Here is a 144,179-nt window from a genome sequence, read left to right as displayed (position 1 = left end):
TTGAAACCCACCACTGCACTTACCAAAATGAATATATTATCTATCATCATATGCATTTGTATAGCACTTCTCTGACTCTCTATTATCCTTATTGCTTCAACAGTGATTTAAACATTTAGCTCCAAATTAATTAGTCCACCATTCTTTCTCCCAGCTACAGGTACAGTAACCATATGGCAAAGTTACCTGTTGAAGGAATTCCTGAGGACAGAATTTACCTGATTCTCTATTCCACAAAATCTAGTTCCAGAATTGTATTGCTCCTAAACAGGTGTGAATATATTGCTTAGTGATGAATGGGATATTTATTGGGTCATTCTTTTTTAAAAATGTCTATAATTAGACACCAGTTCGCAAGTAGGTATGGATTGGATTTTAGCCATAATCACTTGTATTTCCTTTTGGTTTTTTTCTTTAGCAATATCATTTATAGCACGAGATCATAATGAGGTACTGAATAGTTTATCAAAAGAGTGAATATGAAAGGACAGGATCTTGGCTGTCTTAGGTTTCAATTTATCTGTAATTAATAAATAATTGCGTAAATGTAATATTTCTTCAATTATGGATTTTTTTTTAATTAAAAGGGGTCTCAATTGGCGTATAAATATTGCACTGAGTGGTTTCCCAAATTTCTCAGCACTTTCTAATCAGAAATACAATTTAATTTGCCAATTTGATCCTAACTTGCTGTCAAGTCTGAAGATGAATATGTCATCCTATATCAAAGAAAACAGTTTACCATTTCAGAGTTAAAACAGATGTCATGATTTAGATGCAGCAGATATATTATATGACTTTCCAGTACCCTCTGCCTGTAAATATCTTAAGGAAAATAAGACATCTTGGACTAATAAAATCACTACTGCAGCTGTTCTTTTACAGTTCATGGGCAATCTGTATTCATTATAATAGTCCCCATTATGTACCATAATCTATAAATCCACATATCTCATAAGAATACATTATTGCTGGCTTGGGGTTGTATTACAGATCTCATCCTAGCAGAATTGAGGTGATCTGAGGAAATAGCTTTCTTTTTTATATGTAATTGTATGAAATTTTTTACCAACAATAGTAAGAACTAATGCAAACTAAAAAAGAAAGAAAAGAGATGAAAAAAAAAGCTAAAAGTGCAAAAAGAAAAATGTAAGTAGACAGAAAAAAAAGATATGAAGGACTGGCTTCTGATTTTTTTTTTTTACAACAAATATGGGTACAAGTATATTTTAACCTTTCATTCTCTAAAGTCATACCATGATTGTCTTCTTTCTATCTATCCTGCCTAATCATGAAAACCATAAATCACAACTTCATTTTGTTCCCTTTTTACTCAAAAAGTGTTTAAGGGGTTTCCAATCATCAAACAAAAGTAGATATTGTCTTTTCTCTAATCAAACAAACCAATTTAACCATTTCAACAAGTTGTGTCATCTTTACCAACCATTCCCCCATTGTGGGAATTACCAGATCTTTCCGTCTTTGCGCCATACAATTGTCACACACCAGGGAAATCAGGAGATCCAGGCAGTTCAAATGGGTATAGATTTATTGCAAGCTTAAACTCTCTACAAGAATCTGAATGACTAATAGTTAAAGCAATTTGGCAATAAATAAGGAATTCAAAGAATTCTATTTTCAAGCTTGTTGACCCATCCACAAAGTATGATAAAAGGGTCATCTTCTTTTTCACATTTCCAACAGAAATTTGAAGTACCTTGATACATGCTAGAAAATTTTTCTGATGCCACGTACAAATAGTATAACATTTTATAAAAATTATCTTTAAGATTACAATAATGAGCTACTCCAGAGGTTCCCAATCTTTTTCGCCCGCGGCTCCCCCGGAAATCCGACCTGCAACTGCGCATGCGCATCAGACGCGCCCGCGGCTCCCCGGAAATCCGACCTGCAACTGCGCATGCGCACCAGACGCCCCAGAAATGGCGCATCAGCGCCGGACCCAGCGGGCGCAGATATTCCGCGGCGCCCCCATGACGATAGCGCAGCTCCCTGGGGAGCCGCGGCTCACAGTTTGGGAATCACTGAGCTACTCAGTTTCCATATGGTTTCATTTATTTATCAAACTTATACGCCACCCGTCTTGTCAGAGGTGAGGCTAGGCACCTTATAGACGTTGGATAAAATGCAGAATAAAATATTAAAGCAATAAAGATCTTAAATTCAAAAATGTAAATAAAAATACAAGTAAGCAAGATAGAAAGGTAAGGTGCAAAAGTACAGAATGGAGGTAGAATTGCTCATAGCTTCACAGGAGCTTCTTCACATGATATTCACAAATATCATGACCTGGCCATCAAAACTATGCAATTATGGATGAAACATGTAACAGTGATATCCATTGCCATTGGGGCACTGGGTACCATGTCCAAGATGATATGATATCTTTATGACCTGTGGACGTCAACTCCCAGAATTCCTGAGCCAGACTCTCAGAGATTCTGGGAGTTGATCTCCACAGGTCATAAAGACACCAGAGCTTCCACCCCTGCTTTACAACATTAGCCACTTATGCCACACCCTCCTTTATGAGTTCTTCTTTGCATAAGCAACAGGGTTGCTTCAGGTGGTGGGAGTTGATCATAGATTCCATAGATTACACCGTGGTTTTCAGACTACAATCATGCGCTTGAAAATTCTTAACAGAAAACAAAACAACTTGAAAATTTCAGAATACCAAAGTAATTTATTCTAACTGATTTATAAAAAGACCAGAGTTTTTGTTTTATGGAAGAGTTAGAGCACAAATGGTCTAGAATCTTTCAGTTGTAGATGGCTGGGTGGGTTCCGTTCAACTTTTTATTTCACTTTTGTGAAAACTTCGTAAAAATTATCCAAATTCTTTGGGGAAACATTCATGAATCACTAAAACTCCCTGGATAAATAAAGAGCCAGTACTATTTTAAATGAATTACTGACAGTTTGACAAACAGTTCTAAATACTCAGTTCAGCACTAAATAAATCATATGTAATAGATCCCTTGCCCATTCCTTCCTTTTTATAAGTTCCATTTTAAGTCAATATAAATTTCATGAATTATTTCATTAAAAATCATTGGTGGATTTCAAGAAAGCCAAAGTTTATTTTAAAAGCTAAATATTATGCTTTGAAATGTGTGGGGTATGCTTAGATGTATTCCATTCTTCTACCTGAAATTATCTGCCTTTAAGAAGACTATAAACACACTGCAAAGAGAGGAACACATATAATAATAATAATAATAATAATAATAATAATAATAATAATAATAATAATAATAATAATAATAATAATAATAATAATAATAATAATAATAATAATAATAATAGGAAGAAGAAGAAGAAGAAGAAGAAGAAGAAGAAGAAGAAGAAGAAGAAGAAGAAGAAGAAGAAGAAGAAGAAGTGGGATCATAAGCCTGAAAAAGTGATTGAAAATGAGCATGCAAAACTACTGTGGGATTTCTGAATACAGATTGATAAAGTGTTAGAACACAATACCCCGGATATCACAATTGTGGAAAAGGAAAAAGTGTGGATAGTTGACATTGCTATACCTGGTGACAGCAGAATCGATAAGAAACGATATCGATACCTGGTGGCTCAGCAGACTAAGTCTGTCTGTTATTAACACAGCTGCTTGCAATTACTGCAAGTTCAAGTCCCACCAGGCCCAAGGTTGACTCAGCCTTCCATCCTTTATAAGATAGGTAAAATGAGGACCCAGATTGTTGGGGGCAATAAAGTTGACTTTGTATATAATATACAAATGGATGAAGACTATTGCTTAACACAGTGTAGGCCGCCCTGAGTCTTCGGAGAAGGGAGGGATATAAATTCAAATAAAATAAAAAATAAAAAACTTGAAAAAGTCACCAGATATCAAGATTTGAGAATTGAACTGCAGAGACTCTGGCATAAACCAGTGCAGGTGGTTCCAGTAGTACTCGGCACACTGGGAGCTGTGCCTAAAGATCTAGGTAAGCACTTTAAAATGATTGGTGCTGACAAGATCACCATTGGCCAGCTGCAGAAGGCCACCTTACTGGGATCTGCTCACATAATTTGCCATATAGCATGCAGTCCTAAATGCTTGGGAAGTGTTCGATTATTGATCTGTGACACGAAATCCAGCTTAGTTATCTCATTTGCTGTGTATACTGTCATTTTGTGTAAATAATAATAATAATAATAATAATAATAATAATATGGTGATGATGGTGATGAAGAAGATGATGACGATGTGAAAATCTTGTGGGACTTTTGAATACAGATGGATCATCACTTGGAACACAACACAACAGATATCACAGCTGTAGAAAACCGAAACATACAATTTATTGGCATCGCGGTATCAGGAGATGCCAAAGTCGAAGAAAAAGAACTGGAAAAAATCATGAAATATCGCGACCTAGCTATCAAAACTACACGGCTATGGATGAGACATGTAACAGTAAGACTCATTGTCATCGGGGCACTTGGTACCATATCCAACAATTTTATAAGATACATCAACAAATTGCAGCTTCCTTCAATAACACCAGTGGAACTGCAAAAAACTGCGCTACTTGGAACATCATCCATCATAAGAAGGTACTTGGTTGATACCTAGGACACTGGCAGCAACCCGTATCAATCATTAGCACCAGGCAATGGTATTTGTGATGCATTTTTAAATGTTCAGTTGAGTGAGTTTCATGTTTAATGAATAAAGTAAATAATAGTAATAAATAGATTTGCAAATTTCACCTACTATATAACAATTTTAATTTTTTTTTTTTTGAAAAAGCTATCTCCTGTCATCTTGAACTCTCAGACTTTAAGGGGTAAAGTATAACTTTAAAAAAGAGAAAACACTTAAAACACAGTTTAACTGTAATTATTTGTGCAGAGAGGAAAAACAATAATGATTGGTGGCTAAACACATGGGCCTCTGGTGGCTCAACAGGCTAATGAAGCCTGTTATTAACAGCAACTGCTTGCAATATTGCAGGTTCAAGCCCCACCAGGCCCAAGGTTGACTCAGCCTTCCATCCTTTATAAGGTAGGTAAAATGAGGACCCAGATTGTTGGGGGGCAATAAGTTGACTTTGTATATAGTATACAAAATGGATGAAGACTATTGCCTGACATAGTGTAAGCCGCCCTGAGTCTTTGGAGAAGGGCGGGATATAAACGCAAATAAAATTTAAAAAAAAAATTAAAATAAAATAAAAAATAAACCATATGATGAACAATTGAGAGAACTTGGTATATCTAGTCTAACAAAGACAAGGACTAGAGGTAATATGATAGCAGCCTTTTACAGTACTTGAGGGGCTGTCACAGAGAAGAAGGGGGTTGACCTATTCTCCAAAGCACTTGAGGACAGAAGAAATAACGAGTAGAAGATCATTAAAGAGATTCAACCAAGAACTAGAAGACATTTCCTGATAGTGAAAACAAATTATTCATAGAATGGTTTCCTCCAGAAGTTGTGGGTCCTCCATCACTCGAGGTTTTCAAGAAAAGAATGGACAACCATTTGTCTGGAATGGTATGAGGTCTCCTGCTTGAGCAGGGGGTTGGACTAGAAGACCTCCAAGGTCCCTTCAACTCTATGTTCTATGTTTAATGTATTTGTTACTCAGGATTATAAATTACTTCAATGCAGTGACTCTAGCAGAATAAAATTTGTTTGTTACAAGGTTAAACAACAATATCAGTATTTAATAATCATTAATCCTGTTGCATGAAGCAAACACTTTCCACTATAGATAAGCACCAACTACTTCAATCTTCAAGAGATTTCTAGAACAACAGGCCTTTAATGGCCTTCCTGAATTCTAAAATGCTTGGAGCTTCTCCAATCCTGCTGTTATGTGTTTTATATAGAAGAGTGGCACTTACAGATAAGGCCTATTTTTGACTGCTCTGAAACAGTGTTGAATTAAAGACTACTGAGTCTTACTGGATAAGCAGATATAGTACTGCAGGGAGCAAATAGTCCAAGTATTTTCCTTTCACTGTACTTAACATGATAGTATTTTCTGATGTCTCTTCTGTCATAGGATTCAGTTTAGAAGCCAAGTACCAAGTTCCAAACACTTTCTTCGCAGTTTTTGAAAGCTCCAGCTCATCTTTTGCTAAGACTCCCTTATCTTGAAAAGATATTCCCTTAAAATAAGAATCCAAATTGTTTTATTCGGCACCATCTACATAGACAGGGTTCTTCTCTTTCTTCCAAACTGCATTCTTCAATAAGAAGGAATAAAGAAAACTCACCAGCTGTGCTCTCAGCTCTTTCACTTTGCCAGACGGCACTTAATAGTCCCCTTGCAGTATCTTCTAGTTTGTATCAGACTGTTTCATTTATTCCCATGGGGTTCGGTAAAATGAGGACCCAGATTGTTGGGGGCAATAAGTTGACTTTGTATATAGTATACAAAATGGATGAAGACTATTGCCTGACATAGTGTAAGCCCTGAGTCTTTGGAGAAGGCGGATATAAACGCAAATAAAATTTAAAAAAAAATTAAAATAAAATAAAAAATAAACCATATGATGAACAATTGAGAGAACTTGGCATATCTAGTCTAACAAAGACAAGGACTAGAGGTAATATGATAGCAGCCTTTTACAGTACTTGAGGGGCTGTCACAGAGAAGAAGGGGGTTGACCTATCCTCCAAAGCACTTGAGGACAGAAGAAATAACGAGTAGAAGATCATTAAAGAGATTCAACCAAGAACTAGAAGACATTTCCTGATAGTGAAAACAAATTATTCATAGAATGGTTTCCTCCAGAAGTTGTGGGTCCTCCATCACTCGAGGTTTTCAAGAAAAGAATGGACAACCATTTGTCTGGAATGGTATGAGGTCTCCTGCTTGAGCAGGGGGTTGGACTAGAAGACCTCCAAGGTCCCTTCAACTCTATGTTCTATGTTTAATGTATTTGTTACTCAGGATTATAAATTACTTCAATGCAGTGACTCTAGCAGAATAAAATTTGTTTGTTACAAGGTTAAACAACAATATCAGTATTTAATAATCATTAATCCTGTTGCATGAAGCAAACACTTTCCACTATAGATAAGCACCAACTACTTCAATCTTCAAGAGATTTCTAGAACAACAGGCCTTTAATGGCCTTCCTGAATTCTAAAATGTTTGGAGCTTCTCCAATCCTGCTGTTATGTGTTTTATATAGAAGAGTGGCACTTACAGATAAGGCCTATTTTTGACTGCTCTGAAACAGTGTTGAATTAAAGACTACTGAGTCTTACTGGATAAGCAGATATAGTACTGCAGGGAGCAAATAGTCCAAGTATTTTCCTTTCACTGTACTTAACATGATAGTATTTTCTGATGTCTCTTCTGTCATAGGATTCAGTTTAGAAGCCAAGTACCAACACTTTCTTCACAGTTTTTGAAAGCTCCAGCTCATCTTTTGCTAAGACTCCCTTATCTTGAAAAGGTATTCCCTTAAAATAAGAATCCAAATTGTTTTATTCGGCACCATCTACATAGACAGGGTTCTTCTCTTTCTTCCAAACTGCATTCTTCAATAAGAAGGAATGAAGAAAACTCACCAGCTGTGCTCTCAGCTCTTTCACTTTGCCAGACGGCACTTAATAGTCCCCTTGCAGTGTCTTCTAGTTTGTATCAGACTGTTTCATTTATTCCCATGGGGTTCGGTAGAAAGGGATACCTGTCAGTGGGGTTGAAGAAAGTGAGCATCAGGAAAGCAGAAGATGCTTCTTGACAGACTGACAAATTGCTGTTTAGAAGGCCAGATCCTGAAATTGAAACTGAAATACTTTGGCCACCTAATAAGAAGGAAGGACTCACTGGAGAAGAGCCTAATGCTGGGAAATATTGAGGGCAAAAAAGAAGGGGACGTCAGAGAATGAGGTGGCTGGATAGAATCACTGAAGCAGTCGGCGTGAGCTTAAATGGACTCTAGAGGATGGTAGAGGACAGGAAGGCCTGGAGGAAAGTTGTCCATGGAGTCACAATGGGTCGGACACGACTTCGCAACTAACAACAACAACAACAACAATAGCAAATGTTATCAAGAGCATTTCTATAGTTGTATACACATGCTGAATGAGAAGCCTGCTTTCTGACCCTTCGCAGAATATCCAACACAATCTCATTATTGGTATGTACAGTAATGCATTCATCTCTAACCTTGTGTTCTGTCCCCCTCCTCAGTCCGGGAGACATGAGCGATGGCTTAATTAGCTGGCAACTATCAGCTCTGGCAGCAAACTAGCGAGCGTCTGCCAAGTGTCTCTGTTATCTCTCTTGATGCCAATGAGTCAGCCAGGAAACCAGGAACAAACAAGACTTCAGCTCTAATTCTCTCCCTCTAAGCAGTTGATTTGCTTGTTACGAAGTGGTATAGCAGCCCTTGCTGCTTTTATATCCTGTGGGGTGTGGCTTCATGATTCAACACTTCCTAGGCCTGCCCCACCCCTGCTTCTGTTGTTCCCGCCTCTCCTGCCTATGAAACCTAGGGTCCAGCCAGGCCTGATTGCCATCAGCCGGGTCTGGATGTGTGGCCTGGGGGTGGGGAAGAGTCAGGGGACGGAGGCCTCATTATCTCCTCCATCTGGCCTGCCTCTGGATCCTGGAGCTGAGCCAGGGAAGCCGGTGCTCCAGAGGTAAGTCCTGATGGCCCTTCCCCCTCACTTTATGAATCACTTTCTGGCAGGAGGCCCGGCTCAGGGGGCGCAGACACAACACCTTGTAATGTTACATTTGGAACAGCTGTCTGCAATAAAGAGCCACTTAATGCATCAGACTCCTGAACAAATCTCAGCAAATATTTCCAGGTATACAGCTGGCTGCTAGGATTAAACATGGAGACTGTCTCTATACTACCAAGGCTAAAGAAGAATCTTAATTTAACACTATAACATATTTTCTAAAACCGTTGAATGTTGCCTGTATAACTCAAGATGCAACTTTCTTGCTATATCCCAGGCCAATTAAAGCTGTTGCCTCTTCTTCCTCTATCATTCCACATGGACCCCTTGATGTCTGCTTCAAAGACAAAAGGCATTGAAAGCAAGTAGTTGTTCATTATTTATACTGCTCGTATTTGTGCTGTCTGCTTCAATCTCAGTGGAGAATCCAGGGATCTGAGGATGGATGAGAGAAAGACCAGATGTTCTTATCTTGGATCCCACCCATTGAACGCATTACACAGGGAAAACAATTCAGAAAGCACTTGATCAGTAGTGGGTTCTAACTGGCGTTACCACTTTGCACAAGCACATTGAATTGCTAAACAGCTGAGGCATTGCAATCCGCTCTGCCATGCCTTTCAGCTGGGCTAAAAACAAAGGAATAAAGGTAGGTATAGTGCAGGAGCGGACAGGCGGGAGAGCCCAGATGGTGGTCAGAGCGAACTGGTTTGCTGTCACATCAACATCTCTGCTACCGGCTCTCCCAAACCGGGAGAACCAGTAGCAACCTACCACTGCACTTGATGCTGTGATCGGATCATTCCAAGGTATGGTTCCTAAACTAAAGGAAACAATCATGCCTGAAAATGTATCATCTCCATTTTGGAGATGATACATTTACCAAGTGCCATATGTAAATGGTTTTTTTGTTGTTGTTGTTCAATTTGTCTCTCAACCTAGATCCCATTAGGCACTCCTTACTTAACAAGTCTGTCATTTCTAAGCATCGAAGGTACATCCAAAGAAAACCATTGAAAGTCCTGAAAACTTACTTTATGATGATGTATGATTCTTCAAGCCTTTGGCCCTCCAGAGATCATCCACCAATGCGACCAAAGCTGTCTCCGTGCTGTACCGGGTCGGAAGCCGGACTGGAGCAGGTCTAGATAGACGGCTTCATCCAGGTATTGGGGTAGCTGTCGCGCCACAGCACTCTCTACAACCTTCGCAACAAAGCGAAGGTTGGAGACTGGACGATAATTACCCAAAATAGCTGGGTCCAGGAGGGCTTCTTGAGGAGGGTCTCACCACCGCCTCTTTCAAGGCGGCAGGAAAACCCTTCCAACAAAGCGTTGATAATCTCCTGGAGCCAGCCTCGTGTCACCTCCTGAGTGGCCAGTACCAGCCAGGAAGGACACGGTCCAGTAAACATGTAGTGGCGTGAAGCCTCCCCAACAGCCTGTCCACATCCTCGGGAGCCACAGGGTCAAACTCATCCCAAATGGACTCAACAAGGCGTGTCTCCTCTCCCTCGCCTGGATCATCCCAATTTCGGTCCAGACCATCCCGAGCTGAGCGATTTTATCGTATAGATAACCACTAAACTCCTCAGCACGTCCCTGCAACGGGTCATCCCGCACCTCCTGATGAAGGAGGCGGGTCACCAAACAGGGCGGCCGGGCGGTTATCTGCCGGCGCAATGAGGGTGGAGGTATATGAGCGCCTCGCCTCCTCATTGCCACTAGGTAGGTCCTAGAATAGGACCTAACTAGTGTCCGATCAGCTTTGGACGCTGGTCTTTCTGCTTTTATATAGCAACTGTTATTAAGAAAGGTAAGATCATGGCTCCCAGTCCTCTCAATTCCTGGCAAATAGATGGGGAAGAAATAGAGGTAGTGACAGATTTTATTTTTCTGGATTCCAAGATCACCGCATATGGGGACTACAGCCAAGAAATTAAAAGATGTTTGCTCCTGGGGTGAAAAGCTATGGAAAAGTTAGGCAGCATACTAAAAAACAGAGACATCACCTTGTCAACAAAAGTGTGTATAGTCAAGGCTATGGTTTTCCCAGTTGCAATGTATGGTTGTGAAAGTTGGACCATAAGGAAGGTTGAGCGTCAAAGAATTGAGGCCTTTGAACTATCATGCTGGAGAAGACTCCTGCACGTCCCTTGGACTGCAAGGCGATCAAACCAGTCAGTCCTAGAGGAGATCAACTCTGACTGCTCTTTAGAAGGCCAGATCCTGAAATTGAAACTGAAATACTTTGGCCACCTAATAAGAAGGAAGGACTCACTGGAGAAGAACCTAATGCTGGAAAATATTGAGGGCAAAAAAGAAAGGGATGTCAGAGAATGAGGTGGCTGGATAGAGTCACTGAAGCAGTCAGCGTGAGCTTAAATGGACTCTAGCGGATGGTAGAGGACAGGAAGGCCTGGAGGAAAGTTGTCCATGGAGTCGCAATGGGTCAGACACAACTTCGCAACTAACAACAACAACAACAATAGCAAATTTTATCAAGAGCATTACTATAGTTGTATACACATGCTGAATGAGAAGCCTGCTTTCTGACCCTTCGCAGAATATCCAACACAATCTCATTATTGGTATGTACAGTAATGCATTCATCTCTAACCTTGTGTTCTGTCCCCCTCCTCAGTCCGGGAGACACGAGCGATGGCTTAATTAGCCGGAACTATCAGCTCTGGCAGCAAACTAGCGAGCGTTTGCCAAGTGTCTCTGTTATCTCTCTTGATGCCAATGAATCAGCCAGGAAACCAGGAACAAACAAGACTTCAGCTCTAATTCTCTCCCTCTAAGCAGTTGATTTGCTCGTTAAGAAGTGGTATAGCAGCCCTTGCTGCTTTTATATAGCAACTGTTATTAAGAAAGGTAAGATCATGGCTCCCAGTCCTCTCAATTCCTGGCAAATAGATGGGGAAGAAATAGAGGTAGTGACAGATTTTATTTTTCTGGATTCCAAGATCACCGCATATGGGGACTACAGCCAAGAAATTAAAAGATGTTTGCTCCTGGGGTGAAAAGCTATGGAAAAGTTAGGCAGCATACTAAAAAACAGAGACATCACCTTGTCAACAAAAGTGCGTATAGTCAAGGCTATGGTTTTCCCAGTTGCAATGTATGGTTGTGAAAGTTGGACCATAAGGAAGGTTGAGCGTCAAAGTATTGAGGCCTTTGAACTATCATGCTGGAGAAGACTCCTGCACGTCCCTTGGACTGCAAGGCGATCAAACCAGTCAGTCCTAGAGGAGATCAACTCTGACTGCTGTTTAGAAGGCCAGATCCTGAAATTGAAACTGAAATACTTTGGCCACCTAATAAGAAGGAATAAAGAAAACTCACCAGCTGTGCTCTCAGCTCTTTCACTTTGCCAGACGGCACTTAATAGTCCCCTTGCAGTATCTTCTAGTTTGTATCAGACTGTTTCATTTATTCCCATGGGGTTCGGTAGAAAGGGATACCTGTCAGTGGGGTTGAAGAAAGTGAGCATCAGGAAAGCAGAAGATGCTTCTTGACAGACTGACAAATTGCTGTTCCAGTCCCTTAAGTGAGGTGTCTCTGATCACCCCCTACCTGTTGCCACCCCTTCTCTATGGCAGAGACAGAAGTCCTTACCTTTTTAGAGCCTCTAGATTTGAATTGTTGGAGCAGTGGAACTGAAATAGAACAGCCGCAATTGGCATAATAAAAATGAAGTGTGTTTATCTAATTTGGACGCTGGTCTTTCTGCTTTTATATAGCAACTGTTATTAAGAAAGGTAAGATCATGGCTCCCAGCCCTCTCAATTCCTGGCAAATAGATGGGGAAGAAATAGAGGTAGTGACAGATTTTATTTTTCTGGATTCCAAGTTCACCACATATGGGGACTACAGCCAAGAAATTAAAAGATGCTTGCTCCTGGCGTGGAAAGCTATGGAAAAGTTAGGCAGCATACTAAAAAACAGAGACATCACCTTGTCAACAAAAGTGCGTATAGTCAAGGCTATGGTTTTCCCAGTTGCAATGTATGGTTGTGAAAGTTGGACCATAAGGAAGGTTGAGCGTCAAAGTATTGAGGCCTTTGAACTATCATGCTGGAGAAGACTCCTGCACGTCCCTTGGACTGCAAGGCAATCAAACCAGTCAGTCCTAGAGGAGATCAACTCTGACTGCTGTTTAGAAGGCCAGATCCTGAAATTGAAACTGAAATACTTTGGCCACCTAATAAGAAGGAAGGACTCACTGGAGAAGAGCCTAATGCTGGGAAATATTGAGGGCAAAAAAGAAGGGGACGTCAGAGAATGAGGTGGCTGGATAGAATCACTGAAGCAGTCGGCGTGAGCTTAAATGGACTCTAGAGGATGGTAGAGGACAGGAAGGCCTGGAGGAAAGTTGTCCATGGAGTCACAATGGGTCGGACACGACTTCGCAACTAACAACAACAACAACAACAATAGCAAATGTTATCAAGAGCATTTCTATAGTTGTATACACATGCTGAATGAGAAGCCTGCTTTCTGACCCTTCGCAGAATATCCAACACAATCTCATTATTGGTATGTACAGTAATGCATTCATCTCTAACCTTGTGTTCTGTCCCCCTCCTCAGTCCGGGAGACATGAGCGATGGCTTAATTAGCTGGCAACTATCAGCTCTGGCAGCAAACTAGCGAGCGTTTGCCAAGTGTCTCTGTTATCTCTCTTGATGCCAATGAATCAGCCAGGAAACCAGGAACAAACAAGACTTCAGCTCTAATTCTCTCCCTCTAAGCAGTTGATTTGCTCGTTAAGAAGTGGTATAGCAGCCCTTGCTGCTTTTATATCCTGTGGGGTGTGGCTCCATGACTCAACACTTCCTAGGCCTGCCCCACCCCTGCTTCTGTTGTTCCTGCCTCTCCTGCCTACGAAACCTAGGATCCAGCCAGGCCTGATTGCCATCAGCCGGGTCTGGAGGTGTGGCCTGGGGGGGGGAAGAGTCAGGGGACGGAGGCCTCATTATCTCCTCCATCTGGCCTGCCTCTGGATCCTGGAGCTAAGCCAGGGAAGCCGGTGCTCCAGAGGTAAGTCCTGATGGCCTTCCCCCTCACTTTATGAATCACTTTCTGGCAGGAGGCCCGGCTCGGGGGGCGCAGACACAACACCTTGTAATGTTACGTTTGGAACAGCTGTCTGCAATAAAGAGCCACTTAATGCATCAGACTCCTGAACAAACCTCAGCAAATATTTCCAGGTATACAGCTGGCTGCTAGGATTAAACATGGAGACTCTCTCTATACTACAAAGGCTAAAGAAGAATCTTAATTTAACACTATAACATATTCTCTAAAACTGTTGAATGTTGCCTGTATAACTCAAGATGCAACTTTCTTGCTATATCCCAGGCCAATTAAAGCTGTTGCCTCTTCTTCCTCTATCATTCCACATGGACCCCTTGATGTCTGCTTCAAAGACAAAAGACATTGAAAGCAAGTAGTTGTTCATTATTTATACTGCTTGTATTTGTGCTGTCTGCTTCAATCTCAGTGGAGAATCCAGGGATCTGAGGATGGATGAGAGAAAGACCAGATGTTCTTATCTTGGATCCCACCCATTGAACGCATTACACAGGGAAAACAATTCAGAAAGCACTTGATCAGTAGTGGGTTCTAACTGGTGTTACCACTTTGCACAAGCACATTGAATTGCTAAACAGCTGAGGCATTGCAATCCGCTCTGCCATGCCTTTCAGCTGGGCTAAAAACAAAGGAATAAAGGTAGGTTTATTTATCCAAGCGGGACTGGATTAAAAGTTTTACTTAATTTTAACTGGGGTTAGTTGTTAATTTTTAGGTAATGGGGTTTTATCATTTTAATTGTAATTTTAAATTTTGGCCTATTTAAATAAGTTTTTTAATTAGTTTTTATTGTGTATGATTTCTGTATTTTTATCTGGCTGTAAACCACCCTGAGTCCTTCGGGAGATAGGGCGGTATAAAAATTTGATTAAATAAATAAATAAATAAATAGGTATAGTGCAGGAGCGGGCAGGTGGGAGAGCCCAGATGGTGGTCAGAGCGAACCGGTTTGCTGTCACATCAACATCTCTGCTACCGGATCTCCCAAACCGGGAGAACTGGTAGCAACCCACCACTGCACTTGATGCTGTGATCAGATCATTCCAACATATGGTTCCTAAACTAAAGGAAACAATCATGCACCAAGTGCCATATGTAAATGTTGTTTTTGCCTCTCAACCTAGATCCCATTAGGCACTCCTTACTTAACAAGTCTGTCATTTCTAAGCTTCGAAAGTGCATCCAAAGAAAACCATTGAAAGTCCTGAAAACTTACTTTATGATGATGTATGATTCTTCAAGCCTTTGGCTTCCGTAGAATTCCCAGATACATATTTTTTGTCACAAAGTGTTTTAAAATTGTGAAGAAAGAGGTAAACAAGCGTTCAGAAGAACAGACTAATTTCCACATTAATTTCATTTCCCACTTGGGAGAGCAAGCAGTGATTTCTCATACAGAAAAATGTGCCCTGTGAAAAAGCATATTATAATTACTACTTTTATTAGATGCTGCTAGATATTGAAAGCAGTTTCCCCCTTTCCATGTTAGTTTAGAGTGTAAAATAACACATTTACAATTAAATGGAAAAGAGGTATATCCAATAAATAGAGTATAGTTATCATACTAAATATGTGCCTAATTTGAACAGCTGTTTAGTCATATAAAAATAAAAGACTTTTTTCGTTCACAGCAATGAAAGCTACTTAACAGAAAATATATACCATTCAGAGTGCAAATGCAGATCTTTAAAAAGAAAAAAAAACATATCTGCAATAATAAGTTACTATATTTTTCTAGAATATTTATTCTGGTTTTTCACATATAAATTTCACTTTTCCACTAGTGATTAATAGTCTCTTCTATAGCGCTGAACAGCATCGTTGTGCAAAACTAACAGTGTTATTTATTTAGAAATATCTTATTTAATTTATAGGATGCCCAACTTCCAAACAGCTCTCAATAGCTTAAAACTAAAACCCAACTCTGACAGTCCACAATTTGATAAATGCTAAGCAAGTTTTTTAATCCACCCAGTGTTGGAATTCATTTTTTTTACTACTGGTTTTGTGGGTGTGGCTTGGTGGGTGTGCCCAATAGCTGCAACCCTTTCAAAGGATTTGAGGTCCAGTGGGTCAAAGGTGTTGTGACTTCAATGTTTGTTACAATCAAAGACCAGAGCATCTTAAAAACACTCAAAGACTTAAAAATTCTAGACTAAAATAATAAATAATAGATCAAATCTACATTAAAACCACAATTTGCCATCCCACCTGTCAGTTGCACACTGTCAGCATGGCCAAACTATAGTATATCAATCCTTAAACTGTGAGGCCCATAATCATTAAATACTGAAATGCAATACCGTGATAATGCAAAAGGGTTTGCTGCATTAATTGTGTAAAATACAATTAATTCCGTGTTTCCCTGAAAATACAACCTACTCAGAAAGTAGGTCCTAGCTTGATTTTTACATTCGGCCCAATATAAGCCCTAATTAAGACCCCGCCAACTCCAGGGTTCACATCAGTGGTGGGTTGCTTCTGGTTCAGACCGGTGTTATAGAACCAGTAGTAAAATCGGTGGGAGGCTCCGCCCACTGACACATATGTCATCATAGGTGATCTGCAAATGTGATTGTGCATGCTGTGCATGCTTTGTGAGCGAAGCGATCGCAGGCGCGTGATCCCATTGCAAACCAGTAGTAAAGGTAAGTAGAACCCACCCCTGTTACACAGGTAAAAATTAAGTTAGGGTGGGGATGGGAGGGTGGAGCTGTCCTACTACTTTGAACTACTTTGGACAGTTGCAGCCAGGCCTCGCACACCTCGGCCCATTTGTTCTGCAGCCGACAAGGCTTTCCTGAAGGTCTCTGTAGCCGATAACAGAACTCTGGATCAATCTGGAGCTCTGCTATTGGCTACAGAGGCTACAAGATCTTTCCTGAAGGCCTCTCAAGATGATAACAGAACTCTGGATCCATCTGGAGCTCTGCTATCGGCTACAGAGGTTACAAGATTTTTCCTGAAGCCTCTCAAGATGATAACAGAACTCTGGATCCATCTTGAGCTCCGGATCCATCTGTTATTGGCTTCAGAGGCCTTCAGGAAAGCCTTGATGGCCTTGCCAGATGAAGAAGTTCCTGAAGGCCTCTGACAGTGAAAAGGAGGCCGCGGGTGATGCGCACATCCTCTCCACCCCGCAAAATAAGACCTGGTGTCTTTTTTAGTGGGAAAAAATATGTAAGATAGAGTCTTATTTTCGGGAAAACACGGTAGCTATGATGGATTAATTACCTATTTCCAATGTATCCCCAGTGCTGCTGTGTAAAAACTAGTCACCTGAGCTATGATCACAGTCTGTTTGTCCTAGAGATAAGTACTGGTGGAATGGCCAGGATACCTATCAATTATTGGGAATATAAGGTATTTTTAAAAAATATCTCTATAAAAAGAGCATCAAAGGAGTATGTATCCAATGGTCCCCACCTCAATGTTATTGCTAGCACCTCCAGCATACAGAACATATCTATTAAGAACACTCAACAAGAAAACAAAAAACAAAAAACAAAGAAAGAAAGAAAATGAGTATGCATGTTAGACTTACAGGAAAAAAAGCATTAGGTTTAAAGAATCAGGATGAACAAAGGAAAAAATGGATAAGCCCATCCAACAAGGCCTCAAGGAAAATAGATTTGAAGGAAACAGATTCTTTGTTGAGCACAAGCAAAATTAAATCTAATGCCATTATGTGCATAATTACACACCACAACAAGATATTTGTGCACGTTATTTAATTTCCTTCCTTCCTGATTCTTGTAGGATTTCACCCCACTGATGCTCACTGCCAGTGAAAATCCAGAAGGATTAAAATCCTCCAGCAAATACTTCCCTCGTTTTTAACCTTAAGGGGGTGGGTGGGAATTTTGCTTGCTTGGGAATTTAGTCAACTGGCTGGCATAGCCTTACTTTACTATTCATGGAGCTTAATGTGATCTCTAATCACTTAACATTGTATTTGTGCATGTTGTTCAAAGTATTACTTAGTTATTATTCAAAGATGCATGAAGAAGACTGGTATCTAAAAATCTCTGTTTTGTAACTCTTCTGTCTGGTGGATAGATGTGCTTGAAAATAAGGTGTATATATCATTACTTAGATCCAGCTTGCATAACATGGAAAATATAATTGGTTACATTTTTTAACGTTGCTTTACAACCGTAAGGATCGTGAGAATAAAAAAGACATCCGCTGACATTGTAAGACATAACTTTTGTGTTAAATTGTTATTGCTAATATTCTTAACATAGTATCTTAAGGATTCTTTAATTAAATAGAGGGAAGGATTTTTTCCCCAGCAACAAGTGCCATATCAGATGTGTCTATCCTCATTCTATTCTCAGTCCTTTTAGTAATGTCACATGCTGAACCTTCTAAATGAATCGCATCAACCCTTCCAGATTTCATTCACTCATAGACAAAGATAACAGGGATTCATTTTTTTTACAGGTTTACACTTAGTTGACCTTTAGATTTCAGGCTTAGAAGGAGGTCAGTGACATATATATTCATTCATAATACCCCGGAGTGAGTTTTCTAAAGTATCATTTTTCTTATAAGAAATTCAAGTCTCAAACAGATTTATTTATTTGTTTGTTTGATTTATGTGCCATCCATCTTGTCTAGTGTTACATTCACACTCCTGGGCTTTTAAAGAGTATTGTCAGATTACACACAGTTTTAGGTATTAAATCCTGAACAATGAAATTTTTGAAATATGTGTTATCCAAGGGTAACAGCCTTTTACTGTTCAAATGGGTTTCCATTACCATCATTCCAAGATGTCATAACTTTAAAGATCAGAATCATGAAGGCAACGATTTTTCCCCCCCTCTAACACTCCATGGAAGTGAAAATTGGACTTTGAAGAAAGATAACATTTTTTTAAACACTTTGGAACTTTGATGTTAGAAAATACTTCAGAATAGCAGAATTGGAAGGGACCTTGGAGGTCTTCTAGTCTAGTCCACTGCTCAAGCAGGAGATCCTATACCCTTCCAGACAAATGGTTGTCCAATCTCTTCTTAAAAACCTCCAGCAATGCAGGATCCACAACTTCTGGAGGCAAGTTGTCCCATTGATAAATTGTTCTGTCAGGAAATTTCTCCTTAGTTCTGGATTGAATGTCTCTTATTCATCTGTTACTTCCTGTCCTTCCTTCATATGCTTTGGAGAATATGTTGACTCCCTCTTCTCTGTAAGAATCCCACAAATATTGGAAGACTGCTATCATTTCATCCCTAGTCCTTCATTAGACTAGATAAACTGATGTTCCTGCAACAATTCATCATATGTTTCAGCCTCAGCCCTCTTATCATCTTTGTTGTTCTTTTCTGCATTCTTTCTAGAATCTCAACATGGTTTTTGTATCATAGTGACTGAAACTGGACATAGCATTCCTGTTGTGGTCTTACTAAAGCAGTATAAAACAGTGCTAACACTTCTCATGATTTTGATACTATCCCTGTGTTGATATAGCCTAGGACTACATTGGCTTTTTTGGCAGCTGCAGGCTCATATTTTGGTGCTTGTCCACTAGGATTCCCACTTCCAGGAATATCATGAATAACCCAGAAAGGAAAAGATGGATCAAGGAGCAAATCAATCCCAAATTGTAAAGGTACAAATGACCAGGCTCAAATTGTCACATTTTGTGCATATTATGCAAAGACCCAACATTCTTGAGAAATCCATTATTCTAGGAAATATGGAAGAAAACAGAAGAAAAGGATGGTCAGTAGCAAGAAGGATAGACTTGATATGGGATGATTGCTGTACCATTGGAAGACAATGGGCCGTGATAGCTCAGGCTGGTAAGAAGCCTGTTATTAGAACACAGCAGCCTGCAATTACTGCAGGTTCAAGCCTGGCCCAAGGTTGACTCAGCCTTCCATCCTTTATAAGGTAGGTAAAATGAGGACCCAGATTGTTGGGGGGGCAATAAATTGACTTTGTAAATATACAAATAGAATGAGACTATTGCCTTATACACTGTAAGCCGCCCTGAGTCTTCGGAGAAGGGCGGGATATAAATGTAAATTAAAAAAAATGTCAAGATATATTCAGCGATGTGGTTATTATGAGGACCCAGATTGTTGGGGCCAATAAAAGTTGACTTTGTATATAATATACAAATGGATGAAGACTATTGCTTGACATAGTGTAAGCTGCCCTGAGTCTTCGGAGAAGGGCGGGATATAAATGTAAATTAAAAAAAATGTCAAGATATATTCAGCGATGTGGTTATTATGAGGACCCAGATTGTTGGGGCCAATAAAAGTTGACTTTGTATATAATATACAAATGGATGAAGACTATTGCTTGACATAGTGTAAGCTGCCCTGAGTCTTCGGAGAAGGGCGGGATATAAATTCAAATTAAAAAAAAAATTAAGAGTCAGTTCTGACTTGATGGCTCATAAGCAGCCATGATCTTGAACAATACTGACTGAGAAATTAAACCGGAAACATCTGGAAAATTTAAGGTTCAGTAGTTTTTAAATAAACTTTCCCCATCAATTTCTTGATAACTCTCAATTTCTTGCCATTCTTCTCTGTTTTTCTTGGATTGGTATCTTGGATGTTATCATCTCTATAGTAGAGTGTTACATTATCTTTTAAATCTTTCTTTGATCCCCTTTGAGATTACTATCTAACCATTGGCATCCTTTATCGTACCAATTTGAAGTTGGAACCTTTTTCTGAGTTCAGAGATCTATCACTATAGATTAAATCAAATCTGAGAACCTGTTCGACTTTAAATATCCCAAGAAAATGGTACTTATGAACTTTGAATAGGAGTGTAATCCAGGTATTAAATTATAATCCAGCAAAATTCTCCACTTTGAATTAAATGCTAGGTCAAATTTGTTTGTATGAATTTCAAAGTATGAATGCAGTATGAATTTTGTCAAGTATGAATTTCTGCAGCACAGTATCGTGACTTGGTAAACCATTCCTCCAAAACAAAAACCACATAACCATTCCAGTAAAAACCATATTATAGCCACAGTGCGGCGTATATAATTATATATGTTAGCTATAATTAGAGGGAATATATGTTTAGTAAATTTTAATAAGAATATCATAGGTTGAAATGGAAGTTTGGGCTTTAAATTTTGTTTAACTTTAATATGAATTACCATTCTTGAAGTCAAGCCAGCTCAGTTAAAAGGGGAGGGGTGGGATTCTGTGAATATCTTTCAGAGAGAAGAATTCAAAATTAACCAATCAGGTTGTGGCTGCAATCAACTTACCAGCATCGACTTAACATAAAGCCGAGACATATGGAAATCAGGCTGGAACCTAGAGCCAAACAGATGTTATTGCTGCTCTTGTTTTATCTAGACATGGCGAGATCTGTGCCCTATTTAGACAATGCAGAGAGCCTGAATTCATCATGCCCTCCCATTTAAAGCACCTAAGATGAATACTTCTCCAGCCATTTCCTAAATACAAGTCCCTCCAAGGATACATTAGTGAATCATCCTTTCATTACTAATAAATCTCTTTTGAACAAGTGGCCATCAGCAGCCTAACAAATCCTGTTTTTCTTCCCTTCCCTTCATAGCACATCTTGAATGGAAAGCTAATATGGCCATAGTGTTTGTCTCCTGATCTAAGTGATGTTTAATAGAATGATATTTAACTTTCCCCATTGAGTTAAAAGTAAAGTAGATGTGCACTTGATTTCAGCAAAATACTGTGATTCTTCATTTCATTTAAGAAGGATAGGAGAACATAAAACAAACTGTAAAGAGGCTTTGCCTTTTTCCATCTAACTTCACTTTCTAATGTGAAAGTATAAGAAATTGGTTACCACTATATTTCCACCTCGTGAGTGCCACTTTTAATGAAGATTTTCTTTCATTGTACAACATCCCACCTAAAGTGAACTATTGTATTTCATAGAATATTTATAAAGATAAAATGAATTGTAAACTTTGGTTAATTGTAATTCCGGTCTAATTTGCAACAGCCTCTTTAAATAAAATGATTGATTTTCATTTTTTTTTCCAAATTGAGATAGAATATAATATTCAGTATTTAAGTTAAAGCATCATCACTAAGTAACTTCATTAATCTTCTCCATTACTCTATTACAGTAAGGGTTTTTTTTTCAACTTGTGCTTCCCAGATTGATGGACTGATTAAATGAGAGGAGGAGGAGGTGGAGGAGCAGGAGGAGGAGGAGATAATAGAGGATTTCATGAAGAACAGACCAGATAAGAATACAAGTAATAGGGTATCACTCTCACCAAAGACCTGGGTAAAGATCAAGGTTTTCATAGCCATCCTAACCAACAGCAGTCTACAGCCATCTAGATCATGTAGAAATACTGAATTCAGAGGGAAGGCACTGCTACAGAGAAGTCCCACTTTTAGAATCCTACTAAACAATGTTCAATTGAAGGAATTGGATCCTTGAACTGCATTTTGGATTTTGAATCTAAAGTGCAACCTAGCTCTGGTATAAAATAACAAAGCAAAGGTCCCTTTTGAGTTGCTCTAGAAGTGAGATTGGCAGCATAGAAATTTGATGATAGCTAGCTAGCTAGATGATAATGATGATGCAAGAGGGAGGGACAGAGGGAGGGACAGACAGGCAGACAGGCAGACAGAGGCAGAGAATTTTAGTTTTGTTCTCTAAAAAAAATCTTGCTTATGATAGCAATAATATTAACAAGTAAATTATTAGATGGCTAACTAGTAGATTAAAATTAACCAGCAGACAAGAGCCATGGGGGCACAGTGGTTGGAATGCAGTATTGCAGCCCAACTCTGCCCAGTCTGAGTTCAATCCTGACATGTTCAAAGTTGACTCAGCCTTCCATCCTTCTGAAGTTGGTAAAATGAGGACCCAGATTTGTAAGGGGGGGGGCAAAATGCTTTCATTTGCAAACCACTTAGAGAGCCCTGTAAAGCACTACGGAACAGAATATAAGTCTAACTGCTAACTGCTATTAAATTCTAGTAGTGTTAAAAGAGACTGTTGGCTAAATTCCAACTCTCAAGTAGTAATAGGAAGATTACTAGCTGGTGGGCATCAGCCATGAAATACCATCATTGCTTATTTAAGCAAACATATTCACCTAGATTAAGCTACGATAAAAACTTAGGGAAATGATCTGTTCTCTGCTTCATTTAATGCTACGCAATATAATTATTTTTGATGGTATCTCTACTGTCCTAAATATTGTTGGCATAGCAATTGTTCTTCTTCCATGATAAGGATTTAAATAACTACACTGATGCTATCTGATGCTCAGCTATGATACCATGTGTGTATGTTTTGCTTAGGATACAATTATACATGTAGAACCTACATAGATAGTTTAAAGCTATGGAATGGGAGAGAAATATGCTTAGAATAAATGGAAATAAATTGATTACTTTTTATCATACTCAGTATTAATTCACAATTCAAAGGGTATTTCATATAGCTCATCAAGTTCCTGATGAGTGCATGAACAGAGTTCTCCATCTCAACCTTTGCCTTAATAACCTTATATCCTTTTCAAGGATAATTCTGTAATTTCTTGGATCTTATCTGTCCATTTGTCCATGATGATCTAATTCTAGTTTCTCAAGCATTCCAGGCATAGTAAGTGTCTAATTGCTTATCATCCATTCTCATAACTTGTCCAAGGTATATTCATTTATGCTTGCTAATGATCTTAAGAGACAGTCTTTATTTCAGTCTGTGTTGATTGGATTACAGTTATCAGATCCATAATGGAAAGGTTCTAGCATGTTTTACTGCTGTTTATTAGCAATCTTTTCAAGCTGAGATATATATTTCCTCTGGAAAGTAGATTCTGATCTTTATGAAACACAATTGCCTCTGCCATTTCCTCCTTAGAATTAATCTTCTCTTTACTTTTACTGCATATTGTCCATCTTTCTCTATTTTAACTTGGATAAATAAAATTATTACAATGAAGAAGTGAATATCCACCAATCATAATGACTATCATTATTATGTTTTTTTATATCTAAATTAATTCCAATTTTCACTTTCCATTTTTAATGAGATGCTTTATCTTTAACTAGCCAATTGGTGTTGTCTGTATTTATCACCTTTTAGTTCTTGAGCTTTAGTTCTTGAATTCCAGGTATTATCTCATCCCATTTTGATAGCCTTATACTTCTTGTATAAGTTGAACATGTATGGGAACAAAATGAATCTCTTTTTTTTCCCCAGTCAGGTGGACTTTGGGAAAAGATAGCAATATACTGAGCTACAGTTTGCTCCTGTATCCAGGAAATCAGTGGTGAAATCCAATTTTTTTTATTACCAGTTCTGTGGGTGTGGCTTGGTGGGTGTGGCTTGGTGGGCATGGGAAGGATACTTCAAAATCTCCACTCCTTCCCCACTCCTGGGGGAAAGATATTGCAAAATCTCCATTCCCACCCCATTCTGGGGCCAGCCAGAGGTGGTATTTGCTGTTTTCCAAACTACTCAAAATTTCTGCTACCGATTCTCCGAACTGCTCAAAATTTCCGCTACTGGTTCTCCAGAACCTGTCAGAACCTGCTGGATTTCACCCCTGCTAAGAATTATTATAAATTATATTTGGACTTTTTTAAAGGGTAAATACAGATGTTATTAAATGGTTACCTATTAACTTTGGAATTTTTGAGAACTAGTATGCCTCCCCATCAGAAAAAAACAAACAAAAAATAAACCCTCCTCTCAAGCTGTTGTTTTGTGTATTCTGAAAGCATTGCCTCCTGCAGAAACACAAAAATGTTTACTAGCTGTTGATCCAACTACTTTTTTATTTAGCTGCTTCTGAGATGTAACAGCTTTTTGGCCAATAGCCAAACATTATAGATGATCAATTGAGAGATGTTCAGAGAGGATTTTTGACTCCAGAAATGCTGCTCAGAATTGAGCCAAGAGAAATTACTAATTATGAGTTGCTTGTCATGTTGCATTAAAAAAAAAAATAGAAGATTTTCAATGTATGCATTAAAATTGAAGAGCAATACAGATTTCAAAAGGGCTTGGTAAAAACAATGCTGAAAAGAAGGATTCAACTGTTGGAGACAATAATCATAAGATTGAAAAAATATCTGACAGCCTTCCAAGGCAAAATGGCCCAGATTCAAGGTCAGATTTGTCATGAACATTTTCATATTTTAAATTTTCACCACTCAATAAAGGAACAGCTTTAAAGGCTGTCATGAAGAATTGTTTACTGGTCATGGATAAGTTGTTGAAGATGCATATCTAAGCCAATTTAATTATAGAGGAATTGTAAAAGCTGCATATCAAATTCCATCTAAATTTAAATCTTATCATACTCCATATCTTGTGAGTTTTGTTTTCTTTTTTTTTGCTTTGTTTTTGGAGATGTAATAATGACAATATTTTACAACTTTCCTTCCTTCCTTCCTTCCTTCCTTCCTTCCTTCCTTCCTTCCTTCCTTCCTTCCTTCCTTCCTTCCTTCTTCCCTCCCTCCCTCCCTTCTTTCTGGTTAATTTTTATTGTCCAACCAGAGAGCAACTGATATTTTACTTGACAGGGTTTAATGGAGTTTTTTAGCTAGAAATTTTATTAAAAAATATACTTAGAGTGACAAATAACTAACTAAAACTAACACAAACTAAAAAAGGAATAATAAGAAAAATAGAAGGCATTAGAAAAAATAAAATAGGAAAGAAACAAAAAACAAAAATATGATAAAAGAAATGGAAGAAATATATAAACAAGTTACCTGCCCCTTTACATAACAAGTATTAGCAATTTTAGTAACATATCACTTTCTCTCGAAATACAACAAATAATCTCTTCTTTCCATATTCCAGTTACTTATCTATTAAGTAATCCAGTTACTTAAATCCTTAAAACCTTAACTACTGATCAGCAAAAGTATATATACTTGTATATGTACTTCAGTCACATGACTATATATATATAGTGTTAGGGATAGGGTTATAGAGTTATAGGGATGTGGTGACTCAGTGGCTAAGAAAGTTCAGTGGCTGGAATCCCTAGTGCCGTATAATGGGGTGAGATCCCGTTACTTGTCCCAGCTTCTGGCAACCTAGTTCGAAAGCACGTAAAAAATTCAAGTAGAAAAATCTGGACCACCTTTGGTGGTGTTCTGTCCCCTCCCAACCACAACCAAAAAGACACGTGAGATGACTATATTTGCCAACAATTTACTCCAACGACAGATATCAGTTCTGGCAACGAACCTACGATTGCCTGCCAAGTTCTCCTATCTCCTCAGACCAGCGTAATTGCAGTTCAGAAATAAACAGAAGCCAAAGTCTTAATCACAAAATATTGCAGCCAAAGTTTCCAAGAGTCTGTTTTTGTCTGTCATGAAGCCCAATGGCAGCTCCACGCACTTTTATACCCTGTGGGGTGTGGTTCCATGACTCAGCACTCCCTGGGCCAGCCCCTCCCTTTCCTCTGCTGTGCTGTTTCTCTTGAAGTTGCTGCTTTTCATCTAGCCAAGATTGATCCTCCTCAGCTGGCTCTTGGAGTGTTGCCAGGGAGGAGGAGGGGTTGGGAGAAAGAGGCCATGTCAGCTCCTCCTCCTCCACCTGGCCTGCCTCTGGGACCTGGAGCGGAGCCAGAGAGGAAGGTCCTGCAGAGGGAAGCCCTGTTGGCTCTTCCCCCTCACTCTCTGAGTCACTCTCTGCCAGGAGGCCCAGTTCGGGAGCTGAAGACACAACAAATGGGAAGGTAACAGTGTTTGGCATTTAGTCATGCTGGCCACATGACCATAGAGATGTCTTCAGACAGCATTGTCTCTTTGGCTTGAAACAGAGATGGGCACCGCCCCCTAGAGTCGGGAACAACTAGCACTTATATGCAAGGTGAATCTTTACCTTTTTAGGGTTAGGGTTAGGGTTAGATTAAGGTAATGTTTGCTCCATAAAATTAATTTTTGGGTCCATTGTTCAAAAATACCCATCATTATTTACAATGTTAAAATATGTTGTTCCAATCTACATTAGTAATTCAAATTTAAATGTTCTTCTCTTTTAATTGTAATCTTTACTTCCTTTTGGTTCACTCTAGACTCCAACATTCAAAGTCCCGTCCTAGCTTTTTTATTTTAAAAAGTTTTAAAAAATCAAAAGAATTTTCCCATAGAAAGGATTTTTACAGTTCTAAAATCTTATTTCATATCCATCTGAAATCTTAATGTTTATGGAGATTCTCAGTCATCCAGGTCATGTTTGGCCCAAAGGTGTTTTTTCAAGAAGCAACTGGACTTCCTGATTTTTCTTTGAAGACATTTTGCTTCTCATCTAAGGAGCTTCTTCAGCTCTGTTATAATAGATTTTTCTATCTTGAAAGAGGAAGCGAAACCTCTTCAAAGAAAAACCAGAAACTCCAGTTGCCTCTTGAAAAAACACCTTTGGGACATCTGAAATCTTAGTTTCCAACTCTCCAAAATCAAAATTCTAATCACTCATTTGCTGTCTATTCCAAAAATAAAATAAATCCTTAAATTTTTTGCTAAACATTGAAGGAATGCTCTAGTGTTTTCAGATTTGTTCATTCAAAGGTACTTAATACCTGAAAAGCAGTTAATAAGAAATTTTCAAAAGAGATTATAAAAGGAAGTATGTAAAACCAATCTCCTTTTGAAGATACCAACCATGTTTTGAGCAAAATGGCTTTTCCTTCATCTCCTAGAGCTCTAAACTCACTAGAGATCACTGTCTTGCAGTCTCCTCATGGGAAGCAAGTATCTGGAGCACTTGTGGGTTATCTCAAATCCTCTTCTTGTCCAAAGATGAATTACAAAGAGCTGACCTACTTGCCAGCTCATTATTTCTTCCCTAGAAGTTGAATTTTGATTGAGTTTTGGACTATTAATTCACTTAACAACAATCGCTAAAAAAATTTGTTTAAAGAGTTGAAGCATCGTCCAAACTTATATTTATGAATTTGATTGATATGATTATTGGTGACTAAATGTAACTAGAGACAAATACACATTCCTACATATATGACATATGTTCTTATTTGAATTTATACATAGCGTCCATAACAAAGTGCAATCATGTTGCAGTTATACTGTTACTGGGTTTATTAAAAAAATGTCTATTTGATCTAATGTAATATTTCAATGCATTATTGTTTGAAGAACTATTACTTATATTCCAGTGGAATTGGTTTCTGGATATGTGATATATTCTGTCATTCTATAATACCATTTTGAAAGGCTTTGGTATAGCCTTTCCATCTTCCTTTAATCTCATCTGCCTCTATTACAGCTTTCATGATTATCCTTATTATTCCTACCTTAGCCACACATTTTTCTTATGATTTCTCTGATCTCCTTAAAAATTATCATTTCTCTTTTATTTTTCTCCAGTTTTTTTATGATTAGGTCTTTTCTTGCTTAGCACATAAAATTGTACTATTAAATATATTATGCCTAAAGACATGCACACATAATTGCCTTAAGCATACACTGTAATCAGTGCTTATGTCTGAGTTACAGACAGAGTCATAAGCTTCCATGCTCTAAAATAGTTGTGTGTGTGTGTGTGAGAGAGAGAGAGAGAGAGAGAGAGGGAAAGGGAGAGAGAAGTTTTTTCTTATCGGATAGAGAAAACAAGAGGTGAGAGAGATATTCTCCAAAATAAAGCAAGGTTGATGCAATCTGCTTTATGAGTTTTTTTGGGGAAGATTTATTTATTTATTTATTTATTTTATTTTGTCACAACATCATATAAAAAGATTATATAGTATATAAACATATATATGAGTAAATATTAGGAGGTATAAGCATCTATATATATATAGGAAGAAGAAAAGAAAAACAATAGGACAGGAACGGTAGGCACTTTTGTGCGCTTATGCACGCCCCTTATGGTCCTCTTAGGAATGGGGTGAGGTCAATAGTAGAAAGTTTTTGGTTAAAGCTTTTAGGATTATGGGAAGAGACCACAGAGTCAGGTAAAGTATTCCAAGCACTGATGATTCTGTTACAGAAGTCATATTTTCTGCAATCTAGATTAAAGCGGTTGACATTAAGTTTAAATCTATTGGTTGCTCTAGTGTTATTGCAATTGAAGCTGAAGTAGTCTTTGACAGGAAGGACATTACAATAGATGATTCTGTGAGTTAAACTTATGTATAAACATATGAAATAGGTCACTAATCTCTCCCCATGAAAATAATGTCTTTACAGGGATTAACTCAAAAAGTTCTATTACTGAACTCTTTATAAATTTAACAAAAATGTTGTACAGGGTGAAGACTAAAATAATTTTGTGGAGTTTTTTTTTTTTTTTTTAATTTATTTATTTATTTATTTATTTATTTATTTATTTATTTATTTATTTTGTCACAACATCATATAAAAAGGATTATATAGTATATAAACATATATATGAGTAAATATTAGGAGGTATAAGCATCAATATATATATAGGAAGAAGAAAAGAAAAACAATAGGACAGGAACGGTAGGCACATTTGTGCGCTTATGCACGCCCCTTATTCTTTTCTTTTGGAATACCGCAGAGGCAGTAAAGTCAAACACTAAATTTTTCCGTTTTGATTAAGCTCATTCTCAAAGGTGATTTCTTCCATAAAGAAAACAAAAATTAAACAGGTAATTACATCAGTGTCATATCGTCTGACCTTGGGAGCAAATGGAATTTAATTTCAAAGGAATATCAAGGCTTCCTTCCTTCCTTCCTTCCTTCCTTCCTTCCTTCCTTCCTTCCTTCCTTCCTTCCTTCCTTCCTTCCTTCCTTCCTTCCTTCTTGATGCCCTCAAGGAGTTTCAGATTATTAATAGGAAATAGATGAGGTAAAATAAATTGTGGTCCTGTTATAGTGTTTCCATTGAACTATATAATCTTTAGCCAATTTCCAACATCAAGCAGCGGGACCAGATATGGAAGCAACTAGCAAAGAACTAGGAAGAAGGTGGATGAGAAAATATGACTTCAGTAACAGAGTGGTCAATGCCTGGAATGCACTACCTGACTCTGTAGTTTCTTTCCCAAACCCCCAAAACGTTAAGCTTAAACTGTCTACTGTTGACCTCATCCCATTCCTGAGAGGTCTGTGAGGGGCGTGAATAAACGCACCTACGTGCCTACTGTCCCTGTCCTAATATTCTTTTTTACTTACTCTTTTCATGTATCCAAATTATGTTTATATTTTAGCTGTTATCTTATATATGATTGACAAAATAAATAAAAAATAAATTAAAAAAATGCTGTTGAGAAGGAGAACAAAAATCTTGTGCCCACTGGGTGGGGTGGGATGGAAGAGATGTTTCTGATGCTGGGAGAACTGCTCTTCCTTCTTCTCTACACAATCCATGGTGTGGAAAGAGAAGTGGGAGATGCTACTCTTGAGCCTGGTGAAAGATCCCTGAATGGCCTACTGTTAAAAATGCCTATCTAGCAAAACATCAGTCTACTTGTGGTCATGATACCACTTTTCTCTCACTGCATCTGTCTGTACCACCAGGTTTAGTAGAAAGAACACACTCCAAGTCCCTTCTATTAAAATAATGCCATCTTTTTGAAATCCTACAGTTATGTTTTCTCAATGCCAGTGGTTGCCCTAAGGAACACAATCTCCCTAGAAATTCAAATGGCCACAACCCTACCAGCCTTTTGCGAGGCACTGAAGATATTGTGCCTTGTCCTTCCTTCTCTCCTCAGCCGGGCCCCTCCCATCTCCTGCCAGGCCTGCTATCAGATTCAGAGACTGATAATGAAGAGGAATGGCCTGGCATGCCTCCAGCCCCCAGCCCTGGCACCATGCCCGTACAGAATGTCAGGAATGAACAAACAAACCTCACTCCTACAGCGTGTGAGCATGAAGCCAGCCACATGTTAGAATTGCCGGCAGCAGATCCGGAGGAAGGGAATTTACAGTGGACGGATCCCCGCTTCCGGAGAATTGAAAGGCGACATCAGCAGAAGGAAGGGATGGGCAGGCCTGGATAAGTGCTGAGTCATGGAGCCACACCCCATGGCCTATATAAAAGACCAGCTTGAGTCAAGCAATTTGAGTCAAGCAAAATCTCATCTGGTTTGCTGAAGTCACACCTTGGATTCCTGCCTGCCTGAGAAATCTGAAAGGAATTTGGCAAAGCTGCAGAGGCTTCGTGTCCACGCTTGATACAGACTTCCCAGACCCGGTGATCAGAGGGGGAGTGGGAGATGACAGAAGATTGGACTATTTTCCAAGGCATTCATGTTGAGTGGTTAAATAAAGCTTTGCTGTTAGGGATACTGCACGTTATTTTATCCTGTGGCACCTGGAGCAGTGGTTGGTTGCCCCCGGTTTGGACCGGTTCTATAGAACCGGTAGTAAAACCAGAGGGAGGCTCTGCCCACTGACCCAAATATCATCAAAACTCTTCTGTGCATGTGCAGAAGAGCGTGTGCGTGCACAAGTGAAGCGAGCACACACACACGGGCATGATGCAAATCTGTAGTAAAAGTAAGTAGAACCCACCCCTGACCTGGAGTCATATGTTTTGGATTGTAATCCTTATAAACTCCCTAGCATCACTTGTATGAAATTGGTGACTATATAAAATCTAGAAATAAGAATAAGAAAAAAAAAAGTGAATGATTCTACAAATCAGTGGCCAGGGTTAGGAAGGAGGGACCAACTTAATGATCACTAGGTACAAAGCAGTTACCATCCATAAACTGACTGCATAGCACAGTTTCTGCCAGCAGATGTTTAAAAACAATACACAAAACAACCACCCCAAATACCCCTTGAAGCAGAGGAGGAGGCTGCCTTCAGGCCAAACCAGTGTGGGTTGAAGACAACATTATTCATGTTTTTGACAAATGATTAGTGGGGTGACTTTGCACCAAGGCAAATAGGATGTGTAGACCAAGCCTCGTGTTTTAGACTTAGACCAACTATTTGCCTACTATATTTTATTGCAGAATCACACCTTTACATTGGATTGGCAAAACCAACTCTTCCCCTAAGCTTATAGCCTCAAATATTGAAACAAATATAAAACATTCAGTATAGATATACTGTACATACATACAAAGAAGGTCAACATTGGTTCAGCCATGAAGATTACAAAATGAGAATGGGTAGATTTTTGCCTTATAGCTGTTTCTGCACCTACAGTAGGGGCCAAAATTGTGGAAACCTTTTGGGAAAAGTGTATTTTCTAAAACTAGCTAATAACACCACTTTTTTTTTTGGACTAGTACCATAAAATTATATATCAATGGAAAGATAATTTAATCAAGAATGTAATGCAATAACTTTTATGAAGGATTTGCTATTGGAATAGCAGTTACAGTATAAAGAAAAAAAGTGAAACACATAGAAAAAATGAGATATGCAAAAATTATCACCATGTCAGTTAATAGTTGGGTAACGTTTAGCTTGAATTACGGCCTTACAATGTCTTCCCATGTAGTGAACCAAGTCTTTTACTTCTGCAGCTGTTATAATGTGAAACCAAGATTGAATGATTGCTTCTATTAACTGGGTTTTATTGCTGGATTGCTTCTGACTAACAAGTTTCTTTAGTCGGCTCCATAGATTTTCAATTGGGTGAAGGTCTGGGCTATTCTGAGGCCATTCCAGCAGTGGAATATGATTATTTTGAAACTCCCCCCCAAAAAAGTGGTGTTATTAGCCATCAAATCCCAAAAATACACTTTCCCCAAAAGGTTGCCACAATTTTGGCTACTACTGTATAAGTCAAAGGAATGTTGTGAAGAAAATATATGCAGGAACTTAGAACTCTTTGTCAACGGGATAATTCCAACAATGAAATGGGGCCAATATTTTTGGGGTGGGTATTGTACAAAGTCAACAAAAGAAAAATCAGGGCTCAGATGTGGTTCAAGGAAGTTAAGAAAAACCAAAGGAAAGGCCCTTGAGGAGTTGACATGGTATTGTTGCATTTTCAACTTTAGGAGGAATGGAATGTATCTAGTGGCAGTGTTCCAGAAAAAAACTCCCTATCCAAGTAAAAACTCTGAAGCAAGATACTTTCAAAGTTCTTTTACTAGTATAAGTAAACTGGGACATCTGGGAAAATCTGAATCTGAGAGATCCGGGTTTTCCCTCAGTAAATCAAAACCCCCAAGACCGTCCCCTGACTCCGCAGTTGATCACATCCTTCAATTGCCAACCATCCCATCTCGAGACAGCACTCTGACCCCTCCTTCTCCAGATGCAGGATCAGCCTGACATTGACTGACTGTCATGTCCCACCCCCCACTCCGACGAACGAGTCAAGGAAGTCCGTGGCAAACTTGGCAACGAAGCCTCTGCAGCTTGCCAAGTCCCTTCGAGGTTTATCAGGGCAGGCAGGAGTCCAAGTTGTGACTTCAGCGTATCAGCAAACTCGATAAGACTTTACTTGACTCAAGGTTGGAATGCCAAAAGCAGGTCCTTTATATAGGCTGTGGGGTGTGGCTCCATGACTCAGCATTTATCCAGGCCTGCCCCTCCCTTCCTTCTGCTGGCATCGCCTCTCAGATCTCGGGAAGCGAGGGTCCTCCCCCGCTGAATTGTCTTCAGCTGGATCCACTGGCAGCTTCTGGGAAAGGGAGGGGTCAGAGGGAGTAGGGCTGAGTAATTCCAGCACCTGACTGCCTTCTTGCTCTGACGGCTGAGCCAAAGGAACACACGCTGTAGGAGCGAAGTTTATCGGGCTTGTTTGTTCACTCCTAGCATCCCCTCCAGGCATGGGGCCAGGGCCGGGGGCTGGAGGCATGACAGGCCGTTCATCTTCATTATCAGACTCGGAGTCTGATAACAGGCCCGGTTGGAGACGGGAGGGGCCCAGCTGAGGAGGGGAGGGAGGACGAGTCACAACACTGACAGGAAGAATGTTATTATGTCTAAAGACAACCCCTCTAATAAATCCCCCCCTCCTACTTTCCCACACATGAGAAAGTGGCAGCACGGAAGCTTCCGGCCTAGTCTGGCTTCCAAAGCTGACATCTAGCTCAGTGCTTTACACAGACAGACAGACATATAGATAGCATAAAAAAGAGAGAAATGTTGCATATATTCCCTGCTCTTACTAGACATTCACAGACACACATAGTGAGAAAGTAGATATGTAGACACTCTCATTAGTCTCTGGAAATAAAGTGCACATAGACACCCTACATTATTGATACAGGAGAATATTTGTAGCTCAGGGCTGAAATGAGGGGTTCTTGGTGCTTCCTGAGCTGGGTTGTTACCTTGCAGATGGTTTCATTACCCAAACTAGTAGCTTAGCTCATAGTAATGAAACATTTGCAAGGAAACAGCCAAATTCAGAGAGCACCAATACATTATTTTGTTATACAGAAAGAAAAGCAGATCCCTCTTATATCATGGTTGGTAAGGGGACTGGAAAGAATATCTGAAGATATGCTTTGCATTTTTAGTCTCCTGTCACAAGCATCTAATAAAACATTCTAGTTTATTGGAAGAAAGTGCTAGAATAATAATAAAAAAAATTGTGAAGTGTATTCAAAGTTAGCTGTAATGCAAAGAATTATTTAAGATGTTTTGCTGATTGGTCAAAATATTTTTATGCCCTGCTGCAACTCATCCTAAAGCTAAATTAAGTATCTGCAAGTTAAACAGTTATATAATGCTTTGCTATGTATTTGCCTTTAAATCTTTTCCAGTGTTGAAATATAGATCTTACTCTTCTTGAAGCAAAAGAAGAGTTTCTATAAAATGAGTCAGCAGCCTTTTAGGCAAGATGGCAACATTATGGATTATGAAATTGGCACCCCAAACAGTTAATTTTCTAAGTAGGTAAAATAGCAATGAAATATAAATATATGACTTTTTTATTTTAATAGATGAATTATCATGGGATCTTCCCAAAGAAAAGATCATGCAAGATTCAGCTATCTCATGATATTTTTGCTAATTCCATTTTTTTAACAGAGAAAATAAACCACTTATTATTATGAATCCAAGATGTGAGAAATAGCTATGATTTGAATGGCATACCGACTTGTCTCTTTCTCTTCCCCCCGTCAAAATAGTTAATTTTCCTTCATATTTCAAAAATGTAAACTATTTCACGGAATCAGCACTTGTGTAAATCACTAGCTAAATTAATGAGACTGGCAAATATGTAGATTTTAATTTATTTCATTTTGTTTCTCTTCTTCCAGACCACAAATTGGTTTCAAACAAGATTGAAATCCAGTAACTATTAAATTTCAATCAGATAGCATGAAAAAATAAATGGATACATCCCGTAACTGCCTCTGGAATATATATATATTTTTTAAAAAACCTCCATCAAACTGGAATAAGGTATCAAGAGGAATGCCACAAGGACTTACTTACTTAATTTATTTTCTTTCTTTCTTTCTCTTTCTTTCTTTCTTTCTTTCTTTCTTTCTTTCTTTCTTTCTTTCTTTCTTTCTTTCTTTCTTTAGCAGAAATCAATAGCACAGATATAAGATGGCAAATATCTAGCTATCTAATAGAATTCATAACAAGAATATTGGAATAGTATCTGATTACAGACTGGAAAATCCAAACTAATTAGAACAGGTCACAAAAGAGGAATGTTGAAGTTATCAGGAGTGTTTAGCTTTAAGAAGAGAAGACTTGGAGAGGAAATTATAGGATTCTTGAAAGGATATCACATGAAATCAAGAATTATCTCCATCACTCTAGAGGTCAGGGCATTAAAAATGGATCTAAGTCACAGGAAATCAAGTTTTGATTAAATCCTAGAGTGGAAAAACACATTTCCTAACTGGAACAATAGTTTTATAGCAGAAACAGTGAGATATGATAAGTTCCCAATCATTGGACATTTTGAAGTAGAATCTAGATATTCATCTATCTGGATGCTATCATTTCAATGTCTGCATTAAATAGGAAGTTCAACTCAAAACAACCCCTTTGGAATTTTATTTTATTTATTTATTTATTTTGTCATAACAGTATATATAAGCATTAACATGAAATAACTATATAATATATAAGCATATATATGAGCATAAGTAAGTAATAACTATATTAATTGGATATAATGAAGAGGAACAATAGGACAGGGAACAGTAGGTTTGTCTCTTATGCACGCCCCTTATAGACCTTTCAGGAATGGGGTGAGGTCAATAGTAGAAAGTTTTTGGTTAAAGATTTTGGGATTTTGAGAAGAGACCACAGAGTCAGGTAATGTGTTCCAAGCATTAATAACTCTGTTACAGAAGTCATATTTTCTGCAATCATAGAATTGCATGTCTATGATTGTATGATTGCATGATTGTATGAATTCAGTGGAAAAGAATTCAGCATTCTGTAGGAGAAGATAAGAATAAGATAAATCCATATAAAAGTCTGAAGGTTTTCATTTTGGATCTATCTCTTTTAATTGGCTAACTATATTGTTTAATTTAGGAAGGTAGATTACATTAGCAAGACCAAGGACAATAAATAAATCATACTGGCTGTTAACAAATCTACACCATTACTTTGGATTTTGCTATGTATTTTTCACAGATTGGTAGTGTGGTCACTATTAATATCCCAAACAAACAATCAATATCCACTACCTTGAATATCCACTTCTGGAGATTCCAATTATATTTGTAACTCATATTCCATCTTGTTTTTAAGTGGCGTGGTGGCCTAGAGGTGGAGCTTTCATCTCACAATCAGGAGGCTGTGAGTTCGTTCTAGGTAGCAGCAGATATTTCTCTCTCTGAGTGCAAAGAGAAAATATCTGCTGTGAGCTCCCTGTAGGCATTAGGAAGGGCATCCAGCCAGTAAATGCTCAACTCCATTCAGTCACCCCAACTCCACCCCAATGCAAGGTATTACAGGGTCATTAAAATAAAAAAAAACCTATCTTGTTTTTATATTATGCCTAATTGGAATAGAATCTGTATTCACCGTTAGGTAAAACAAGACAGATTTCTTCCAAGAAAAAAAATTCTCACTTTAATTAAAACTTTCAACGTGAGAAACAGTTATTTGATTTGGTGCTATTGTTCTTTTGCTGTCATTTATTTCCTTATGGTATTCATCTCTCTTAAATAGAGAAGGAAATCTGACACATGAAAAAGAGTGTGAGTTTTGGTCGTAAAAATGAAGGATATTTAAACAATTCATTGATCTGTGTAACAACTGTGTGGAAAATAAAAGACTTGTCACTGTAAGTAGTTTGGGATCCTAATATCAGACATTGCTGAAGATTCATTTAGCAACAACGATTTATAATCTCTGTAATTTCTCAGTCTTATTGAGCATAAGATAAAGATCCAATTTTCTGCATGGGTTATGTTATTTATAGAAAGATGTCCCTTCCTTCCTTCCTTCCTTCCTTCCTTCCTTCCTTCCTTCCTTCCTCCCTCCCTTCCTTCCTTCCTCAATTTTGAATTCTTTGAATCCAGATTGACTCTGGACAGTCCACAATTTGATAAATGCTAAGCAAGTTATTAAATCCACCCAGTGGTGGAATTTAATTTTTTTTTACTACCGGTTCTGTGGGCGTGACTTGGTGGGCGTGGCAGAGGAAGGATACTGCAAAATCCCCATTCCCTCCCCACTCCTGGGGAAAGGATATTGCAAAATCTCCACCAGCCAGAGGTGGTATTTGCCAGTTCTCTGAACTACTCAAAATTTACGCTACCGGTTTTCCAGAACCTATCAGAACCTGATGAATAACACCCGTGAATCTACCACAGAAAAACATATACTGTACAAAACATGTTCCACAAGTGGTTCCAATTTTCCTAGTCCATAGCTTACAAGATTATTCCAACAATAGCTCAACAAGCTTCACTAATAATGATGAATGCTGAGAATCATATTTCAGCAGTGTCTTGAGAGCCATGCATTTCCATTCCTTGCTCAAATCTACTATAACAAATATATTTATGAGCTTGATTTAATTTTCATCTTCACTATAGATGCATGGAATGTATGAGATAAAATCTGCTGATTCCTAAATAGAAATTCTAATATCATTTTATCAGAGAACAAGTATAGATCATTAATGCTATATTAGACAGTGTTAAGAGGTCGATGTTAAGGACATCTGGTTCGAAAGAGTGCCTGGATAGGATATTATGTAACTGGGAATCTTACTGAAATTGTGGCTCAGAGCATCATTTAACAAGTTTTTCAACTGCAGTTCTAGTTACAATAATTCAAGCTTTTGTATCCTCATATCTGGATTAACATACTTATCAAAAGTAGGCACTTCATGAATATAAGGTAAAGGTAAAGGTTCCCCTCACACATATGTGATAGTCATTCCTGACTCTAGGGGGCGGTGCTCATCTCCGTTTCAAAGCCGAAGAGCCAACGCTGTCTGAAGACGTCTCCGTGGTCATGTTGCCGGCATGACTAAACGCCAAAGGCACACGGAACGTTGTTACCTTCCCACCAAAGGTGGTCCCTATTTTTCTATTTGCATTTTTATGTGCTTTCGAACTGCTAGGTTGGCAGAAGCTGGGACAAGCCATGGGAGCTCACCCCCATTACGCGGCAATAGGGATTCAAACCGCTGAACTGCCAACCTTCTGATCAACAAGCTCAGCCTCTTAGTCACTGAGCCACCGTGTCCCTACTTTATGAATATAATCTACCATATTTTTCGGACTATAAGGCACACCTAAATTTACAGGAGGAAAACAAGAAAAAAATAGTCTTTGGCCTCCGCGCATTGGATTTACACCCTCCCCGGTCCCCAGAAGCATTCTGCAGTGCTCCAAAAGGCCCATTTTCACAAAAAATGGCTCATTTTTGGGCTCCCAAGCCCTCCGCGCATCACATTTTCACTCTCCCAGGACCCCAGAAGCACTCCGCAAGGCCCATTTTCATGGAAAACTGACCCATTTTTGCAAATACATGCCCATTTTTGGCCTGCAGAGTGTTTCTGGGGGCAAAAATGTGACGTGCAGAGGACTTGGGAGCCCAAAAATGGCCCCCCAAAAAGGTGCATCTTATACTCTAAAAAATACAGTAATTTTTTACTTGATTATGGTCATTTTAACTAGAACAGAGCATCATCATTTCATTACACTGGTCCTGTCTTGCCTCCAATGGTTTCTGACTAATTTCTAGTCCAAATTGCTGGTTTGGTCCTATAAAACTTTATAGAAGTAAAGCACCCTCTTCCACATTATCTAATATTGGACTTTAGACATCTTTAAATTCTCTATTGAAGATTTTTAGGATTTTAGTCACAGGCAGGGTTCTTCTGTAGGATTCCTTCCTCTCTGTGATGGTTTCCTACAGAAGCTTCCATATAACTAACATTTGGTGTCTGGTTAATTTTGTTTTTTTGTTTTTTTTCCAGACAGTTGTTTTAGGTGTTTTCTTTTGAAGATTAAGTTTATTGTAGCATTTTTTTAAAAAAAAACTTCTCAATGTTTGCTCTTATAACAGTGAACCTTCTGATTGTGTCTGATCTTGGTTCTTCTGGGAGACTTTTGAGAATGGCATAAACAACTGAATGACTCCTTGGTCAGCCATAGCTACAAGCTATTAGAAATTAGGAGGATTTATTCTTGACTGCTATGTTGCACTCTTTTGTTTCTGCTTTAATTGTTCTTGGTTTGCAGGCTTATTTGTTTTAATCCAATTACTGGACTGTGGAATATATGCTACTGGAAGTCATATCCCGTGGGAGACGTATATAACACATGTAAACCAAACCCAACCAAATAGAACACTAAATATAATGAATAAATAATGTTGTATAGACGTTTTCAAAGACGTCTTGCCATATCTATTGGACTGTTTTATTGTGATTCTATAATCTTTTCTTGTGGCTTAAATTAAACTCTGCAATGCTTATAGACTTTTTGTTTATTTTTACAAATAGATAATAGAATTAAAAATCAATCCATAAACTATCATTAGCAACATATTAGGGTTTATTACAAGGTTTCGTGCCAGACATTATTGAAGATACTGTGTTTCTTTTAAAAGAAAAGATGTGATATTATTACGATAATTTCTATTAGGATGGTCCTCACTGATCGGAGTTGATAACAACACGTTTGCATTTTAATAGATAAGCTTGCTATTGTACAGAAACTGGAAAGAAGAATTATTTTGCTAGGTTTGCTTTCTAAAAAAAAAAAAAGAGTTTTCATGCTTGCTAAATTATTGAACCAACAGTATTCTTGGGTTTTTTTTTTCTTCTACCACTTCCTTGCCAATTTTAGCAGTGAAATATATATAAGTATAAAAACATTCTGTGATTTATCATTGAACACTCAGAACCTTGAAAGGACAAATGAGAAATTTGGATCTGAATGGGAGAAACAATGCTTTTATTAACAACATTGGCACTGGAAGATAAATCCACTAAATTTCTCAGAAAATCATTCAGCCAATCGCAGAAGCTCTGTGTGTGCTTGTGTGTGTGTGTGTGTGTGTGCATGTGTGTGTGCGTTTGCATGCAGCAATTCATCTATAATAGGCAATATAGTTAACAAGGTGTCAGTAACCATAGGAATAGCTAAGTAATAGAAATAGCTAAGAATATTTAATCCCTTAATGTAAATCACCATATATGATGCATAACAGAAGGAACACCTTGTAATAATTTTTTATATCTAGATCTTTGAAACTGACAAATTTTGGAACAGTATTTAACAAATATACAATTGCAATGTTTCTGTGAGATGGATGGTCTCTAAATCAGATGTATATAAATGCAATGTTTCCCATTAGAACAGCTTTTTTTTTTTTTCAAAAGGCTATCTGAGGAACCATCTCATCTTAACGGTAATGGCCTGTCCCTGTCATGCCAACAGAAGAAACATGCTGTGGACCCGTTGGTCAAGGAATTTTGGGTGGTGGGGTCCAGAAGAAATGCCTTTTCCCCTTTGTCTCCTGCTGTTTGGAATGACTTGCTTCTTGAGATATGATCTGCACCCACCTTTCTGACCTTCTGTAAGGACCTGAAGACCTGACTCTACCAGTTGGCCTAAGGCGGATGCAGTGGTGAAATGTAAGATTTGTTACTACCGGTTCCGTGGGCGTGGCTTGGTGGGGGTGCAATGTAACTGGGTGGCTTGGTGGGGGCGCAATGTGACTGGGTGGGCGTGGCCAACTTTTTTTTTTACTTTTAAAAACATTTTTTCTACAACCTCTTCGGCTGAAAAGCCTTTGATGATCAGGCAACTCAGCTGGGATTGTCAGAGCCTTTTAAAAGCATTTTTTCTACAAGCTCTTCAGCCGAAGAGGTTGTAAAAATGCTTTTAAAAGGCTCTGATGATCCCAGCTGAGCCGTGTGATTATCAGAGACTTTTTCTTTACTTTTAAAAGCATTTTTTTTGCCGAAGAAAAAATGCTTTTAAAAATAATAAAAAAAAACAACCTCTGATGATCGCACGGCTCAGCTGGGCATGGGGGGGCAGGGATTTTTGCTACCGGTTCTCCGAACTATCCACCGCCATCATTACTGGATCGGGAAATCCGGTCTGAACCGGGAGCCGGATGTACATAAAATTAGAGGTGGATAATAGATTAAGACAAGGCTGCACCTCCCCATATGGGCATCCTTCTCCCTTCCTCCCCATCTTTTTAACTATTAAATGTTTTGTTTCAATGTTTCATTAGCTTATAATGTGTGTACATTTTTCAGAGCCAGCTCTAAGTGAAATGATCAGCAAATAAGTCTAATAAATAAATAAAATAATTAAATTTTCAGCCAAAGAGACAACTGCTCTGATCCACTGTGTCTACTTCTCCTTCGTACACGAGGGAGTTAATCATCATCCTCTTTTAATGACCCCATAATCCTTTGCGGGTTGGAGTCTAGGCAACTGAATGGAGCTGAGTGTTTACTGGCCAGTGCTTTTTCTGTCACCAATGCCAAGTTTTTTTCAGCAGATATATTCTCACTGTGTCCAGACAGAGAAATATCTCCCTCTACCTAATATTGAATTCACAGTCTCCTGAATGTGAAGTGAGAACTCCATCTGTGGGCCACCACATCATTCGAGGGAGCTAATGGTATGAGGGAGAGAAAATGGGCATGTCCACATTATATCTTAAGTGTATGGAAAGAAGAGAACACCTAACTTCAAAATAAAAATTCCTTTCTTACTGCCCATTGGGCTCAGTGCAGTGGTGGGTTTCAAATTTTTTTACTACCGGTTCTGTGGGTGTGGCTTGGTGGGCATGGCATGGCTTGGTGAGCGTGGCATGGTGGGCATGGCAGGGGAAGGATACTGTAAAATCTCCATTCCCTTCCCACTCCACGGAAAGGTTACTGCAAAATCCCCATTTTCTCCCGCTCATCTGGGACTTGGGAGGCAGAGAATAGATGGGTGCGGGGCCAGTCAGAATTTTTACTACTAGTTCTCCAGAACTGGTCAGAACCTGCTGAAACCCACCTCTGGCCCAGTGGCTTTCTTTCCTCAGTAGCCTTTATCAGAACTGCTACAACAGCACAACTGTATGAAATTTACTTATAAATTGAAAATTGCACGAGGTTGCAGTGTGCCAAGGGGTAAATATAGTACCCGTCAAAAATCCTCAAAGCAGCTGTCAATCTTTTCTTGTAGCCTGATCCAAGAAAAGATAGAGTAACTGTAATAACTATGGATGGGTGCTATAATCATGTTTAAGTATAATCATATTAAGAAGCAAAAAGCTTCTTAAAATTGAGTTCCAAGCATTCAAGAGTCCTAATATTCACTGTGCATTCAATTAAGAGTCACGGTAGTACAGTGGTTAGAATGTAGTACTACAGGTTACTTCTGCTGACTGCTGGATGCCTGCAATTTGGCAGATCGAATTTCACCAGGCTCAAGGTTGACTCAGCTTTCCATCCTTCTGAGGACCCAGATTGTTAGAGGCAATATGCTGATTCTTTAAACTGCTTAGAGGGGGCTGTAAAAGCTCTGTGAAACGGTATATAAATCTAAGTGCTATTGCTATTGTGTAAACAAATCTCAGTTGTATTCATGACTTTGTGAATAGAAGCCTATAATGGCAGTTAGGGAAATTTCGTTCTCTGCTGAACAAGCTCCTGGCCTTCTTGAAACCTTCTACTCAAATGAAGGTCTTGATCCACTTTGGATATTGGCTCCATTCATTGCATGCTTAAGTCCCCACCCCACATTCTGCCCTGCCAATCTTAAACAGATTCTTCCACATAGGAGCAAGTTCAAGGATGAAATGCAACCAGTTCACACCGGTTCAGGTGAACCGGTAGTAATAAATGCTACCGGTTTGACTGAACAGGTATTTATGAAGATCAGCTGTGCCATATGATTTATATTTGCTAGAAAGCAGGAAATCCTGCTTTCTAGTGAATCTAAATCGCTAGCACAGCTGTTCCCCCCCCCTTCGCTGTTCTACTTACCTTCTTAAGCCTACTTTTTCTTCACATGCATGCATGTGCAGCATGCATTTGGTGCACACTGGGCATGTGCACACAGGGCATGTGCACACAGCATGCATTTGGTGTGCAACGCACATGCGTGGGCAGCAAACTGGTGGCAAACCACAGAAGATTTCACCACTGAGCAAGTTCCTTGATACATACAGTGATAGATAAGGCACTGACTTTTGGTCAAGCCTTAGGAAAAGCTTTGTTTGGAAATGAGGCATTGTTTGAGACTACTTGACTTCTAAGGAGCCATTGAGAAGCTGATGTTTGCTCCAGGCAGAACTCAGAGCTTATCCTGACCTGAGATATCCAGGAAAAAAAGCTTTCAAATAAGCACTATAGGCAAAACAAGACTTTTATGCTCAATTCTACTCCCCAGGGATAAAGATAAACAGTTGTCAGCAGAAGAATACATGTTTATCTACAAAATGTCCTACTGTGAGGTCCTTGCTCCTCTCTGAGTTTGGTTGTTTTCCTGAAGACATTTCATTACCCAACTAAGTACATCATCAGTACCAGAAACCCTACTCCCTTGTAGCACTAATGATGTTACCTAGTTGGGTAATGAAATCTTTGCAAGAAAACAACAAAGCTCAGGGAGCACGAAGGACCACACAGATCAATCCTGAGCTCCAAATATTCTCTTCTATTGAAGTGTCCGAAATTTAATCCATGAAATTTTAATGTAGGCATTAAAGTGGGAGGAACAACTGGGTTTCAAATCAAGAAGAAACCCTGAAAACCAATGTCATGAACCCTAAAGCATATGGACCAATAGTGTCCATTAACTGAGAGAACTTTCTTAAGTAGTAATATGGATTGTTCCACTCTGAAACCATTATATGCCTATGTTACGTTAGGAGCTGTATATCTGCTATTCAAACAGATTTCAGTATGTATCTTAGAAATAATGCCTTCGAAAAGTAAATTTTTTCTTCTTTTTTACTCTCCTGACGTGTATTTTGGCAATGTCACCACTACCATAAGTGATTCATGTATAACTACCAAGTAGAATTGCCATCCAAAACAAAAACAAAACCTCACACGGTTTTTCGGTAAATACTGCAATGTCATAATAATAAAAATCTAGGTTATGTTGAAAGCGCATAAAAAATTGTTTATCCTGTGATGGTTCAGTTCTACTCACATGAACGATAGCGATAAGATCTATAACAACTTTGTGTTTCTCATTTCCACCAGCATTTCTGCTCATTATTCTTACTTTGATAAGATCTGGCAACTTTTAGCCTTTTTTTTTTTTTTTTTTTGAGAAAAGCTGCAAGGAGATTTCATACAGCCTAGAATTATAGACTGTGATGACTGCAGATACTGCCTTGCATTATTTGGTAGCATATTATTTTATGAGGTAAGCTATTCTTATTATCTCTGTTCTACAGGAGAGAAGTTCATGTTTTGAAATAGGAATTTGCAAGAACAAAAGTGTTGCATTGGGGAAATCAGTCAGGAAACGAACAAAACCACAGGATGGCCAAAGGAGTGATAGACTTTATTTTATTTCTTGGCCATTTCAGTTGACTTTATTTTCATGTATGTGTGTTTGTGTTTGTGTGTATGTGAGAGACAGAGGGAGGGAGGGAGGGGGAGAGAGAGAGAGACAGAGAGAGGACCATGTATTCATCAACAGTAATGAAAATATTATAAAGATAAAATGAAAATGTTTAAAATCCATTCTTAGAGTGAAATTAATTTCCGGTTTTGATTTTCATCAGAAAGAAATGATTATGAGCTATGTTTAAGAACAATCCTCTCTTGGGTTGGGAGAATTTATCCAACATACATCTTCTAGAGTCCCATGACATATCTTTTGTGCCGTATCTTAAATAGCATCAGCCAGCATCTTCTACAGCAACTGGAGAAAACAGATTCTGATACTGATGTTTCCCTTTGAGGATTGTCCTCCTCCTACATCATGCTTGAGATCCATCTAACTACGATTCTCCCTCAAGGATTATAAGATTGCTAGAGTATGTATTTTTGCTCAGCCAATTCCTAAAGAAGCTGTGTGTATAAATGTCCCCAAATATGGGAGGGAGCATACTGCTTCCATTTCGCCTTTCAGCCCCAATCCAGGAGCCCGCACAGGCAGTTGCTTTCACGACAAACTATTTTGTGTTAAATTTACTGACGAAGAAATAAAGGGGGACTAGTATAGATCTATTTCAAGCTATTTAGTTCCCATCAGCTAGCCATACCTTTGTGGGATTCGAACCTGGGCTTGCTTGCATATTAGGCAGATGTATTAACCTTTCAGCACAGAGTTCTCCTTGCTTTGTCAACTGTACCAGGAAAGATTAAGTGGGTTTTTTTATATCGAAGCAACCTGGTCTATCCAAATATATAGTTATAGTTTATCATGAAAGCAACTGCCTGTGAGGGCTCCTGGATTGGGGCTGAAAGGTGAAAGGGAAGCAGTATGCTCCCTCCCATATTTGGGTAGACCAGGTTGCTTCAATGGAAAAAAATCCACTTAATCTTTCCCCTAGTAGAGCTGACAAAGCGAGGAGAACTCTGTGGCTTAAAGGCTCAAACACATTGGGAACATCTGTCAACTATATGGCTGAACTTTCAGAGTATGAGTAGAGAATCTCATTTTGCTCACATTGAATGCCAATATATCCAATCCCCGGTTTCTAATCACGTATGCAACTGAAATGCAACTATACATCAATTTCATATATTTTCAAATATTGTGATCCATTTTGCCAGGGGAAAAAAGGCAAACAAATATGTGTCTGTTATTGAACAAAATGCCTACAATATGCAAATACTAATGCAAATAATAGACGATATGGGAAGAAAAAAACATTGGCAGGAATGTTTTATTGGGTTAAATTATGTGTAATATTTTTTGCAGGGTTTTAAGACAACACAGCTTGAAGTTAAACCAGGATGAAGTGTGTGTGTGTGTGTGGTGAATTACATCAAAATTGAATATTACCAATGGTTTAAATGTATCTCACTGAAGAAACTGAACTGAGGAAACTGAAACCCATCCTATCCAAATAATGTGCTCAGCACAATGACAAATTGCAATGATTCAGAAAGCCCATAAGCTCCTGCACAGTCCAGGATTCTACTACTACAGCATTTTGTTCTGATATCCATCCAGCCTCTGTTTAAACATTTCCAGTTTAGAGAAAGCCATCATCTCCCTAGGGAATCTATTCCATTTAACAGACATTTAATTATTTTCATACAGTTCTCAAGCAAATTCTTTGCCAGTAGAATTCTGCATTGATTAAAAATTCATAAAATTAAGTAAATTTTATGGGCTGCTAAGAAATGAAAACCCATTATCTGTCAAAACATTTAGTGGACTGTTAAATCTTACAAAAATAACTTTTTTGTAGCAATATTGTCTCTTACAAAAATGGCATCAACAAGCACTGTGTCTTGCATTCAAAGGGGAAAACTATAAATATCTACCACTTATAAAATTCTACAAAATTCTCTTCTCTTCTCTTCTCTTCTCTTCTCTTCTCTTCTCTCCTCTCCTCTCCTCTACTCCACTCCCTTCCCTTCCCTTCTCCTCCCCTCCCCTCCCCTCACTTCTCCTCCTCTCTTCTCCCCTGCTCTCCCCTGCTCTCCCCTGCCCTCCCCTGCCCTCTTCTCTTCTTTTCTCTTCTCTTCTTTTCTCTTCTCTTCTCTCTTCCTCCCTCCCTTCTCCTCCCTCCCTCCCTCTTTTCTTTTCTTCTCTTCTCTTCTCTTCTCTTCTCTTCCCTCCCCTCCCCTTCTCCTCCCCTCCCCTCCCCTCTTTTCTTTTCTTCTCTTCCCTTCCCTTCTCTTCCCCTCCCCTCCCCTCCCTTCTCCTCCTCTCCTTTCCTCTCCCATTCATTTTCTATTCCAACCTGACACCAAGGAGTAAAATAAAATCATTTCAATTCATTGGTTATTTAATTTGACAATTTCAGTCAAATAATGGACAATGTGTTGAGAAAGAACAAAGAGTAGAAACTAACCTCTCTTTATATTTCATCTTCTTAACTAAGGAGAACCTGGAGAGTCATCTATAAATCTATAATCTCATGAGTATTTATAAGCAGCCCTGTAAAATATTTACAAACAAATCAAGGAGAATTTAAAACTATTTCATGCCCACTGTAATGAAATATAAGCCATGCTTCTCACAACAAGGACTCTTCTAACTTCCAGCTAAGTTCCTGCTCTCTTCTTTGCTGGAGTGAATATAACATTATTTGCATATCTAAATATGATCCAACAACTCCCATTTCAAAGAGTAAAGAATAACTGATGTATGATTCGAGAAATTGCTATATTTATAACAGATAAATTAGATGTGAATCCATTGCATGAATTTTTGGCTGTTCTTAAATTGAAGTAGGTTTTCAGCAATTCCATTGTATTCTGCCACTGTTTTGTACATTTTGCACATTTTGTACAATTTTGTACATTTAGAAGAGCATACTGCAAACCTAAGTAGAAAGGAGTCCTACTGCCAAATGCATAATATCTTACTGCAGTTGTATATGGCCCATATAAGCAGAGTTTAATGTTTTTATAAGTCTCCATTGTTTTCATAACATTCCAACTCCTGGCATAGTTTCTTCCAGAATTTTTCCACATCAAAGAGCATCCCATTATATATCTTTTCTTTCTTTCCCACATTCTTTCAGATTTTTTTTTTCTTATCTTTGCAATAGAATCTGGACGATGTTATCTGGACCATGTTTTCTTTTGCACAAAAGAATTCAAGAGCTAGCATTTGCTTCACCATTCTTTTTCCTCAACTAACAGGTAACTTGACAGCAAGTTATATCTTGTTTTCCTTTTTTTAAAAAAAAATTGAAGGCTTTTTCCAGGCCTTGTTCACCTACAAATCTTTATTCTTTCATGAACTACACAATGATACAAACTAAAACACTTAATAGCCCTAGTTATACTGCTTTGCTGCAGGCGAGAAAAAAAGTTATATACTCTGTATTTACAGAAGAATCCAGAAATTGAACCTTATGCAGTAGTGTATTGGATTTGCTTATACCAGCTTGGGAAAGGCAATTGTTATTTTTTAATTTTCTAGAATTTTGAAAGTTCCTTAAGAATAGAACTGAATCACAGTGCTTAGAGGGCCAATAAGCTGTTTGACAGTTGGTAATGGACTGCAAGGTGACCAAACCAATCAATCCTAGAAGAGATCAACCCTGACTGCTTTTCAGAAGGCCAGATCCTGAAGATGAAACTCAAATATTGGAGAAGAACCTAATGCTGTGAAAGATTGAGGGCAAGAGAAGACGGTGACAACAGAGAATTAGGTGGCCAGATGGAATCACTAAAGCAGTAGGCGTGAGCTTAAATGGATTCCAGAGGATGGTAGAGGACAGGAAGGCCTGGAGGAACATTGTCCATGGGGTGGGTCGGACACGACTTCGCAACTAACAACAACAAAATCTGGCAGTGGCAATTCAGCTGTCAGAACTGGTTGTTCTATATTTATCAGCTGGCCCTATAGACAGGTTTACATTCTAAATTTTTTCTCCTGCCTTTTGGAGTCAGTGAAGTCTCATTTATTAATCTTGGGAATAGAATGTGCTTCCTCCCTGTTTATGCAAAAATTCTGTCTGTCCTGGCTATATAACTTGTCAGCTTCAGCCCTCACATTACTTGTTCAACTTATCTCTGGAGGCCCAACCACTCTCAAATTACTGTCTTATAATATTCACTTGCGTAACTTACAACAATTTAACTGTTACATTTTCTCAGTACTTAAGAGTTAAGAATTTCTCAACTATTCAAAGTTGAAACTGAACTTTTATCCTTCAATTTGTGAAAAACATTCCATTGACCTTGCATCTTTCAAGTTCAACTTGCATATAACTTTTATCTCTTAGCTATCTCGTTACTTTTAGAAATATAGCATTTCTCAAACTTTACAACCAACATTTCATAATTAAGCCTCCGCTTAGCTGACAGCTCAAAAGAATTATAAAGGTTCAGAGCATCAGAACTCTCCAGAGCCAGAATATCTGCTGTATTCTGAATGAAATGAAATGCCTGTCCTACGTTCCCTTTAATTGTATTCACTTTATGTATTCAATTCATGCTTATACTTATATATATTATCTAATATGTACTTGACAAAATAAATAAATAAATAAAATAAATAAATAATAAAATACTAGTTTCTAAAACTTTTGTAATTTTTCTTAAAACCTTTGCTGATCTTTCAAAGCCTTATACAAGCATGAGATTGATTGATTGATTTATTTACTTGTAGGCTTTTATTTTTCCGTCTTGTCTGAATGAAGGTTTGGTTTTGCTCTCCAAAAGTTCCTGGATGGCAACCGGTTAGGAGACAACATGGAGGGGGATGGAGAATTTAATCAGCATACTCTTCTTCAGCTTTGTCATCACCATCTGCTGACAAGGCAGCATGCTTGCTAGCACAGCTAAATTTGGGGACAGGGTTCTCTTCAAAAAATTTTTGGCTCAGATGAAGATCTCGAGTCATGCTCCTGTTGTGTTCTTTCCATTCCAGGTCTTGACAATGGTCTCTGCTGCCTCCATTTCCAGGACCACGGCCAGAGCTCCCTCTTCTGCCCTTGGAACACTGTCCTTTTCCCCCATCAGGTCTGTTTTCATCTCCTTTTCGTAGGATACTTTTTGAGGACTCTCCATCTTCGGATGACACAGTTTGACTGCCAGTTGTTGGGTAATGCTGATCGGAGTCACAGCTCTGCGAGCGTGCTGGGTGCGAGCATGAGATTTATTATATCATCCACAATTCAGGTTAATTTTTGAAATATAAATATTATCTTCTGATTTGAAGATCAGGAACATCTACAAAAGGCCTTGTCTTCCTGATCTAAGTAACTGGATGTGGTCATAGCTGGAACAGTAATAATGAGATAATCAGGCTCTATCCATTTGAAGCTTTAAAAGTCAATACAAGAAATTTGAACTGTAACTGCTAAGTAATATGCAATTTGTATTGGCACCATGGGAACAAGTTATCAGCTTTGATGATTCCCCGCCCCCCCTCTTACTAACTGCAATATCTGGACCCTTCCCAGTTACAGTCATCATTAAAGAACACTTCAGGAATCAAGAAAAGATATAATCAAGGCATGGGAAACTGCTGCTAATTTCGACAAGCTCAAAGTTAAAGGAGATATGAAGGCAAGTACTATAATACAACCATTTGCTTGAATGCATGCGTGAGTTTCCATGTGATTCAATCCTGAATACTGAATTGCACTGATATCTGTATTCATGCTGAAATAAACATGAGTGTGGTTTCTTTATAACATCTCTTTTGAATGTATGAAAGTTCAAGAGAGTTAGAGCAATTGTGCATACACTGTTTCCTTTGAGCTCTCTGGGTATTGTAATGAATGCCTTAAGGGTCCATCACAAATAGCAAGAGGAAATATGAAAGGTAACATAAAATCGTATCACTGACATGCATTAATAATGTTCAGGTTCTACTTTGTGTTTCTTCATGACTTTATCTTATTGATAAGCAAACTGCAAACTTTAATTTGTTGTCTCTCAGATGGTCTACATGACTCCACATGTTTTCTTAAGACTCTGCCATGAGAATTTGAGAACAAAGTACTATAAATCTTTTTTTTTTCCCTTTTGCCAGTGTGAGATCCATACTGAAATTGCTGAGAGACCAAGAAAAGTTGATAGATAGATGGATGGATGGGTGGATGGATGGATAGATAGATAGATAGATAGATAGATAGATAGATAGATAGATAGATAGATAGATAGATAGATAGATAGATAGATAGATGATAGATAATTTTGATATAGATATCGATATTCCATTTTTCCCTCACCACCTTACAAGTGACTCTTGATGGTTTGCATGATGCAAAACATGAGAATAGTAAGTCTGAACTTACAATAAACAAGAAAGATAGATTGCAGATAGATAGATAGATAGATAGATAGATAGATAGATAGATAGATAGATAGATAGATAGATTTAGAATTCAGATTTAGAATTAAAACAGTTTAAAAACGAAATAAAACAACCCAGAAAGTCAATGCAAATTAAAGTAGATGTAATAGCAAATAATAAATATACAGGGTACAATAATTCCCATATAATAAAAACAAAGATGAAAGATGGTTAACATTCCCAGCTAGTTAAAAGACCACCCAGAAGATTTCAAGTTTCATCCTCCTCCTAAATGCAAAGGTGGAGGAGAGAGATCAGTCTGATCACTAAGTGTTGTACCTTGATGAAGGTATCTTTTCTTTTATGTACACTGAGAGCATATGCACCAAGACAAATTCCTTGTGTGTCCAATCACCCTTGGCCAATAAAAAATTCTATTCTATTCTATTCTACTGGGAGACTGAAAAGCAATACTTCCTATGTTCAGCAAATCTTGTTTATCCCAAACTGCTCAAAATGAAGAGCAGTTTCTCCATTGAACCAATTCAGATTGGAATAAGCGGTCCTGCAAGAATCAGCCTAGTATGATAGTTAAAACACCTGGCTAGAAACTAGGAAATGATGAGTTCTGCTTCCACTTTAGGCACAAAGACAGCTGGATGACATTGGATCAGTCACTCTTTCTCAGCCCCAGGGAGGAGGCCATGGCAAACTACTTTCAAACTCATCCTCTTTTAAAGACCCTATAATCCCTTGCCTAGGATGGAATCTGGGCAACTGAATGGAGCTGAGTGTTTACTGGCTGGATGCCCTTCCTGTCACAAACGTGGAGGTTTTTTTCAGCAGATATATTCTCAGTTTGCCCAGAGAGAGAAATATCTGCCTCTGCCTAGATTTGAACTCACAGCCTCCTGATTATGAGGTGAGAGCTGCACCTCTAGGCCACCACACCACTCAAACTACTTCCAAATTATTGTCAACAAAACTACAGGGACTACTCCAGGAAGTTGTCAGGAGTCAATATGGACTTGAATACAAACATACACAAAGTGGTCTTGCAGGTACTCAGTTGTCAAGCCATAAAGGGTTAGTCAAAAACAGCCCTTTAAACCTGGAAACCAACTGATAGCCAGGGCAAGGCCCCTAACACAGTAGTAGCATACTCCCACCATTGGGTGCCTCTTAACACACAGCATTCTGGATTGACTATACTTTCTAAACAGTCTTTTAATTCCACTTTCAAACGTAAAACCCGCACTGCATATCAGACATTAATACAATTAAGAGAGTCCAGAGATATTTCACGAGAAGAATTCTCCATTCCTCAACCCGCAGTAGAATACCTTATGCCACCAGACTTGAAATTTTGGGCTTAGACAACTTAGAACTTCAGCATGACATAAGCGTAGTACATGAAATTATCTGCCACAATGTCCTACCTGTCAATGACTACTTCAGCTTCAACCACAACGATACACGAGTACACAATAGATACAAACTTATGGTAACCGCGCCAAACTTGATTGCAGAAAATACGACTTCAGCAGCAGAGTGTCAATGCCTGGAATGCACTACCTGACTCTGTGTTTTCATCCTCAAATCCCCAAAACTTTATCCTTAAACTGTCTATTGTCGACCTCATCCCATTCCTAAGAGGTTTTTAAGGGGCGTGCATAAACGCACCAGTGTGCCTACCGTCTCTGCCCTAATTTTTCCTTTCTCATATCTATTTCATGTATTCATAATTATATTTATACTTACATCTGTTATCTAATACATGCTTGACGAAAATAAATAAATAAAATAAATAAATAAAAATCACAGGGAAAAAAAAGGTTAGATATTAAGTACATCATTCTGCCTTCAACTTCAAGGTTTGATTCTGAAAAGGTCAGATAAAAAACAAACAAACAAATAGCGTGCCTTGCTGCAAAACATTAATTAAAAAAGAAAACGAAGGATGACAAATAACAAGAAACATTTTTTCCCCCCTAATACTGCCATGTATGGCAGCTACATAGAGATCCCTCGTCGGGTAATGTTTCCCTTAAATAACAAGCTGGCGATCTGAACTAGTAAACACATTTTTAGGCCTTGTTTGCATGCATGTTATGTGGCCTTTTCAACAAGTGTTTGGTCAACAGGAGGAACAGTATGTTGTCTACTCCAGCAAGGGTTTGAAAGGAAATCCACAACAATCACCCCATCAGCAACAGCTTCAAAAGCTAGATATGAAAAGTAATTGCCTAGCATTTTTTTCTACATTCCTTCTGCATGACCGAATCTTGAAAGAAATGACAGAAAACCTCTGCACATTTGAATAGAACATGAAGCGGATTGCAAACTGATACAATTTCCAGCTCCTCTTATTTCCCACTTGCATTGTCAGTGTGTAGAATGCAAATAGCAGACTGTTCAAAAGCCACTACAGCTTGACTTCCCAAGTGCTTCTGAAGCATAACATAATGTACACTGGGAAGAATAATTTAGGTTGCCAACACTTACTGATGGGTTCTAAATTAGGGGTGTCCTCTTCACGGAAAAGGAAGTTAAGTGTTCTGGTCTACGAAGGCATTGTAATCAAGCTTCCTTCTCAGTAAAATGCCAAGACCTCAGGAGAGATTATAATATTCCTTCTTAAAAGAGAGAAGAAATATATGCAGAATCAAATCAGATGTCTCCATGACATAATCCTGTGCAAATAAGGATTTCAGCTTTTAGTTTGTAACATGTGTTATAGTGCTTGTGCCTATTAACATATTTTTACGCTATATCTGTGTGAGATCTCACAATGTGAGACAAACCTTTGCCTTCATTCATGAGATAAACTTTCTGCAAATGCCACAGTACTTAAGTACTGCTTCAAACTTTTCCTGAGAGTAAAATATCTATTTTACATTTGTGTGTGTGTGTGTGTGTGTGAGAGAGAGAGAGAGAGAGAGAGGGAGGGAGGGAGGAGGGAGGAGGGAGGAGAGAGATGGAGGGAGGGAGGGAAAGGGAGAGGGAGGGGGGGCAGGGAGGCAGGACAATTTTTTATATGTTTTATGAAAATAATAGCAAAAATGCTAAAACAGACCCAAATATGGAATTTTTAGACAAAGGTTTGTGAGAGGCAGAAAATTGGTATTAGAACCTGGAAGAGGGGAGGAGAAAGAAGAGAGAAGAGAAGAGAGGAGAGGGCAGGGCAGGGCAGGGCAGGGCAGGGCAGGGCAGGGCAGGGCAGGGCAGGGGAGGGGAGGGGAGGGGAGGGGAGGGCAGGAGACGAGACAAGACGAGACGAGACGAGACAAGACAAGAGTCTGAGTTGGACAACAACCTAATTGATATTTCCTGACATGGTTGCAGGTCTTCCTGGGCTGATATCTGCATATAGAATAGAATAGAATTTTTTTATTGGCCAAGTGTGATTGGACACACAAGGAATTTGTCTTGGTGCATATGCTCTCAGTGTACATAAAAGAAAAGATACGTTCATCAAGGTACAACATTTACAACACAATTGATGATCAATATATCAATATAAATCATAAGGATTGCCAGCAACAAGTGATAGTCATACAGTCATAAGTGGAAAGAGATTGGTGATGGGAACTATGAAACGATTAATAGTAGTGCAGATTCAGTAAATAGTCTGACAGTGTTGAGGGAATTATTTGTTTAGCAGAGTGATGGCCTTCGGGAAAAAACTGTTCTTGTGTCTAGTTGTTCTGGTGTGCAGTGCTCTATAGCGTCGTTTTGAGGGTAGGAGTTGAAACAGTTTATGTCCAGGATGCGAGGGATCTGCAAATATTTTCACGGCCCTCTTCTTGATTCGTGCAGTATACAGGTCCTCAATGGAAGGCAGGTTGGTAGCAATTATTTTTTCTGCAGTTCTAATTATCCTCTGAAGTCTGTGTTTTTCTTGTTGGGTTGCAGAACCGAACCAGACAGTTATAGAGGTGCAAATGACAGACTCAATAATTCCTCTGTAGAATTGGATCAGCAGCTCCTTGGGCAGTTTGAGCTTACTGAGTTGGCGCAGAAAGAACATTCTTTGTTGTCCTTTTTTAATGATGTTTTTGATGTTAGCTGTCCATTTGAGATCTTGCGATATGATAGAACCCAGAAATTTGAAGGTTTCTACTGTTGATACTGTGTTGTCAAGTATTGTGAGAGGTGGAAGTATGGAAGGGTTTTTCCTAAAGTCTACCACCATTTCTACGGTTTTGAGTGTGTTCAGTTCCAGATTGTTTTGGTTGCACCACAAGGCTAGTCGTTCGACCTCTCGTCTATATGCGGATTCGTCATTGTCTCGAATGAGACCAATCACTGTTGTGTCATCTGCGAACTTCAGTAGCTTAACAGATGGATCATTGGAGATGCAGTCATTGGTATACAGAGAGAAGAGAAGTGGGGAGAGCACACAGCCTTGGGGGGCCCCTGTGCTAATTATACAGGTATTTGATGTGATCTTGCTTAGCTTCACCTGCTGCTTCCTGTTTGTTAGGAAGCTTGTGATCCACTTACAAGTCTGTTCCGGTACCTGTAGCTGGTTTAGCTTAGTTAGAAGAATGTCTGGAATGATGGTATTGAATGCTGAACTAAAGTCTACAAAAAGGACCCTTGCATAGGTCTTTGGAGACTCAAGATGTTGTAGGATGTAGTGCAGAGCCATATTAACAGCATCATCTGTTGATCTATTTGCTCGGTATGCAAATTGCAAGGGGTCTAAGAGCGGATTCGTGATGGTTTTCAGGTAGGAAAGCACTAGCCTTTCAAAGGTTTTCATGACTACAGATGTTAGAGCAACTGGTCTGTAGTCATTCAGTTCCTTGATGGTGGGCTTCTTCGGCACTGGGATGATGGTAGAGCGTTTGAAGCAAGAAGGAACATAGCACATCTCTAGTGATTTATTGAAAATATGGGTGAAGATGGGGCCAATTGGTCAGCACAGACTTTTAAGCAAGAAGGAGTTATCTTGTCTGGGCCTGGAGCTTTTCCTGGCTTTTGTCTGTGAAATAGGTCCTGCACTTCCTTTTCTGTGATCACTAGGGGTTGTGAACCCAATGAAATGGGGTCAGTTGTAGGAGGCTTGGCTGTTGTTGGTGTGTCTGAGATGGGGGTTGTGGAGATAGGTGGCTGTAGTTTCCTTTCAAACCTGCAGGAAAACTCATTCAGGTCATCTGCCAGTTGTTGGTTACCTTCAGCCTGGGAAGGAGGGTTGCCATAGCCGGGGAGATTTTTAAGAGTTTTCCACATGTTTGCTGGTTCATTTGCTGAAAATTGATTCTTTAGCTTTTCAGAGTAGCTTTTTGCTGCTCTTATCTCCCTTGTTAGTGCATTTCTGGCCTGATTGTACAGCATTTTATCACCTTTTCTGTAGGCTTCCTCTTTGGAATGTCGTAGCTGCTTAAGTTTAGGTGTAAACCAAGGTTTGTTATTACTGTGTATTCGCAAGTTCCTTGTAGGTACACATAGGTCTTCACAGAAGCTGACATATGATGTTACAGTATCTGTGAGTTCATCCAGGTCTGCAGAGGTATCTTTAAAAATATTCCAATCAGTGCAGTCAAAACATGCCTGTAGCTTTAATTCTGATTCCTCCGTCCAGGTTTTCACTGATTTAATTATTGGTTTTATGGCTTTAAGTCTTTGCCTGTAAGCAGGTACAAGGTGAATCATGCAATGATCAGAGTGTCCTACAGCTGCACGTGGTAAAGACCGATAGGCATCTTTTAGTGTTGTGTAGCAGTGGTGTAGAGTATCCAAGAGAATGTTCAAAGTCATGATGACAGTTGTGTATTGTATTTAGTTTATCATGGAATGACAAGAGATAAGATTCAACATAAACAGAGAAGGGTGTGTGTGGAAGCATATCAGCTAGATCCTAAAGTACATCTTTGTAAAGTTAGTTGAAATCCAAGTTTGCAATGGCTTTAATTTTTAAGTTTGAAATTAAGAGAGTTCATCTGGTAGTTGAGTATTGAGGAGCATTACCTGTAATGTTTTACTTTGGCATCATAGCATTTCTTGGTTATCCTCGGTGGCATATCATTTTCATTAACATTTTCCATTTAAATTTTTAATACAAGTACATCATAACAGAACAACAGAGCTGGAAGGGACCTTGGAGGTCTTCTAGTCCAACTGTCTGCTCAAACAGAAAACCCTATACCATTTCAGACAAAAGGTTGTCCAATCTCTTCTTCAAAACCTCCAGTGATGGAGTACCCACAACTTCTGAAGAAAAGCCATTCCACTGAATAATTGTTCTCACTGTCAGCAATTTTTTTCCTTATTTCTAGGTTGGATCATTTCATACTTCCCTTGGATGAAAAATATTAGATTTTATGCCGTTGGTGAACATGACAAATTTAAGTACATGCTATTTCATTATATGTAATGATAACACACTAGATGAAGGAGTACTGAGAAATAAAAATATTATTGAGAAATGAATGCCAAGAAGTATTTATATTGAGTAATCCAAAGACTAATGTTTGTTTCAGTTCATACTATCCGTTTTTTCTCAGAATCACCCAATGTTCAAATTATAGTTTATAATTTTATAGACTATAAAATCTATAAATTATTCATTTTTCTACCTTGAATAAAATACCTTGACCCATTTGATCATTTCAAACACTGGACTTTGTTTTCCTTCAAAGTGTTTGATGATTCCACATTTTACAGTTTAATTACTTTTATGTACATATGTTTTCTGGGCAATCAGATATCTGAACAATGATATTGTTTAGATTAATTTTTTCCTTCAAAGTGCTTGATGATTCCACATTTTACAGTTTAATTACTTTTATGTACATATGTTTTCTGGGCAATCAGATATCTGAACAATGATATTGTTTAGATTAATTTTTCATAAGCATTTTCTGCAAACATGGAAATTATTGCATTAAGAAGATATTGCATTTTGCAGTATTAATATTAAACATAGTATTAAAAATAGCCAGATGAGTGGTTTTTTTAAAAAAAATGACATTAAATAAAAGAACAGTAGTATTTGACAAGATTATTATCTTAATGAAGAAAAAATGCATGCAACTGATATAAAATGGCTGAATTTAAAGTGCCTTTCAATATTATCAACAAAATTGAAATCCCAACAATATAGTAATATATTATTGGAGCTTTAGAGTTTACAGATTAGTCCTGAGACATAGCTCAGTATAATAGAGAAAATACAAACTTCACACAAATCACAAATGATTGATGAAATGAGTTCAGAGTCATTGTACTGAATTACAGAGAGCTAAATGTGCATCCATACTGGATGAAGCCTTAAGTTCTCAATGAAATGGACCACTTTGGAGACTTATAAGTGACCCAGATCAATTCTAAAGTTACTTTGAAAACTTCAGGCTCATTTTTCAGGGACATAGTCAGGGCGTTAGCTAATGTTTGATTACTTTTTCCAATCAAGTAAGAGAGATGGAAACAAAGGGGTTATAGCTCCTTGAGTGACAGTCCTAATCTTCTGGGAATCATTTTATCATGGCTTTTTTTTAACTGCCAATAATAGGGTTAATGAAAGAGTTCAGAAGAGGCTTAATTTATTTTCCAATCACTATACTCATTCTCCCTCCCTCTTTCTTTCTTTCTTTCTTTCTTTCTTTCTTTCTTTCTTTCTTTCTTTCTTTCTTTCTTTCTTCCTTCCTTCCTTCCTTCCTTCCTCCCTTCCTCCCTCCCTCTCTCCCTCCCTCCCTCCCTCCCTCCCTTCCTTCCTTCCTTCTCCTTGGGACCTGATAACCAACAACAACAGAACTTAGAAAGGGCTCATGGAAAGCCCAAACAAGAGATGCTCTTAAACTACCCAACCAAGTCTACAGAGCCCATCCCTTCACACTGGCTTAACAGTTGTTAATGCAGGAAAAACAAGTTAGTTTCCTCCTACTAAAGCTACAGACAAAAAAAAAGGGAGGGGGTCATGCATTGAGGAAAACAGCTTTTGTCCACTTGGATTCACCTTCTTCATCCTTCAAGGGCTGGGAAGTGGCTCAACAGGTTAATGTAGCCTGTTATTAACACACAGCTGCCTGCAATTACTTCAGGCTCTAGTCCCACCAGGCCCAAGGTTGACTCAGCCTTCCATCCTTTATAAGGTAGGTAAAATAAGGACCCAGATTGTTGGGGGGGGGGGGCAATAAGTTGACTTTGTATATAAATATACAAATAGAATGAGACTATTGCCTTACACAATGTAAGCCACCCTGAGTCTTCGGAGAAGGGCGGGATATAAATTCAAAACAAAAAAAAAGATTTAATAATGTAAAATTGGGTTGGGTTCTTAAGTTTCTGAAACTAATAAAGACAAATGTCCTACCATTTCCTTTGTACATGCATTGCCTGAAAGGAGAGAATATTGATGGTATTAAGACACTGTTCAGATAAAGTTATATAATACTTACAAAACAAATTCCCTTAAAAGAAGAGAAAGGGAATCATTTTTTTTAAAAAAAATCCATGTGTTGAAGATTCTCCTTGTATAGATAATCCTCGATTTACAACAGTTTGTTTAATGTCCATTCAAAGTTAAAACAGCACTTAGTGTGACTTATGACCATTTTTCACACTTTCACACTCACAACTCACTCATATTTATGATGGCTGCAGTGTCCTGGGGTCAGGTAATCATCTTTGGTGACCTTCTGACAAGCTAAGTCAATGGGGAAGCGAAATCCACTTAATAAATGGCTTACTAACTTAACAACTTCAGTGATTTGTTTACCCACTGTGACAAGAAAGGCAAAACATACTTAACAAATGTCTCACTTAACCACAGAAATTTTGGGCTCAGTTGTGATCATAAATTGAGGACTACCTATGCTATGCGATTCAGTAATTCCCAAAATTTACAGTGTACACTTTACAGTTACAGGAAGTGGGCAGGGCTAGTCTAGTGAAGAGAAGGACCAGGGGAGACATGATAGCAGTGTTCCAATATTTGAGGAGTTGCCACAGAGAGGAAGGGTCAAGCTATTTCCCAAAGCACCTGAAGGCCAGACAAGGAATAATGGATGGAAACTGAACAAGGAGAGATTTAACCTAGAAATAAGGAGAAATTTTCTGACAGTGAGAATAATCAACCAATGAAACAGCTTACCAGCTGGACAAGTTGACCTACAAGGTCCCTTTCAACTCTGTTAATCTGTTAAATCTATTAAAATCTGTACTATGCTTTTTTTTTTTCAGAAGAAATGTAATCTTTCCTCTTTTTAAGATGAAGGTCTCTCTAGGACTCCTGAGAACAAAAATAAAGAAATCTTAAAACTGATTTCAGTCCATCATAATTTTCCATCTTCTGAAGATAGGTTGATGAGCTACATGGGAACATCTTATAAATTTTAGCCTTGGTGAGCCATCTTTCTATACTCAATTCTATTCCCTCTTTTTATTGCTATCAGAATAATCAGATTTTCTCTAACAATATGTTCTTGTACCTAAAGCAACGAATACATACATACTTGACCCAAACAAATTAAAGGCTTCAAGACAGTATAAAATGAAGATTCCGACTCCAAAAAAGAAACTTTGAGGGAAATACAGGGCTTATAAAGAGATTTCTGTAGACTTCTTCCAAAATGAAAATCAAGAGCTCTTCAAAGAGTTGATATTTTACACCCATGCTTCAGACATATAATGTGCATATTCCCAAATATTTTTTTAAATCACTAAGATTAATGACATACTTTATTTTAAAGTAAATTTTCAAGTGAACTTACAAGTTTCTCTTTTGACATATCTCTAGGAATTGGGAGATGACACGATTTCCCTAAAAAGTTTTTAGAACTTTGGAAAAAGCAATTTTGTACTGCCCACTATTTCCCCAAGATTCCAAGAGCTTTTAAGAACCACTTTGATTGAAATAACAGAAAGCAAAGGAAACTGTACACTAATGCTGCTGGAGTTAAAAGTCAGTTTAGATGGTAAGGCAATTAGTGTTGGAGTGCATCATACCTTTGAAGCTTTTATTGCTGGCAAGTAAAATTGCTAAGTAAGGTAAATGTTGACTTTCACATTTTTCTTTTCCAATTTAATGCCATGTATCTCTTTCTGTGGTACCTAAAGAAATGCTGATACCTTTAGTTTTCCTTAAATGACTCAGTTTCTTACTATGTTACAGAGCCCCTGACTACGATATCACACATCCGAACAAGTTAACTTCACTACTAACGTGGGCAGCCTTCTGCCCATACCCTCTCATCTTTCTTGGTGACCTCAACCTACCTCTTATTAATGGGACAATAAACGAATGTACAACTGAACTCATCCATACAACCCTATACAATGCTATTACAAATCTAGGTCTAGATCAACTAGTAACTAAGAATACTAGACTCAACAACTGCCTCAACCTCATCTTCTGCAACAGCTTAAACTCATTTTATGGACTATAAATAAAAGAACCCTTTTCCAACAGCGACCACAACATGATTGTCTCAATATATGCCCTTACAAAAATCACCAAAACAATGGGATACCCAACTACAACGTCAAAAAAGCCAACTATGATCTCATCTCTTGATTGGCAGATTCTATTCTCTGGCTGCAACACTGCCGAAGACCATTATAACATTTTCTTGCTTGAAATCAATAGAGTTATTAAATTATATGTACCACAAATCATCACCAAAACCAGGCAAAACAAATTACCCATATCAATAAGAAAGCTCCAATCCAAAAAAATTCCCTCCAACAAAAAAACAAAACAAAAAAAACTGGCTATGTAGATAACTTTAAAAGACGCTACAAAAATATATGCCACCAAATAAAGACTGAAAGCACCAATTACTACACCAAACAGGAAGAGAACCTCTTGCGCACAAAATCCAACTGCACCTTTTCTAATTTTGTAAACAACAAACTTAAAGACTCAAGATCCATCCCACCCCTAAAAGGACCTAATGGTAAATAATGCAATGATGAAGCAGTTAAAGCAAACCTCTTCACACATTCTTCGGCTCAGTCTTTGTAAACAGCAATGGCTCATGCCCAACATTCCCTAGTCATACCACAAATAACTACAATAATTTAACACAAATGGATTTCATAGAAGGTAATGTTGAAAAGGCACTACACTGACTAAAACCATTTCTATCTATCCGACCTGATGGACTATGTGCATATTTCTTAAGAAACCTGTCCACTGCTATAGCAGAACCCCTAAGCATAATCTCTGAAAAGTCCTTCAGGACCAGTTCCCTACCCAAACTATGTTCATTAGCCACAGTCATCCCTATCTTCAAAAAGGGAGACCCCAGCCTAGTTGAAAATTACAGACCAATCTCTTTATGCTGCATCACCTGCAAAGTCATGGAATCAATATCAACTATTCCATTACCCTCCACCTAGAAACAAACAGCCTACTCTTTAATAAACAATCTGGTTTCAGAAAAAAATTATCCTGTAATCTACAACTTCTACACTGCAAGAACTGCAGTGAACTGGACTACAAATCTTGATCAGGGCAAAGCAATAGATGTAGTTTACATATACTTCTGTAAAGCCTTTGGTTCAATGGTACATGACGAACTACTTCTAAAACTAAAGTCCTACGGCATCTCCAGACCCCTACATAATTGAATAGCTGAGTTCCTGTCAAACAGACAGCAAATGGTCAAAATAGGGAGCACCATATCACACTACTAACCAGAGCATACCAAAACATTTGCTAGGCCAATTCTCGAATACAGTTTATCTGTCTAGAACCCGCACTACATATTGGACATTAATACAATTGAACATGTCCAGAAATATTTCACAAGAAGAGTCCTCCACTCCTCTGCTTGCAACAAAATACCTTATGCCACCAGACTTGAAATTATGGGCTTAGAAAACTTAGAAGTATGCCGCTTTCGGTATGACCTAAGCGTAGTTCATAAAATTATCCGCTACAATGTCCTACCTGACAATGACTACTTCAACTTCAACCACAACAATACACAAGCACACAATAGATACAAACTTAAAGTGAACCACTCCAAATTCGATTGCAGAAAATATGACTTCAACAACAGAGTGGTCAATGCATAGAATACACTACCTGACTCTGTGGTTTCATCCCAAAACCCCCAAAATTTTAACCTAAGACTGCCTACTGTTGACCTCACTCCATTCCTAAGACATCTATAAGGGTCGTGCATAAGAGTACCAGCGTGCCTACTGTCCCTGTCCTAATGTTTCCTCTATTAGTATCTATTTTATGCATCCAATCCGTGTTTATACTTATTACCTAATATGTTCTTGACAAACAAACAAATAAATAAATAAATAAATAGTTTGCTTTCTCACTGTGAGTTCCTAATACCACAGGACACCTTTAGCTGTTTCAGAGTATTATGGAATGTAACACCTCAAAAAAAAGAGACTCACACTGGTCTCTTTTGCACCAATGATTTTAGTCATCCCCCTCCCACACACACTGAAACAATTCTTTGGGTCAAAATGAAACATGGTCTCCGAGCTTCCTTTAATATTTTTTTATTTTATTTTTCAAGGTAGAACCTCTACCATATCGCTGCATGTTCAACTCTACGCCTGCAAATGCATTTTAACTTTCTGAATCAAGATCATATCACAATTAATTTGAAGGAAAAAGAATGCTGCCTTGAGGAATACCACTTTTGACAGGAACAGGATTTGATAGATTCTTGGCAAAAAAAAGGGACAATTGATGCCAGAGCTATCTGATCCTGTTTGGCTGGCTGATTTTGGATTTTTAGTTGATATAACACGATATCTAAACATACTGAACACAAGCCTTCAGAGGCAAAATGCAGTGGTAAGCCAATTGTATTCACATATCAAAGCCTTTGGGACCAAGCTGCTACTTTTCCAAAGGCACATGTCACAAACGCAGCCCAATACCACACATTTTCCATCTCCACAGGAAATAATGACCAATTTTCCACAGAACAATATGAGTGCACAAATAAGGATGAATGAAGCAGACATCTAATCTCTGGCTGAGGAGTTTCAACAGCGCTTTTGGGATTTTGCAGCCATTGAAAAGGAGATCACGCTTTTTTCCTCTCCTTTCTCTGTGGACCCTGATGACGCTCCAGACCACCTGCAGCTGGAGCTCATTGAGCTGCAGTGTGACACCGAGTGTCGCAGTCGGCACCAATAGCTCCCTCTTGGCAACTCTTACCACCAGCTGGATAAAGACAGAGAGATTCGAACATTTGATAAGAAAATGCTGAGCTTGTTTGGTTCGACATACTTGTGCGAGAACAACATTCTCGATTATGAATAGTCACAAGAACCACATGAGGATGAGACTAAGTAACTTTCACTTGCATGACATCTTGCGCATCAAAACCACTGTTTTTGAGCCAGACCTGGCCTATATAATGCAGTCAAGATCTCAGTATCCTTTATAAGCTTTCCATCCTTTATAAGGTAGGTAAAATGAGGACCCAGATTGTTGGGGGCAATAAGTTGACTTTGTATATAATATACAAATGGATGAAGACTATTGCTTGACATAGTGTAAGCCGCCCTGAGTCTTTGGAGAAGGGCGGGATATAAATGCAAATTAAAAAAAAAGTATCACCCTTCACATTAGTGCAGTTAAGTTATTTGTTTAGTCTTCCATAAAATAGTTCATTTGCATTTAATGTTAATGGTTCAAAGAATGTCAGGCTGAATGGTCGGCTCCCACACATTTCACTTCACCAAATCTGGCCCTCCTTGGAAAAAGTTTGGACATCTTTGCACTAGATGAAGGAGTACTGAGAAATGTAAATCTTCTTGAGAAATAATTGAATTTAATATACTTATGTGGTGCCAGGGACCTTTTATGCTAAGTGGCCCAAAGACAAATGATAATTTCAATTTATCCTATTCATTTTTTTTCCACAGAATTCCCCTATGTTCAAATTATTATAGTTAAATTATTTTTTTACTATTTTGAATAAAAAGCATTGATCCATTTGAATATTTAAAATCCTGAACTTTATTTTGGTTGGGACTTCCTTCTAAGTGTTTGATGATTCCACATTTTACAGATTAATTGGTTTTAGACATGTTTGTTATCTATACAATCAGATATTTGAACAATGATACTATCTGGATTACCTTTTCACAAGCATTTTTTTTCAAACATGAATATTACTCCATTAAGAAGCAGGCAGACCCATTTTATAGCACTAGTATTAAACTAGTATTAAAGCACCCAGAAGAGTTTTTTTTAATAGAATTCAATAAAAAAACAGTGGTATTTGACAAGATCATTATCTTAATGATACATAATAAAATATATCAGGTGCATGCACTCTTAATGAAGAGTACATGCACCTGATATAAGATGGTCAAGTTTAAAATACAGTGTAATACTGTCAACAAAATTGAAATCACAACCATATAACATTAAATTGGAGCTTTAGAGTTAACACCTTAGTCTCGAGTATAACTCAGTATAATAGAGAAAGTACGAACTTCACACAATCCTCACTAGTTGACGAATTAAGACAATTCAGCATCAGACTGAAAAAGGAAGATATTGCACCATAAGATTTCTTCCGTTCTCTATCCGCATTCCCTCTTTCCCTTCTTAACTTCAGATTCTCAGTTTTATGTTCTCATGTTTCAGTATATAGATATTATAGTCACACACACCCAGGGAGTAATGTGTGTGTGTACAGGGAAAGAAGTGTGTGAACAAAACTTGGAGTTCATAATTAACAATGTTATTGTGTGTATAGACTATTGTATCTTCTTGGTTTTCAAGAGTTGCATTCCTGAAGGAAGGATGCTATCATGTAACTTTATATAGGAGCTTGCATGCAAAACCTGCACTTGAAGTATACCACTAGTAAAGCCAGGATATCCATGTGTTTTCCAAAATTGGATATTCTACTTTTGCTCAGTGTTTCTTTTTGTTTCCTTTAATTGTGCAGTTTAAGAACACAATAAATACACTAAGCAGGCATATCAGTGCAAAATCACTGCACTCTGCTCATAATGTTTCATATGGAATTGGTTCTATATTAGGCATAAATGGGTGTGATGTTTTTCTGTCACATCTCATGTAAAAGCTCAGAATAATGTTTAGGGGAAAGGAAATCTGAATTGCAAAAAAAAAGTTGTCTATATCATGGAAAAGCAGAAAAGACAAATTCTTGCTACAGTACTCTCTCTCTCTGTGTCTCTCTGTCTCTCTGTCTCTCTGTCTCTCTCTCTCTCTCACACACACACACACACTTCCTTCAGGCACCAGGACTTAACAGAATAGCAAAACAACAGAGTTGGAAGGGACCTTCGAGGTTTTCTAATCCAACCTCCTGTTAGAGCAGGAGTGTCTAGACTCTTCTTAAAAGCCTCCAGTAATGGAGCACCCACATCTTCTGAATCATTATTAGAAACTTCCTCCTTAGTTCTAGGTTGGTTCTCTCCTTGATTAGTTTCCATCCTTTGCTTCTTGTCCTGACTTCTGGTGCTTTGGAGAATAACTTGACCCTCTTTTCTTTGTTTCTTTTCCTTGAATATTAGAACATTGCTATCATCTCACCCCTAATCTTTCTTTTCACTAGACTAGATTTACTCAATTTCTGCAACCGTTCTTCATATGTTTTGGCCTCCAGACCTCTAATCATCTTTGTTGCTCTTTTCTGCGCTTTTTTCAGAGTCTCAACATCTTATTTATATTGTGGCTACCAAAACTGGATGCAGTATTCTTACTAAGGCTTTATAAGATTTCTGCAGATAATTTTCCTTCATCCTGATGTGCTTTCACTTGGCATCACTGCATCTATCACAACTGCTGTCTTCTGATTCTTGTCAACTGCTATGATATCTGGTTGATTGGCTAGTACCTGGTCAGACACTGACTCCTGTTTCCTGAGCAATGTAAGCAATGAAATATTTCTGATAAACATAAAAAGATATTTATTTATAGAAATACATTAAAAGGATAAGCAAACCACAGCACATACCACCTAACAGAAGGAAATGCAGGGTAAGAATAAGGATGAAATACATTATTGGAAAGAAATACATTTGGTTTCTCTGCCTGTGCCTCAAGAGGTAAAGCAGAGAAAAGTGATTTGAGATTAGCAATGGCATAGAGAAACAACAGCAGAGTTAACCTCTTAATCTGTAGCTATTCCCCACAATTTCACTGTTCCAGAATTTACAGAAGAGTCTCAAAAAGACTTGCAAAAGATAGAAATTATAGATTTAATTAAATTTTGGATTGCAAAAATCCAGTTTCAAAACTAAAGACTGGAAGTATTTTCAAGCGGAAGCTGCAGTGTGTTTATTTGCATTGGGATGGTTCAGTGCTTTTTTAAAAAAAGAAATACTGCTTCTACCTCTTTTTCATACTTGCCATACAGATGAATAAATCTGAAGTTATTCAGAACAACTAAAAATAGTGGATGTCAGATAGGTTAAGCAACACCTCACCTCCCCACCTTCCAAATTAAACTGCTTGAAATTTAAATTGAACCAATAACTTGGATTGTTCAAGGAAGCGGTACCCTGCAATGGAAATTAACTTTTATGAATAACACCAAATACATTAAACATAAATAAACACAAATGTTGTTTTCTCAAATGATAAAATGGGGAAGAAAGAAGGAAAAGTGAAATAATACCTTTTAATTATTTTTAATTAACATGGTATTTCAGAACATACATTAGAAGAGAAAGTGGGGAAAAATGGTAACCCAGATCCCCCAAAAGACCTCAGTTTCCTGGAAGAATATTTTTTTAACCACTTTTCTGGTATTTCCAATATCTTTTCTACATCCACAGATGGTTACATATAGGTAAATTATGCTAGCTTCTGAATGAATCTATCAGATGCATTCTAACCCAACCTTTGGAAGAAGGCAGCAGAATTGGAGTAGTCAGAATATGTGGTAACATTAGAATAATGTCCCTAATATATTTCAGAAAATGTTGTACACTACAGTGGGTATTGAAACAAAAGCTGTGTAGAACAAAGAGAACCTACTGAGTGCCTACAGTTAATGTCATACTACTGGAAATGGGATATAAAATAAAGAAAATAAATAAACATATTTATTTATTTATTTATTTATTTATTTATTTATTTATTTATTTATTTATTTATTTTGTCACAACAATATATGTAGGTATCATACAAAAAGAGTATATAGTATATAAACACTTATATGAGTAAATATAAGGAGGTATAAGCATATATATATATATATAGGAAGGTCTTGTCGAAGGCGACGGAGTTCCAAGTTTTCTAAGCCTAGGATTTCAAGTCTGGTGGGATAAGGTATTTTATTGTTTTCAGAGGAATGGAGAACTCTTCTTGTAAAATATTTCTGGACACGTTCAATTGTATTGATGTCAGAGATGTGGTGAGGGTTCCAAACAGGTGAGCTGTATTCTAGAATTGGTCTAGCAAATGTTTTATATGCTCTGGTTAGTAGTGTGGTGTTTTTGGAAAAGAAGCTACGCAAGATTAGGTTTACAACTCTTAGAGCTTTTTTTGCTATGTAGTTGCAGTGGGCTTTGGCATTTAGATCATTTGACATGAAAACTCCAAGGTCTTTAACGGGATGGGGGTCGTCTGTAAGGTAATGTCCATCTAGTATGTACTTAGTGTTTGGGTTCTTTTTTCCAATATGTAAGACTGAGCATTTGCTGGTTGAAATTTGGAGCTGCCAATTTTTAGACCAAGCGGTTAGATGGTCAAGATCGTTTTGAATGATAGCAGTATTGTCTGTGGTGTTAAATAGTTTGACATAGTCAGCAAAGAGAACACAATTACTTGAGATATGGTCACAAAGATCATTAATGTATAGTATAAAGAGTGTTGGTCCAAGGACGCTGCCTTGAGGGACGCCACTCTTGACAGGAACAGGATTTGATAAAGCATTGCCAATTTTGACCACTTGTTTTCTGTTAGACAGAAAAGCAGATATCCATTATAATTTATAATTGAATATATCCTACAAATAAAGCTCTCCTCTCTAGCTTGTCCTCTTTTAAAGCTACTAGCCTTTTTCACACACTCAGTGAAAACTAGTAAACCTGTTCAAATTGCAAATTGGACTCATAGTGGAAGGCAGACATATTCTTTTTTTTTTTTATTATTCATCCACAACATTCTTTTTCCAAATCTATTTGATGTGTGATTCCTATTTTATGTGCTGTTGCTCTGGCTAAATATATGGCCCCATGAAACGATGGGAAATATATTTATGACAGTTCCTTTTAGCTAATCTGTCATAACAGGAAAGCTTTTTTTTAAAAAAAATCACTTAGTATTATTAAGGCAATAATTCATTACTAAACATCCTAAGCAGAACCAGCATTCATGTTATTTTTGTGCAACATTCCCTATGCCTTTTGTCTTTTGTTTCATTAATCACCCATAGTAGGTGGTAAGCTTTTTGTTCTCAAACTTTGAAAATGTCACTGGCCCTTTACAAGTGACAACACCATAAATCCATGCTAATAGTACCAGAAGACCAATAAATATACAGTAGAGAGGAAGACAAAATATAGATAGAATTGCATATACGATTACTTTCATAATAAACGGCGAATGTATTGAAGGGCATTAACTAATAAGAGAAGAAATCAAAAACGAGTTGCTTTCTTGCTGGAGTGCATTATAATCTCCTGAATATCAAGGTATTTTCTATGCACAATGCGACTGGGAAATGAAAAAAATAAATCATTGAAGCTATAACTAATAGATGACTGTGACACACAATTTCCAAAGTCATAGAAGAGAAACAAATATAACCATAAAAGACCTTTGTTCATTGTCAGAAACCATAAATACTTGATATTTTCTCATGAGATGTCCTTTTTTTCTTCAGATCCATGGAAACTGACATTGCTGGGGGAAAATATATAAATATTACTAGTGTGTATATGCTTGCAGTTTTGTCACTGTTCACTTCCAGGAGTTGATAAACATGAACAAAGCCATTGCAGTCCTCAGTTCCGTCGACAGAGGAATAGTCTCAAGACAACACGAAGCATTAATATCACTATATGCTGTTTTGCTAAGACCTTAGTTGGAATACTGTGCTCAGTTCTGTCACCACAATACAAAAAAGATGCTGAGATTGTAGAAAAAGTTCAGAGAAAAGAAACAATGATGATCAGAGGTCTGTAGTCTAAAACGTATGATGAATAGTTGCAGAAACTAGATGAGTAGAATAGAATAGAATAGAATAGAATAGAATAGAATAGAATAGAATAGAATAGAATAGAATAGAATAGAATAGAATAGAATTTTTTATTGGCAAAGTGTGATTTGGCACACAAGGAATTTGTCTTGGTGCGTATTCTCTCAGTGTACATAAAAGAAAAGATACGTTCATCAAGAATTCTAAGGTACAACACTTAATGATAGTCATAAGCAATCAGGAAACAATCAATATCAATATAAATTGTAAGGATACAAGCAACAAAGTTAAAGTCATACAGTCATAAGTGGAAGGAGATGGGTGATGGGAATGATAAGATTAATATGTCTTGTCTAACAAAGAGGTGACATGATAGTAGTCTTCCAATACTTGAGAGGCTGCCACAAAGAAGAGGGAGTCAAGCTATTCTCCAAAGTACCTGCAGGCAAGACAAGAAATAATAGATGGAAACTTATCAAAGAGAGATCAAACCTAAAAGTAAGGATAAATTTTCTGACAGTCAATGGAATGGCTTGTCTTGAGAAGTTGTGAGTGTTCCATCACTGGAGGTTTTTAAGAAAAAAATTGTACAACCACTTGTCTGAAATAATATAGGATCTCCTGCTTGAGCAGGGTGTTGGATCAGAAGAACCCTTCAAATTCTGGCTAAGTCTTCACACTGTTCCATCTTCCATATAGTTTCCAAAGAGTTTGGCACAGAACTCAAATAATATCACTCTATTATTTAGGGAGCTAACATGTTCTGAAAATGTTTTGTGCCTTATTTAGTATTAAATCAATTTTATTGATTATCAGATGTATATTCTGCTTTTCTTCCAGGGAGTGGTACACTCACTCCTGCAATGTTTCACCATCACAACCATTTTATGCAATAGCTTGGCCTGAAAGAGAATGATTGTCCCAAATGAAGTAGTTGCTAATTAATATTACAATCACAACAGGAGTTCTGTATTTGGGTTTTTTTTAATGGAGTGTGCAAATGTGAATAAAAAGTAGTATTTCCTTTGTCACCATGGTAATATTTAGCTGTTTCCCTGGCAACAACACCAGTCATATTTCCTATAGAAACATTGTATTAGTACAACCTTGTGTGTTTAAGCTTTTTTGCATGCAATTTGATAAGGCTGGGTAATGATAGATAGATGAAAAATGAGAGAGAGAGAGAGAGAGAGAAGGAGAGAGATGAGAGGATAAATTAGATAGATAGATAGATAGATAGATAGATAGATAGATAGATAGATAGATAGATAGATAGATAGATAGATAGATAGATAAGGCAGGCAGGCAGACAGACAGACAGATAGACAGAGGTTAGAATAAATTCATCACTATAATTATTACTTCCAATATTATTATATAGACAAAATACAAACAACTCAAAGTATATCATTTTTTTCAAAAAACAAAACAAAACCCCAGTTAGAATCATGAGTTTTCTTTCAAAAAGTGTTTACACTTTTTGACCATCATCTCAGGTTACAGTATAATACTACAATATCTGGAATGGTGACCAAGAACCATCATTTGGACATGTTTCCCTGTCTACTTTATGAGACAGATCTCCAATTTGGCAGGGTAGATCTTTGGAGGGAATGGCTTTCCTTACCTCCCCAAAGCAGAAATGATTGGTGATAGCATGCATTTTGCATGTAGGTAAGAGTTTTCTGGTGAATTCCAGTTGAATCCCCAAATTCTCCAGACAAATTTGAGAAAGGAAATTTCCAATTGACTCCTTTCTATCTCCTCATCTCAAAGGTTCATTCCTGCACTATAAATATTGCACATTAAAAGACACTAAGAATGTAGCTTTCTGGCCGCCAAAAAGAAACAGTTGTTTCAATAGGCACTGACAACCATGCTTGTTTTCATCCACTACATACAGTGTAGGGCCGTGATGGCGAACCTGTGGCACAAGTGGTGTTAAGTCCTCGTGTTTACGACCTGTCTGCCTCAGCCAGGATAGTGAAAACGTTCTGATTGGCTGAGGCGCAGGCAACAAGAAAAGCGGGAAGTGGGAAGCACGGCTATTGGTTCCTCTCTGACAGCCGGGTTTTTAGCTTTAGCTGTCAGTGAGAGCTTCTTGTCAGAAGTCCCTGGCAAGCTCAGAGTTGAGTTCAGTTGTGTTAATGGAAGTTAATAAAGGTTAGTTGTTGCAGCCTTGCCTCTGTCCCTCTCTGTCGATCTCGGATCTTAATAAGTGGCACATGAAGCCATATCAGTGGGCACACGAGCTCAGCTCCGGCACGCATGCGTACACCACCCAACTGATTTTCGGGCCTTCTGGGCCCACCAGAAGTAGGGAAACAAGCTGTTTCCTGCCTCCGGAGGGTCTCGGGGGGTGAGGGGGAAGGCCCTTTTTTGCTGTCCCCAGCCTCCAGAGCCTCTCTAGGATAGCCACATAGAATTATCGGTGGGCATGTGTGCGCGTTACCCACCCACCCACCCCTCCTAGCACACGATGGCAAATAGATTAGCCATTACTGGTGTAGGGGATGAAGCCTTCCAAATAACTGAAATGCTCATGCTACTTTTGAGTACTATGGATAAAATTCATAGCATCTCAGGAAAGTAGGAAGTTTTGAGAACCTGGGTTCCAATTCTCACCAACAGCAAACTTTCACATGACAGAGGAAATGCAGGGAACATAGCTGAATTGAAATTTAAATGACCTTGCTTGCAAATACTCTCCTACATTTCATAGCATAGACACAGTGTACAATTCTTACATATGGTAAATATTCCAATCAGAAAATCTGAATTAACCACTGCTAGTTAATTTAGAAATTACTGAGTAGATGAATCAATATCCACCCCTATTCTTGGAGAAATTTACTGTATATTTGTCACTTCCCTTTTCTCCAGGGGAAAGCAATGCTTTCCTGAGAATCCTTAAATGTAAACAATGATGGAATGATAAGATGCATTACTACATTCATCCAAAACTGCAACTAAAATATCTCTCTTGGAAACATTTTACAAATTTCTAATATGAATATTCCTGAAAAAGAAAGAAAAATCCAAGAAAGGAATTGAAACACCAGTTCTTAGGGTGATGAGGAATGGATTACATGTCCCTTTATTTTCTTCTTAAAGCCTAAACTTATGAGGTGGGGTAAATTGTCAGAGAATGACTGGCTAAAAGACATCCAATAAGCTTCAAGGCTGAGAGTCAACTTGAATGTGAAATAAATTAATGGATATGAGGGAACAGAAGACTAGTAATATTAGTTATGCTTTCAAATACCAGTTGGTGAAAAACAGGAGCCATTGAGTACCACTGCCATCATCTTTCTTTTTGACTTCTCATAGACATTTAAGATACTGTCCAGTGGTGGGTTTCACATTATATTACTACTGATTTTCTGCGTGCATGCTCGTTTCGTGCACATGCATGCCGTTCCATGCGTACCCTGCCCTTTGCAGATTCACCCGGCCTTCTGCAAATGTGCTTTGCTCGTGTGCATGCCTTTTGTGCATGACCAGGCCTCAAAAACGTGCCTAAATAGGATGGCATAGAACCAGAGCAGGTGGCCGGGCCCACCCGTGATTTCCGCTACTGATTTGGGCGAACTGGTCTGAACCAGCTAAATATCACCTCTGAAACTGTCCCAGAAGCCTCTGGATATTCTTAGGCGTCCTTCTCCAACATCAAAACCAAGACTCCAATAGCACATTCTCCTCCTACCTGGAAGGCTGGTTCTTTCAATCTCAGTTGATTTTTAAATTTTTATCCTATCAAACTGAGTCCAGCCAGTCTATGAATGCCAGGATACTGGAGCATTCTGACCAATTTTTGTGTTGTGCCATATTATTTATATCAGTCCTAACATATATTTCATTCTGGAAATTGAATTAATGCCTTCTCTCCACAGAATAGGCATACTTTTGATATTGGACCCAGGTGGAAAATGAAACCCCCTTTTGTGTTCTCACTAAAGCCTTTGAGTGCATCAAATATATATATATTTTCATTTCAGGGTTCATTTGAAGGCATTTTTTTTTTCTAGTTGCAATATTTAAGTGGGCTTCACCATTAAAATTTTATAGACTATTGTACAGCTGACAAGGTGAACTGAACCACATCATTGTTGGAGAAAAGACTTTGAATGGTTTGGTGATATTGAGAAATAACCTATGATATATGAATGAATTCCAAATCCAAAGACCTCTTTACTTTTCAATTTTTGGAGAAAAAAGGTGTGATATACTTTTGTTTTCAAGTTTTATATCGAAAAGGAAAAAAACAACAAAAAAAACCCTTCAAGCTGTCACAGAGCTCACTGGAATATGCATGGGATAGATTTAAGGATGTATTCTAAATTATTAAAAGATGTGTTTCTATAATATGTAGAATAGAAAAATCAAAGCGAATCTACTTCTTTGCTGAAAAATTTCAGTGCTGGATACACTGAAAACTGGGTTCTTTTTTTAAACTACCCAGTTTTTTACATCCCTCTCTAGCTCTAGAGACTTCAGCAAAGTTTCTGTTCTTGAAAGATTCAGCCCGATAGTCATCAAAAATCAAACAGTGAAGCTACCATATACATATGTCTACAAAGTAAGTCCCATGGAGTTCAGTAAGCTCGCTCTGAGGAAAGTTTTATGAGATTTCAGCCTCAATGAATTTTTGAAACATCAAATGTCAATATTCTTATCCGTCCTGCCACCTATCTACTGTGTAAGAACAGGTGCGTTATTTCTTCTTCCTCCTCTTTACCCCCCTCTCCTTCTCCTCCTCCTCCTCCCTCAATATATGGGACAACTTTTGTTTTTGCCTTTTTCCTCTTCTACCAAGACTGACAGTAAAAGTAGAGTTAGAGTTTACTTTGTTGACTAGCCATATCAAAGTATCAAAGTGCCATATCAAAGTGCAAAGTTCCAGACACAAATTGTTACTAAAATCTGATAAAAACAATTTAAAATGGAATTGGAATAAAATACAATTTAAAATGGAACTGGATAAAATATGATTTAAAATGGAATTGGAATAAAATACAATTTAAAATGAAATTGGAATAAAATACAGTTTAAAATGAAATTGGAATAAAATACAATAATTTAATATATAAATAAATAAAATATGATAAAATTATATTTCGGTGTCACCCCTAAAATCTACCCCAATCAGTCCCATATATGCCGATCTCAACTGAACCATTTTTTTTTTGCATTTATATCTCGCCCTTCTCCGAAGACTCAGGGCGGCTTACACTATGTTAAGCAATAGTCTTCATCCATTTGTATATTATATACAAAGTCAACTTATTGCCCCCAACAATCTGAGTCCTCATTTTACCTACCTTATAAAGGATGGAAGGCTGAGTCAACCTTGGGCCTGGTGGGACTTGAACCTGCAGTAATTACAAGCAACTGTGTTAATAACAGACTGTCTTAGCAGTCTGAGCCACCAGAGGCTCAGACCATTTTGGTCAAGTATTGTGCTGTGTTAAATGTCATTTTCAGATTCTGGCTGCACAGAAGGCAAGTTGTTTTGATATGAGGATCCCAATGGGCCATTCATTTTGTATATAGACCAAGGTACCTATCTCTCACTCTCTTATACAGGCAACAATCAAATAGGATGTGAGCCAGGTCTTCTACCTCTGCTGCTTGGCAAATGCAGAGACATCTATTGTAGGGTATAGAATAGAATCTCCCATATCTGGGAGGTACTTATACTTTAGTAAAAGGTAGAGTTGCTCTCCATATATTTGAAGTGCGTCAGAATATGTGATGGGCTCTGATTTTCATCCAATTAGTCTAAGCCAAAGGATTAATCATGAATTAATTTGAGTGCAATAAGAATTTAAGTAATGCATTCTGATTTTAATAATATTTGGATAAGACTGCTCTTATTTCTAATGCATTATTCTTGGATTATGAAAATGTCTAACCCTGCCATAACTATTACTACTACAGTTTTGTGGGAAAATAATTACAAATTATATTCATTGAATTTTTTTTCCTACAAACTGTCTAGATGCCACCAAGACAACAATGAAAATGAATGGGAAAATGCTTAAGTAGATAGGTAGGTGATAGATAATAAATTCCAGGAGATGGAGGTCAAAATAACCTTTCTTTTTCTGTGGGTGGGGAATAAAAAACTAGGGGTTTTCTTGTTTTCATGCACGTATATATCTATGCTAATGAAAATAAAACATTTTTTTTACTCCTTCCTTCGCAATTTTTATTTCCATTGAGTATGTTGGGAAGGAATGACAGATGAATGAACATGGTAAATTTTTCCTAAATTAAGAAAAAAAAATGGGGCAGAGGCAATTGCAGGAGGGGGTTCAAGACAGGGACAAAGAGCACAAATAGCAATAGCACTTAGATGTATATACCGCTTTATAGTGCTTTACAGCCCTCTCTAAGTGGTTTACAATGTCAGCATATTGCCCCCAACAATCTGGGTCCTCATTTTTACCCACCTCGGAAGGATAGAAGGCTGAGTCAACTGAGCCTGGTGAGATTTGAACTGCCATATTGCAGGCAGTCGGCAGAAGTAGCCTGCAGTATTACACTCTAACCACTGCGCTACCAGGGCTCCTTAAAATGCCATCTTACAACATTGTGGTACGTGTTCTTCCCCTTTGGAATATTACCTGAACATGTAAAAGTGGGCAACACTGTTTTTGTCATTTTGATGGATGCCTTGGAATGCCTGGAGGTCTTTGAGAATATAGAATAAAGCCAGAAGTGTTGGTTTTATATTGCTCATTGAAATATGGCCATCAATATTTCCAGAGGCTCTTTTAGTTTAATTATATTTTGCCTTGTGGTTTCTTGATTTAGCAAACACTGACAAGGCTGTTTCCTTATGAAACCTACTTTAATTAATAGCTGGTTAGAGTACGGCTTTAAGCTCCCTCTTGGACTACAAATAGCTTATAAAACAGCATATAAATGACACTTGATTGCATGGAAAATGACAATGAATCAGAAGCTTTTGTTTTCTCAAGAATCTTAAGAAGCTTATAATTAGTTCCCTATAACATGCATTAGGAAAAATAGTTAAAAATTGGCATGGCACTACCTAATTATCTTTACATGCTGGCTTTATCAATTTTTCCTATATAATGAAGGAAAGTGTTTTCAAGTTATCATTCACCGCATACTGGACAAAACATGGAAATGAACTAATTCCCAGCATCGGTCCAAGGAAGTTCTATAAAGGAATGCAATCGGAGGTTAATAGTGCCTGAAACCAGGGAACACATTGGTTGACTTCTCCAGAGATTTGAAATTAAAAGTTATAAACTTTAATGCAAAGAATATGATAAATGCATGAAAGGGAAGTAAGTCACAGGAACGAGGCCCAGATATATGACAGTCGTTCACCCTGATGAAGTGTTTTGCTCTAAACATTTGTGTAGGCAAAGTATTTTGTGGAATTGAGTCTCTTCAGCTTTACAAAATGTCACGGTGGGTTGATGAATTTTGATACATTATGCTACTATAATGGAAATGGCTTCTGTGTATGTTGTATGTGCACAAAATCCTCTTGTGACAAGAGAGGTGAATTCTATTTGCTTAGCGAGTTAGAAGAAGAGCTCAGAGATGCTTCGTTGACTGGCTTCAAAGGGATGCTTTAGTTCAACCTTCGTGAAAGTGAAGCACCTCTATGAAGAACTGAAGAGCCTCAGAATTAATGACATTTAAGTTCAAATGTAGACGAAATGAAGTTTTTGACCAGCCATTCAGAGCCCAAGTATGTCTCTCGACCCAGAAAGATTTGTACCTTCTTTTAACCTTGGTCAATAATAGGAAAGAACATAACATAGTCCCAGAAAACTTAAAATAAATTGCATTAAGGACATTAAGATAAAACGGATTGCAGACCTAACTGCAAAGAAAGGATTGAATCAGGAAATTTAGTTGGCAAAGAAACAATTTGAGAATTCATGGAGAATTTTGAAGATGAAATACAAGATGATGGAACCAGATTGACTTCTGAGTTACCTTTAGTCAAAGCATGGACTGCCAAAATAATTGCAATAGTAGGCTTTGGATAGAGGACAGAAGTAGAAAGTATAAATCTTTGGCCATCATCTGGGATGTATTATGAAAGTGAGGCAAGGTTACTGTATGTTGTCCAGTTCTAGAGACAAGGTGAGACCAAAAAACTGACTGGTAAGAGATTGTAGTGCATATTGTAGTGCATAGTCTTTTCTCAAACTCCCAAAAGCTTTAACCAAAAACTGTCTACCATTGACCTTACCCCATTCCTAAGAGGACTATAAGGGGCATGCATAAGAGCACAAAAGTGCCTACCATTCCTGTCCTAATGTTTCCTTTCATTATATCAGATTACTACAATTATTACATACTTTTGCTCATATATATGCTTATATGATATTTTGTTGATTTATGTTGATGCTTGTGTATACTGTTGTTACAAAATAAAATAAAATAAAAATTATGCAATGACTGTAAGGCAGAAACAACTTTATTTGCTAATTGAGTTGCCATTTTTCCAGCTAGAGATTGCGTGCATTTCCCATAATTGGAGAGGGTTGCAAGCAGATGGTCATAAAAAATGACATCACTGGATGGCAAAGACCCAAGATTTAGTTCTATTCATTATCAAATAGATGCGTCAAACTGATTGAAGGTTTAACATATCTATTTTTCCTGTGTCTTTTGTTAGAAAGCCGTTTGGTATTATGGTCTTTGGGACTTCTAAACCACAAGTTTCTGGGGGTCTCCTTTACTGTATTTTTCAGAGTATAAGATGCTCCGGACCATAAGCCACACCTACCTTTTGGGGGGAGGAAAACAAGAAAAAAAATCTGCCTCTGCCTCCCAGCAATTTGCCTCCTTGCAGCAAACAGCCTGTTTCAGCTTCAGCTTCAGCACAGCCTGATTAGCACAAGCAGCTGATTATCGGTTGACTCGGCATCCCAAAGGTCACCTGTTTCAGGCTGCAGGGATTGCCATAGCCTATTGCCGCCTCCGTGCGCCCCATTTTCTGGTGGGTGGGCAGGGCTAGATTCAGTGTATAAGACACACCCAAATTTTCACCCTCTTTTAGGGGAGGAAATGTATGTTTTATATTCCGAAAAATATGGTAATTCCATGGATTACGTGTTCCTTTCCTAACAACCTTAAGAATAAATAGAGGAAGATTTGGAATTAATTAACCCAAAAGGTAAGTCTTAACTATCCATGGAGATGTATTTTCTAAGGTTGCCTTGACAAGCTCATTACTAACATAGGCTTGGTATTACTATTCTATGGAGAATGTCCTTAGGACCTAGCAAACCGCTAAAGAAATGAGGGATATGACTCTAGCATGTGAAACAACCTTCAGCATGAAGAGAATGAAGAATATTAACCTTATTTTCTATTAATGCATGACAGAAACATTGTGGAGTCATGATGGGTAGACATGATTGATCTCCTGGCCTATCAAAGTTCTACTTAGGAAGAGGAGTCATTTCCAGCTCTTTTTGAACTGCAACAGCATGAAATCTTCCACTGCTGAAGTTCTTTTTTATTATTATTATTAACGTTATTTCCATGAAAAATACTGTTTTAGAACATTCAAAGAGAAATAAAAGCAGATGAGCCTGGGGATATCAGCAGTAAGATAGACAAGCCCTTTTCTAGTTTTAAGCTTTGGAAAAAAAATCAACCTCAAACTCAGCCCCTACAGGCATTCCATTTTGATATTTCAAGAAAATAATAAAAGTCAACTCTTTAATCATACCTACAAGAAAGTTTCAGTCACTTTAATCTTACAATAGCTCTTTTGCTTTCAAAAGCAGAAGAAAAATTCTGCATATGTGTGTGTGTGTGTGTGTATGAATGTGTGCCTATGTGTGAGTGTGTTGTGCATCCCATACTTGCACTCTCTGTTGTCTCTTGTAGTTTTTTTAACTTTAATCTATAAATTTGAATAGTTTTATGTCACATAAGGAACTGACCTCTTTCTTTCTTTCTCTTTTTCTTTCTTTCTTTCTCTCTCTCTCTCTCACTCTCTCTCTCATACTTTTTAATGTTCTTAATGTATTTTAAAGAATAATTGACACCAAAACATGTTTCCAGTATGATCATAGATATAAAACATAGAGTATTAAGGTTGGATGGGACTTTGGAGGTTTTCTAATCCAACCTCCTTCTCAAGTAGAAGACCCATTCCAGACAAATGACTGTCCAATTTCTTCTTAAAAACCTTCAGTGATAGAGCACCCACCAGGGGTGAAATCCAACAGGTTCTGACAGGTTCTGGAGAACCGGTAGCAGAAATTTTGAGCAGTTCAGATAACTGGTAGTGGAAATTTTGAGTAGTTCGGAAAACCGGCAAATATCACCTCTGGCTGCACCCAGAGTGGGGTGGGAATGGAGATTTTGCAGTATCCTTCCCCTGCCACGCCCACCAAGCTGCGCCCACCAAGCCACACCACGCCCACTAAGCCATGCCCACAGAACCAATAGTAAAAAAAAATTGGATTTCACCACTGGTACCCACAATTTCCATTCCATTCTGATTAATTATTCCCACTGTCAGGAAATTTCTATTTAGTTCTAGATTGAATCTCTCTTTAATGATCTTTGACCTATTACTTCTTACCTTGTCCTTAGATGCCCTCTTCTCTATCACAACCTCTCTAGTACTGGAAGACTCCTTCTCTTTGTTGGACAAGACATATCTAAAGGTAAAGGTAAAGGTTCCCCTTGCACATATGTGGTAGTCGTTTCAGACTGTATTGGGTGAAGCTCATCTCCATTTCAAAGCCAAAGAGCCAACACTGTCCGAAGACATCTCTGTGGTCATGTGGCCAGCATGACTAAATGCCAAAGACACATGGAACACTGTTACCTTCCCACCAAAGGTGGTCTTTATTTTCAACTTGCATTTTTTACATGCTTTCGAACTGCTAGGTTGGCAGAAGCTGGGATAAGTAATGGGAGCTCACCCCTTTACACGGCACTAGGGATTCAAACCGCTGAACTGACGACCTTTTGAACAACAAGCTCAGCATCTTAGCCATTGAGCCACCACGTCCCTAAGACATATCTAGTTCCCTCAATTATTCCTTGTACAATTTATCCAGTTATTAATGATGATGAAGAGTGCTGGTCTAAGACAGAATCTTGGGGTGCCACACGGTTCCCTCCATGTAGATGTAGTTTCAATAAGATTTATGTATTGAGTGTGGATGGTTAACCAATTCAGAATCTGGTACTGGATTTCACATTGTTCTGTCTCATAAAGAAATGGGCTGGGGTCTACTTTGGCAAATTTCTAATTGACATCCAAGTAATCTGAGTCCAGAGCATTTCCCTTATCTACTAATTTAGTCACTTCGTCAAACAAGCAATAAGATTTGTTTGGCTTGATCTGTTTTTGACAACCCCATGCTGGCTTCTAATAATTGTCTTGCTTGTTTCTAGATGCTCATAAATGCATTCCTTGATTATCCTTTCTAGTATTTTCCCAGGTATTTATGTCAGGCTGATTGGTCTGTAGTTTCCTCAATCTGTTTTAGATTTCAGATGCTCCCAATTGGGCCTTTATCATATTATTCTTGCATCATTAACACCATTTTACAGGGCCAGTCCATCATCTTTATCCCGGGAACCTGGTGAAAAGTCAAAAAAGACATACAGTGCCTTTCAAATATTAATAGAGAAGACATCTATCTGGAACTATCCTATAGATCAAATAATACGCAATATTACAGCCTATAGCTAGTTTGCATATATCTGCATGTGAGTGAAGATCACTTTATTTTTGCTGAAAACTGAGAACTGAAATTTAACCCATCTGAAAAACAGCAGGTAATCCAATCCAATTCCATGACAATGAGCAAAGCCAATACTAAAAAAATCTCCAGCTAAACTATACTTAAAAATCACATTATCTTTATCCTTATTTACAAAATAATAATAATAATAATAATATCAAGTTTTTCTTGCATTCTATTGCATTTTGAAGAGGAGTGGAACCAAATTATTCAAGAGTTAAACATTTCTTTTATTCTGATCACACTTCTCAGAAATGTAGGGGCTTTTTGATACTAAAATTAAACCTCTGGAGTCCGCTGTATCATCTACTTCACTTGGTGTCAATACAACTTACCACACATCAGTATTTCCAAAGATCCAAAAGAAATTCACACATGTCAAAGAATATGGGAAGACTAAAAAAAAAATAGCCTATGAACTCAAGTTAGAGTTCATATAAGTATTTCAAATAAAGAAAAACAGAATTCTGGCATGTCAAAGACAGGGACAGTTACATGGGGCTCAGCAAGTGTAAACCGATTTCTCAATTTAATGTGACTCTTCGTACACCTTCAGTTATTGTAATGGCACAGCCATAAATAAAATGTTACCAGGTAAACTCAATGCCTACTACAAAGAACTGATGCTGATTCTTATTTCTACCTCAGCTGCTCATCATGAAGGGCATATTGTTGGGAACCTTAGCTTCAGGGTGCTGTAGGTAAAGCGACTTTACTCTTCTGTGACTTTACTGAGGTGCACACAGATCTGGTTGGTGAAGATTGGGAAGAAAATTTAAGCTACACTTGTTGCTAGTCTGCTTCTGGGTGACATTCAAGGTGCTATTGATTATCTGTAAACCTTATGTTTACATACAAATTCTTGTCCAGTATTTTTTTGTTTCTACACACGTCCACCACATATGATAATACAATCCCAGTTTCTAATGGCATTTCCAATATTTAGTTGATTTATCTTTAAACATTTTTGTCAATCTTTCAGGTGACAAATGCCTTCTATAAAACATCTTGACAAATTCTCTTTGTATGCAGTAGACATTGTTAACTTATAATTTCTGTCCCATAATTGCTGCAATTTATCTAGCTCAATCGTATGTCCAATGTTTTTTGCCCATGCTATCATTGTTTCTTTAACTTGTTCTTCTTCTAATTTGATACTCAGTAAATAGATATACAATTTTCTTATCGCTCCCTCATCTTTTTCTGTTAATATCTTATCTAATTGTGTCTGTTCCATATAAAAATCACATAATTTTGCATCTTTTTCATATCTAGATTGTATTTGCAGTTGTGTATACCATACCATATCAATCCCCTGCTTTTCCAAATCCTGTTTTGTTTTAAGTTCCCCCTTTTCTGACAAAATATCCTTATATCTGACAATATTTCCCATATTAATAATATTTGGATCAGGGGTAGGTTCTAATTTTTTTAAATAAGGGTTCTGTGGGCGTGGCTTATTTTGTGGGTGTAGCTTGATGGTCATGTGACAGTGGGCATGTTTTGATGGTCATGTGATTAGGTAGGCATGGCCAACTCAATGTCACTCACGTCAAAGGATGCCTCGCCTGGCCCCTCCCAGCCATTCCTTGTCACACCCAGCCTCAACATATCTATAATTCTGCAAAAATGTTGTTCACCTTTTTTCAATTTTATTATCTAAATACTATAGATCTACTTTCATGGACCACTGAAAGGAGGAAATGGCTCACATGCTTTGCCCAAGAGTATGATAGGCAACAGGCTTTTAAGGGGCTGCCAGAAAGAAGGGGGGGCAATGTATTTTCCAAAGCACCAGAAGACAAAATAAGAAGCAATGGATGGAAACTCAACGAAGAGAGAAGCAACCTAAAACTAAGGAAAAACTTCCTGATAGTGTGAACCAATATAGTTTTCAGTCATAATTTCACATATAAAATAGCCGTTCGTGTAATACAACCTGCATATTGTTCAAAACAGTCAGGATTATGACTGATGTTTGACAGCAAGCCTAAAATCCCCATTCTCTCCCCACTCCAGGGGAAGGTTACTTCAAAATCCCCATTCCCTCCCCACCCCACTAATCTGCTCTGGAAAGCAATCAAACTCTCCTCTCTTCATTTCCCAAATAAAATATTACTCATAAGAAAAGGCTCCCAGATAAGCAAAAATCAAGTTGCTAACAAGGGACCTGCCTGGAATTCCACATTTCTGCAGCTGCATAAAGGAAACTTTGTAAGCAGAAAACAGGTACCGGTGCTTAGAGATAATAGAAAGTGGAAGCCGGAAGTTCGGCTCCATTTACAAGCAGGCAGAAAACGCATTCAAGAGAGGATATTTCACAATGGAAATCGCCCAAACCCTTTTAGAAACACAAAGCCCATGTTGCACAAACCCCAAAACTTCAGAAACATAGAACCATATAAGAATCCTTCCTCTTCTCCAGTTTGTTGTTCAGTTGACCCAAAAACGAGCTGCTTCTGCAAGTAAAAACCTCCTTCCAGCTGCTGCATCAATTTAAAGTGACAGCATTTTTTCTTCTTCTTCTTTCCCAAGCAATCACCTAGCTGAGACGCGAGTCCTGATTTTTTCATTCTAGCCAATCAGTTGGGAGGCTTCTTGACTTCTCAATTTAAAGTGACAGTGTCTTTTTTTTTCCTCTTCTTTGTCGAGTGAGTCCTGATTTTTTCCTTCTAGCCTATCAGCTGGGAGTCGGGAGGCAGCAATAGATTGGGGGCGGGGTGAGGCAGAGGTGGCATTTACTGGTTCTCCAAACTACTCAAAATGTTTACTACCAGTTTGCAAGAACCTGGGAGAACCGATAGCAACCCACCACTGATTTGGATGTATTAGTGCTTCCATTGTCATGTTGGAAGAAACATCCATCTGATTTCAGTTCCGAGTGGGGAAAAAGACACTGGAAACATGGAGACTGCTTGGAAAGATGGTTTAATGGAGGACAGGATCACATAGTTTGAGTTCCTGAACAGAAAAAAGGGGCGGGATACTGAGTATGCCTTGGTTTTATGCTCTCTCTGAGCTTTGAACTTCCTGGGGCACAGGAAGTGTATCCTGATTGGTTGTCAGACTCCCAGGGATGGGGGTCTTAGCTAGCCTTGCTGGCTGACATAAACTTCCCAGGTGCCATGTGGTGGGTTTCTATTGCTAGATGGGTCTTAATGTGTTGCAGATGATGGTCCATTGACAAAGTTGGGGGGAATTGGGTTTCTGCCTCTGGCCCATTGACAAAAGTGGGGGGAGGCAGGAAGCTTCAGGGAGCTGCTTTGTCCTTAAAACATGTTTCTCCATTTCTCATCCAGGGAAATATAATATTCTGCCCTTTTTAATATTTTCTAAAATATTTCATTCTTCTAGGAGGGGGGGTGCTAACTTCCTACAGTCGAAAGCCAAACTGGTATCTTCAAGTAATGTTCTCTAATTTTCTCCCATATTAATAATAAAGCTGTCAGCGTTCCAGAAAAACCTCTGCTCCAATTAAAAACTCTGAGGCAAGCATTTTCTCAAAGTTCCATTTATTAGACTAGGTATACTGATACATCTTGGGAAAACCTGAATGAGAGTTCCAGGTTTTCCCTCAGTAAATCAAAACCCTCAAAACCATCCCCTCACTCATCAATCGATCACATGCTCCAATCACCATCCATCCCATCTCGAGACAGCACTCCAACCACTCTTTCTCCAGATGTAGGCTTGTCCTGACTCTGACCAATGGGAAGAATGTTATTTTGTCTAAATACAAAACCTTCAAATAAATCCCCCCTCCTACTTTCCCACACATGAGAAGGTAGCAGCTTGGAAGCATCCAGACTAATATGGCTTCCAAAGCTGACAAAAGCATTTCTTATATAATGTCTTCAGAAGTAACCATGTATCTTGCAATTGGGTTGGCACGTCTTTTTATGGTATGGGAAAATCAAGCTTCTTTTTTAAGAGATTCTGCTTTTATTTGCATTCTGCCTTGTCTGCCGTGGTCAACTCAAACTTGATTAAATTGCTACTCTCATCAAGCAATTTTGAAAGCTGAACAAGACCTATGCCTTGTTCCCATCTCTACAAGGAGAATGAATCAATGGAAATTGTCCAATCCAGATGCTTCTCAGCAATATGACAAGCTTTTCCAACATGAGCTTCTCATTATTGAACAATGAGGGTGTTGGAAAGATTGCCCCAAATAATCACTCATTGTATTCTGCTTCTGGGAACATTTATTTGGCTAAGGATGGTAAACATCCATCTTCTCAGCTCTAGTTTGGTGCAAAAAGTTGTCCAATGGCACCGTTTTAGGTGACTCAATATCAATGGGCAGGGGAGATTAATCTGATAAAAGTGCTCACATTTACTCTGACTTGGACAGCACTTGCCAAGGGAATTTAAGGGAAGTGATTCAGTCATTTTGTGATGTTCTCTGCAACTTATTTAAGCTTATGAAAAACAGGATTGTTAATAATATGGTAATTAAAGTAATCCTCTGTAATTCTGTAGGCTGGATCTAGGACCTATATGAACCCTTGAAAGTCCAGGAAAGACGTGTATTAATAGATATGAGAGATTAATGCATCTTTATGGAAAAGGATTATATTTCTGCTTTGTGCATTCCCTGATTTCTCTATTTCACTATTCTGGACAACTCTTATCTGGCATTCAGTCTCCTATGTTTGGGTAAGACGCCACAAAAAGTCATGTGCAAACAATTTCAGAAATTCTTAGATGGAGCACAAAGTCTTTTCCATTGCAGGCCTGAACAAGTTATTGTGGATGTTTTGGATCAAGATGCATATCAATAGCAAGCAAGTCATCTGGAAAGCATCACTCTATTACAGATACAGAAAATAACTTTGCAGTCTGTGCATCCACCACACAAAAACATCCTTTGCGGAAAGGTGCTAACCTGTACTGTCTTCCTAAACCCTCATTTTTATGTGTCACAGACCCTTCCAATCATGGCCACGCTGCTTGCAAACAAACTGTGTTGAACTTTTCTATATTTTGAAGGGTTAAAAAAAAAAAAGCTAGAGTTAGACTTAAAGTGGAAGAAATTGACACGTTTTTAATAAAAAAATGAACTAAAAATGAGTGGGTCTCTGCATGAATCTTCATGCAATCCTTTAAGAGCAAAGTATGCAATCTGTTTTTATGCTTTCATCTTGCTGTAATTACTGTATTTTTCAGAGTATAAGATGCACCGGACAGTAAGACGCACCTACCTTTTTTGGTGAGGAAAACAAGAAAAAGAAATCTGCCTCTGCCTCCCAGCAATTTTTCCTCATTGCAGCAAACAGCAAATAACCTGCTTTATTTTCATTTTTGTTTTCAGCATAGCTTGATTAGCACAAGAAAAAAAAATCTGCTCCCAGCAATTTACCTCCTTGCAGCAAGCAGCAGAGTCCCAGGCAGCAATATGCAATGGCAATCCCTGCAGCCTGAAACAGCTGAGAGTTGGGAGGCCAATCCAAGGGACAATCAGCTTGTGCTAATTAGGCTGTGCTGAAGTTGAAATGGGCTGTTTCTTCTTGCTGCTTGATGCAAGGAGGTAAATTGCTGGGAGGCAGAGACCAAAGAGTGGGGGCCAGTGGGTGGGAGGGGCTACATTCAGTGTATAAGACACACCTAAATTTTCACCCCCTTTTTTTGGGGTGGTGGTGAAAGATGCATCTTATACTCCGAAAAATATGGCAAATCATATTTCAGTATCAGCAATCAATTACAGTCCTAAGATTCATAGATTTTTCTACCTTGAAGTAATATTAATTCAAGAGACCTCTGCTCAATGAAATTCAACTTCATTTCATTCATTTCATTTCATTTATTTGATTTTTATACCGCCCTTCTCCCGAAGGACTCAGGGCGGTGTACAGGCAAATAAAAACAGACAAGACAATATTCTATAAAATACAACATTAAAAACCTTATTATAATTTGCCTAAAAATTTAAAATATATAGAAATTAAAACCCCGTTTAAAATTAATAATAAAAACTATAAAATCCATAAAATTTAAGCCAGCCCCGCGCGAATAAAAAGATGCGTCTTCAGTTCGCGGCGAAAGGTCCGAAGGTCAGGTATTTGGCGTAAACCCGGGGGAAGTTCGTTCCAGAGTGTGGGAGCCCCCACAGAGAAGGACCTTCCCCTGGGGGCCGCCAGCCGACATTGCTTGGCGGACGGCACTGAGAAGTCCTCTCTGTGAGAGCGTGCGGGTCGGTGGGAGGCATATGGTAACAGTAGGCGGTCCCGTAAGTACCCAGGCCCTAAGCCATGGAGCGCTTTAAAGGTCATAACCAAAACCTTAAAGTGCACCCAAAGCCACAGGTAGCCAGTGCAGTCTGCGAGGAGAGGTGTTATGTGGGAGGCACGACTCTCCCTCTATCACCCGCGCAGCTGCATTCTGACTAGCTGAAGCCTTGAGTGCACCTTAAGGGAGCCCATGTAGAGAGCATTACAATAATCCAAGCGAGAGGTAACGAGTGCGTGAGTGACTGTGCACAAGGCATCCCGATCAAGGAAGGGGCGCAACTGCCGAACCAGGCAGACCTGGTGGAAGGCCCCCCTGGAGACGGCCGTCAAATGGTTTTCAAACGACAGCCGCTCATCCAGGAGGACACCTAAGTTGCGCACCCTATCCTTTGGGGCCAATAACTCGCCTCCAACAGACAGCTGCAACTGCAGCTGACTGAATCGAGATGCCGGCATCCACAGCCACTCCGTCTTGGAGGGATTGAGCTTGAGCCTGTTTCTCCCCATCCAGACCCGTACGGCTTCCAAACACCGGGACAGCACTTCAACAACTTCATTGGGGTGACCTGGGGTGGAGAAGTACAGCTGAGTGTCGTCAGCGTACTGATGGTACTTCACCCCAAAGCCACTGATGATCTCACCCAACGGCTTCATATAGATGTTGAACAGAAGGGGCGAGAGAATCGACCCCTGCGGCACCCCACAAGTGAGGGCCCTCGCGGTCGACCTCCGCCCCCCTGTCAACACCGTCTGCGACCGGTCGGAGAGATAGGAGGAGAACCACCGATAAACGGTGCCTCCCACTCCCAATCCCCCCAGCCGGCGCAGCAAGATACCATGGTCGATGGTATCAAAAGCCGCTGAGAGGTCTAATAGGACCAGGGCAGAGGAATAACCCCTGTCCCTGGCCCTCCAGAGATCATCCACCAATGCGACCAAAGCTGTCTCCGTGCTGTAGCCGGGTCGGAAGCCGGACTGGAACGGGTCCAGATAGACGGATTCTTCCAGGTATTGGGGTAACTGACGCCACAGCACTCTCTACAACCTTCGCAACAAAGCGAAGGTTGGAGACTAACGATAATTTCCCAAAATAGCCGGGTCAAAGAGGCCTTCTTAAGGAGGGGCACACCACCGCCTCTTTCAAGACGGCAGGGAAAACCCCTTCCAACAAAGAAGCATTTATGATCCTCTGGAGCCAGCCTCGTGTCACCTCCTGAGTGGCCAGCACCAGCCAGGAAGGACACGGATCCAATAAACATGTAGTGGCGGAGCCTCCCAACAACCTGTCCACGTCCTCGGGAGCCACAGGTCAAACTCATCCCAAACAGAGTCGACAAGACGTGCCTCCTCTCCCTCGCTTGGATCATCCCAATTTCGGTCCAGACCATCCCGGAGCTGAGCGATTTTGTCGTATAGATAGCCACTAAACTCCTCGGCACGTCCCTGTAAAGGGGCATCCGCACCTCCTGATGAAGGAGGAGGCGGGTCACCAAACAGGGCGGCCGGGCGGTTATCTGCCGACGCAATGAGGGTGGAGGCGTAGGAACGCCTCGCCTCCCTCATTGCCACTAGGTAGGTCCTAGAATAGGACCTAACTAGTGTCCGATCAGCTTCGGAACGACTGGACCTCCAAGTGCTCTCTAGGCGTCTTCTCCGGCGTTTCATCTCCCTCAGCCCCTCGGAGAACCAAGGGGCCGGACGAGATCTACGCCGGGTCAGAGGCCGCAAAGGCACGACACGGTCCAAGGCCCCAGCCGCGGCCTGTTCCCAGGCCGCAACTAGTTCCTCAGTCGTGCCGTGGGCCAGATCCTCAGGGAATGGCCCAAGCTCCGTCAGGAACCTCTCCGGGTCCATCAGGCGCCTGGGACGGAACCAACATATAGGCTCCGTCTCCCTGCGATGGTGGGTGGCGGTTCGGAAGTCTAGGCGAAGGAGAAAATGATCGGACCATGACATTGGTTCTGTTACTAAATCGTCTAGTATCAGATCATTTAACCACTGACCAGAGATATAAATCAGGTCCAGCGTGCCTCCCCCCATGTGCGTAGGGCCATCATTTACTCGAAACAGGTCCAAGGCCGTCATGGAAGCCTGGAACTCCCGAGCTGCAGTCGATGATAAGCCAGCTGATGGCAAGTTGAAATCCCCCATAACTATAAGTCTGGGGGTCTCAACTGCCACAGTGGCAAATAACTCCAGCAGCTCGGGCAGGGCTGTGGTCACGCAGCAAGGAGCCAGGTACGTGATCAACAAGCCCAACTGATTCCTATGGCCCCACCTCACATAGAGGGATTCACAGCCGGCAATCTGAGGAACAGTGGCCTCCCTCGGCTCTAGATCTTCCTTAATTACAACCGCCACCCCTCCACCCCTACCCTGGGCCCTCGGCTGATGGAATGCTCGGAAACCTGGGGGGCACAGTTCAACGAGGGGCACCCCCCCCTCTGGCCCCAACCAGGTCTCCGTAATGCCCATAAGGTCCGCGGACTCCCCTTGAATAAGATCGCAGATCAAGGGGGCCTTATTTGCCACAGACCGGGCATTACATAACATCAGCCGAAGATCCAGGCTCTGAGGATCATGGCCGCCCGAGGAACGGGTAGGGACTAGGGGGCCGGAGCACGTGATCGCTTTCAAACATCGCGCACGTGCTCCCCAAACTCAATACGCCCCCCCCCTTCGCCATATCTGCCTCTCCCACTCACCGTACAGATTGAACCACCCTCTAGTCCTGGAACAAACCCCTCCCCCCCTGCCTTCAGACCAGGTGTAATAGTGCATGAACTGGCACGGGGCTGGATCCTCCCCGACGGGTTCTCCCCCACCCGCCTTGTCCCTCCCCTTTAAAAACCCTTATTTAAAAATCTATTTAAAAACCCCATACATTCTTCTTAGCAGCATGCCACCTCTGGGTCCCAAAACCCTTCGTTGAGGTAGGCCTCGATAACTTGAGGGCCATTCCTGCGGCGGGGAACCTCGCAGTCGAAGGAGGTCAATAGGCGAGTATCTCATGGAGAAGAAATAATAAATGGCAGAAAAGGGGTCCATCCCTAACCGGTAAAGGCATCACAATCCTTCAGATGACCCGGTCAAGATACGCTGTAAGATGTAAAGAGTTTAAGAGATTGAAAACGCGGCCAGAAAGCCACCAGCGTGCCTCGACTAGAAACACGTGGCCGAAGATGACATAGCAGCAGAGGGTAAACGCGGCCAAAACCAAGGCCGCCACATATCACTCTCGCCAAGCTGTTAATGGTGATCGTCGATATCATCGATGGAAATCGTGGCCGCTAACGGGGCCACTAGCATACCTCCGCTGTAGTGAAAGTTCGCAAAGCCGCGGCCGGGAACATGCTGGGGGGGGTCGGCCGATGTCCAAGGCCGATTAAAAAGTCCGAGCTCAGTTCGGAGTCGGCCACCATACCGCCGCTGATGGTAGCCGCGGCGCAGGCTAGGGGGTCGGCCGATGTCCAGGCCAATACAAAGTCCGAAGGTCCAAAGTCCGGAATCATCTGATGGTAACCGCGGCATAAACGCCACTAATGGCAGCCGCGACCTAAACGCCGCAGATGGCAACCGCGGCTAGGCCTCAGGCCGCACCAGGCCGAAATACCCCCCCATCGCCCGAAAACTGACCGCCACCATCCACTATCCGTCCACAGTCCATCCACAGTCCGTCCACAGCTGTCCGTCCACAGCTCCGTTCTCGGCAACGGAGGGTCTCCACAAACCCGAAGACCTCTCCCTCGGCCGCCGACACGCTGTTCTCCCGGAGCTGGAACCAGGCCGGAACACCCCCCCCATCGCCCGAAAATGGCCGCCACCATCCGCTGCTCGTCCGCGGCTCCGTTCTCAACAACCGAGGGTCTTCCAAGGCCCGAAGACCTCTCCCTCGGTTGCCGACGTGTTGTTCATCTGGAGCCAGCGATCCAAGCAGCCCGGCGGTCGGCAGAAGCAACGCCTCAGCCAGGGAATGCCCCGCTTGCCATCTCCGCGAGATCAGATCGCCGCCATTTCGCGCATGCTCTTTCTTTCCTCACAATTCAGAAAGACATGTAGAGCATTCTGTCATTTCTTTAGAATTGATGTCCTCTGATGTCCTCCTGTGTTTTTCTTAGATTGCTATTTCCCCTTCTTCAGAGATCTGTCATTCTTTCTTCCTTTCTTGATTGTGAGGAAAGAAAGAATAACTTCAAAGTTCATATGACTATCATTATACTATTAACAATACCCAAGGGATATAACATCCTCTCTTTATTTTTAGGAAATAGCATTCAAGGTTATTCTTTTTAAGAACTACTGCTAGAAATGAAAACTAAGAACATCCTAAGTTCAAATAGATTCTGCAATGCACATTATCTTACGATGATGGCATTATGGATTAGTCAAAATATATTCTTCCCCAAATTATTCAGTAATATTAAACTTTAATTAGCTGGCTTAAATTTCAGTGAATAGAACTCATATTTTTCTCCCCAAGAATTAATTTTTTATAATATTTTTATTGAAGTTTAGAAATACAAAGTTAAAAAATGAATGAAAACTAATGAAAATATTTAAAAAAGAAAAAGTGCAAAAAAAAAGCAGAAGAAAAAATGATTTAAAAGGAAAAGGAAATTAAAAGGAAATATAAAAAAACGACTTCCTCCCTTATCAAGACAAATACCAACATTATCAACTAAAAATCTCTTCATCCCATATCTCTAAAACCCATTGGAGACCATTGCTTCACAATCCCATCAAGGGGAGCATCTCTAAGGAAGACTTTGGGTGATCCCAAGTCCTTTCCTTCATTAGGAGAAGAATCCAGAGAGTTAGTTTCACTGACATTGTAGGTTTTGCTAACAGCAGAGCCACCCAGACACTCTTCAAACTAAGCTAAACCAGCTACAGGTACCTGAGTACACTTGTAAGTGGATCACAAGCTTCCTAACAAACAGGAAGCAGCAAGTGAAGCTAAGCAGAATCACATCAGATACCTGTACAATTAACACAGCCCCCCCCAAAGGCTCTGTGCTCTCCCCACTTCTCTTCTCTCTGCATAACAATGACTGCATCTCTAACGATCCATCTGTTAAACTACTGAAGTTCACAGATGACACAACAGTGATCTGTCTCATTCGAGATAATGATGAATCTGCATACAGACGGGAGGTTGAACAACTAGCCTCATGGTGCGACCAGAACAATCTGGAACTGAACACACTCAAAACCATGGAAATGGTGTAGACTTTAGGAGAAACCCTTCCATACTTCCACCTCTTACAATATTAGACAACACAGTATCAGCAGTAGAGATCTTCAAATTTTTAGGTTCTAGCATATCACGAGATCTAGAATGGACAGCTAACACTAAAAACATCATCAAGAAAGCACAACAAAGAATGTTCTTTCTGTGCCAACTCAGAAAGCTCAAACTGCCCAAGGAGCAGCTGATACAGTTCTACAGAGGAATTATTGAGTCTGTCTTCTGTACCTCTATAACTGTCTGGTTTGGTTCTGCAACCCAACAAGACAGACACAGACTTCAGAGGATAATTAGAATTGCAGAAAAAACAATGGCTACCAACCTGCCTTCCATTGAGGACCTGTATACTGCACGAATCAAGAAGAGGGCTGTGAAAATATTTAATTCACTAATAGATCCACTTAAAAAAAGAAATAAAATGTAATAGTCCATAATCCTTTTACTAAACTAACTAAATATAAAATATACACCAGGGGTGAAATCCAGTCGGTTCAAACAGGTTCTGAAGAATCGGTAACGGAAATTTTGAGTAGTTCAGAGAACTGGCACATACCACCTCTAGCTGGCCCCAGAATGGGGTAAGAATGAAGATTTTGCAATATCCTTCCCCCAGGAGTGGGGAGGGAATGGAAATTTTTCAGTATCCTTCTCCTGCCATGCCCACCAAGCCACGCTCACAGAACTGGCAGTAAAAAAAATTGGATTTCACCACTGATATACGCTATACCCAGTAGTGGGATTCAGCCAGTTCACACCACTTCGGGAGAACCGGTTGTTAACTTTCTGAGCAGTTTGGCAAACTGGTTGTTGTAAGAAATCAATAGGGCAGAGAACTGGTTGTTAAATTACTTGAATCCCACCACTGCCTATACCATCAAGCACTTTGGTAATGATTTTATTCAAGAGAGATGCAACAATAATATTAACATATGCCAAAGTAATCCACAGGATCTGAAGTTGCTGAAAATGTCACACACAAAGTACAACCCCGAAAAGAATGAAAGATTACCCCTATTTGTTCCTATATCTACTTCCTGTCTTTTCAAAAGCACAAGGGAAAACAGATAGAATAGAATAGGATAGAATTTTTTATTGGCCAAGTTGGATTGGACACACAAGGAATTTGTCTTGGTTCATATGCTCTCAGTGTACATAAAAGAAAAGATACGTTCATCAAGGTACAACATTTACAACACAATTGATGGTCAATATATCAATATAAATCATAAGGATTGCCAGCAACAAAGTTACAGTCATACAGTCATAAGTGGAAAGAGATTGGTGATGGGATTGTACCTTTATGTCAAAGGTATAAAGATTGTACCTTTATGTCAAAGAGATGCCAAGCTAGGATACTGGCAAGAGGCAGAGGGAGTACAGCACTAAAAACAAGCCCAGATATTTGGTTAATACGCACAAAACTATCTTTTCCTTAGAAAGTTTAAGTCATTATCAATATACACGTATGCCACATCAGACCAGATTCACCATGTCAAATTTCTTCCAGTTTCTTAAAATGTTTCTAAAAGATAATTTATTCCTCCGGGACATATCTGTTTTCTCAGAGTCTCATATTTCTGAGTTTCATTACATTTAGAGCTACTTCTGACACAACCCTGTGCCAATGCCAATTTTCTAAGTCCTCTTGGCATATTTCTTAGGCAAAGGAGAATGGCATCAAGCAGATGCAATATTCAATACATCTGGCAATGTATTTAAGAAATTCTTTAGCCCTTTGCTGAAACTGTAGGATGCAAATATGCATATGGTCTGGCATATGGGCAAAAAGGTCTTTAAATGTTGTACCATCCACATGAGACACTTACATTCTCGAGTGCTTTATAGCAGTCTGAACATGCTATACATCATGTTTAAATCGGTTCTGGGATTTAGCAGATGTATTTTGACTTCAGGCAACAATTTGTATCACAAAACGTCGTTGTTTTTGCCCACCAATCTTGTCGCCCTTGTAGCACTGCATATAACATTTAATTCCTCCAGTGTCTCCCTGCTTTGCATCCCATTTTGACTTCTGCATCATCCCCAAACCAGATTTGCACTGGTTATCATAGAGAAAACTTCCCAGCACCACCAACTCTATAAAGAAAAAGGTAAAGTCTTTTTTGTGTCAAGATGTCTTTATAGACGTCTCAATGTGAATTTTCTTGGCAGCAATGTAGAAGTAGTGGGTCAATGCGTTCTTCCAAGATTTTTTTTATTTAATTTCTCTTCTTCACTATAATCTTGCTATTCCAGAAAAATACTCCCATCCAAATACTAACCATACAAGACACTGCTTAGCTTCTTAGCTCAGATAAAGTCACCACTTAAATGTTTACCACTGACCAGATATTTGATTTATCTAGTTCTGAGAACCAGGGATGAAATCCAGCAGGTTCTGAAAGGTTCTGGAGAACCAGTAATGAAAATTTTGAGTAGTTTGGCAAACTAACGAATACCACCTCTGGCTGGCCCCAGAATGGGGTGGGAATGGAGATTTTGCAATATCCTTCCCCCAGGGGTGAGGAGGGAATGGAGATTTTGCAGTATCCTTCCCCTGCCATGCCCACCAAGCCATGCCCACCAAGCCACACCCACAGAACCAGTAGTAAAAAAAATTGGATTTCACCACTGCAACGCCCCCTCCTCACTTACCTATAATTACTGCTCTTTCGGACTGGCAACGCCATGCTTTCTTCAGCTACTGAAGAAAAAAAAAAGCTGGCTTTGACTTCCTGCTTTGCTGGCTGAGGAACTCTGGGATTTGAAGTCCACCATAAAATAAAATAAAATAAAATAAAATAATAAAATAAAATATATGTGCAGCTTTCTGAGATTTGGTGTGTTCCTATAGTGTTTCACTCTAACTACACAAACACACAAAATCTCACAAAGCTGTATGTGGCATTTTGTGTGTGTGTGAGTCAGTTGTGTTGTGTTGTGTGTGTGTAAAATGTGAAAGTGTGAGGTTCCTGCTTGTTGCAGGGGCCATTTTGGGTGAAGTGCAGCTGCTTTTACATTGTGTGTGAGTCAGTTGTGTTGTGTTGTGTTGTATTGTGTTGTGTTGTGTTGTGTTGTGTGTGTGTAAAGTGTGAAAGTTGGTTTTTGGTACCTCTTATTGTTTTGTATACTTCGTTAATTGTTTTTATTATTTATTGTTATTGGCCACACCACCCAGTCATCTGACCACCAAGCCACACCCACCAATTAAGCCACTCCCACAGAACCAGTAGGGAAAATTTTTAGATTTCATCCCTGCTCAGGAGTCACTGAGTCACATTTGCACACATTAGTTTATAAGAACATAGCTTTCACATTCATCTGAACCTGTCCAAATGAGTAAATTTGTGTGATTTTTATCTGCCAAATAGCATGAATACACCACATCGCAGTTGTGCAGATAGTTCTGTGATTTCTCCCTCCCCAGCAGGAACCTGGTCCCTCAACCAGGGACACCAAGCAGCTATTAAAAGATGCAATAAAGGCAGAGAAATAGCATTGATGAGACATGAAACAACATTTCAAGGAAATGGCCAAATCCTCTTGACATTAAAATGAACAGTGGAGGAAACCATTCTTCTATGACCCCACAAATCATTAATTAACCAAATTACTTTGTTCTGCTGAACCAATTTATATGCAGATTTTAGGACAAGGCCATGAATATAGGGTCCAGATATATTAAGCCGCACCTACTGAACTGTACAACAATTTAAATTTCATAAACATTGTACATACTTAGAATGGGATCATATATCATTGACAATAGAAACCTTTCACAATGTTCCTGCGTGTTATTTGCTGAACAGAAAGTTACATGTCAAAGATAAGGTAATATAGTATTGAGAGAGAGGGAGGGAGAGCAGCTCCTTGCAGTTTCTTTCTTTGCTGTTGTAAGAAATGTTTAACAGACTCTAATGTTGAATAACATCTTGTCAAGGCAATGTTGCATAACATTAATATTTTAGAAAAATGCATACCTATTAACACAAAATTATTTTCATGTTGGCTTCAAATATCTACTTGGCCCCTTTCCAGAACAGTTAAAGAAAGCCATATGCTGTGTCTCTTCGTACAGCTATATGCATGTCAGAACTGATTTAACTGTTACCATTTCCCTGTGAAAAGGAGATAAATGTTACCAATATTATGTGGGAACTATGCTAGCTTCTTTATTCTGATTTATTGTGTATGTATTACTACTCAAAACATCCTTTTGAATAATTTATTTGAGAGTAAGTCAGGCCCTGGGAAGGAAGGGAGGAAAGGAGGGAGGGAGGAAAGGAGGGAGGGAGGGAGGATGGAAGGAAGGAAGGAAGGAAGGAAGGAAGGAAGGAAGGAAGGAAGGAAGGAAGGAAGGAAGGAAGGAAGGAAGGAAGTTTTGCTTTCATGCATTTGAGCATGAAATACATATAGCATTAGGCTAATGTGTGAAGGAGGTATATTTTCTTACCTTAAAAAGAACCACTGTAACTTTCATTTATTGTTAATTTGTTAATATTTATAAGCTAAATGCTAATGCTGATTAAGCAATGCAACACCTTGTCCTGGGAGATGAAATTGAAACAGCTTGGTGCTCTCCAAATATTCCTAGAATATAACTCACAGAATTCCAAAGTATCATTCCTGTTTCCAGAACATTCATTTGCAAAAGCAGAAGGAAATCCAACATTTGCATAACAATTCCCAACATTTCTTAATTTTATGAATGGGAGATTGGGAACAATGAGGCAAGTGAAGAGTTAAACAAGTAAACTCTCCCTCATGTTGCACATATTTCCAAGTTTCAAGTATTCATAAAGAATTTTAGATCAGAGAAACAATTATAAGATACATCTGAATAAAAAAATATGAACCGGCCCAATCTACTCTGATTTCAGGCATGATACCAAAGAATTTTTCCCCATGAATAAATGATAAAAACCAATATCTATCTATCTATCTATCTATCTATCTATCTATCTATCTATCTATCTATCTACCTACCTACCTACCTACCTACCTACCTACAATTAACCAACCAACCCACCAACCCACCAACCCATCCATCCATCCTTCCATCCATCCATCCATCTCTAATCTATCCTCCCTCTCTCTCTATGTAGGCAAACAAAAATGGTTCCCTGGGAGTTCAATGTTCTTGTGTAGTTTTATATAGGCTTCTTCACTGCAATAATTCTTTCATGCAATAATAATGAATTTTTGATATTAGATATTTCAGAGAAAAATGCATTTCAAAATATTCAAAAGCTTTCCCTTTTAAAACTGAAATGATGTGTTGTCCATTTTACCTTGAATCTCTTCACCTCTTCATTTATTACTTGGCTTCATCCTATAAAAATAACATTCCTTGTCACTAATTGATCATAATTTTTATTTTAGAATAAGTGCTGCTTTGTCGGTGAAATGTCATTACGAAGTATAAAGAGAAAAATACAATAGATCAATTTATGCTTAGACTTCCAGCTTGATAAATTAGATGACAATAAATGTAAAATAGCAATTTAAAAATGATATAAAAATATATGTAGTGGGCGGAAAATGTATTAGCAGACAAGTGAAAAAGGACATGCTTCAATTTTAATCTTTTATTAAATGCTGTGATAAACTATTTCATTACCTATAGTTATTTTTAACTGCATTATCTATAATATTTAAACTTTCAGTTTTATAAAGCAACATTAAATATTTAAAGCCTGCAAATCATCAACTTATTTCCAAAATTTAAGATCCCAGACATGTTCTGTAGTATAAGTGACGCTTTCTTAAACTTGGAAAAGTGCAAACTCTGGTCAGAAATTAGTATTATGCTGTAGGATAATAAATGCCTCAAATAAAATAAACATTCAACAGATCTCCATTTTTTATTCCTAGTTTCATTCACCAGGGGAAATATGCTGAAAAGACACCTTATATATAAATAAAGGTTGTGTGTTCAGTGTTTCAGGGTATCTTGCCTTAATGCCTTTGCATTAAAAGACAACTCCTATTTTTAATATTTTTCTTTCCGCTTGTCATTTCAGATCCACATTTTCTACCTCCTCTGCTTATTTTCAGAGAAACTCTATTTTCTTTCCCTCAAGTAGATATATTCCGTGAAAATATTTACAGACCCCTCGCATCCTGGACATAAACTGTTTCAACTCCTACCCTCAAAATGATGCTATAGAGCACTGCACACCAGAACAACTAGACACAAGAACAGTTTTTTCATGAAGGCCATCACTCTGCTAAACAAATAATTCCATCAACACTGTCAAACTATTTACTGAATCTGCACTACTATTAATCTTCTCATCGTTCCCATCACCAATCTCTTTCCACTTATGACTGTATGACTGTAACTTTGTTGCTGGCAATCCTTATGATTTATATTGATATATTGACCATCAATTGTGTTGTAAATGTTGTACCTTGATGAACGTATCTTTTCTTTTATGTACACTGAGAGCATATGCACCAAGACAAATTCCTTGTGTGTCCAATCATACTTGGCCAATAAAATTCTATTCTATTCTATTCTATTCTAAATTCCATATTAGAAAGGGGCACTTTGACTTTACCAACAGAACTTTATAGAATCTCTCAACCATTCACTAGCCCCTCACAATCCACAATATATTTCAAAATAAATTTTAAAGAAGAAGAGAAGTATATTACAGCAACTTACAAAGACAGAGAGAGTCTTTGGATCAAAACCATAGAGAGGTGGGTTTAAAAAAAATCCTAGTTATAACTTGGATTACAACTATTAGCTTTGATTCCGGAGGAGAAACAACAAATTAAGAAATTAGATATTAACTGAATAGACTAAAATTTTACTACTAATTAACTAAAGTTATCAGAGGATGTTATCAAAATAGAAGAGAATGAAACATATCCAGTTCCATTCACTTATTATGCAGAAAGACCCTGGTATATATAAAATTTGCTAGATACGTTACTTAGATTTTTTTAAAAAGGTAGGTGGAAATGTAGATGAAAGAGTTATTTTGTTCAAAGTTTTAAAAAATATATATAATGCATAAATATCAGAAACTCTGTTGCTCCAAGTTTGTTTCACTTCTTTTTTTTTTTTTTGTTTTCTTCCTTTTTTCTCACTTAGTGATAAGCTACATCCACAGTAAAATTCATTTAGTCAGCAAAATCTATCCTTTTAAATAACAAATAATTGCTTTTGTAATGCTTCATTATGCTTGATTATCCATTACTTTAGAAAGCCAACATAGTTATTGTCTTGTATATTCTATTTTTTTTTCTGGCTAGGCATACATTTAACTTACATAATATCCCTGAATTTCCCAATTGCAGTTTATTTACTTTTGTGACTACCGTCATATCCTTGAAGGAGGGTGGAAACAATCTGAAGTATGAAAATCTTCATTTCTGCAGGGAATTTTATTTTTAGAATTTAGCTTCCTTCCATCTGCCTTTGAGCAATTTTCTGTGCTTCAGGCATGAGCAAACAATATTAATCCAATTTCTAGCCTCTATGAAGCACATTAACTTTGACTGTATGCACCTTACCTCTTCTTAGGAACACAGGGTTTATTTAACTGTTTCATTGTCCTTCTCCTCAATCATGCCTACCGAAGTAATGCTTTGCAAAGAAACATGGAGGTCAAACTTATTTTGAAATTAATTCTACGCTCAATGTCTTCAGCGTTTATAGCTGACAAATCGGTGCCACTGAGAACTTCTGCTGACATTAACTCAAAGAAACACATGATTTGAAGCAATCTTAAAATATTACCAACTGGTAACTTAAAACGCTTCTGTAATAACCAGCTGATAAGGGATATTTTCCTGCCAAAAAAAGATGAAGGTGGTTTTTTCATTCCATTGTTTCTTGCATGAGAGATCAACTAAAAATCATCTCTGTTGGCAGTCATATCCCTTTTGGCAGGTTTGGAAGAGGATTAAGCCTCCTGTTGCCTTTATTTAAAGAAAAAAACAACAACTGTGTCATTCACAATACCCTACTGGTGGTTTCTACAACTTTGACTGATTCTGGAAACAAAGGGTGGCTACTTGTTGCGTCGTTGCCGTCTAGGGTGGGTTTTCTTTGTTGACTCGTAGGATCCCCGCAGGGATGCTGTCTGCAGATGGATCAGGCCCTCGCAAGGGTGCGTGTTAGAAACACGGGCTACCTTCCCAATAAGAACTCAGACACCATTGCTCTCTCGGGATGGGTGGCCCAGATTGCTCTGAGCGCACGCCTTTTATTGGGGAAGCAAATAGGGGGCAAAGTATGATTACACAACTGCCACGTAGCAGGAACTATTATCTTAAGTTTCGTTTCTTACAACAGTATCTGTTTTCCCAAACTGCCAAGTTAGGTTATGTTTTCCTCTTACTGTGTACGTGTACTAGAAACTGCTGACAGTTGACTCAGTTGTTTGACCAAGGATTTACAGGGCCGAATTACAGCTCAGACCTTGTACCTCGCAATATGCACTGACTCCACAGCTACTTTAAAGAGTCTTCTCAGTCTAAATGCCTTTTGAATGTACTTTGGGAGAATTGAATGTAAGCATTTGTATACTGGGGGAAGATGGTTGTTGCTGTCATCATCATCATCATCATCACCATCATCAAAAAATCCAAGGCACCCATAGTAGCTGGGAGTCAGTGGCATATAGATTTAATAAATAATATTCTTCTGTAGGACCTTGCTGTTCACAGAGCTCAATTGTTTGCTTGCAGCCATTTCATTACCTACTGCAACTAGACAGCATTATCAGTGCTAGTGAGTGTGGAGTTTGCTCCCCTTTTATATACATTTTGTTTATATACAGCTTGCCTTTGGTGAGGTATGGTTTTCTCCTTGGTAGTCTCTTGATTATCTGTCCCTAAAATGATCTTTCATATCTTCCAACTGTGTACTCATCATCATTGTAACTGAGTCCACTCACCTTCCTCTCATCCTCTTGTTTTCTTTCCTTCCAAAATTCCAAGCATGAGACCCTTCTCTAGGGATCTAGGTCTTCGTATAATGTGTCCACAGTAAGATAATTTCAGGGTGGATATTAGTGTCTCTGAGTTGATCTATTTGTTGATTCATTGATTTGCTTTCTGAACTATCCACAATATTCTCAAGAGTTTTCTTTAACACCAACACTGAAAAGCATGAATACTCTTCCTATCCTGCTTTTTCAAAATCCAAGTTTTACTTCCATAGAGTGATACAGAAAATATCTTGGTTTGTACAGTTCTGCCCTTTGTAAGGTTATAGACTTCATATCACAAGGCCTTCATGGAAAAGATGTGCACCAAGACAAATTCCTTGTGTGTCCAATCACACTTGGCCAATAAAAAAATTCTATTCTATTCTGTTCTGTTCTGTTCTGTTCTGTTCTGTTCTGTTCTGTTCTATTCTATTCTATTCTATTCTATTCTATGAATAGCTGCTTTATAAATTGCTAGTCCATGGCATATTTCTTGACCATGTGTTCCTTAATTATTTATAGTTGATCCTAAAAGGCAGAAGCTACCCACCACTTCCATACAATCATTGCCAATTCTTGGGCTTGCACTAGCTGTCCTTTGTTTTTATCTAATGTTAATCCTATCTTTTTCCACTTTGTGCCTTCACTTTTATTACTGAAACTTGCAGATGCTTTGCATTTTTGGCTAAATAAATGATACCATCAGCACAATAGAAGCTATTGCTGGTTTTTCCTTCAAGTTTGAAGACCATCTTCTTCCAGTCCATCTTTCCTTACTATATACTGTATCATCTTGTAGGATTAATAAATCAGGGGAAAGGATACAGTCTTGTCACGCTCCTTTGCCAATCTGGAGCCAGTCTCTTTCACCATCCTTATTGTGGCTTCTTGATCACAAGTGCAATGAGATGTTCTGGGACTCCCATTTTTCTAAGCACTTTCCACAGCTTGACAAGTCATGGAAAAAGAGGCTAGCACCGTAGTGACCAGCAAAATCTGTGCTTTGTTTGCATTTCTGCAAACAGAACACACAGGTCATAAATTATACCTGTACCAAGTGCAAACTTATTGGATTATTAGAGAAGAAAGTGGATGGTCTACAGGCATGGCTAGCCACTCTGAGACTTACCCATGAAAATAAGGCATCTGGGAAAAGGAGGAAGCATACAGCGGGGTACCTTAAGGCTTTGTCTTGTGCCTTGTGCTCTTGAACATCTTCACAAGTTATCAAGGTGAAGGATAGATAGGCAAACACATCAAATTTGCAGATGACATCAAGCTGAGGGGAGTTGTCAACGTATTGGAAGACCGACACAAGATTTAGAAGGTTCTTGACAGAGCACTGGGCCCAATCCAACAAGATGAAGTTCAGTGGTGAAAAAAATAAGATCCTGCACACATGCAAGAAAAAACCAAATGCATAAATGTAGAAAATAGCTCAAAAAGAGTAAAAGGGATCTAGGTATCCTAATGCAGTGATCCCCAAGCTTTGTGGTTTGGCAGCCCAGCCGGAGCAGGAGAGAAGAACTGGGCCAAGTGGGTGACAGGCCAGTGTGTGTTCATGTGCATGCAGCCCTTGCACAAGTGACAAGCTGGCGCACACACACACACAGAGCTCAACTTGCGGTGGGCCGGTGCAGACATACACAGCTGGACTTCAATGATCAGTGGGTGGTGCACATGCAAATGCCTGCCAACCCCCCACTTGTGCAAGTTGAGCTGCATGCATGCACATTCTAACCAGCCACTTATGCAGCCCAATTCTAATAGGCCACAGCCTGGTAGTGGCCCACGGCCCCAGGTTTGGGGGGCCCAGTCTTAGTAGATCACTGTTTAACTATGAGTCAGCAGTGTGCTGAAGCTGCCAAAAAAAGCCAACACAGTTCTAGGCTGCATCAATAGAGAGATAGCATCAAGATCATGTGAAGTGACAATAGCGCTCTAAACTGCATTAGGGAGGCCACATTGGAATACATGCCCAGTTCTGGTCAACATGATACAAAAAAGTTGCTGAGGCCCTAGAAAGAGTGTAAGAATAACAACAAAGATGATAAGAAGTCCGGATGCTAAAACATACAGTGAATGGCTAAGGGAACTCGATAGGTGTAGCTTAATGAAGAGGAGGGTCAGGAAAGACTTGATAATAGTCTTCTAATACTTGAAGGGCATTTCAGGGGATATGTATGGAAAAAAAGGCACACTAGGAAAATCTGAATTTCATTACTCAATGACATGAAAATGTTGCTGCTTGTAAATATAGTCCCTTGAATAACAGATTAATATATAAAAGCAATTAAAATATTTGGAAACTGTTCTTTCATTGTCAAAGCTTGAAAACATCCCATGATTCTCAAGTCCTCCTTTGTCTTATTAAGTAAATAGGACATCTGTAACAAAGCTGGCAGCCTTTTATATTGTTTTGACAGAACAGTTACATCATTAACTTCATAAGAAGCTTTTATTGCCTCTAAATCTGAAGCTGAGTTCTTACTTCACAGCCTCCGGCTACATTAGACACAATTTTGCACTTTACCGTTTCTTTCATTAAAAACAGAATTCTATTTCAAAATATCTTTTAATGTCTGCTCATTACACAGCTTTGCCATTGCATAAACTAAACATACTTACATAAGGATTTCCATTACCATCAGTTTTAATTTTCAAACCCTCAGTGCTTATTTTTTTTCCCCTCTTCAAAACATGCATCTCTAACATTGTTGTAGGGATGGTCTGCGGCTAAATCATATTTCAATTTTTTGTCTTAATTGTAGACTTCAGTGGGCCTAATGAAGGGTAGAATACCTTCAGTAAACCTTCTTCTAATGTCTTATCTTATTTAATAGCGTGAGTATAGTTTCTTTTAAATTATTGACTTGGTTTCAATCTATATTTTAGCAGAAAGATTTAACTGAAGTCTATAACAAGTCCATCTGTAATTTCTTATCTTGGAGGCTTATCAATTGTGGGGAAAATTCTACATTTATCTGTAGAAACATCTCTGAGGCTCTTATTACACTGGCCCATCAGAAGAGGGAGGGGAAATCTGCAGATTTTTTGCAGGGAAAAAAATCTGCCTGCTAAACAAAGATGAAGAAAATAATCACCACTTTGTTTGAGTTTGGAAAGATGTTTATTTGTTCGTTTGTTTATGATTTATCACATTTATATAGTTGCCGTGGTTAGAATGCAATATTACAGACTACTTCTGCTGACTGCCATCTGCCAGTAGTTTGGCAGTTCAGTCCTCACTAGCTCAAGGTTGACTCAGAGTTCCATCCTTCCAAGGTCAGTAAAATGTGCATCCAGATTGTTGGGGGTAATATGCTGACTCTGTAAACCGCTTAGAGAGGGATGTAAAGTTCTGCAAAGCAATATATAACTCTTAAGTGCTATTGTGATTGTGATTGCTATAACCACCCATCTCACAAATAATAACTCTGGGTGATGTGCAACAGTTGAATGAATCCATATATGCATAAAAACAAAACATGGAATCTATTTTATCAATGGTTGGGGAAAAAAGGGGTAAAGATTAGGAATATAATTTGTATTGTTAAGCAAACAAAATAACCCAGACAACATGATGTTTATTAAGCATTAATTTAATGCAACAGTAGAAAATTAACAAAACTTTATTTTAAAGAAGCAATCATTATAAAAATAAATAAATTCATTATTAAAAATAGAAAATATGATGAAAAGTGGATTGATATTATAAAATATTATGCACCCATTCCTGTCTTCTATGCATTATGGAGTCAGTCTATCATGTCCCCTGCCTGATTCCCTGCTTACAAATTTCGAACTCCAGCAGGTTACTCTACCATGGAATAATTTTCAATGGAACAACATAATAACCTAATAGGTTATGATACTGTCAGGCATTTACAAATAGCCTGGGCTGTCTACAACATACATAATTTTTCTACACTTTGAAATAGAGTTGTCTGTCTCCAGGTTATTCTCTTAATCACAGAATCTTTTTTTTTTTTTTTTGGCTACAATCACTTTTATTTCCATTTCTTCACTCTCAGTTTAGTTTTGTCTAACTGCAAGTATCAGATAGAGTAGGGCAATGGTTTTACTTCCCAAGGCTATGCTTTAGCATTTGGTTCTGTTATGATTGCTTCCCACTGGTAGGCATTTCATTATCTTGGACACAAAGCTTGAAGTTTGTAACTGAAATTGTAGAAGGAGCAATAACTACCTGCCCACTGCTTGATGGATTTACAGACAATTCTGAAACAGACACACAAAGCAAAATAATGAGACTTCACCTTGACTAAATCTCAGGAATCTCTCCAAATCTCTGAAGGAGTCACTGACATAGAGAACAATACAATACAACGCAAAAACTAAAACAAATAAATCCATAAAGAAATAAACAGTAAAGCAAGCCATATTGTCATCCTTATAGAAAACAGAGCAGTCAATTGTTTTATAAATGGATCAGAATTTTCAGAATTTTAAAAAGTAAGATTATTATTTGAATATTATTCTGAGATATACTTTACCCCCTTGCACTGAAGACCGTAATACACAAGCACAAACATATAAATAATAAGTAAATAAAATCCAACAATACTGCCAGTTCCTACGGCTATAACATTTTATTTGACTGAAAGGCAAAGAGTGATATTTGAATATATTATTGAGATATTTCTTTTTTTGTTGTAGACAACGAGTTGCAGAAAAACAAGCTGGAAGGGCAGTATAGTCAAATTGCAGGGTTGTGTTGTACAGTTGTTCTGTACTTCAAAAGGCAAGTATCACTATTCTCTAGGGTTCAAATATTTATTTGGCTACTTTTCAGTCTTCTTTTTATTTGCTCCTAACTGTTCCTTAGTATCAAAGTTTGGTCTCTATCCTACAACAACTCCGACTGGTAAAGCATTTTTCCCAGTTTGTCCTAGTATCCACTGTATAAAACAAGGCTTCAGGTCTAAAAGATGAAATACTGTATTAAACAAAAAGCAAAAGCAAATCATTTTTTTTTCCTCCTTGCAAATGACTAGGTACAAAATATGCTTTCAAAACTTGAGGCAGGAGTTTATTACACTTTTTTTTTTGGCATGGTGTAGAAGTAGGTAGATTTTAATTACTCATGGTACCTTAGGAAAAATGACTGTTGAAAGGTGCTTTTTTATATACTTCTAGTGGGGAAATAGAAACACTGTGGAATGGAAGCGTTTTTTCTCTGCTGCTGTCCAAAGAACCAGTCTGTGTGACCAGAATGGTTGATAGCAAAAGAGCTGATAAGAAAGAGGAAAATGGGTTGAAAAATCACTATGCTTTTCTATCCAAGTCATGTGTGAAAATAAACTTTATTTTCTTCAATGGGGAACAGAAATCTTTCATCATTAGAATGCTAGGAGAGAAAAAACTTACCTTGGCATATATTGTCTGGTCTTATTTAAGATTAATAGTATCCATGAATGCAGTTGTGAAATCCATTTTTTTTTACTACCAGTTCTGTGGGCGCAGCTTGGTGGGCTTGGTGTGGCTTGGTGGGCGTGGCTTGGTGGGCGTGGCAGGGAAAGGATACTGCAAAATCTCCATTCCCACCCCACTCTGGGACTAGCCAGAGGTGGTATTTGCTGGTTTTCCAAACTACTCAAAATTTCTGCTACCGGTTCTCCAAACTACTCAAAATTTCCATTACCAGTTCTCCAGAACCTGTCAGAACCTGCTGGATTTCACCCCTGCATGAATGTCATGTTGAAATGCTTTATCCTTATCATATGGAACAATTTAAAAATTTAAATACTGTGCTGCTGTACTTTTTTTTTTTTTTGTATTGAGAGTTACAGAGAAATGGACTATTCCTTTGTTATTTATGGTTATGGTATCTAAGAGTTCTAGAAATTGAGATATCCCACAAAATTAATAAGAAGCTTAGGTCATGATATGGTGCCATGATTCAATTTGAAAATTTCTGTTGCATACCCATCACAGTCTATGAGGAAAAGTAACACATGTATTCTGTTCAATAAAATACTGAGCAGAGTGTTTGAGCAAAGAAAAGTTATTTCATCATTTTATTTTGTTTTATTAATATGTCAAATGCAATACATCAACAAATTTATATGCTTCTCTACTGGGTGCCCCATAAAATGAAGATTTTTTTGAACAGTTAGACAACCATCTTGAAACACCTGCCTTAACTTCCGAAAGTCTCTGTTATTTTATAGTGATTTAATGTAGAAAAATTGACTGTACATCTCTGTTGTAGATACCCTTTACGCATGAGTACCGTAGGTTTATTTTAAGATTTCTACTTTGAACAAATACACCACCCTCTGTTTTAGAAATACATCTGTTGTAAATCTCCTACTTAGAATTCTAAATTTAAGGCTATCCTATTACTACAACATAGGGACCCGGTGGCTTAGTGGTAAGACGCTGAGCTTGTCGATCGAAAGGTCAGCAGTTCAGCAGTTTGAATCCCTAGTGCCGCGTAATGGGTGAGCTCCCGTTACTTGTCCCAACTTCTGCCAAACTAGCAGTTTGAAAACACATAAAAAATGCAAGTAGAAAAATAGGGACCACCTTTGGTGGGAAGGTAACAGCATTCCGTGCACCTTTGGTGTTTAGTCATGACCACGGAGATGTCTTCGGACAGCACTGGCTCTTCAGCTTTGAAACGGAGATGAGCACCGCCCCCTAGAGTCAGCAACGACTAGCACATATGTGCGAGGGGAACCTTTACCTTTACCTTTATTATTACAACAGACAGATGAATGCTAAACTCTTTGTATACACTGGTAAACTGAGGCTCTTGTCCATTCCCTGAGAACAAACACTGAATCATCTAGATACCACATTTCTGACATCAATACAATTGAACATGTCCAGAAATATTTTACAAGAAAAGTTTTCCACTCCTCTGAATACAACAAAATATCTTATACCACCAGACTTGATATCCTGGGTTTAGAAAATTTAGAACTCCGCCGCCTTCGACAGGACATATATTTAATTCATAGAATCATCTATTGCAATGTCCTTCCTGTCGAAGACTACTTCAGCTTCAACTGCAACAATACACGAGCACACAACAGATTTAAGCTTAATGTTAACCACTCAAATCTTGATTGCAGAAAATATGACTTCAGCAATAGAGTTGTTAATACTTGGAATACACTACCTGACTCTGTGGTCTCTTCCCAAAATCCCCAAAGCTTCAACCAAAAACTGTCTACTATTGACCTCACCTCATTCCTAAGAGGTCTGTAAGGGGCGTGCATAAGAGCACAAGTGTGCCTACTGTTCCTGTCCTATTGTTTCCTTCAATTATATCCAATTAATATAGTTATTACATACTTATGCTTATATATATGCTTATATATTATATAGTTATTTCATGCTTATTCTTATATATACTGTGTGACTAAATAAATAAATAAATAAATAAATAAAATTCAAAAGAGCTCACACATCAGGTCCAGCAAATCATAAATGGTTCCATTTGCTTACCATTGACAAAAATAAGAAAGTGAATAAGGAAATGAAAATAAGGGAAGTCTAGGCAGTAAGGACCCTGCTCACTTACTCACTCAGTAAGTAAAGCAGAATCTTGAGGATGTTCACCATTCCATGAAAAGTACATCGATGACATGAATCTTTGAAAATACTGTTGATTTTCTCAAAGAATTAATGAATGTATACATATGCACACACACTAAACTGAATTAACTCAGTGCATATTACAATGCGTATTACACAGGCTGATTTGGTAATCATAGTCACATTCATAATTATTATTTGGCTCCGTATTTAAACATGTCCAAATTGTAATGCTCATTTTTTCAAATGCTATTAGCATTCAGTTGGCCAACCAAGTTGCCTTATGAATATATGTGGAGAGTCTTTTTAGTTGTATTCCTTAGTTGATAGTTATGAATTTTTTAACCAAACTCCTGATAAAGCAGTCCTTTGTTTGGTATACATCTTCTGTATTTAAGTTTGAATAGTCATTATACGTTGTCCCCTATTTGTTCCTGGGGTGTTAATATAAGAGACAGTTTATAAAAATGACTCTTCAGTAGGAAGGGAGACGGAAACATCACTAAGTACCATCATTAGCATACTGGTTTCTAATGAGAATCTGGAAAACATCCTTGGAACATAAAAACATAAGAATTAGAGTCTGTGATCTAAAAATTATTAATTGTGATCAGTAAGTTGCACAAGTAAGCTCACTAACCTCCTAGCACATGATTTTCAGAGGCAGTCACAGTGGTGGTTCAGCTGGTTCTGTCCGGATTGTGCAAACTGGTAATGGCGACTGCAGGAGGCTCCGCCCACCCACCCGGATGTAATGTGTGACTACTGTGCATGCTTAGAAGGCCATGTGCCTGCGCAGAGGTGGTGCACACTCACATTTGCGAGCGCTGGCTCTTCAGCTTTGAAATGGAGATGAGCACTGCCCCCTAGACTCGGGAATGACTAGCACATATGTGCGTGGGGAACTTTTACCTTTACCTTAGGGAAGGTAAGTGAATCCCACCTCTGGGCAGTCACCCTGCCATCAAGGATGCTAAGACCCATGATTTCCATGAATTGGTCTTACCCTTTTTTCTGAAGCCAAACCAAACTTATTATTTATTTATTTATTTATTTATCACATTTATTTATTATTTTATTTATTTATTTATTATTTAAATTTTTATACCGCCCTTCTCCCGAAGGACTCAGGGCGGTTCACAGCCTGATAAAAAATACAAAATAATACAATATAACATTTACAACATTTGTATACCGCCCTATCTCCCTAGGGACTCAGGGCAGTTCACAGGCAAATAAAAAGGTACATATAAATACAAAATAAAATAACAATTAAAAAACTTATTCTACATAGCCGAATTAATTAAGAAGAACAATATAAATATTAAAACCCATTAAAACCAATATAAATTTAAAATCTAATCCAGTCCTGCGCAGATGAATAGATGTGTTTTAAGCTCGCGGCAGAAGGTTTGGAGGTCCGGAAGTTGACGAAGCCCTGGGGGGAGTTCGTTCCAGAGGGTGGGAGCCCCCACAGAGAAGGCCCTTCCCCTGGGTGTCGCCTGGTAGACATCTCGTGGTAGCTAATTCTAAACACATTACATTAAATACGTATTATTGTTTTTTTTGTCTGCCCTAATTCTTCCTGGTTTCAATTTCATTTGATTTTAGAATTTGGAGAAAGAGAAAATAGCTGCTTCTTCTCCTTTTTATTCACACCATATATAATTCTGTATACATTAGTTCAGAACTAGAATTCAATTTTTTTTTACTATCGGTTCTGTGGGGCGTAGCTTGGCGGGCGTGGTGTGGCTTGGTGGGCATGGCAGGGGAAGGATATTGCAAAATTCCCATTCCCTCCCCACTCTGGGGACAGCCAGAGGTGGTATTTATCGATTCTTCGAACTACTCAAAATTTCCACTACTGGTTCTCCAGAAGCTGCTGAATTTCACCCTTGCCTCAGTTGTGTCTTCTCTTGTTCGCCTCCTGTCCAAACTTAAAAGCCCTGATTTTCTCCATAGGAAAGCTGCTCCAGGCCCTTGATCATTTTAGTTGAACTAAAAAACCTGAGCTATTTGAAACAAGCCGCTGGCTAAGTTTACTGACAGAAAGAAAAAATGATGAAAATAGGAGTAGTTTTTTAATCTACTGAGAATCTATTAAAAATAGAAAAGCAGGAATTATTTACTACTGAATGCCACCGATAGGCTAAATTGCTATAATGTGATGATATCATAATCTGGAATGCATTGATATGAAATATCTGAAGTTACCATGTGAATATTATGGGTCTTTTCTAACCTCCCAGAAAGAGCCATGGCAGATAGAAGAATTCAGGGGAAAGGAATTAGAAAAAATCAGCCACCCAGGAAATAATTTAGTAGGAATTAAAAAGACACAAGCATGAAAATGATTGTGTTGGAAACGCAGGTGATAAAAAAAATTGGTGATGGTGATATGTACAATGTTTAGTTACATAGAGGAAAGCAAGTTATGATACTGTGGGAAGAAATATCCATCTGGTTCAGTTCCAATCCAGGAGAAAGACACTGGAAACATGGAGGCTGATTGGAAAGAAGGTTTAATGGTGAAGCAGAACCACCAAGCACATGGTTCTGGGCAGCTGGCCACATGGAGTTGAGAGTGTGGGACAATTATACCTTCTCTTAGGCTTTGCACTTGTGCTTCCTCTTCCTATGCAAAAACATGTATTCTATTGGCTGTTGTCTGACTCCCATGGGGCCATGTAGGGGTCATATAAGGGTCATAGCTGGCTCTATAGGCAAAGTACAAATGCTAGGTGTTTGTCTGAGCTAAGTTTGATTGAAGTTTGAACTGTTCTGAGATGATGCAATGACTGAAATACCTTTAGGAGATTGTGCAATATAGTGAGCTCTGTGTCTTCTGCTAAATGGTAGTGAGATAATCCTATTATGTCCTGAAAGATAATCCCATCATCCTGGAGCTGAAGGTCTTTTGTTTTGTAGATAGGCTCGCCCACTCTTTCTTAATGGGCACAAAATATCTGCTGGCGGGGGGTTAATAAGAGTGAGTCATATTCCTGCCCGTAAAAAACATGTTTCTCCATTTCAAATTTAGGAAAAAAATAATATTCTGCCTTTTTAGTATTTCCCAAAATATTGCATTCTTCTATGAGAGGGGTGGGTGCTAACTTTCTACAATACATATATAAATTTAAAATTGATGGAACACTGATGGTGGTAACCTGTTCTGTACGAGGGCTGAGGACCACTCAATGCCATGATATCTCACCTTGCAGATATCCCTCTGCTCCTGTTTCTCTACTATTTTCTCATGTTTCCTGCTTATAGTAAGAATTAATCAGTGGCAGGACTTGTTTCTAGAAGGTGTTCAAGAGTTGTGGGCTCCAACTCCCAGAATTCCCCAGCCAGCATGGTGTGCAGACCCTGGTGTAGGGTCTCCTGCTTGAGCAGAGGGTTGGATTGGAAGACCTCCAAGGTCCCTTCCAACCTTGTTATCCCCAAAGCTCCTGTGTGTGCAGGACAAGAATTAATGGATGGAAACTAACAAAGGAGAGAAACAACCTTGAACCAGTGGAACAGCTTGCCACCAGAAGTTGTGGGTATTCCATCACTGGAGGTTTTGAAGAAGAGACTGGACAACCATTTGTCTGAAATGGCATAGGGTCTCCTGCTTGAGCAGGGGGTTGGATTAGAAGTCCTCCAAGTTCCCTTCCAACTCTGGTGGCTCAACAGACTAATGCAGTCTGTTATTAACAGCAGCTGCTTGCAATTACTGCAAGTTCAAGTCCCACCAGGCCCAAGGTTGACTCAGCCTTCCATCCTTTATAAGGTAGGTAAAATGAGGACCCAGATTGTTGGGGGCAATAAGTTGACTTTGTATATAATATAAAAATGGATGAAGACTATTGCTTGACACAGTGTAAGCCTCCCTGAGTCTTTGGAGAAGGGCGGGATATAAATGCAAATAATAATAATAATAATAATAATAATAATAATAATAATAATAATAATAATAATAATAATAATGCCAAAATTCAGCCATCTCAGCATGATCTCCATTGGCTTTAGGAGCTTGTAATGGAATGCTGGATGCAGAATGCATCTACGGGGCATGTATTGTTCAAGCTTCTGCTGAGAACTTTAAGGAAAGAGATAAGAGAGCACTGCAAAAATATTTGTAAAATAACCAGTGGAATTTGCTGTGATACCCTATTTCAATAGATCAGGCTTGGTTAAAAAAAAAAAGAAATTAGTATAATTGTACATATATCTGTCAAATAGGACTTACCGCTCTAATGAAATTTAAGCTCAGAGCAAATGTATCCTTACAGCAGGCAGTCCTGCTAAGAGTCAGAAAATATCTAAAAAGTTCAAGAGAACTTTCAAATATAAAGTTCTGATGACTGTTGGACTTGTGTTAGAAGAAAGAAAAAAGGTGGTCTCATCCCCCCTTTGTATTTTTCCCATATGGTCGTCTTAGAAAAGTAAAGATGTCTTTTCCAGGGTTACAAGGAATGTGGTGGCTCAGTGGCTGAGATGCTGAGCTTGTCAATCGAAAAGTCGGCAGTTCACCAGTTCGAATCCCAAGTGCCACATAATGGGGTGAGCTCCCATTACTTGTCCCAACTTTTGCCAACCTAGCAATTTGAAAGCATGTAAAAAATGCAAGTAGAAAAACAGGGACCACCTTTGGTGGGAAGGTAACAGCATTCTGTGCGCCTTTGGCATTTAGTCATACTGACCGCATGACCACAGAGACGTCTTCAGACAGCGCTAGCTTTTTGGCTTTGAAACGGGAGATGAGCTCCGCCCCCTAGAGTTGGGAATGACTAGCACCAGTGTTGGGTTGCTACGGTTTTCCCCGGTTAGGGTGAACTGGTAGCAGTGGCAGCGGGAGGCTCCGCCCACCCAACCAGACATCATCAAATACGCTCTGCGCATTTGAGACCAGTAGCGAAGGTAAGGGAAACCTACCACTGACTAGCACATATGTGCAAGGGGAACTTCTACCTTTCCAGGGTTGGCATGCTTTCTCATTATCCTGTAAAGATGGTAGTGGAAAGGGAAAGTTTCAGATCCATGAACATTATGGTCTATCCAACTTATTCCCATCATACTTCTTTTTTTACAATCGCCACTACTAGAACACTAGTTGTGCAGTTGCAACTTACAGAACTTCGAGCTAGATAAGGACTGTCCCAAGATTGATGTTATATTCTACTTGTAGATCTCATCACTACAGGTGCTTCTTCTGGGGACCATAGGATTCAAATCTATTGTGTTATTCTTCAAAATGATTTCTTTCTTCCTTTTCTCTCTGTCTTCTCTTATTAGTTTCTTTTGTCAAAAGTTAGACTGTGAGGTTATTGTTGTGGGCAGGGGTGAAATGTAACATTTGTTACTACCGGTTCTGTGGACGTGGCTTGGTGGGGGTTGGGTAATGTGACTGGGTGGTCGTGGCCAACTCTTTTTTTTTTTACTTTTAAAAGCATTTTTTTCTACAACCTCTTCATCTGAAGAGGTTGTAGAAAAAATGCTTTTAAAGGGTTCTGACAATCCCAGCTGAGTTGCCTGATCACCAGGACTCTTTAAAAACTTTTTTACAGCCTCTTTGGCCAAAGAGGTTTTAAAAAAATGCTTTTAAAAGATTCAGACGATCCCAGCTGAGCCGTGCGATCATTAGAGGCTTTTTAAAAAAACTTTTAAAAGCATTTTTTTTTGGCTGAAGAAAAAATGCTTTTAAAAGTAAAAAAAACCAAAAATCTCTGATGGTTACATGGCTCAGCTGGGCATGCAGGGGCGGGGGGAGCAGGGATTTTTGCTACCAGTTCTCCGAACCACCCACTGCCATCGCTACCGGATCAGGCGATCCAGTTCGAACTGGGAGCATTTTACCCCTGGTTGTGGGACTTCCAAAGACATAAGCATCTACCAAAGGTTTGAAGGTAAACCCTAGAACCCTTCACAAATTACTAATAAATTCTAATTTGTAGTGCATAAAATAAAGAGAAGTATTATTTTGGAAGGAAGGAAATCTGTAGTTATGTTCTTTTTAGTTACAAGAGTTTTATTTTCGTTCAAATTAAATTGCATTAAAATGAGATGAACTGATTCCATGTTCTGCCCAGCTTTGGAATTGTGATCTTCATTTGAAGTTGTCCTTAATAAGAGGAAGACTATGCATTCTTTTTAGGGCATTTCATAATGGAAAGTGGTGATTCTTTTGTAAAATTATTTTGCAAAATATTCTCTCAGTTGAAAGCTTTTTAATCTCATAAATCCTCCCTTCCCATTTCTCTACTGCATGAAATTTCCACTGAACAGCCCTTGAATTAAAAGGATAATCCCTGTTATTATTTTTTGTAGTAATTACAAGATTTTTAACTGCCTTTAATGCTTTTAAAACAATTATCTTTGAGCTCAAAAATCTGATAAACCTAAAAATTAAATCAAAGACATTTGTCAGTTGGATTTGCTATTTGCTGAGTTCTAGACCTAAGATTGTGTTAGCATTGCAGAAAGAAATTTTAGCTCCTTGGATATTGGCATGTCTTTAAAAAAAAAAAAGAATCAGTATTAGAACTTCCATTTTACAAGTGCAATTAATCATGTTTCCCTGACCAACTGATAACATACCTCCATTTATTTAGAGCCAAATGGGCTTGGTTAATGTAGAATTCAGCTCAAAAGAAAGCACATGAAAAGAAAGAATATTTCTACCTTTCTTTCCCAGGTGAAGTTATAGGACAGTTGAATTATTCAAAGTCATTGAAGTTCTAAATCTTCAGCCAGCTCTATCCATCTTAAAAATTGATTTGGTGTTGTTTTAACTTCACTTCCCATTTCTCCCACCTGTATGAATTATAAAGATAGGTTGCTGGTTTCAGGGGGGGAAATCAAGAAGTACATTGTCAGTGGACATTGTGAGTTATTGTTGTGGAAAACAGCAATTGGGATTTGGCAATTCTCTAAATAGCCTACCAGATGTACAGTATATGGACTGGATTGTGCAAATTACATAAATGTATTTTTGGTTAATCAAGATTTGTTGGCTAATTTGTGATCATATTCATATCATTATATGAATGTTTATGCTTTCCCTTTCTCCTTGGCTTCCTTTTTTAGTTGAATTCATTGGTATTTATATGAGTATACACCTATATTTATGCAGTATCGGGATTCTAGCAGAACATAAATTCCTATTTTTATCTAATTATGGCAATAGCACTTAGAAATAGCACTGACTTATATACCACTTTACAGTGCTTTACAGCCCTCTCTAAGTGGTTTACAGAGTCAGCATATTGCCCCCAACAATTTGGGTCCTCATTTCGCCCACCCTGGAAGAATGGAAGGCTGAGTCAAGCTTGAGCCTGGTGAGATTTGAACTGCCAAATTGCAGTCAGCCGGCAGTCAGCAAAAGTAGCCTGCAGTACTGCACTCCAATCACTGTGCCACCAAGGCTCAATTATATGTTTAAATTGGAGACAATCTTCAAAAACTGATACTTTGCTTCTTTTCATTCTCATGACCATTGGCAGCATTAGAAATCTTTGTCTGTGCTCTCTTTTCCTTTGACTGGATGTCAGAAATATTCAAATTAACCAACCTTAGCATGTCGTTCAGATGTAGCTGACATTTTTTACTGATCTAGCAAATGATTGTGTGGATAAAGACATTGTTTTTCATATATCGGTTTTAAACCAATATAGACTTCAGTTAACCTAACTGCTAACATCATCAGGTGGAAATGGAACAGATTTGGCATCTCTGTGACTTTCCAAATAAGAAAATGTCAACCAGAAGCATCATGTAAGATGACATTCATGTTCATCCAGGCTCAGTTTTTGAAACACTATTTCCCAAATGGAGGAAGGAAGAGAGATGGGACAGTGGAGAACTTTTCTTCTATACCAACCTTACCATAATTGCATATTTTATTTTATTTTTCCCCCCAATAAGAACCATGCATACAGGTTGTGCATTTTTTCTTGGTACCTAAGCAACCAGAATTATTGTATGCTGTACGAAGAAATTGAACATTCATTTCATTCTTTTTCCACTACTGGAGAACATTTGAATATTCAGAACAGAAATATGGCTCACTATTGCAAAACCAGGTTTACTGGTTTTCATCTGGCTTACATCTCACAGGTTACAGATTTATTTGCACAATTTTAATTATGAAGTCAGTGAGCATGCAAGGCAAATACTCTTCTCCACTCTTTTGCACTTGCTTTCTGGAATTATCTCCTTACATTATATGACTGGCCTTGACCTCTCCACCTTCAGAAAATGTTCCATTTGGCCTTTTTCCTGCAGAAAGACTAATTATGTCTTATTCTCCATTTCCCCCACCATAGAAGTTAAAGCTACGAGATGCAAGCTTTCTTCTAAAGCTTATAACTTCATTAAATTGATGTTACTAGTTCTCCTGAACTTTAATCACCTGTCTCTTGATACTCTGATGAAGTTGGTTCTACTCATACCCGTATGCTCTAAGAAATAAGCATCTCAGTGAATTAACTGGAGCATTGCAACCAGATTTCTATCCCCATCTAGCAAATTGTTTCCTTCAAGGTGCAGTCTAGAGGTGGGATCACCTATGTCATACCTACCATTCATCTATATAAATACATCTCACATACAAATGTGATGTCTTCTACCACATGATATCAGTTTTCTGCTGCCATTATCTACAAAAGGTAAAGATAAAGCTGGAATAGTCCACTGCCTTTGGACAGTCCAAACTAATTATCCACTGTATTGTGCCCAGTGTCTCTGAAAACAACACAGTTGTGTCCCTTTTAATTTATAGATATCGATAGTGCAAATTGTTGCCTGTTGGTTCATGTTTCTTTCCCTTTTTTTTCCTTGTCTTTCATCCCATTTTTTTTGGCAATTGTTTTTTGATATTTGTTGATATTTAACAAGTAAACTTCATGCTAGCTATGTTTTTGCTAGCTGTACCAGTGGTGGGATTCAAACATTTTACTATCAGTTCTGTGGGTGTGGCTTGGTGGGTATGGCTTGGTGGGCATGTCAGGTGAAGGATACTGTAAAATCTCCATTCCCACCCCCAATCCAGGGGAAGGATACTGTAAAATCTCCATTCCCTCCCAATCCAGGGGAAGGTTACTGCAAAATCCCCATTTCCTTGTGATCAGCTGGGACTCAGGAGGCAGAGAATAGATGGGGGCAGGGTCAGTGAGAGGTTCTCTGAACTACTCAAAATTTCCACTCTTGGTTCTCCAGAACTGGTCAGAACCTACTGAATACCACCTCTGAGCTGTACTGATTGGCCCGTGTGCTTGGTTTGAGGCAAATATAGGATTGATTGGGAGTGTGCTGAATATAAAGTAAAGTGGCAAATACCCATAGTAATTATTTAACTTTGTCAACATTTTCCTTACATGAATTACTTATAGATAATACATTAGGGCAATTGATATAGTCTGGATCAGATTGAAAAACAGTATGCAACTGTCTAAGCTCCATTTTGGGCCCTTGAGCTCTTTTATATTACAGCTGCCAAAATTGATGGAATAGTTTTCTGCCGTTTTTATAGGAAAAATGTAACCTATGTGCAATTTCTAAAAGAAGCTTAATACAATTTTAGAAAGAGGAAGAGGAGGAGTAGTTGATCCTGTCCTTGTTTTAATGTGGCATGATAACCCGCTGCTTCATCAGACACCAAAACATAGTTTATCTATAATAAACCATCTATCATGGTTTATTTTAATCTAGAAACTGACCATCATGAATTCTTTTCTCTAGTGTACATCCCAAAGGGCAAAGTTTATGGATTGATTTACTTAGAAAAAGAAGGAAATAAAGCCTTACAGTATGTTTTTAAAACTTTAATTTCTCAAAATGTAGTTAGACAGTAGGACTATCTACTTGTAGCCCAACTAACTTGCCATTAACAGAGCACAGAGCTGTTTTCTCTGTTGCTAAAAGCAATATTTTAATATATTCTTATGTCTAATAAAAAAAAAAGATATGCGGTGGCTCAGTGGCTAAGACGTTGTGTTTGTCGATCGAAAGGTCGGTAGTTCAACGGTTCGAATCCCGAGTGCCGCATAACGGGGTGAGCTCCTGTTACTTGTCCCAGCTTCTGCCAACCTAGCAGTTTGAAAGCACTTAAAAAATGCAAGTAGAAAAATAGGGACCACCTTTGGTGGGAAGGTAACAGTGTTCTGTGCACCTTTGGCATTGAGTCATGCTGGCCACATGACCACAGAGACGTCTTCGGACAGTGCTGGCACTTTGGCTTTGAAACGGAGATGAGCACCGCCCCCTAGAGTCAGGAATGACTAGCATATATGTGCAAGGGGAACCTTTACCTTTATGTCTAATCAGCTGCCAATCTGTTTCTCCTTCCCTCTCAAATTCCCTGAATAACCTTTTGAAACACCCCCACTCCCCCAAAAAAGTTATTAATTTTCCCCATTTTCCCCACCATGTTACATATCACACAGTTTCTTTTAAAAGTTTTTAGGGATCTTCAGTCTGGTGCCCCCAAACAGGCTGAATAAAGTCCACAACTGTTTTTTAAACCTGGTTGCTGGTCCTTGGTGTTATTGAACATATTGGATATATCCATATAGTATGTTGCCTGGGGTATACCATCATGGAGATAGTCTGTACTTCATACTTGCTGATTTGTTGATGATTTATTTAAACTAAATTTGTATACCAGTAATTGCATGACCTCTGTAGATGCCACACACTCAATAAAATAAATACATATTTCATAATGATACATCCTAGTCTCTTGACTATAAAACTAAGGGACAAGTCACTGCCTTTCTTTCTCTTTCAGCAGGAATAACCTGGAAAGGGAAATAAAGATAATGAAAATCAGCAAAGGGTCCATAAATAGAAATCTTCCTTACCACAAGCAATGTAAAGAGTGAAAATTAGCTACGAGAATTGTAAGATGAACTGTGTGGGATGGAGAAAAAGCATCTATTTCAAGGAACCTCAAAAGGTTTGGATGTTTGACTCCTATCAAAAAGTGTTTCTTCAAACTTTCAATTAAATACATTAAAGAAATATACTGAATATTATTATAAAACCTGATTGCATGTTATTGGCAGCATTTCAGAACAAAGAAAAAAGATAGAAATATTTTATTAAATCATGTTTTAAAACCTATGTTGGAAGGCAGAATGATTTTATTTAAAAAAATTCATTTAAAAAAGCATGATCAATTACGCTTTATCGTTATTAGAATCAATAGGAATACATTTTATTTTTTATGATACTTCTCTGAAACAGTTAAATAGCTTCCTATGCTGAGCTATTTCTCCTACAATTTGTCTTGCCACGCTGGATAACTTCTGGTTGTTTGTTATCATTCCCACATCATTATTGGCAGAAAGGATTAAGTTGTTTTGTGTGTAATTTCATCAATTTGCTGATGGCGCTCAGATTTATGTTTTAAAATGTTCACCACGTTCAGTATCAGCAGTTCAAAAAGATCAAGATAAGGTACAAAAAACAGATTTTGAGGATTTTGGTGGAAAGCAAATCAAACGAAACCAGGAAAACGAACCCATCACTGTCTTTAAAATGTCTTCTACTCCACAAAATAAGGAGACATCCACTGCAGTATGGTAGTACGGCAATCAATTTTATGCTACAAAGTTTTCTTCTTGGTAAAGAACTGCTGGATAGACTTTCAACTTGGCCAAGAGGGAGTATGTATAGAAAGGAATACCTAGAAAAAGCAATCATTTCCAATGATTTATTTATTTTATTTTATTTATTTATTTAATCACATTTTTATACCGCCCTATCTCCCAAGGGACTCAGGGCGGTTTAAAGCCTATTAAAAACACAAATACACAAATATAAATATAGAAATAAAACACTAATTAAAAAACTTATTGAATAAGGCCGAATTAAAATTTATAATTAAAATAATAAAACCCCATTAAAACTACATTTAATTAAAATCCTAGCCCAGTCCTGCGCAAATAAATAGATGTGTCTTAAGCTTGCGGCGAAAGGTTCGAAGGTCGGGAAGTTGACGGAGTCCCAGGGGAAGTTCATTCCAGAGGGTGGGGGCCTGCACAGAGAAGGCCCTTCCCCTGGGTGTCGCCAGTCAGCACTGCCTGGCGGACGGCACCCCAAGGAGTCCCTCCCTGTGAGAGCGCACGGGTCGGTGGGAGGCAGTCGGTGGCAGCAGACGGTCCCGTCTGATACCCCTTTTGGCATATTTGGCTGCAGTTATCCTGGCATGAGCCAGCAAATGGAGAGAGAAAAGGGAAGAAGCTCAATTCTAGCCTTTAAATACAGCTATGCCCGTGATGACAAACCTATGGCATGCAGCGCCCCCTCTGATGGCATGCAAGCCGTTGCCCCAGTTCAACAGTGTGCTTATGCAGGGGGGCAGGGGGCATGCAGGGAGCCTTGTGCAAATGCATGGGGAGCAGGGGGCATGCACGGGGGCATGCATTGCATTGCATTTGGGGGGTTTGGGCACACGTGCGCACTTTGGGCACTAGGTCTGGGAAAGGTTAGCCATCACTGAGCTATGCTGTCATACACATGGATCAGCTGACCGGGGTGTTAGCAATGGTGGTTGTAGGAAGATGTACAGAAGACATTCCCAATTATTTTAGCCTTGCATATTGTTGTTGGGTAGGCACTAAAGCTCTGGAGGGGGGGAGGACACTCACCTCTTCAGTTGCTGGAGAACATACCGGTGTTTACCCAAAATCAGAGAGAGAGAGAGAGATGAAAAAGAGAGGAGACAAAAATGAGAGGACAAAAAGACTGCAAAACAGACTGACTGGAAAGAAAAGTTAGAGTTTAAAGTTAGATGAGTGTGAGGAGTAGTTGTTGATTCTTGGTCAGAAATGGAAAAGAAGAGTCCATGGGCTGCTTCCCTGGAGGACCCAAGATGAGAAGGAGGGAGTCAGCTGGCATTGGCAGAGCCCTGGTATCTGGTGAAGAATTGGACAGAAAACTACAAGACAGAGATACTTCCCCCAATGGAGGAAATGCAGGTGGAGAAAAGATGAAAAGATCCAAGAAAAGGAAACCAGCATTACTGAGCATGCTCAATCCTAAATTCAGCACCTTCCTTTTGTCTGACTCTGTATATTGATGAGCCCAAAAATGGGGAAGGAAGATGAAGATGCAGAAAATAAAGAGGTTAGGAAATGAGCTGGGGGGTATAGTCATTGGTAGAGATATTTTGGAGGAATCCTAAAATGTAAAGGTAAAAATTCCCCTCGCACATATGTGCTAGTTGTTCCCAACTCTAGGGGGCAGTGCTCATCACCGTTTCAAAGCCGAAGAGCCAGCGCTGTCCGAAGACGTCTCCGTGGTCATGTGGCTGTCATGACTCAACACCAAAGGCGCACGGAACACTGTTACCTTCCCACCAAAGGTGGTCCCTATTTTTCTACTTGCATTTTTTACGTACTTTCGAACTGCTAGGTTGGCAGAAGCTGGCACAAGTAATGGGAGTTCACCCCGTTACACAGCAGCACTAGGATTTGAACCACCGAGCTGCCAACCTTTCGATTGACAAGCTCAGCATCTCAGCCACTGAGCCAACATTTCCCTAGAGGAATCCTACCACTGGATAAAAGCCAGGTATGTAATGTAAGCAAATACCTGTTGTAAAATAATTTCACTATTTATATAAAAAAGCATAAAGCCTCCACTGTCTTGGTTTCTTTGTGTCAGTTTCCACCCCTGAAAATGATACTATTTTAAATATAGTATCAAAATATACTTACTCGTTCTAAACAAATCCATTCACATTGTGGCACCTATGTATTAATTCCTTTTTTTAAAAAAAAATGCAATAGAGAAAGCTGCCATGTGGGATGCTCACAAATAGAACTGGTGCTATTCACACTAGTTTGGATCTTCTCCTCCAATCTAGTGCCCTCCACGTATGCTGAATAAATTCCACAACTGTTTTATAAACATGTCTGCTGGTCCTTCTGTGAGGAATCTTTACCATTGTTATCGAACATATTGGATACAGGCAAGAGGGTTTAGCTTTTTAATAATAATAATAATAATAATAATAATAATAATAATAATAATAATAATAATAATAATAATAATAATAATAATAATAATAATAATAATAATAATAATTTAATTTTTATACCGCCCTTCTCCCGAAGGACTCAGGGCGGTGAACAGGCAGATAAAATAATACTATATATTACAATAAAAACACTCTTTAAAAAACTTATTCAATATGGCCTAAAATTTAAAATACAATACAAAATATAAAATAAACCCCAATAAAATCCATATTTAAAAACCCTATTTAAGCCAGTCCTGCTCGGAAGAATAGATACGTCTTCAGCTCGCGGCGAAAGGTCCGGAGGTCAGGAAGTTGTCAAAGTCCTGGGGGAAGCTCATTCCAGAGGGTAGGTGCCCCCACAGAGAAGGCTCTCCCCCTGGGGGTCGCCAGCCTACACTGTTTGGCTGACGGCACCCTGAGAAGACCCTCTCTATGGGAGCGTACCGGCTGGTGGGAGGCATGTGGTAGCAGAAGGCGGTCCTGAAGATATCCTGGTCCTATGCCATGGAGCGCTTTGAAGGTGGTAACCAGCACCTTGAAGTGCACTTGGAAAACCACAGGTAGCCAGTGCAGCCTGCGCAGGATCGGTGTTATATGGGAGCCACGAGTGATCTTCAAAGGACAACCGTCCATCCAGGAGAACACCCAGATTGCGCACCTCTCCATTGGGGCCAATGATTCGCCCCCAACAGTCAGCCGCGGTTGCAGCTGACTGTACCGGGATGCCGGCATCCACAGCCACTCAGTCTTGGAGGGGTTGAGCTTGAGCCTGTTTCTCCCCATCCAGACCCGTACGGCCTCCAAACACCGAGACAACACTTCGACAGCTTCATTGGGGTAGTCAGGGGTGGAAATGTACAGCTGGGTGTCATCCGCGTACAGTTGATAACTCACCCCAAAACCACTGATGACCTCACCCAGCGGCTTCATGTAGATGTTTTCACTGTGGTTCTATTTCTCAGGCCATTCTAATTAAAACTGCATTGGGTAATACATAATTTTGGACACAAAAGAATGTCACATTTCAATGACAAGGATAGCTTATCCTCAACAGGAAAAGTTTAATAATATTTTTGCACCATACTCTTGTCTGCCAGGAAAATATGAATCTGTTGGGTTGTTTTTTTCCAGATTCTGCGTTTGCTAAAGCAATGGGGAAAGGAAGTTGCTACATGCCTGTTTGTATGATTTTTTTTTCAATGAAGGATAAAGACATAGAGTTTTCATTATCATCATTAGACAGAAGGGGGAAATGTGATTCTGTTAGCACCTGAAAGTTATAACTCTGTTATAAATGGAAATTTAAAGTCAGTCTGTAGCATTGCTTCCTTGAAAATTAACTCCATCTAAATCAATAGAATTTCACGGAAAACACATTTAAGGTAACGACATTAATCTGAACTATATTCTTATTATTATTACAGAAGTGTTATTTATAGGATTAAATTAAAAGGTAATTTGTCCATTTTATTCTTCCCAATATATTTATTCTACAGTTACTTTTTCCCCATTCCTTATGATTGATTAGATTTTATTTCTATTGCATTTATTGCAACTTAATATGGCATATTTATGGGGAGGAGCATTTGCTATGTTTGTTCTATGTATTTTCCTTATATTTTATGTGAGAACATATAACCTAATACTTGATTCCTTTTTTTTTTTGTCTTTTAATGACCCCGTAATCCCTTGCATTGGGGTGAAGTAGGGGCAACTGAATGGAACTGAGTGTTTATTGGCCGGATTGGCCCTTCCTGTCATCAATGCAGAGTTTGCAGCAGATATATCCTCATTGTGCCCAGAGAGAGAAATATCTGCCTCTACCTAGCATCGAACTCATAGCCTCCTGATTGTGAGGCGAGAGCTCCACCTCTAGGCCACCGCACCACTCTAACCTAATACTCGATTCATCTTGTGACTTAATTCATTGTATGATTTTTCACAATAGTGTACAAATGAGTGTTTGATGGAAGCTGGCACAACCCGGTTCCTTGTGACATGATCAAGAAATTGATACTGAGAAAGAAGAGAGTTAATCGAGTGCTGTTTGGGAATGGGCCACAACAACCCTCATTAGTGTTACTTACTTGATTGATTGGTTGGTTGGTTGGTTGGTTGGTTGGTTGGTTGGTTGGTTGGTTGGTTGGTTGGTTGATTGGTTGATTGACTAAATGATTGATTAGGTCTGGACACTTATTTTATTTATGTATGGAACTAGATTGATAAATTGATAACATAAGTGCTAATTTAATTGCACTCATTTGCAACTATGTGGTGAATGATAAGAGTTAACTGCCTGGTGATACCATGAAGGTAAAATTGGGATACTGGAACACAGGGCACTTGAAAACTTTATTAAATGGGAACATGACTCTTGAAGGTATCTCAAAAAGCATACAGATAGTGGCCAGAACATATGACTGGAATGGAACACAGAAGGAGGACTTGGTCTGGCTTGCCCATAATAAAATGAATTTCAACTCTGAGTTATTTCAATAGCCTTTATCTGGGATAGTTTTTTTTCTTTTTCAATAGTTTTTATTAAGTTATAAGGTATTATAAAATACAAAATACAAAAGTAAATAAGGGGACAGTGAGGGGGAAGGGGAAGGGGAAAAGAAAAGTGAGGAAGGATGGGGAAGAAAAAGAAAAAAAACATTGACTTCTGACTCACTGTTACAGTAGAATAAAGTGTTAACAACAAATCACAACTTTTTGTTTTACCATAATAGTATGAACCAGTCATTTCTATAAATAGCTATCAATCTAATCTGTAAAACCCAAAATCAAACTTTCATTCTTTTCTACATCAAGCACAAAGTTTAGAAGCAGAATGTGGGATAGTTTTTCAACCTTCAAGCCAAGCCAACATTGCTGAATTCCTATGAAAATATTAAGTAGACAGGGCCCTGCTTAAATGTAAAGTGTAGGCAATGTTGGCAACATGTGGTCACCTATTGTGCTGTGTGTCTTGTCCAGGGGTGAAATGTAAAGTTTGTTACTACCGGTTCTGTGGGCGTGGCTTGGTGGTGGTGGGGTAATGTGACTGGGTGGGCATGGCCAACTTATTTTTTTTTTTTTACTTTTAAAAGCATTTTTTCTACAACCTCTTCGGCCGAAGAAGTTGTAAAAAATGCTTTTAAAAGCCTCTGGTGATCAGGCAACTCAGCTGGGATCACCAGAGGAGCATTTTAAAAGCATTTTTACAGCCTCTTTGGCCAAAGAGGTTGTATAAAAAATGCTTTTAAAGGGTTCTGACGATCCCAGCTGAGCCGCACGATCATCAAAGGTTTTTTTTTAACTTTTAAAAGCATTTTTTCGGCAGAAGAAAAAATGCTTTTAAAAGTTAAAAAAAAAAGGTCTGATGATCGGGCAGCACAGCTGGGCATGGGCGTGCGGGGGACCCAGGAATTTTTGCTAGCAGTTCTCTGAATCACCAGCCACCATCACTACCGGATCAGGCAATCCGGTCCATACCGGTAGCATTTCCCCCCTGGTTTTGTCCTTATCAGCCATTTTTTAAATGTAGGGACATTTTTTTGACTGCATAGATCATTGAATGTATGTAATAAAGCTGTGGCCCAGGAATGTTTTGAGGAGAATTTTGCAACATTTTGAGTCTGCAACAGTCCAGAGGAATGTTTGTACCTCTATAACTGTCTGGTTTGGTTCTGCAACCCAACAAGACAGACACAGACTTCAGAGGATAATTAGAACTGCAGAAAAAATAATTGCTACCAACCTGCCTTCCATTGAGGACTTATATACTGCATGAGCCAAAAAGAGGGCTGTGAAAATAGTTACAGATCCCTCACATCCTGGACATAAACTGTTTCAACTCCTACCCTCAAAACGACGCTACAGAGCACTGCACACCAGAACAACTAGACACAAGAACAGTTTTTTCCCGAAGGCCATCACTCTGCTAAACAAATAATTCCCTCAACACTGTCAAACTATTTACTAAATCTGCACTATTAATCTTCTCATCGTTCCCATCACCCATCTCCTTCCATTTATGACTGTATGACTGTAACTTTGTTGCTGGCAATCCTTATGATTTATATTGATATTGATTGTTTCCTGATTGCTTATTTGTAGCCTTAATCATTAATGATCACTTAATCATTAAGTGTTAAATTTGTACCCTATGACCATCGTTAAGTGTTGTACCTTGATGAAGGTATCTTTTCTTTTATGTACACTGAGAGCATATGTACCAAGAGAAATTCCTTGTGTGTCCAATGACACTTGGCCAATAAAAATTCTATTCTATTCTATTCATTCTACCCTGTTTCCTACTCAACCAGAAAATAAGCCCTAGTATGATTTTTCAGGATGCTCATAATATAAACCCTACCTCAAAAATAATCCCCAGTTAAGATCATCAGCCAGATGGATGCATTTAGTACCGTATTTCCCAAAAAGTAAGACCTAACTGGAAAATAAGCCTTAATGCATCTTTTGGAACAAAAATTAATATAAGACCCAGTCTTATTTTTGGAGAAACACGGTATTAAGAACATGAATGGATGGCTGGATGGAAATGAGAGAAGAGAAGGGAAAAATATGATTGGGCCATCCCAAGATCTATGCCTGGATTAAAATCATGACTGTTTGGTAAATATATACTTAGGAATGGGTTTGTCTGTGTCTGATATTTAGTAGCAGCACACAGTAAAGAAGAACAAATACAGAAGCATGACTTATTTGTTTGTTTATGAGAAAATAAATAAAAGCCACAAGAAAGAGTGAGAGAGTAGGTTCTGAATCTGAGAGAAACCTGAGTCTGAGAGAAAGCTGAGTGAAATGCCAAGAGCAGATTGCAAGAGAAGAAATGAAATAAACCAGAATAAATTCCAAAGATTGTGAGTGAGAAACTATAAATACCATAAGTCTGTAGAGATTCTCAGTCATCCAGATCATAGTTGTCCCAAAGGTGCTTTTTCAGGAGGCAACTGGACTTTCTTGTTTTTTCCTTTGAAGACATTTCGCTTTTCATCCAAGAAGCTTTTTTCACTCTGAAAAGATAGTGGAGAATGGAAGGTTGTATATTGCTTGCAGACAGCTGGTCATCTGCATCCTTTTAGTCAGTTGTTGAAGCACTTGGAGGTTTATCTGTGTCCTCAGGGTCTTCAATGACCCTCTAAAAGGATGCAGATGACCAGCTGTCTGGAAGGAATATACATCTTTCCATTCCCCACTATCCTGTCAGAGCTGAAGAAGCTTCTTGGATGAAAAGCAAAACGTCTTCAAAAGAAAAAATCAAGAAAGTATAGTTTCTTCCTGTATAAGTACTGTGTGAAAAAAAGATGGTAGATTATGGAAAATGAATGTAAGGAAAGAGGATGTGAAAGCTGTATGGAAAAAAAGTATGAGCTATGCAAACATACCAGATACTTGGGATGTATTCCGCGTGGTACCCAATTTTTAAAGGTAATAGGAATGATCCCATAAATTAGAGACCAATTAGTTTACTGAACATCAACAACAAATTATGTGCCAGACATCTCTGCTGTAAATCTTGTGGCTGACTGGATGAGGAGAATATTATTAAGATTGAGCAGATGGAGTTCAGAAAAGGAAAATCTTTGAAAGATTACTATTCGGCTTTACAGCATCTAGTGCAGGGGTGAAATGCTACCGGTATGGACCAGATTGCCCAATCTGGTAGTGATGGTGGCGGGTGGTTTGGAGAACTGGTAGCAAAAATCCCTGCCCCCCCCCCACCACGCCCATGCCCAGCTGAGCCGCACAATCATCAGATATTTTTTTTAACTTTTAAAAACATTTTTTCTTCTGCCAAAAAAATGCTTTTAAAAGTAAAAAGAAAAAAAACCCTCTGATGATAGTGCGGCTCAGCTGGGATCGTCAGAACCCTTTAAAAGCATTTTTTTACAACCTCTTTGGCAGAAGAGGCTGTAAAAAATGCTTTTAAAGGAGTCTGGCGATCAGGCAACTCAGCTGGGATCACAAGAAGCCCTTTAAAAGCATTTTTTCTACAACAAAATGCTTTTAAAGGGTTCTGGCGACCAGGCAACTCAGCTGGGATCACAAGAAGCCCTTTAAAAGCATTTTTTACAACCTCTTCAGCCGAAGAGGTTGTAGAAAAAATGCTTTTAAAAGGCTCCTCTGCTGATGCCAGCTGAGTTGTCTGATCATCAGAGGCTTTTAAAAGCATTTTTTACATCTTCAGCCAGAGGTTGTAGAAAAAATGCTTTTAAAAGTAAAAAAAAAAGTTGGGCACGCCCACCCAGTCACATTACCCCCACCTCACCAAGCCACGCCCACAGAACTGGTAGTAACAAATTTTACATTTCACCCCGATCTAGTGGATAAACAAACTGGTAGCATAAGTGCCCAATTGTCCATGGATCCTTTGAACTTTGAAGCGCCCAATTTTCCATGGATCCTTCAATTCCATTCAAGTCTAGCTCTTTGCTCCAGGTGACTTGTTCACATGGATAGAATAATGATCAAACTACAAAACAAATGAACAAAAGAAGACAGAACAGGCCAAGAGGAAGAGAAAGACCAAGACATATCACAATTGGATGGAATTCATAAGATCTTGAAAAAGAAAGAAGTAAAAATAAACAATGTATGAAATGATATACAGATATAGTGGAAGTAAGAATGATTTGTAATGACAGAATGGTAAAGAGAAGTATAATAAAATGTGTGACGTAATCTAGATCCCACTATATTTCCTTTATTTCCCTCTACTCTTTGCTCTTCTTTTTTTATTTCCATGTTTCACTAATTGTTCAATCCCAAAAGGAAGGGAATAGTGAGAATAGTGACCTAGTAATGTATGGAATATATACAGCAGATCATTCTGTTGAGCTCTATAACAAACACATATTATCATTAAGCAAATCAATTATCCTCAATAGGCATTTTTTTTCTAGAAACCTAAAATAAATGCTGGAAACCAGAAATATTTTTTTTGCAAATCTTGTTCTCGTGATTATGGGATGCTGCAAATGGCCATTAAGGTGAGCTGGTTGCCAAACACCCAAAATGTGATCCTATGACTAAAGGATGTGTGGCCATTGCAACTTCAAAAATGGGACATAAGTGGGTTTTGGGAGTCCATCATAAGTTTGATTGATCACTAAGCAACTAGTGATAAGTCAAGAATTACCAGTAAAAAAAATGTTCTTGTTTTCTTTTGGGGGACAAAAATATATATTTTCTTACAATGTATCCAGAGATATCGAAAAGTGAGGACAGTGAGATTTGGAACTAATCTTAAATGCAGAAGTAATTCTGGAATCCTGATATAGTAGTGATAGTAGCAATAGCTATAGTAAGAGCACCACCAACAGGAAGTTTTGAAAGTCAGCAGAAATGAATGAAAGAGAAAGGAGCATATCTATCTGTCTGTCTGTCTGTCTGTCTGTCTGTCTGTCTGTCTGTCTGTCTGTCTGTCTATCTATCTATCTATCTATCTATCTATCTATCTATCTATCTATCTATCTATCTATCATCTAAAGCACCATGAGGTGTTGATATCTTCAGAAACCATTCTTGTTTAAGGTCTTTCTATATAAATGAATGATCCTTGTTAAAAGGAGAAATGAAGGAAAGGAGCCTCTGAATGCCCATGAAATTACTTAATGAACCATGCGTATTGCATGTTATAAAAACCAGCTGGTCACAATCGCCCACCCCCTTCCCTTCCACTTTCATTTCAAATATACCCCAGGTCTGAAAAGGCTGGGGAATGGTTTCTTCATAAACATCTATGGAGGTCTATGTTTCTGTTTTTGAGGTGGCTCTTCCATTTTGCAAACAGAGGTTGAGTCGATCGCTCTAAAACAGGGGTGTCAAACTCAAGGCCTGCGGGTTGCTTAGACACGATGCTTAGACGTGCGGCTCCCCCCCTTCCCCCCCCAGCTCCATTTTCACAGGCAGAGGGTTGCAGCACTGAAGATGGAACCTCGATGAGTGACATTGAGCTGGCCAGGCCCACCCTGGCCAGGCCCGAGGCCACGCCCCCCCACCAAGGTCAAATACAACCCTGATGCATCCCTCAATGAAATTGAGTTTGATACCCCTGCTGTAAAATGATATGGGGTAGGAAGTGGTCAGCTTTCTTGAGACAGTTAGCTATTCTCAATTTTTTTCCAGATTTGGGATGGGGTCAGAAGTGTGCATGGGAAGGGAGGAAAGGAAATCCTCTTAATTTCCTATAAAGGAAGAATGTTGAAATGGTGGGGGGGGGGTGTCGTTGGTACTCTCTGAGCTTGGTTTTTTTTTTTTTAATTGCAGAAAGAAACAGTGCTAGCACTGATGATGTTAGCTAGTTTGGGTAATGAAACATCTGCAAGAAAACAAACAAATTCAGAGAGCATGAAGGACCCCTCTTAATTTCCTTTCTGAAAGCTTTACTTTAATGTACAATGCTAACTCTTCAGAACTGTCTAATATTTCCTCTAGGACCACATCTAACTTTCTCACTCCACTTACCATTATTTTTTTCCCCTACTCTGCCTCCAGAGTTATCCATTTCAGGAGGGGGAGTATTTACTCTCTTGACCCACCTCCCCTCTTCTGTCTTTCTTCAGGCCCGCTTTGTGCATATTGTAAGTTACCGCAAAATGAATTATGATTTTCCTGCAGTAATTTATTCAGCTCTCCAACACTTTATTTAAAGCCTGCTTCAAACCCGCTGCCAGCCTGAGATGCTTGAATTTGTAACCCCGTTTTTAGTGTCTGGCTTTTTGCTGCTTGAAAACTAAACTAACGTATCACATCTGTCTGTGTCTCTATTTCTTTTATTTATTTTTTCCTCCAGTAGAGTTTTCTAGAGTGGAAGACTGCATATGTTGCACTTTAAAATATGCTTTAATAGAATTATAACATTTTTGGATTTCAAACAAAGTAAAACTGATGAGAGAAAGGGAGGGAGGGAGGGAGAGAGAGAAAGAGAGGTAGTGAGAGAGATTGTTTTAAGTCAGAATATATATATTTTGGAATATTTCAAAATATATTTAGTTCTATATATTCTACAGAATATATTTAGCTTGTATAGATATACTTTTGTGAATAGACATACACAAACACATACATAGAGTACACTGGCTACTGTTTATCATCACGCGGTACCTATATTCCATAATTTTTAAAACAAATACAATTAATCAGTTTTACTCAAACAGAATGGATGCACCATTGTTTCAGAATTTGTTGTTAATTTTGCTTGCCCAAGACTCAATGTGCAGGTATGGTACTGCAAAGTTTGAGAACATCTGTAACGCAGAAGTTAAAATGTAATTATTAACATTAGTCAGATTCTTTTTTAAACCCTGGCCCATTTCCGATTTAGTTATATGCTTGGGAGGGGAACAGGATGTCACACAAATGTGGTTAATATTTTAGGGAATGTGGTAAAACAAAGTGTGAGAGTTTGTGTGAGAATCCCAACTGCAAGCATGTGTTTATTTCAGAACCAGTTAACAGAATCAGGAGGCAGAAAAGTAACGAGTACAACAAAACTAAAACAAAGCAAAACAAGATTGCTCTTGTGTTTAATTTCAAAAATAGGGATTTGGGAGGAAAAAAAAAACAGAAGGAAAGGGCTAAATGCGCTGAAGAATTGCAGATGTTTCAACACAAAGACTACCAGGGAATGCCACAAATAGAATAAGTGGCATGAAAAAGAGCAGCAGGGAAAAAGTCAGAGTGAGCAAGTCTTTCTCCCTCCAAGGAAACCTGTCCAAATTAATTATATCAGAATTGTAAGATGCAAACAAGAGAGCCAACAGGTCTCTCTAAAGCAGACTAACAGGATTTGTGGAGGAGAAAATGGCCCTTGGCTTGTTTCTTTCAGTTTCCCCCAGCTTTGCCCAATGTATAGAACATAAAACAATGCAATTGTGTCTGAGATTCTGCAAAGCCAGAAAGTCTACTGACTCAGATAATTTTGATTCAAAGGTTAAAATTTTAAGGATGATCAAACCAGCTTAGAACTGGAACACTTTTTGAGGTTTTGCAGACTCAACTCGCTAATAGAGATTGGAGGAAAATATATCAAATAATAATAATAATAATAATAATAATAATAATAATAATAATAATAATAATAATAATAATAATAATAATAATAATAATAATTTAATTTGTATATCGCCCTTCTCCCGAAGGACTCAGGGCAGTTTACAGCCAAGATAAAATACAGCAACAACACATATAATACTAAAAACAAACATTAAAAAACTTATTCAGTTTGGCCCCATTTTAAAATACAATCAACCCTATAAAATTAATAAAAATTTCAAACCCATAAAATCAGCTAAAAGATTTAAAAATCAAGCCAGTCCGGCAAGACAGAATAGATAAGTCTTAAGTTCACGGTGAAAGGTCCGAAGGTCAGGTAGTTGTCGAAGTCCAGGGGGAAGTTCGTTCCACAGGGTAGGAGCCCCCACAGAGAAGGCCCTTCCCCTGGGAGCCGCCAGTCGACATTGCTTGGCTGACGGCACCCTAAAGAGTCCCTCTCTGTGAGAATGCACAGGTCGCTGGGAGGTAGAAGATGGCAGTAGACGGTCCCGTAAGTATCCCGGTCCTAAGCCATGGAGCGCTTTAAAGGTGGTAACCAATATAGATGGCCTATAGAAACATAGTTATAGTCCTTGTCAGACTTATGAAATAGACCAGATAAGAAATATGACCAGATGAGCTAATTTAACTTTATCATAAGGATCCAATCTGGGTAGGTCACCTGGACCATAGGTTTAGACTTCTGAGCTTTTGGACGCATGCTGGAGCCCATCATTAGGAGCCTATTGTAAGAATACATTGAAAGAATCTCAATGAAAGCGCTCCCCACCAGGAGGTGGGTTTCAGCAGGTTCTGACCAGTTCTGGAGAAGCAGTAGTGGAAATTTTGAGTAGTTCGGAGACCCGGTAGTAAAAAATCTGACTGGCCCTGCCCCCATCTATTCTCTGCCTCCCAAGTCCCAGCTGATTGGGAGGAAATGGGGATTTTTCAGTAACCTTCCCCTGGATTGAGGATGGAATGGTGATTTTACAGTATCCTTCCCCTGCCACACCCACCAAGCCGTGGCTACCAAGCCATGCCACGCTACCAAGCCACGCCCACAGAACCGGTAGTAAAAAAAATTGAAACCCACCACTGCTCCCCACCCTGCATTCTCTTTATAGCCCAACAAATTAAGAAGGGTTTGCTTCTAAGTTGAGATTCTAGAAAGAGTGTAGAGAAAAGCAACAAAGATGGTTAAGGGACTGGAGGCTAAAACATATGAAGAACGGTTGCAAGAACTGGGTATGCCTAGTTTAATGAAAAGAAGGACTAGGTGAGACATGATAACAGTATTCCGATATCTCAGGGGCTGCCACAAAGAAGAGGGAGTCAAACTATTCTCCAAAGCACCTAGGACAAAAAGCAATGGGTGGAAACTAATCAAGGAGAGAAGCAACTTAGAACTAAGGAGAAATTTCCTAACAGTGAGAACAATTAATCAGTGGAACAACTAGCCTCCAGAAATTGTAAATGCTCCAGCACTGGAAGTTTTTAAGAAGAGATTGGATAATCATTTGTCTGAAGTGGTGTAGGGTTTCCTGCCTAAGCAGGGGGTTTGACTAGAAGACCTCAAAGATCCCTTCCAACTCTGTTATTCTATATTCTAAACTATCTGCCCCACAGACATTGTTTCTGTGGATTAAGTTGCCTTTTTTCTAACCATTCCTCTGGCGGCATCTGTTTGCCCTATCATCTGTCAAGGTAATTCCCACAATACAGTATATCTCTGCATACCTATACCAACTGGCTTATCCAACCTGAAACAAACTGTCCTTCCAGATAAATGATTTTGCCCTAATCTAGCTTCCCTTTGGCTGGAAGCTAATATGACTCAGCAGATAGCAGGAAGAAAGACTTAAACACTTAAGATTTTTCTTTCTTCCTGGGTTAAATACGACTTCTGCTTACTCCCCAAGACCTATCATGGAACGAATAGGCGGATCAGCCTTCTCTATCTGACACCCTCATGATGTGTTGATACATCAAATCCCAGATTTCCTATATGGAAGTGAAGCTGCAGTCCCAATATAATTGTTAAGTTGTGAAAGGCTGGCAGTCATCTTGGGCAGAGGTGGTATTGAGCCGGTACGGACCAGTTCAGGCAAAGCAGTAGCGGAAATCAAGGGTGGACCCCCGCCCACCTACCCCTCTGCCCTGGCTCTATGCTGTCCTATTTAGGTACGTTTTTTAGTCTGGGCACATGCAAGAAAGGTGCGTGCGCAAGCAAAGTGCATGTGCAGAAGACCGAGTGTGCGCGCTCACATTTTCGGTGCTGGGCGAACAGGTAGGTAAATTATGTGGATCCCACCTCTGATCTTGGGATAAAGTTTGCAATCTCAGTGGAGCTCTCTCCCACAATAAGATATTGAATAAGAAAAAAAATGTTAATAATAATATCTAAACAGGTAATTCTTGGTGTTTCATTTTGTTGTGACATGGAGAAAGAAAAATAAAAGAATAAAATGCTGTTGTTGTTGCTGCAGTTAGTACATACTGTTTTGATTAGTTTTGGCCTCAAATATTGAAAGATTTTCGGGGTTGTTAAAAAGAATCAAGTTCTTCAGATTAGAATCTATAAGAAACATTTGAACCAAGAATCATTTTGATTGACTAAATCATTCAATATTTGATGAATATGTGTATGTATGTGTATGTGTATGTGTATGTGTATCTATATCTATATCTATATCTATATCTATATCTATATCTATATCTATATCTATATGCTGAACCAGGGGAGAGATTAAGTATTTTTCTTTTTTTCTTTTTTTATAAAAAAGTTTTATTTTTACAATCATATCAAATAATTCATCCAATGTACAATTATATACAATTAGTCGGGCTTGCCCAGTCACCACCCCCCTTTTTAACTCTCTTCCGTCTTCTACCTTCTTCTACCTTCTTTCCAAACCTTCCTCTCCTTCTCTTATCTACATCCTCCTCCTCCACCCTACACCTTCCTTCTCCCTCTACTATCCCTCTTCCTTCCTCTTCTCCTCTTTCCTACCTCCTACTCTCTCTTTTCTCCCTCCCCACCGTTTTAAAATGGTAACTATGCAGACCCGACCCTACATTAATTATATTTCTTCAATAATCCCTGTACATTAACCATCACTCCATCTCTACCTCAAACCCCCAGTTCCCTCCCCTTACCCCCCATCCCCCCACCCCGACTTCCCAGAACAAAATGCAGGGTATCAAAACTAACAATCATAATCCAAAATAATTCCTAAATTATAATCTCTAGAATAGAATAGAATAGAATAGAATTTTATTGGCCAAGTGTGATTGGACACACAAGGAATTTGTCTTGGTGCATATGCTCTCAGTGTACATAAAAGAAAAGATACGTTCATCAAGGTACAACATTTACAACACAATTGATGATAATATATCAATATAAATCATAAGGATTGCCAGCAACAAGTTATAGTCATACAGTCATAAGTGGAAAGAGATTGGTGATGGGAACTATGAAACGATTAATTAAATTAATTAAATTAAATTAATTACTGCAGATTCAGTAAATAGTCTGACAGTGTTGAGGGAATTATTTGTTTAGCAGAGTGATGGCCTTCGGGAAAAAACTGTTCTTGTGTCTAGTTGTTCTGGTGTGCAGTGCTCTATAGCGTCGTTTTGAGGGTAGGAGTTGAAACAGTTTATGTCCAGGATGCGAGGGATCTGCAAATATTTTCACGGCCCTCTTCTTGATTCGTGCAGTATACAGGTCCTCAATGGAAGGCAAGTTGGTAGCAATTATTTTTTCTGCAGTTCTAATTATCCTCTGAAGTCTGTGTTTTTCTTGTTGGGTTGCAGTCACTCCACACTTAATCACACTCTCAATTCCCCTCTCCTTCAGAAATTCAAACCATTAACATTCCAAGATAATAGTTTAATTGCCATTATCGGCCAAAGGAAACTTTTGGAACACTAGCCGCAGATCACATTTTGCTTTAGGCCTTGCTCCTCCCACTATTTCCGTTGTAGTAGTTGCCAGTTGTTGTTGTGCCTTCATCTCTTGTTCCTTGCGTTTAGCAGCAGCTCTTGTCAGCCTTTGTTCTTTTGAGTCTGACCCCATCGTAGGTATTTCCAACACTTGTAATAAATCTTCTTCCATTACAATCTGTTCTTGTACCTGCTTCACTTCTCTTTCCTTCACTTCAGTCTCCCTTCTTCTAGCTTCCAATGGAGGAGGACTTCCAACTTTTAATGCCTCAACATAAAATTCTCTTGCTTTTCCAACTGAGATTAAGTGTTTTTCTGTTGAATCACCTGGTTTGCCCCAATATGAGAGGGAGCATACTGCTTCCCTTTTTCTTTTCAACTCCAATCCAGGAGCCCTCAAGCAGTCGCTTTCACGACAAACTATTTTGTACCAAATATATTTTGCTGATAAAGAAATAAAGGGAGACTAGTATAGTTCTATTTAGTTCTCATCAGATAGCCATACCCTTACTTGGATTCAAAGTTGGGCTGCCTGCAATATTAGGCAGTTGTAATAACCTCTGAGCCACAAGTTCTCCTCCCTTTATCAGCTTTATCAGGAGAGAGATTTTTCTGTCGAAGCACCTGTCTGCTCCAATATGGGAGGGAGCATACTGCTTCCCTTTCGCCTTTCAGCCCCAATCCAGGAGCCCTCACAGGCAGTTGCTTTCACGACAAATTATTTTGTGTTAAATTTATATTTAACACAATAAAGGGAGACTAGTATAGATCTATTTCAAGCTATTTAGCTCTCATCAGCTAGCCATACCCTTCTGAGATTTGAACCTGGCTTGCTTGCATATTAGGCAGATGTATTAACCTCTAAGCCTATATATATATTTATATACAGTATATATGCGCTAGTCGTTTCCGACTCTAGGGGGTGGTGCTCATCTCTGTTTCAAAGCCAAACAGCCATGGCTCCATGGCAATGTGGCTGCATGACTAAATGCCAAAGGCACACTAAACACTGTTACCTTCCCACCACAGGTGGTCCCTATTTTTCTCCTTGTATTTTTTACGTCCTTTCAAACTGCTAGGTTGGCAGAATCTGGGACAAGTAATGGGAGCTCACACCATTACGCAGCACTAGGGATTCAAACCACTGAACTGCCAACCTTTTGATCGACAAGCTCAGCATCTTAGCCACTAAGCCACCGCATCCATACACACACACACACACACACACACACACACACACACACACACACAGCTTTTTTTCCCCTCTCCCTCCCTCCCTCTCTCATTCTCTCACATACAAAAACACAGTCCAAAAGAATGAAACGGATCACCCAGTGGTCTTCTTGTGGCCAATATCACTAAAAAGATATTGCCTCTTCGTGGCCTCCACATGGTCAATATCCCTGAAAAGACCACAGTGTGGTAAGAACAGAGCAGAGGTCATGTAAAACTTCAATTGTGGGGGCATGACATAACAACTGTATTGCTATGCTCTGAGAACCTAAACAGAAGGTCAATTGTATACACCATTCAGATAACTGAGAATACAAAATTTTAATTTTGGGTTGAAAATAATAAAAATTTTGAACACCTTCTAATGTTTATGACCCCTGGAGTGTGGGGGGAATTTGGCCTACAATTTGAGTACTTCTGGTTTAAGCAATGCACATATCTCCATACCTTAACTCCTTTTATGATAGAAATAATCTTATAAGGAATTGTGGCTTTCAGTTTTCCCCTTTTGTTTTCCCAGCAGATATGGGGATATATTTACTTCATTTTCTTATAAAAGAATAAAATAAAAAAATGAAATAGATCAGTCAGCATAATGCTTATACCAGGAAAAGGTCGAGAATATATTATTAAGTAGTTGATTTATGAGCATTAATAAAAGAATATTTTGCTTAGTAGAAGTCCACAGTGATGCCAATTTTATAAGATCTCTCTCTCTCTCTCTCTCTCTCTCTCTCTCTCTCTCTCTCCCTTCCTCCCTCCCTCCCTCCTAACCAATTTTGTTGACTTATGGAATCCAGTGAATATAGTATACTTGTTTTTAGCAAAATCAGTTGGTGGAGTCCTTCAGGAAATTCTGGTAGACAAGATGGCTAAAATGTCTAAAATGGTAGACAAGATGGCTAAAATGTCTAAAAATGGCTAAAAAGTCAGTTTGTCTAATGGTTAAACCACCAGGCTAGAAGCTAGGATGCTGTGATTTCTTGTTCCACCTTAGGCATGAAAGCTAGCTGGGAGACTTTGTGTCAGTCATATCTCTCAGCCTACCCCAATTCACAGGGTTGTTGGGAAAATAGCAGGAGAAAGGAGTATTCTGTGTGTTCACTGCCTTGAGTTATTTATAAAAATAATAAAGGTGGGATATAAATGAATAAAAAATAAAATAAAAATAATTGCACTTTAGGCACTAATCTAGTTGGGTGAGCCTGGGCTCTTTCAAGTTAGGATGAAGAAGCCAATGGCAAACCACTTTTGTAATCTTGCCAAGAAAATTGCAGCAAGTTATCCAGTCAATTGCCAGAAGTCTTAACTATCTCAAAGCACCACCATATGATGACTATATTGATACAAAATTGGTTGAACATTGTACTCAATATATTATCATCATTTATCACTTACCTTTTAAACTTCATGGCAGCGTGACAGAATGCAATTAATGCTGCTAGCTTCTGGACAAGATCTGTTTCATTTGTACATATATTAATCTTGTATTTTATATTGTAAATTTTATGTCATCTGGTAGTATGCCTTATTTTACTTGTGGATGCTTCAGACATGAATAAACTTACTTTTCAAAAAATTTTGTTTTTAAAGAAGGTGGTAGAAATCTGTATATATTTAGATAGATGATAGATAGACAGATAGGTGATAGAGATGACCGAGAGAGAGTCAGAGAGACAGAGAGACAGAGACAGAGGCAGAGAGAAATTTATTTCCATAGGTTTTTTTCCCCGCCCCAATAATAGAAACCTTATCATGGAAATTTTAATTTGAACAATCTGATTGAGCCAAATATCAATTCACACCATCACTTCCAGGGATACCTCTGTAAACATCTGAAAACATACTGCTAATATTTAGAAGCAAATCACTGAATAGGATTCAGAATTCAGTAATAGGATTGCCTGCTAATATTTGGAAATAAATAAATTAGATAAAACAAGCATGGGGTGTAAAACTTTGAATAGATTTACTATAACTGAAATCCCTTAAAAACTGAGAGGTGAAACTGTTCACCTGACATTTACAGTAAATCATGACATCTGGGGTTTTTTTGGTTTTTTTTTTAAATAAATGTGGCCTGTAGCTACTGCAGAACCCACTGTCTCTGTGCAAGGTCAATGGAGGCAAGGAAGAAACGAACTGAGAAGTTAAATTGCCATTAAAGAGATATTGCACAGTTCATTAAATCTGTCTGAAAAGAACATACTCAAGAGAAATAGTCATCTTAATTTAATTGAAATTCTTGAAAGAGTATGATTGACACATTAATCTTTTAAAACACTTTTAATATACAACAGTAGTTGTTGAAAATAAATAAAATAAGTCTGCTATTTCAATGTTCCATAAGAACATAATTTATTTGTCTGCTTGTAAATTATATATTTTTCAGCTTGAAGACATAGTATATGTAATGAGAGAACATCAAAAGTAGGCATTAATATTTTTTTTTATAAATATAATCCTTTGAAATTTTACTGCTTTGCTTGTTTTTTTGTTTCTGTTTATTGAAACATCTTTTGTACTGTTGTTTTTTTAATTATGAATTCACCCTGTCCTAGTTCATTAGAGCTATCCTATTTTTAATCTACTTCTATTTTTCTCACTGGTGATACATTAAGAAGCTTATATAAGTATATCTCTATGATATCTTCCTTGTTCATAGCTTGATTTCTCAATATTCAAAAATATTAATTGGTCTTACTTAAGGGATTCATACAATAAGCTTTCATGGACATTCTGCTGTAAAGAATCACCTTATAGAGGAGATGGACAGCTTAAAAAAATGAATAAGTAAGAAGGAAGGAAAGAAGGAAGGAAGGAAGGAAGGAAGGAAGGAAGGAAGGAAGGAAGGAAGGAAGGAAGGAAGGAAGGAGAAAGGATGACGATGGCAAAACTGTGTTTGGTAATAAGAGTGCTGAGTCTGTGAGAGAAACTGGACTGATATTAAATGAAGCACATCTAGAACAATCTGAAAAATGGCCTGTATCCTTAACTATTTTGTATGCAATTCACAGAGTCACACAGAGCATGGATATTCAGGGACTGTGATATGGGAAGAGGTGGAGGTGACATCAGATATATCATTAACTTTGGCATGATGCCAACTCCATTATTCACATCATTTGTGAAATGATATAGTGATGTAATATGGCATTATTGTACCTGGTACAAGAAGCCATGATGAGAGATGAATCTTAGTTTCCGCCCGATCCTGATGATAGGTGGCTAACAAATGCTTAGCAATTCTGAATGCAACATTGCTGCATTTTGCAGCAATTTGGTATGCAAATTAACTTCTTTAAAATATGTGTGTTTTTTTTAAAGAGTGACAATAATTGGCTGCAATAGCTGACATTAGGATTTGATTGAGCATATGGTACAGAACTGAGTTTAGTGCAATCAATATTAATAGCTTGATTCTTCCCAACCAGATACAGAGATTCCTCAGAGACAGCAGGGTGCATGGAGCATCTTGGCACAAGCTGATCTCATGTTCTCCTGCCATTATGGGGATAGGAAATCAGTCTTTAAATCCACACACTAGGCTGGATCTAAAGGCTTCCCCTGCTTTGGATTCTCACCAAAACCTTCATTCTCTGTCTAAATTGCAGATTTAAGAAGTACAGCTGTGGATCAAGGGTGAAATTAAAACAATTCCCCTACCAGTTCTGTGGGCATGGCTTGTTGGGGGGAAGTCATGTGACTGGGTAGGCATTGCCAACTCAACATCACTCACATCGAGGGGCTCCTCACCAGCCCCTCCCCTCCCAGCCACTCCTTGTCGTGAATGGCAGGAAAATGGGGAGGGGAATATTCCTGCCTACCATCCTTCCCTCAGTCTGTGCTGAGATTGAGGACTGGATGACAGGCAGGAAAATCCCCTCCCCCATTTTCCTGCCTTTCACAAAAAACGGCTCCATTCCAGCTGCTCCCCCCCGTCTCCCTCCCTCCTGGGGACTACCTTAAAAGGGACAGCTGCAACAGCTCCATTGTGAATAGAGGGAGAAAAGTTAGCATTCTCTCAGCTGCATTTAACATTGAATTCTGTGGAATATCAAGCAGCTGGAAGAGGTGAGCAGCAACCTGATGCCCATAATCCCTATCGGTTCTCCTGAACTGATCCAAATTGTTAGGATTTCACCCCTGCTGTGGATCAGTCCAAAGTGCAGCTCCTCAAACATGGTGACAGATGAACTCTACAAAATATGCATGCTGTTGTGGTCCATCAGTGGCCTACGGAGCTGGCAACGGAGTCAGACAGCGATGAGGCTGAGGCGAGGCCAGGGCCACTGGGGAGTGAGGTGCGGACTCCAGAGCCTCCAGAGACTGATAGTAGTGAGGCAGAGGAACAGGAGGAGCCTGTTCCTAATGCACGCATGAGAAGAGCTGCCAAAAGACAAGAGCAGCTCAAGCAGAGAGGACAATTATATATTGTATAGTTATTTCATGCTTATGTTTATATCCTGTGTGACAAATAAAAATAAATAAATAAAAATAAAAGTAGGGCCAAGAGATGATTGGCCCCTCCCATAAGGCTTAAAACAGACCAGCACCGGTGTTTCAGCTTGCCGGAAAACAATGTTGTAGCTGTGTCCTCTGCTTCATGTATGTCTTTTTTGTGTGTGTGTGGCTTCTGGACATTTGCCAGGAAGGGCCTTTGACTGTTTGCCTAATTGGACTAAGGTTTGTGAGATAACTGAAGAATTTGTGTTTGGGAGGCATTTGTTTTACTTTGAGTTGAACAACACTGGGAATGAAGTAATTCCCAGCTGTTTGAATAAAATTTATTTTTTCATGGACTAAGTTTATTACTACCTACTTGGACCTGGGTCACAACACATGCATGAAATGAAGGGATGTGTAAGTGGGAGATCCTGAATTTAAAAAAGTGGGGGGGAATTCAAAATGTCTACTTATTTTAATTAATTAAGAATAGACTTTGAAAACTGTAGGCTTCAAATGTGCCTGTCCCCCATTCGCACCAATCAGGGATTCTACTGGTTTCTTGGGTACCTCTTCTGCAGCATACTG

Source organism: Ahaetulla prasina, chromosome 5 (genome assembly GCF_028640845.1).
Source record: "Ahaetulla prasina isolate Xishuangbanna chromosome 5, ASM2864084v1, whole genome shotgun sequence".
NCBI lineage: Eukaryota > Metazoa > Chordata > Lepidosauria > Squamata > Colubridae > Ahaetulla > Ahaetulla prasina.
Note: the sequence above shows the minus strand (reverse complement) of the source record.